The sequence below is a fragment of the Rhinoderma darwinii genome, chromosome 11 (genome assembly GCF_050947455.1).
Source record: "Rhinoderma darwinii isolate aRhiDar2 chromosome 11, aRhiDar2.hap1, whole genome shotgun sequence".
Classification (NCBI taxonomy): Eukaryota; Metazoa; Chordata; class Amphibia; order Anura; family Rhinodermatidae; genus Rhinoderma; species Rhinoderma darwinii.
Window position 1 is genome coordinate 13,001,225 of NC_134697.1, and position 144,179 is coordinate 13,145,403.

At 44.2% G+C, this 144,179-nt stretch overlaps 2 protein-coding genes across 5 annotated transcripts in view; one reads left to right on the forward strand and one right to left on the reverse strand.

Annotated features, from left to right (window-relative positions):
* Positions 1 to 14,769, forward strand: part of LOC142664071 (C-type lectin domain family 2 member A-like) — an 18,969-nt gene extending 4,200 nt beyond the window's left edge. Inside the window, exons 1-8 of one of the 4 annotated variants that reach the window (XM_075842993.1) lie at positions 1,077 to 1,274; positions 2,297 to 2,356; positions 6,433 to 6,492; positions 10,772 to 10,849; positions 11,001 to 11,063; positions 11,485 to 11,657; positions 11,767 to 11,876; positions 14,244 to 14,769. In XM_075842993.1, coding sequence (XP_075699108.1) covers positions 1,211 to 1,274; positions 2,297 to 2,356; positions 6,433 to 6,492; positions 10,772 to 10,849; positions 11,001 to 11,063; positions 11,485 to 11,657; positions 11,767 to 11,876; positions 14,244 to 14,391 — 756 coding nt within the window. In that variant the 5' untranslated portion in view covers positions 1,077 to 1,210 and the 3' untranslated portion in view covers positions 14,392 to 14,769. Of the gene's footprint in view, positions 1 to 1,076; positions 1,275 to 2,296; positions 2,357 to 5,260; positions 5,458 to 6,432; positions 6,493 to 10,771; positions 10,850 to 11,000; positions 11,064 to 11,484; positions 11,658 to 11,766; positions 11,877 to 14,243 lie in introns of those variants that run through there. The other 3 variants (XM_075842992.1, XM_075842995.1, XM_075842994.1) reach the window with 3 other exon arrangements.
* A 43,655-nt stretch (positions 14,770 to 58,424) lies between these two features.
* On the reverse strand, positions 58,425 to 120,445 carry LOC142663601 (killer cell lectin-like receptor subfamily B member 1C). The gene is made up of 8 exons (XM_075842348.1): positions 120,338 to 120,445; positions 93,392 to 93,502; positions 91,304 to 91,381; positions 90,010 to 90,099; positions 79,328 to 79,417; positions 63,530 to 63,678; positions 59,552 to 59,664; positions 58,425 to 58,605 (listed from the first exon to the last, which is right to left on the reverse strand). Exons 2-8 carry the CDS (start codon positions 93,468 to 93,470, stop codon positions 58,485 to 58,487), a joined length of 720 nt encoding a protein of 239 aa, XP_075698463.1. The 5' UTR covers positions 93,471 to 93,502; positions 120,338 to 120,445; the 3' UTR covers positions 58,425 to 58,484.
* Positions 120,446 to 144,179: the final 23,734 nt, after the last annotated feature.

The following is a 144,179-nucleotide window of genomic DNA, read 5'->3' on the forward strand; positions in this document are numbered from 1 at the left end:
CTGCGCGAAAATAACGCAGCCGCACACTATGTGAACATGACACACAGAGCTGTCAAGTGCCTTTTGCGCACGCAAAACGCCGCGTTTTTTGCGTGCGCAAAACGCACACGCTCGTGTAAATCTGCCCTTAGGGTGGGTTCCCACAGTTCAGATTTTTGCCTGCATTTTATGCCAGAATTAGATCCAGGAGAGTAGAACTATAAGGGTATGTTCACACACACTAATTACGGACGTAATTCGGGCGTTTTTGCCCCGAATTACGTCCGAAAAATGCGCCTCAATACCGTTGACAAACATCTGCCCATTGAAAGCAATGGGCAGACGTTTGTCTGTTCACACGAGGCGTAATATACGCGCCGCTGTCAAATGACGGCGCGTAAATAGACGCCCGCGTCAAAGAAGTGACCTGTCACTTCTTTGGCCGTAATTGGAGCCGTTATTCATTGACTCCAATGAATAGCAGCGCCAATTACGTCCGTAATGGACGCGGCGTTCAAGCGCCTGCACATGCCGGTACGGCTGAAACATGCCCGTAATTTCAGACGTTACGGACGCCCTCGTGTGAACATACCCTAAGGTATGTGCGCACACACAAATTACGTCCGTAATTGACGGACGTATTTCGGCCGCAAGTACCGGACCGAACACAGTGCAGGGAGCCGGGCTCCTAGCATCATAGTTATGTACGATGCTAGGAGTCCCTGCCTCGCTGCAGGTTTCAGTACGGGACAGTTGTCCTGCAGAGAGGCAGGGACTCCTAGCGTCGTACATAAGTATGATGCTAGGAGCCCGGCTCCCTGCACTGTGTTCGGTCCGGTACTTGTGGCCGAAATACGTCCGTCAATTACGGACGTAATTTGTGTGTGCGCACATACCCTTAGACCTTCCTTTATATATTTCTTCTGTTTAGGTTCTGATTCTGGTTTTGGCTTTAAAAATATCTGCAAAATGTGCGCTGAGTGAACCCAGACAGTCTCGTACTTTCACTTCTCTCAATTGAAAAATAACACAGTAGATTCTAAGAAAACGATACTAAGTCGTCTGATTAGCTTCAGTCGTGTCACTATAGGCTGTTTCCCTGTACTGGAGGCGTCTCTCTCTGCACTGTATATAGACTTTGTGTTGACACGAAACATTCACTCGGCTTCTAAATCCACGAGTCAAATATGAACATAACGTAACTATCACATCATAAGATCTGTATAAAACTATGGGGATATATAAAGAAGTCAAAGTTTCCGAACTTGTCATCATACAGGACATTGAGAAAACGGGTGAGAATCTTCGGTTACACTTTTTATTATTCTTAATATCATGATTATTGTTCTTACTGTTACTATTAATAATATCGTGGATCTGAACTAAACCGAAACATATGAAAACAGGACTAATATATTCTAACCAGCGGTCTCTTCCCCGTTCTGTCCTTCTACATTACGATACTTTTACAGAAGTCATTTTCGTTGTGGTTTTTGACACGATTTTAATTATTACGGCAATATTAATGTTTTTACAAAAACCGTGCAGTTTTCCTGCATTGACGAATGTGAACAAAATTTGCACAACAAAAACTGTGAACAAAACGACTCTCCCTCTTCCCTCCCTGTCTCTGTGTTTCCCTTTCTCCTCACTGTCTCTCTGTGTCTCCCTCTTCCCTCCCTGTTTCTCCGTTTCTCCTTCTCACTGTCTCTGTGTCTCCCTTTTTACTCCTTCTCAGTGTCTGCCTGCACTCATACAAAGATCACTGCCTCGCCCTTGTTTACCAGACTAGGGATCAGAAAATTAACCCTTCAGGATTTCAGCTAGACTCTTTTGTTTCAGGGACCAGCAAAAAAAATCAGGCAGACTGAGAAAGATTGAGAGTATGTTTACATGAGTCGTTTATGCATTTGCATTAATCATGGTAAAAACGTAGAGTTTTGACAAAAAATTGCAAATTTTTTTCCATAATTAACAAGAAAAAAGACTCATGTAAACCTATCCTTAGGCCCCTTCACACACGCCAGATTTTGATGCAGGAATCCATACACAGCAGAAGTAACGCCATACAGACGGATAGAGACGGTTTTCAGTCATAGAAATTTCTGCAACAAAATCTGCAGCGTGTGCAAAGGACCAAAGTCACTAGTTTATCTCCTGTTTACTTTCATGACTCATTTATAGGTTTTGGAACCTGCCCTGTGGACTGCAGACAAACAGTAATATTTATTGGTCGCACTATTACTTCTTGTTCTTTATTGCTGTTTTCTTTGTTACAGAACTTTTTCTTCATGCAACTTTAACATTTTTTTTACAGGTTTTTCAAAAAACCTACAGAAGAAGCGATTTCCTCCCCGCCTCCCCGTGTGTAATAAAGGTAATATATACAGGGTGCACATATCCCGCTCTTTTTAGGCTCTTGTTTTAGCTGAATCAAAAAATAACTGAAAGTGAAGGCTGAAAATCATCGCACCCTGCAAACCCACAGCAGCACGATGACTGGTAGTTCTGTCTCCTCCCCATAGGCAGCACTTATATAGTCCAGTTTTTGACCATACTTGGATGTGGATAACACCGACTAATGTAATTGGTCCAGTATAAAAGCATATATAAAAATACTCACTGCTCTGGGTGTCAACAAAATATACAATATAAACCACCTACAAAGAACCACTCAGGAACCTCACTACCGAATATAACAATTATTTATTAGTAATCCACACATATAAAAAATATACAATAAAAAGTACAAATTACCTAAGAAAAATGGATCCCCTCGTTGACCAGGTCCTAAAACCATAAAATTATAAAGTGCAAATAGTGCAATAAGAGACTAGTAAGCCGTGTATATACATGTAAATGGAGGCTAATATATTCCACAATAATAACTAGAGAGTAATGGTTAAAAAATTAGGTCAAACTGCATGAGGTATACAGATGAAAGACAATGGGGAGATCCAACCCCAATACTTGTCTCGCATGTAGCTTCTTACGGGGGCCATGAAGTGGATCCAAATAGAGCAGTTAAACTGAAAAGAAGATAACTACTGCCCTATTGGGGCATATGGATGCGATTGAAGGGGATCTCTCCTTTAGTGGCACATCTGTACCATGTCCCTTTGTTAAATACAATCTATTGCCCCCTGTTATCAGCCATTGCAGGCTGGAGAGAAGCTGACTGTAGTGATCAAGTGAATGACAGAACGTCAAATATACTCCCTGCGGCCATGATCAATACATATTTCCAGTGGTGAGAGCCTACGGGAACATTGACATCCATATGTTTGAATGATATCAGTCGCTCCTCTGAGTTTATATTAACACGTTTTACTGCAAAATGTGGTAAAATGCTGTAGTGTGCACTGACTTGGCAAAAACACAAAGATTTGCCACTGTTTTGTGGCAATCTCATGGAATAAACTGCAGTACTGCTACCTCTAAATTAAAGTGTACCTATTTATAACTTGATATAAATCAATAGTGAAGATAATAATCTTTATAATATATTGTATTGCAGAAAATTGCCTTTTTCTTCACTTATCAGACTCCTTTCTTCCCCTTCCCTCCTGGATTCTCAGCTCCACTGAAAAATTAGGTTACAGCTGCCCATAAAAGTCTATAGGGAGGGGAGGGGAAGCAGAAGCAGGACACTAGCTGTTATAATGCTAGTATACAGAGGAAAATCCTGCTCAACTATCTCTCAGACACATACACAGAAACTGCAGCAGCATGGAATCCATTAAGCAGAAAAGAGCAATGTAGCTGTGAATCCAGCCCTGGGATGAGATATAACACTTAGCAGAAACATATCTGCGTGTGTCTCTCACTCTGCTGTTTCCTTATCCCCCTTCCCTCTCCATAGACTTTTTCTCGGCAGCTTTAACCTCTGAGTAAGGCCTCATTTACACGAGCGTAATATACGCGCGTGCTTTTCACGCGTGTCGTACGCACCTATATTACTCTATGGGGCAGTGCAGACGATGCGTGAATTTTGCGCAGCGCGAGTGCGTTGCGTAAAACTCACGACATGTTCTATAATCGTGCGTTTTTCGCGCATCACGCACCCATTGAAGTCAATGGGTGCGTGAAAATCACGCGCGCCACACGGAAGCACTTCGTTATTCGCGCAACAGCAGTAAAAAAATGAATGTAAACAGAAAAGCACCACATGCTACAAACATACAGAGTGTCATAATGATGGCGGCTGCGCGAAAATAACGCAGCCGCACACTATGTGAACATGACACACAGAGCTGTCAAGTGCCTTTTGCGCACGCAAAACGCCGCGTTTTTTGCGTGCGCAAAACGCACACGCTCGTGTAAATCTGCCCTTAGGGTGGGTTCCCACAGTTCAGATTTTTGCCTGCATTTTATGCCAGAATTAGATCCAGGAGAGTAGAACTATAAGGGTATGTTCACACACACTAATTACGGACGTAATTCGGGCGTTTTTGCCCCGAATTACGTCCGAAAAATGCGCCTCAATACCGTTGACAAACATCTGCCCATTGAAAGCAATGGGCAGACGTTTGTCTGTTCACACGAGGCGTAATATACGCGCCGCTGTCAAATGACGGCGCGTAAATAGACGCCCGCGTCAAAGAAGTGACCTGTCACTTCTTTGGCCGTAATTGGAGCCGTTATTCATTGACTCCAATGAATAGCAGCGCCAATTACGTCCGTAATGGACGCGGCGTTCAAGCGCCTGCACATGCCGGTACGGCTGAAACATGCCCGTAATTTCAGACGTTACGGACGCCCTCGTGTGAACATACCCTAAGGTATGTGCGCACACACAAATTACGTCCGTAATTGACGGACGTATTTCGGCCGCAAGTACCGGACCGAACACAGTGCAGGGAGCCGGGCTCCTAGCATCATAGTTATGTACGATGCTAGGAGTCCCTGCCTCGCTGCAGGTTTCAGTACGGGACAGTTGTCCTGCAGAGAGGCAGGGACTCCTAGCGTCGTACATAAGTATGATGCTAGGAGCCCGGCTCCCTGCACTGTGTTCGGTCCGGTACTTGTGGCCGAAATACGTCCGTCAATTACGGACGTAATTTGTGTGTGCGCACATACCCTTAGACCTTCCTTTATATATTTCTTCTGTTTAGGTTCTGATTCTGGTTTTGGCTTTAAAAATATCTGCAAAATGTGCGCTGAGTGAACCCAGACAGTCTCGTACTTTCACTTCTCTCAATTGAAAAATAACACAGTAGATTCTAAGAAAACGATACTAAGTCGTCTGATTAGCTTCAGTCGTGTCACTATAGGCTGTTTCCCTGTACTGGAGGCGTCTCTCTCTGCACTGTATATAGACTTTGTGTTGACACGAAACATTCACTCGGCTTCTAAATCCACGAGTCAAATATGAACATAACGTAACTATCACATCATAAGATCTGTATAAAACTATGGGGATATATAAAGAAGTCAAAGTTTCCGAACTTGTCATCATACAGGACATTGAGAAAACGGGTGAGAATCTTCGGTTACACTTTTTATTATTCTTAATATCATGATTATTGTTCTTACTGTTACTATTAATAATATCGTGGATCTGAACTAAACCGAAACATATGAAAACAGGACTAATATATTCTAACCAGCGGTCTCTTCCCCGTTCTGTCCTTCTACATTACGATACTTTTACAGAAGTCATTTTCGTTGTGGTTTTTGACACGATTTTAATTATTACGGCAATATTAATGTTTTTACAAAAACCGTGCAGTTTTCCTGCATTGACGAATGTGAACAAAATTTGCACAACAAAAACTGTGAACAAAACGACTCTCCCTCTTCCCTCCCTGTCTCTGTGTTTCCCTTTCTCCTCACTGTCTCTCTGTGTCTCCCTCTTCCCTCCCTGTTTCTCCGTTTCTCCTTCTCACTGTCTCTGTGTCTCCCTTTTTACTCCTTCTCAGTGTCTGCCTGCACTCATACAAAGATCACTGCCTCGCCCTTGTTTACCAGACTAGGGATCAGAAAATTAACCCTTCAGGATTTCAGCTAGACTCTTTTGTTTCAGGGACCAGCAAAAAAAATCAGGCAGACTGAGAAAGATTGAGAGTATGTTTACATGAGTCGTTTATGCATTTGCATTAATCATGGTAAAAACGTAGAGTTTTGACAAAAAATTGCAAATTTTTTTCCATAATTAACAAGAAAAAAGACTCATGTAAACCTATCCTTAGGCCCCTTCACACACGCCAGATTTTGATGCAGGAATCCATACACAGCAGAAGTAACGCCATACAGACGGATAGAGACGGTTTTCAGTCATAGAAATTTCTGCAACAAAATCTGCAGCGTGTGCAAAGGACCAAAGTCACTAGTTTATCTCCTGTTTACTTTCATGACTCATTTATAGGTTTTGGAACCTGCCCTGTGGACTGCAGACAAACAGTCATATTTACAGAACTTTTTCTTCATGCAACTTTAACATTTTTTTTACAGGTTTTTCAAAAAACCTACAGAAGAAGCGATTTCCTCCCCGCCTCCCCGTGTGTAATAAAGGTAATATATACAGGGTGCACATATCCCGCTCTTTTTAGGCTCTTGTTTTAGCTGAATCAAAAAATAACTGAAAGTGAAGGCTGAAAATCATCGCACCCTGCAAACCCACAGCAGCACGATGACTGGTAGTTCTGTCTCCGCCCCATAGGCAGCACTTATATAGTCCAGTTTTTGACCATACTTGGATGTGGATAACACCGACTAATGTAATTGGTCCAGTATAAACGCATATATAAAAATACTCACTGCTCTGGGTGTCAACAAAATATACAATATAAACCACCTACAAAGAACCACTCAGGAACCTCGCTACCAAATATAACAATTATTTATTAGTAATCCACACATATAAAAAATATACAATAAAAAGTACAAATTACCTAAGAAAAATGGATCCCCTCGTTGACCAGGTCCTAAAACCATAAAATTATAAAGTGCAAATAGTGCAATAAGAGACTAGTAAGCCGTGTATATACATGTAAATGGAGGCTAATATATTCCACAATAATAACTAGAGAGTAATGGTTAAAAAATTAGGTCAAACTGCATGAGGTATACAGATGAAAGACAATGGGGAGATCCAACCCCAATACTTGTCTCGCATGTAGCTTCTTACGGGGGCCATGAAGTGGATCCAAATAGAGCAGTTAAACGGAAAAGAAGATAACTACTGCCCTATTGGTGCATATGGATGCGATTGAAGGGGATCTCTCCTTTAGTGGCACATCTGTACCGTGTCCCTTTGTTAAATACAATCTATTGCTCCCTGTTATCAGCCATTGCAGGCTGGAGAGAAGCTGACTGTAGTGATCAAGTGAATGACAGAACGTCAAATATACTCCCTGCGGCCATGATCAATACATATTTCCAGTGGTGAGAGCCTACGGGAACATTGACGTCCATATGTCGCTCCTCTGAGTTTATATTAACACGTTTTACTACAAAATGTGGCAAAATGCGGTAGTGTGCACTGACTTTGCAAAAACACAACGTTTTGCCACTGTTTTGTGGCAATCTCATGGAATAAACTGTGTAGTCCACAAACATCAAACAAACAAATTTAGGTTTTTATCTGGATCTGCAATGATCTACTGCAGTATTCTTTAGCAAAATTGGGCATGCTTAGAGTCGTAGTTTTATAGCTGGAGAGCCACAGTTTTGAGATAGCTTTGATTTTCACAGCGCCACTTTTGTTCATTGGTGGCATCTGGTATTGCAGCTGAATTGCAGCTGCAGTTCCGCACACAGCCCATGGAGTGGCGTGGTTTCTCAATTCGTGTTTAGCCAAAACTCCATGTTAATGTTGTGGAGGGGAACTGCTGAGCAAGAGATCTGTCTTCTGGAAATTCTCTATTGGATATGGTCAGCTTGACTAAAGTTGATGTTTCAATGTTGATGAAAGTAAAATCCTGTTCCCCAGCGAGTCATTTGCACAATTTAGCAAACGAGGAAGAAGAATTCATTATCTTTGTTTCACATTTAGAAATCCCTCTATTTCATCAGAATTACCATTCCACTGTGGTAAGGCTGAGTTTCCTCACAGCATAAATACGGAAACATTTCCGTAATTAAATTCTGTGCGGAAATTTTGCTGGATTTACGGTAGCCAAAGTAAAATAAAAAAATTTGTGGAAAGTGTTCTGCGGTGCGACTTTCAAATACGCAGCGTTTCAATTCATGCTGCGCATTCTGTGTGGAGAAGGGAAAAATTTATTCTGCAATAAAATACGCAAGTAGACCTGTGTTGTAGTTTGTATAGCAAGTCCACAGCAGAATCGTAGTAAAAACCAGAGAAAACGTCAGGTACATATAGCGTTTGCTATAATCAATGCTTCACTCTTACGGTATATGCACACACACTAATTACGGACGTAATTCGGGCGTTTTTGCCCCGAATTACGTCCGAAAAATGCGCCTCAATAGCGTTGACAAACATCTGCCCATTGAAAGCAATGGGCTGACGTTTGTCTGTTCACACGAGGCGTATATTTACGCGCCGCTGTCAAATGACGGCGCGTAAATAGACGCCCGCGTCAAAGAAGTGACCTGTCACTTCTTGGGACGTAATTGGAGCCGTTATTCATTGACTCCAATGAATAGCAGCGCCAATTACGTCCGTAATGGACGTGGCGTTCAAGCGCCTGCACATGCCGTTACGGCTGAAATTACGGGGATGTTTCCTCCTGAAAACATCCCCGTAACTTCAGCCGTTACGGACGCCCTCGAATGAACATACCCTTAATCTGCAGGTAAAACCGCTGCGGTTTTCCAAAGCAATATTCGCAGCAAAAACGCAGATTTCTGTGACTCTTTTACCTGCTTTTTTGGGGGCACTGGCCAATCGTATCCATGCTCTGCTTCAAGCAGGAACATTACCAGAAATCATGTCCATGCTTGGCATCCTCTGACATGTAAGAGAAAAAAATTGCACATAGTGAATTATAATTAAGGCCTCATTCATATTTGCATATTTTGATCAGTATTTTGCACCAGTATTTGTAAGCCAAAACCAGGAGTGGAACATTGATACATAAGGTGCAAATCTTTCCATTATATGTTTTCTATGTTTATGTTCTGCTCCTAATTTTGACTTGCAAATACTGACCAAAAATACACCGGTGTGAAATTGGCGGAACACTCAATGCTGCAGTTCTGAGAATAGCCACTAGATGAGTAATATAACACCGGAATAGAAGACAATACAAGAGCGAATTATCTAGTGACTATAGTAGCACGGTTGCAGTACCAAGACTGGCCACTAGATGCAATAGCACAATAATCTGTCAGTAGGTAATCTGTTAGTCTGAAAATGTTACACAGTGTGAGGGCACCATTAAATAGGTATTAAGTGAAAGGGGGCCTTCATTACTTAGAATGCTGCTGATGACCCCCAACATGTAACGTGAAGTCAAAAAGAAGCTAATGGCAGACCAAATAAAAGTCAACCGGATCAAATGTACTGAACACAACTCTAAATACAGTGGCACACATAGAGTTATAGTGCTATTACTTTAAGAGCCAGTTTACGTAAATGGTGGTGACAACACTCAAAGAAGATACACAATCTTTGTGGTTTCAGTACCCATGAGGTGGCTCAGTTTCTTAACGTTGCGGATTAACCAAACAAATAAGGAATCCTGCTTCCTTTGGTCCCACAAAGGCCACACTAAGACTGTTACTTCACACAGACTCTCCACCTCCACCATGTTATTGGCGACAATCCCTCTCGCTATCTGAAGGTCTGCTCTCAAGGTCACAGTTTAGGCTATCTCACTACGGGACTGTCAGACCACTTCTCCAGTCCGCTCCTCATGTACTTATTTAGGGTTCTCTTACACAGCCCGACATGGCCCGTGTAAACGAGCGCCGATCCACAAGATAGCTCGTTGATCGGAGCTCGTTTGCTCCTTTCACAAGGAGCTATGTATGGGGACAAGCGCTCATTACTATGATCCCTCGTCTCCATACATGACTATCATGTCGGCAGCACGTCTCCCTGTTTACAGGCTGCATAAACTATACAATCAGCCGATGAACGAGCTCGTTCATTAGCTGATCGTTGCACTGCTTACACAGGGCAATGATCGGGAAAGAGCATTCTGTGAATGCTATTTTGCCCCATAATTGGCCCGTGTAAAAGGGCCTTTACTCTGACAGTAGGGCAGCCTACCCAATTTGTCCCTGACTTTCAAGGTCACCCGCTATGCCACCCCTTCCACTGTCTACTCCACTCAGTCTAGTCTAGTTCAGACCCGCATTACCAGCCACGGACAGACTCTATCTGTCCCAGACCACTAATAGTGACCTCCTTACAAGCATGTGCAGTTCTCTGTGCTGCCGGTAGATGAAGCATGCTAAGGTATTGATCAGATGCATAATTACTGCTAGAAACACCCCCCCCCCCCGCCATCCCCATGTGATGAAAACGACATGTCCTCAAGCTCAGCATCTCCTCCTTTATCCTTTGCTGCCCACAATTAGGAGACTTTCTGTAGTCTTCCAGATGCTTCTGCCTCTTTACTTGAATCTGCCGGAGCTCTGACCAGAAGAATTGATTATACTGTAGTCCATGAAAACTTGTATTAGTCCCTAATGTCTCCAAAGCAGAAGGACCAACTTTATCATTGGTGATGTAAGGAGAAAGGGTGAGAAGTTTGAGTTCAAGCTACAAAACAACCCCTGACATTACATACCGTCCGTGAAACATGGAGATAATTCCGTGTATGTGTCACCGTCTTCTCTTCCACAGATAATAATCCTCACATTTTCTTTTTTGTAGAGCGTTACATAATTGTTGCTTTGCTGCTGGTGATAATCGCATTGATAGTGACGGTCATTATTCTCAGTATTACTGCCAGTAAGTACCAATATCCCATAACCTTTAGCAAAGAGATTTGTTACATGATAAAGAAGAATATTGGGGGAGATGAATGAAAACTGTCTTTCCCAATTGTCCGTATACATTTGTCAACCAATATTAATAAAGTTCCAATACGTTTATTTTTTAGGTTCAACATTCAGTAACCTGAATAATGAGGAAAGGAAAGACAATCCCAGCCCCAGCCCACCAAGTAAGAAAATACTCTCTGTATGCAGCCAGGTCTTCCTGGAAGATAAATTCCACAAAACCTCATCTATCACCACTATACCATAGCACTATAATAATAACTTGGGCGGTCATTGTATCTTGATGAAAAACGCAAAATCTACTTGTGTTATGTTATTTCGTACTGTTGTATTTACTATATTGCACTATTTTTTATAATTTTTAAGGGACATATATTAAATATGAAATTTCATTCTGACCCAGTCTACACAGCAAAGCTGAGAAATGAGCTGCGGAAAACAGGAAATGTCATCCTATAGTGTGTGCTCTAGTGACCAGTGCTACAATTGCTGGAATTTTTAAGACGGATATTATATGCCGCAATAAAAGCTTCCACTCCGGACATAAATCAGTGAATTGATGCGAATGATTGTGTTGGTCTATAGATGATGTAACTGCAATCAAGAACCAGAACTCTGCTCCATGTGAGGATGACTGGATCTGGTACCGGGGAAAGTGTTACTACTTCTCTACAGAACATGATACATGGAGAAATAGCCAGAGTTACTGTAATTCACATAATGCATCGTTGGCGCTTATAGATAACAAAAAGGAACATGTGAGTAACTGAAAGTTTTGTATAGAAGTAACATGGAGTCATGACATCTCTAACCAGCTCATGGCCACACAGGATTATATATAATAAGATCGGTTTTTATTATTGGCAGGATTTCTTGTTCCAGTTTAAGGGTTCAGACAATCGCTGGATTGGTCTTGGACGTACAGCTGATAATACGGCCTGGACATGGGCTAATGGAACATCCTACAATGAAAACTTGTAAGTCATCTCATGAGATATATATATATATATATCTACATTATTACATGTCTATCGGAAGTTCTCCACACATTGAGTCTTAAAAGACTTCGTGAATTACACATCTCCATGTCCTATGGAAAAAATAGAGCATGGAAGCATTGAGGAAGTGAAACGTTGCATTGCTGGGTGAATAAATGTCACTTTTTTTTGCTTTGAGTGCTGCTTCCGTGCTCTATTTTTTCCATACTTTACATGGGGAGACGTCACTCCTCAATATTTGAAGCTTAGCACCAGCCTATTTTGGTTTTGACACAGTGCTGCTCCCATTTTATGCTCTATCTCCATATCCTATGATATACTGCACTGTAAGGCCTTATTCACACGAACGTGTTTTACATCCGTGCTACGCGCGTGATTTTCACGCGCGTAGCACGGACCTATGTTAATGAATGGGGCCGTTCAGACTGACAGTGAATTTCACGCAGCGTATGTGTGCGCTGCGTAAAACTCACGACATGTCCTATATTTGGCCGTGTTTCACGCAGCACGCACCCATTGAAGTCACCTTTACTTTTCTGTTTGTAAACATAAAACCAGAGTGTCATAATGATACCGGCTGCGTGAAAATCACGCAGCCACGCACCATATGCTGATGACCTTTTGCGCGCACAACACGGATATGTCCGTGTGAATAAGGCCTTAAGGCGTGCAAAGACTCAGCAAATACATATACATTATGTTATAGGCTTTTGCCTCCAAATATAAAAGAATCCAAAGGCAAATGCAGATTTTTTTAAAGGAGGAATTCTAAAAAAGTTGGGCTTCATGACGATGATTGCAAAATACCTAAATTAGTCTAACTTTGCACATCTTTCATATGTATATTATAACACGTTTTTCATAGGATGAATTAGGTGTAGTGATAGTATTTTTGGTAATATCCCTAATGATCTGGTGGTTAATACATAAACTCTCTAATGCTCTTGGGTGGTGCAGGGGTTAATGGTAATGCTCACTATGCACAAGGCTGGTTATAGGTTAATTCCTAATATGCCTTTTGCTTCCTATGACATAGCCACCAAGTTAAATGATACAATTCTGGTGCCTTGCAGCAGCCACTAGGGGGAGCTCACTCACTGCATTTGTATGTATAAATCTGTATACAGTGAGCTCCCAACTGTGGTGGCTGAAAACAAAAAGAATTTTATAATTTAACCGGCGTATGTCTGATTTTGTGTTGAGTGCGCCCCAGGGATTTCCCCAATTATTGTCTCTATAGCTTTCCCCAAAAATATGCTTAGGCAATTTTACTGTATTTACTTTAATGACCGGCCTATTTTGGCCCTTCGTGACCAAGAAATTTTTGCACTGTCGGATTCAAAGAGCCATAACTTTTAAAGAACCAACCCTCAAAGGTTCTCTTGCCTACCTACACCGCCGCTATCACTTCCCATCATGTCTCAGGGTATGTTGGTTCTTTGGCAGTTTTGAGTGTTTTTTTTTTCATTTATATTCCCAGCACTCTGATGCATATTTTTGCATTAGTGATTTTATGAACACTTTCATTTTTATATAAATAGGTCTTTTTGTGTATTACACATTTCTATGCACTCTACTGTTTTTGTATAATTATTCTCTTAGCTCTTATTTTGGGAATGTTCCTCCAAACCTGTTCATTTTGTGCAGTATTCATTATTGATATATTATAACTGATATCATCTCTTCATTCTGCCTATTTAATTTAGGCCCTATGCACATGGCCGTGCCCATAATCACGGCCCGCGATTGTGGGCACGACCGGCGGCTGACGGCCACCCGCATTTTCGGGCCGTGCTCCCATACAAAGTATGGAAGCACGGCCTGTAAAACACTAAAAAACGGACGTGCTCCATAATTCCCGGCACAGTTCTGCGGCACGGACACCCATCCGTAGCTATACGGAAAGATGTCCACGGCCAATAGGACTGAATGGGACCGTAATTTTGGCCCGTAATTACGGGTGATTTTATGGTCGTGTGTGTGGGGCCTTACAGTGGGGGCTTTATAGTGATGACCACCCCACTGGGTATTTTCCCATCTTACCCTAACTGTATATCTCTCTGTATATGGTAGTTTTTTTTATAGTTTTTGTATTACTATGTATTGTATTGAACAGATGTGTATTACAGATTTACTACTTTGCTATTTTTGGGCTTTTCGCTCCCTGTTGTTTGCGTATAGGTTGTTTGTCTGTAACTGTAACGAGCCATGCACCTGTGTGTCCATCACAAATTGTTACACAGTGAGCAGTAGATTATAACCCCGGCAGTAACTTTGCATCTGTTTAAAATATGATAAAATCGTTCTGATGTGCTGATTATCTAAACAATATGACTTCTATTCCAGATTCACAATCACAAGATCATCACACGACAATATCGAATATGCTTATCTGAATCATAATGGTGTAAATAGCAGGGAAGGAACTTTTGAATTAAAATGGATATGTAACAGAGGAAAGGAGATGGTTAACCGGGTCGGAAATCAAAGCTAGGCTTGGGCCCTCAGACGGTAACTCTAACTCTAACCTTAATTTTAATTTTCTACAAGTTCTCGAGATGTACGCACGACTAAGGGATTTGACCACGGAAGCCTCCACGCACACACTAGATGAGGTCATAAGTCCATCGTCTCTGTATAGCGCACTTGGGGACTGCTTTGTTCGCCCGCGTCCACGATCTATGTTCAAAGTTTGGGAAAGATGGACTCAAGATCTGGCTATAGGGAAGATCATACTGGACGGTTGGGAGACGGTACGGAAGGTTATCGTGAACGAGAGCTGGAGGGAAATCTATTTTAAGTTAATGCATTCGGCTGTATATGGCTTCAATATTTTACCTTCACAGTCCTTCCCCGCTCGTATCACTGGTTGCCCCAAATGTAGCACCCCCCTGATGAATATGTGGCACGGAGTATGGGATTGTGCTCATTCTAAACAATATTAGGGTATAGTCCAAAACTATATTTCGGATCATTGGATCAAACTTCCAATAACGCCTCAGGCACTGCTGTTCCATCAGGCGCGGCCGCCAGAGGAAGATGGTGCTCGGGGGACGAGACCTCCGCCCCTCTTGATACACACAATTTTACTGGTGGCCTTGAGATGTCTTCTGTGTAAATGGCTGGAAACCGACACACCGGGTCTTGAAATGTTGGTGCTACGTTTGAAACAGTTATTAACTCTCGAGCGGGTGGTGGTGGAAAGATGGAAAGAAGCAGGAGCTAAGAAGTTATTTGCTAAATGGCAGATATTTATTGAAACGCAATGCACAGCTGCCGAGGTGGCAGAAATTGTTACGCCCTTTAGGCACACAGCTTGGTATAATACGCAGCTTCTGGCTGGCACTTTAGGAGGTTTGGAACTTTAGCGCTGAGAGGGGATGATAGGGGGGGAGGTCTTGGAATCTCGTGGACACCGGTCTATTACAATTATGATCCAGACGTAGCTAATTTTTGCTGACCTAAGTCGTGCTCGGGGGTGGGGGAGGTCTAGTTCTTTCATTTGTTATGTAGATCGAACCATATTCCATGTTTACATGTCTTTGTATTGTTTACGGTTGCGTGTCGTTCACATAAGACGCAACCTTTGTGTAATATGTTTACAAGAAAATGTGAAAACTGTCAATAAAAAATTATGTTTTCAAAAGAAAAAAAAAAAGGATATGTAACAGGTCGTACTCTTCGAAAATATAAGCTGTGCTGTGATTGGATAAAATATTATATATATATATATATATATATATATATATATATATATATATATATATAAAACCATGTAATTATTACAAAATATAAAAATGAACTAATACAGGAAGGGGTCTTTTGAAGTCTCTATTTAAGTTACCATTCGCAACATCAGCACCAGCTCTCCACCCTCGGCCGCATATCGCCGATTCAAGGGCCCTTCTGCTGAACGTTGCACCAAATTATCGTCCCGCAGAGACCTCCATACCATATAGGTACCACCTTTTTGAGACTCCCCAAAATTGCGATGGGTCCCCAATTCTCACTGAAATGTACTACCTTCAAAGGTGTTCCCACCAACTGCCGTGGCAGATCAACCTGAAAAGAAAAACAAGCCAGAAAGGGAAAACAACAGCACAAATGAACACAGAAAACACAACGGGAAGGAAAATAGACAACAATGCTAAGAAAAGAAAAATTAAGGGTGGGTGGGACACTGGTCAACTGCTGGGATACCGAGTGATGGAACCTTCCTGCTGCCTCTGTACAACCCTGCCCTTGGCTCCTGCCTAACCTCCAATCTGGAAAGCCCTTACCAATACCCCTCCCTTTCTCCCCTACCACACACCCCCTTGAACTTCCCACCCCTCGCACTAGCCCGCTGGTTACTTTATCTTATTCACTCCTTCACACTAGAATAACCCTTCACTCCCCAGGGCCAGAACATCCATCCAATGACGTGGGGCCTTCCCCTAAATTGCACCCCGGTCCAGGCCCTTGCTTTAATCTCCCTCATATGTACATGGTGAGACTGCTAGGAGTATTTGTGAAACACAACAGACATCACATCATATGTTCAAAAGCACAAAAAGGAGACGAAAAGGCCATACACACTCGATACAAGGGCAGGTTCAATCAACACTTCCCAACAGGACATCATATGTTCAGCCACTTATAAACTTTGTCTGTGCTGTAGAGTGACTATTGTGGGGACAGTGGCGTAACTACAGCTGTAACAGCCATAGTGGTTGCGCCGCTAGCAGCCACCATGGCTGCTACAGCGGTAGCGACGGCACATTCAATAGTACCTGTGTCCTTAGCTGCACTCGGCTATTTCCGGCGCTGCTATAGAGAATGAATAGAGCCGCAGTGCGTATGAGCGAGACCCACATGCTCGTAAATGGTGGGGGTCCCAGCTGTCACACACCCACCGATCAGCAAGTTACCCCCTACCCTAAGGATAGGGGGTAACTTGTTGTAACCAGAATACTCCTTTATTAACTAGGCTACAGGCCGTTCGGCCTGCAGCCTATCATGCGCAGGGACTGGATCCCTGCTCAGGTCTGTGTGATGTCAGTGAATCACGCCGAATTACGCAACGTGAGGCTGTGTAGAAGCTCAGTTCGTCGTGGGAACAGGGCCTAGGTGAGTATAAAGTTGTTTTTGTTTGAGGGCACTATCTACAGGTGGGCTGCTGTATGGCGCTATCTACAGGGGGGGCTGTATGGCGCTATCTACAAGGAGGCTGTGTGACACTATCTACAGGGGAGCTGTATGGCACTATCTACAGGGGGAGCTGTGTGACACTACAGGGGGGCTGTATGGCACTATCTACAAGGGGGTTGTATGGCACTATCTACAGTGGGGCTGTATGGCACTACCAGGGGGTGGTGAGGCCGCTATCTACAGAGGTGGCTGTATCTACAGGGGGAGGTGGGGGGCGCTATCTACGAGGGGGCTGTATGGCACTGTCTATAAAGGGGGCACTAATTACAAGCGGGGTGTTACACTGTCTACAGGGGGGGCTGTAAGGCACAATCTACAGGAGGGCTGTGTGGCAGAATCTATGGGGGGCACTATTTACAAGGGGGACTGTGTGTGGCACCTAGGGGTTATTTTTGACTCAGATCTTTCCTTTACTCCTCACATACAATCACTTTCACGCTCCTGTCATTTTCACCTCAAAAACATCTCCAGAATCCGCTCTTTTCTTACGGAGGAAACTGCCAAAACTCTCATTGTTGCTCTGATTCACTCTCGTCTTGACTACTGTAACTCATTACTAGTCGGTCTTCCCCTCACTAAACTCTCCCCTCTCCAATCTATCCTCAATGCAGCAGCCAGGCTCATCTTTATGACCAACCGCTACACCAACACCTCTAATCTGTGCCAGTCACTGCACTGGTTGCCAATCCCCTTCCGAATAAAATTCAAACTTATTACTCTCACCCACAAAGCTCTCCACAGTGCTGCACCTCCTTACATCTCCTCCCTCATCTCTGTCTACCACCCTACTCGGGCTCTACGTTCTGCCAACGACCTTAGATTAAAATCCTCCATAATCCGAACCTCCCACTACCGTCTCCAGGATTTCTCTCGTGCTGCACCCGTCCTCTGGAATGTGCTACCCCAGACAATCAGATTAATTCCCAATATCCACAGTTTTAAACGTGCCCTGAAAACACATCTATTTAGACAGGCCTATAACATTCCCTAATCTGGCTCCTTTCCATGGCCCTCCATTTAGATTAGTCATCAGAATAAGATTCCCTCACACTCCTTCTCTTCATGTCCATTATACACGGATACTGGCTGGTGACCGGCTCATGCAGCTTTATGTTACCACCGCATGTGTATAAAAATGGCCGGACCATTGTACAGAACAAACACTATTACACTTTGTGTCTCCCTTATGTCCTCATAGATTGTAAGCTCTTGCGAGCAGGGTCCTCACTCCCCAGGTTTGAATTGTAAATTAACTTTGTCACTATGTAATGTCTGATATTGTTTGTTTCATGTTCCCTCTAAATTGTAAAGTGCTGCGTAATATGTTGGCGCTATATAAATAAAGATTATTATTATTATTATTATTAAAAGTTTGCTATGGGGCCCAGTCTTTCCTAGTTACGCCACTGTGTGGGGTGAATCATGTATAGTAATTCACAAATTATATTTTTTATGATTTGGTAATTTTCACAATATCTATGAAGACTATAAGCTCTTTTTTTTCTTAACAAGGAAGAGGGCAATACGGCTGCTTTGGTTATCTGTATGTCCCCATTATTTATAGTATTTTATGATCTTTGAACCTTTTGTATGGTATTTTGGTCTTTCGCTATTCCTCTGTTGGTGTTATATTTAACTAGGCGAGGTATTGATCGTGTACAGGGGCTGGTTGGCAAATTTTAGCCTGGGGGGAAAGCACACAGCACTGGACCATGAGTAGCGGCCCATCCTTAAAGGGAATGTGTTGCCAGCAAAACATGTTTTGTTTTTTTTAGTTAAACAATTAGTGTATAGGTGATTAAACATTGTTCTAATTTATTTATTTTTTTTTCACGAGTCAGGAAATATTATAAATTGGATTCAATTTATAATATTTCCCAGCACTGGTCACTAGATGGAGCAATTCCCAAAATTGCAGCATTGCATGTGGTAAAGCAACCACATTGCTTTATGCTGCAAAATTGGGAAAAAATCCCTCGCTCTAGTGAGCTCTCAGAATCCCCCCCTCCTTTATCCTGGCTAGTGCCGGCAGAAACGAGGGGATTGAACGGTCTAACCTCCTACACTGTGTGTCGCCATTTTTTGAGCTAACACAGTGTAGAAGGTTTACATACACTAGTAAAACACACTGAAACACGAACATACATAGAAATCACTTACCTGCTCCTGCCGCCGCCGCTCCCTCCGGTCCGTCCGCTCCGTCTGCTGCCGCTGCTCCATGTGCACAAGTCCGGAAGCCGCGACCGGGAGTAGTAATCTTACTGTCTGGCCGCGACTTCCGGTCCACAGGAAAATGGCGCCGGACGGCGCGCATTTCAAATCGGACTGTGTGGGAGCGGCGCATGCGCCGTTCCCACACACACGGCGTACACCATAGTGGATGGAACGGGCCCCGTTCGCATTCCCTATGGGACTGGAGCTGCCGTATTCCATGTCTGTATGTGTCGTTAATCAACACATACAGAAATGGGAAAAAAAAATGGCAGCCCCCATAGGGAAGAAAAAGTGTAAAAATAGAAAAAAGTAACACACAAACACACAAATAAATAAAAACGTTTTTAATAAAACCCTAACATAAAACTGATATAAAAAAAAAATTTGGGTGACACTGTTCCTTTAACCTGCTTACCTCCGCCTGCCATACAAAGGCGGCACAAGTAATTTGTCTCTATTTCCAGTTGCCCTTAAAAGACAACGGCTCGAGGTGATGTTGTGTTGGAAAACGCACACATATGTGCTGTGCAATCCCAGATACATAATTGAGCTGTCAGCAACACAGGGACCAGGGACTAAAAACTATTGGTTCCTTATCCTGTCATTGATGTGATAACAAATCCCCTCTTACTATAGATTATATGCCAGCTAGACCCTCCTCCCCATTACTATATATTATATGCAGTCTAGTGAGCCCCCTACACCCTAATGGTGGGCAGACTAGAGATCCCCCTCCCGTCTTACTATACTGTATATTACATGCACGCTAGGGATCTTCCCATTACTATATATTATATGCAGTCTAAAGACCCCCAACCTCCCCATTACTTTATTATATATTGGGCACGCTAGAAAACCCCCATGTTCGTGCCCCCCACCCCTGATGTTTTAATCTCCCCACACTTTAAAAAAAATAAAAAATAAAAAATAAAAAATCAACACCATGTGCACAGGGCCAATTCTAGCTTTTCTGATGCCAGAGGCGAAAATTGAAATGGCACCCCCCCCCATCCGCAAAAAAAATCATAAGAAATTCAAGTAGCTAACCTCTATAGAATCATTCACACTTGTAAATTGAAACAAAAAAATTAAATCTATGTAAAAAAAAGACATTTTCATATTGCTAACTTATATTTTTTTGGTAGGTTCCGCTGGACCATTTGCACCAAGTCGTAGATTCGTTGGACTACTTAAATTACCTACGTTTTTTTAAAAATAAAATGGTGAAAGAGGGTTGCATGAGGGAGTTTTTATTTCAATAAAAATGTTTTCTTATGTTTTCTTAATACTTTATTAGCGCCTTTGTAATGGCCACTGCCTGATTGACAATGTCCATTACTAAGGCTGGGGCTTAGTGTTAGCCAGTAAAAAGGCTAACACTAGTCCCCCATTATTACCCTGATACCTACCAGGGGTACCTGGAAAAGCCGGGTACGATCCAGTACCTGGCCATCTGAAGCAATGGTTGACGCTGGGGCGGCTGCAGGCTCCTATTACCAGGCTGGGAAGGGTCAAAAACCGTGGCCCTTCCCATCTTGATAATACTAGCCTGCTGCGGCTGTTTTATTGTATCTGGCTGGTTATGAAAAATGGGGGGACCCAACGTAGTTTTTTCAATTATTTTTTTTTATAAATTACGTGGGGTCCCTCACATTTTTCATAACCAGCCAGATACAATAAAGCAGCCAAAGCCTAACGTTACCATGGTGGGAAGGCCCACAGTTTTTGTCCCTTCCCAGCCTGATAACACCAGCCTGTGGCCACCCCAGTGCACGACCATCACTTCAGATGGTCCGGTACTGGATTGTTCCCGGCTCTTTCCGATACCCCAGGTGGCAGTGGGTACCGGGGTTATAATGCGGGTTAGTACGAGCCTTTATACTGGCTAAAGCTAAGTCCTGACTTAGTAATGGACACCGTCAAGCAGACAACTGCAATTACTAAGGTGGTAGTAAAGTATTAAAAAAACACAAGCATAAGGCCCCATGCACACTACCGTAAAAAACCTCAGTTTTTGCGGACCGCAATTGCGGGTCTGCAAAAACGGAGCCATTCACTTTCATTGAACACTGACACCTTTCCGTAGCACTACGGATGGGTGTCAGTGCCGTGGAAATGTTCCGGGAATTATGGAACATGTCCGTTCTTTCGCATTTTGCGGGCCGTGCTCCCATACTTTGTATGGGAGCACGGCCCGAAAATGCGGCTGTCAGTCAGCGGCCGGCCGTGCCCGCAATCGCGGGCCGTGATTGCGGGCACGGTCGTGTGCATGGGGCCTGAGCGTTGTTTTTTTATTGAAATAAAAACTTCCCCACGCAACCCTCTTTGACCATTTTATTTTAAAAAATAAAGCGTAAATCATTTAAGTAGTCTAACGAATCTTGGACGTCCAAATGGTCCAGCGGAAACTGCAAAACAAAAATTAGCAATGTGATAAATAAAAAAAACTTCTACTCCCCTACAGCAGTCTTCTGTCTTTTTTTCTTCTCCCCTGTGCCACAATAGAAACTAGAGGTTACTGAACTCTAATTTCTATTTTGGTGCACAGGAACTAGAGATCCGGCAGAAATATTAATAGATACTAATAATTCTGGCGCATCTGAGAGGTCAGATAAAAGCTAATGCAGTGACTCCTAATAAAAACACCTTTCCTTTAACCCCTTAACGCCGGGTGACGTACTATTACGCCACAGACGGTGGACTGTTAACGGGAACTGACGTACTATTACTTCTTCAGGTTAACAGAATACTGTGTCTGTAGAAACCGTTTTAAATCAGTGATAGCGTAACGCTATCACTGCTTCAAGGACAGGACCGGAGCTAGCCTCCGTTCCGGCCGATTAACCCCTTAGATGCAGCACTCAAACCCGAGCGCTGCATCTACGGTGTTTACAAGCAGATCGGAACTCTGCAATGAAATTAACCCCATATATGCCGCGATCAAAAGCGATCATGACGATGCCAATCCTTGCTATGGCAACCAGAGGCCTAATAATGGCGTCCTGGTCTGCCACGTACGATAGCCTATTAGGCCCCGCCTATAGACGGGACCTAATAGACTTGCTGTCAGTGAATGACTGACAGCTCTAATGCATTGCACTACGTGGGTAGTGCAATGCATTAGAGTAAAGATCAGAGGGGCAGGCCCTCATGTCCCCTAGTGGGACAAAAAAAAAAGTTGAATAGAAGCGTAAAAACAAAAGTTTCAAGTTAATAAAAACAAACAGGCTTATTATAGGAAAAAAATGAAAACGTTAAAAAAAGTACACATATTTTGTATCACCGCGTCCGTAAAGACCCCATCTATAAAACTGTAATGTTATTTTTCCCGCACGGTCAACACCGCAAAAAAAAAAAAAACAATAGGAAAAAAAAGCCGTAATCGCTATTTTTTTTATCACCACCCCTCACAAAATATGGAATAAAAGTGCCATGTACCCCAAAATAGTACCAATAAAAACTACAACCCTTCCCGCAATAAACAAGCCCTTACACAGCTTTTTTGACTGAAAAATAAAAAAATTCTGGCTCTCAGAATATAGCGACACAAAATGTGCAGAGTGTCCAAAAGCGGATAAGATCGGGCACCATTTATGTGTGCGGCACTAGCCACATATCTCTAAAATATTATCTATTTACAGCATTATTATATCCTCTTATTATACCCTGATGTTCTCTGCACAGCTTACGTTTGCCCCCACATTATAAACTGAAATACCAGCAAAGCCCAATCAGAACTACTACCAATCTAAATCTGCGCTCCAAAAGCCAAATGGCGCTCCCTCTCTTCTGGACCCTACAGCGTGCCCAAACAGCAGTTTACATCTACATATATGGCATCGGCATACCCGGGAGAACCAGCTTAGCAGTTTACGAGGTATTAGTCTTCGGTGGCACAAACTGGGCACAACATATTGTGCACTAAAATGGCATATCGGCGGAAAATTGCAATTTTCACTTTGCACCATCCGCTGTGCATTAATTATTAATGGAAAAACACCTGTGGGGGAAAAATGCTCACTACACCCTTTAAAATGCCTCAAGGGGTGTAGATTCCAAAATGGGGGTCACTACATGGGGGTTTGTTTTGCTATTTGACCTCAGAGCCCTGCAATTGTGGTCCAATGCTGTGAAAATCACCAAAATAGACCTCAAATGCGCATGGTGCTCTTCACTTCTGAGCTCTGTCATATGTCCAGGCAAATGTTAAATGCCTTGAGAGGTGTAGTTTCCAAAATGGGGTCACTTCTTGGGGGCTTCCACTGTACTCTTTAGGGTTTTGCAAATGCGACATGGCGTCCAAAAACCAATCCAGCAAAGTCTGCATGTCAAATAGCTCTCCGGCCTTTCTGAGCCCTGCCGTTTGTCCAAACAGCAGTTTATGTCCACATGTGGGATATTTCCGTACTCTGAAGAAATCGCTTTACAAATGTTATGGTGCTTTTTATCCTTTTATCCCTGAGGAAATAAAAATATTTTACTTTTTAGTGCAAAAAATGTTGATTTTCATTTTTACGGTCTAATTCCAATAAATTCTGCAAAGGACCAGTGGGGTCTAAATTCTTACTATACCCCTAGATAGATTCCTTAAGGGGTGTAGTTTCCCAAAAGGGGTTTCCTACCATTCTGGTCCCGCAGGCACTTTGCAAACCTGACATGTCACCCGAAAACCATTCCAGCTAAATTTGAGCTGCAAATGGTCATCCTTCACTTTTGACCCCTGCCGTGTGTCCAAACAGCAGTTTATGACCACTTATGGGGTATTGCCGTAATCAGGAGAAATTGGTTTTCAAATGTTGGGGTGCTTTTTCTCCTTTATGTCATGTAAAAATTGAAAATGTCGACATTTTATTAGAACGAATGTTCATTTTCACGGCCTAATTCCACCAAAGTTCAGCAAAAAAACTGTGGGGTCAAAATCCTCACTATACCCCTTGATAAATTCCTTGAGGGGTGTAGTTTGCCAAAAGGTGTTTTCACTGTTTTGGTATCACAAGACCTCTTCAAACTGGACATGGTGCCTAAAATATATTCGAATTAAAAGAAGGCCCCAAAATCCTCTAGGTGCTCCTTTGCTTCGGAGGCCGGTGTTTCAGTGAATTGGCACACTAGGGCCACATGTGGGATATTTCTAAAAACTGCAGAATGCGGGCAATAAACATTGAGTTGCATTTCTCTAGTAAAACCTTCTGTATTACAGAAAAAAAAGGATTAAAAATGAATTTCTGCAAAAAAAAATGAAATTTGTAAATTTCATCCCTACTTTGCTGTTATTCTTGTGAAACGCCTAAAGGGTTAATAACCTTTCTAAATGCTGTTTTAAATACTTTGAGGGGTTCCGTTTTTAAAATGGGGCGATTTATGGGTATTTGCATTGTATGGACGCCTAAAAACCACTTAACAAATGAACTCATCCCTGTAAAAATAGCCTTTTGACATTTTCTTGAAAATGTGAGAAATTTCTGTTAAAGTTCTAAGCCTTGTAACGTCGTAGAAAAATAAAAGGATGTTCAAAAAATGATGCCAATCTAAAGTAGACATATGGGGGATGTTAATTAGCATTTATTTTGTGTGCTATTACTATCTGTCTTACAAGCAGATACATTTAAATTTAGAATAATTCAAATTTTTGCAGTTTTTCACCAAATTTTGGTGTTTTTCACAATAAAATACTGAATGTATCGACAAAATTTTACCACTAACTTTAAGTATAATGTGTCACGAGAAAAAAATCTCAGAATCACTTGGATAGGTATAAGCTTTCCAAAGTTATTACCACTTAAAGTGACACATGTCAGATTTGAAAAATTGGCTGCATCCTGAACGTGCCAACTAGTTCATGTCCTTAAGGGGTTAAAGTGTAATTAAGCTTTTAAAAACTTCGGGGATGTCATAGTGACATGTCAGAACTTTTGGTCGGTGGGGTCTGAGCACTGAGACCCCACTGATCACCAAAAAGAAGAGGCAGAAGTGCTTGTGTGAGCGCTGTGCCGCTCCATTTCTGATCGGCATTTCTCGGAGCAGTGTATGGGCTCAATAGAAAGTCTATGAGCCCATACACCAAGTGCTCAGCTTTCCGAGGAAAGCCGATCAAATACGAAGCTGTACATCTCTGACATGAGCACTTCTGCTGCTTCATCTTAGCAATCAGTGGGGTTCCCAGTGATTGGATATCCACCGATCAAAACTTCTGACATGTCACTATAGCATCTAAGACGTTTTTTAAAAGTTTCGTTACAGTTGAAGCAGTCAAACCCCCTTGTGGTTTAAAACTACTGAGGGTGCTATGGGTGAAATTATACTACAAGGGGGGTCTGAGTGTCTGACTGCTGAGGGCTCTATGGGGAAGGATGATACTGCGCTCAGCCTCCTGCCCCACTAATTTAAATGTGATCGGCCAAAGTTGGGGGGATATTATCTGGCAAAGGGGGTTCAGAGCATCCTGCTGACAGCAGAGGACTCTGTGGGGAAGAATAATATCCCCGCCCCCCATAGAGCCCTCAGTTCTTTCTATGCTGCAAGGGTGGGGGTGTATGAGCGTCTAACGGACTACTGAGGGCTGTATAGGGGGGAAATTACCCCCATGGAGCCCTCTGCAGTCAGTCAGTCATGCTCAGACCCCCCTTCACCTTGTAGTATAGTATCTACCTGATTATTTTCCCCCACAGAGCCCTCTGCTGTCAGCAGGGTGCTCAGAACGCCCCTTGCAGCATAAACCCCCTACCGTCGGCCAATCACTTTTAAATTAGTGGGGCAGGAGGCTGATCGTAGTAAGCGGTGCTCTGCCTGCGGATCAGCCTCACCTTTCAAATAACAGGCCTCTCTGCTCCTCTTGCTGATCTGCTCCTCTCTGGCGGTGCGTACAGCGTGCAGCGTCAGGAGTAGTGTTCTAGCAGACGTGCACCTATCCGGCTGCACGCCTGCTAAATAAATTATACTGCCTTGCCTTAACTCGCGACACCCCACCCTCTCCCCCACGACAGCCCTCCCGTCCAGACCATCCCTGTCTCCTCGCTGGGATCAAGACACAAGCGCATAAAATGAAGACAGTGCACAAAATGCCACCCCCCTTTTTAGCTAGGTGGCACTGCCTGAGGCAGCAGGCTCATCTCGCCTCATGGCAGGTGCGTCCCTGCATGCGCACATCACGCTTACTTAAGCTGATGGTAGTCCGCTTTATTTCTCCATTCCACCCAATTCTCATCGCGTTGGTCAGCAATTTACCCTTCACAACGAGGGGGTGGGACCCAATCGGCTTGACTGAAAAAACGGTCTTAAAGGTCACCTATTCAGTAATTGTTAGCAGTATAGCACTGCCACAGATGCATGTGGCCTCATCAAGTAGTTCCCTAGAAGCCTGTTATGTCCGCATTAAGCACTATTTATACCTCTATTTTCACCCAAAAATTACAGACAACCGTTTTTAAAGGTAGTTTAAAAAAATTAAGAATTAATCATTGCAAGTAAACATTTTCTAGAACTTAAACACCAATGTGAACAGGTTAGCCATGTTATATCTGGATTAAAAAGTAATCAAAGTTAAATTCATAATAAATCATAATAATAGGGTCATCAACTGTCTTTTTAAAAAAATGTAACTTGAGATAGTACTTTCCACAGGGCCCGTAACATACTACTAGACAAAGCTCTCATAAATTGATGGCGTAGTGCCAATTAAATCATGCCAAATATCATGCCAATACAGCCGTACTTGATGTTGTGCCAACACAATGAGGGTGTAATGACGGGGGTAGGGAAACAGACAAGTGAGCCCTAATCTACCCGCCACTCAGTCCCTGCCTACTTGCAACGACCCGCCCTAGGCGACGGGGTACAACTGGGCGACGGTCCCTACGCTCAATAAGTGCACGACAGACAAACAGACAAGGGTACACAGAAGCAAGGGAAAAGGGGCAGTTGCCCACGGCAACACCGTGAGCAACAAGAGTGGTAAACGAGTCGAGTCAAACCAGGAGTGTACGAGGTACCAAACGCAGAGCAGGAGAGTAGTGAACAAGCCAAGTCAAAACAGGAGTGTACGAGGTACCAAACGCAGAGCAGGAGAGTAGTCAGTAAGCCAGGGTCAATATGAAGCAGGGTCAAATAGTTCAAGAAGCTGCAGCAGGGCCAGGAAACCAAACGAGAAGAATCACAAGCAAGGAGGAACATGAAAGGCAGGTATAAATAGACAGAGGGCGGGAGCTAGCTCCGTCTGGCCAAGCTGTGATAGGCTCTCCCACTCCTAAGCCTGCCATCCTGAGTGGTGGAAGATGGAGTCAGTCTCACAGACCTAGAAGCAGGTGCAGACTGATTACCTATGGGCGTTGATAAAGAAGAGTCCCTGTCAGATCCTTTACACATCTCTCTTGTCCTTGTATGTGACACACAATATGTTGCTGCTAGATTGTGCCCTGCTCTCATCCCTTCTGAGTGTTTGCCCAAGAAGAGTCTTAGGGAGGCCTCTCAGATTTCTTCTAGCAGTACCGCATGCCGCAGGACTTCTGGAAGCGAGGCAGTTGAAGAGTGGGACGCTGGTATAAAAATTATCAAGGTAGGGGTGGTAACCCTGGTCCAGCAGTGGGTGCACCAAATCCCACACAATTTTTGCATTAACTCCCACTAAGTGGGGGCATTCTGGGGGCTGAATACTGGTGTCCTTCCCTTCATATATCCTAAATTTGTAGGTATAGCCTGATGCACTGTCGCACAGCTTATACATCTTCACGCCATACCTTGCCCTCCTACCCGGCAGGTACTGGCGGAATTGAACCCTCCCTTTAAAATCTACTAAGGACTCATCAATAGAAATACACTTCTCGGGGGTGTATGCTTGGGAAAACCGGGCACTGAAACGGTCTAATAGGGGTCTCCATTTATACAAACTGACAGAACTGTCCGAGCTGTGGGCACGGCTCATTATCAGTATGATGTAAGAAGCAAAGTATTGCCTAATTTTTTTCTTTTTTTTTCGGTTCCAGTTCAGGTCTGAAGTTGCTTTGAGGGGCCCATATATTAGAAACCCCTATGAAACACCCCATTTTAGAAACTAGACCCCTCAAAGTATTCACAACAGCATTTAGAAAGTTTATGAACCCTTTAGGAGTTTCACGGGAATTTAGAGCAAAGTAGAGGTGAAATTTACATATTTATTTTTGTCAGAAAATACTTTTTATACCATTTTTTTCTATAACACAAAAGGTTTTACCAGAGAAACGCAACGTAATACTTATTACCCAGATTCTGCAGTTTTGAGAAATATCCCACATGTGGCCCTAGTGCGGTAATGGACTGAAGCCCCGGCCTCCGAAGCAAAGGTGCACCTAGTGGATTTTGAGGCCTCCTTTTTATTAGGCACCATGTCCGGATTGAAGAGGTCTTGTGGTGCCAAAACAGTGGAAACCCCCAAAAGTGACCCCATTTTGGAAACTAGACCCCTTGAGGAATCCATTGTAGTTTTCTTGGGGTGCATGCGACTTTTTGATCAGTTTTTATTCTATTTTTAAGTGGCGCGGTGACTAAAAAACAGCAATTCTACTATTGTTTTTTTATTCTATTTTTTTACAGCGTTCACGTGCGCTATAAATGACATTCACTTTATTCTGCGGGGCGATACGATTACGGCGATACCAGATGTTTATCATTTTTTTATGTCTTATGGCGTTTGCACAATAAAATACGTTTTGTAAAAAATCATTTACTTTTTTAGTGATACCTTATTCTAAGAGCCAGAACTTTTTTATTTTTCCATCAATAAAGTCGTGCAAGGACTTATTTTTTGCGTAACGAACTGCAGTTTCCATCAGCACCATTTTTAGGTACATGAGACTTTTTGATCTCTTTTTATTCCATTTTTTGGGAGGTGAAGTGACCAAACAATTGTGATTCTGGTACGGTTTATTATTATTTTATTTTACGGCGTTCACCGCGTGGGATAAATAACGAAATCATTTTGTAGTTCAGGCCGTTACGGACGCGGCGATACCAATTATGTATAGTTTATTTGTTTGTTTATATATTTTTATTAATAATAAAGGACTGATAAGGGAAAAGGGGGGATTTTTATTTTTATTACTTTTAAATCTTTTTTCTTATTTTTACACATCTTTTTTTTTACTTTATTACTTTGTCCCACTAGGGGACATGAGGGCAGGAGGCCCTGATCGCTAATCTAATACACTGCACTACATTATGTATAGTTTTCTTAATTTTTTCATTATTTTCCAATGATAAAGGACTTGATCAGGAAAGTAGGCGATTTTTGTTTTTATTACTTGTGACGTTTATTTTTTTATTTTTCTAAAACCCTTTTATTAAACTTTTTTTTACACTTATAATACACTCATGTGAGGCAATGTATTATATCTGTCAGGTTCACACTGACAAACCTAATATGCTGCTGTACATGGCAGACCAGGAGACCATTGTTAGGCTTCCTGGCTGCCATAGCAACCACCGGCACCCCACCATCAGGGCCAAAGGGGTACAGAGTGAGCACCTTCACTCTTTAACCCCTTCGCGCTCAGCGACGTACTATTCCGATCGGTCCCCGCTGTAGGAGCTGCGGCAGCTGCTGTACGAGACAACAGCTGTCACAGCTCCTGTATGTGTTGGGAGGACGACCGAAATGGCCGTTACTCCCGCAACGTACTATTCCGTCGCTGAGCGCGAACGTATTGGTTAGCGCGATGGAATAGTACGTCGCTGAGCGCGAAGGGGTTAAAGAGTGAAGGTGCTCACTCTGTACCCCTTTGGCCCTGATCGCGGGGTGCCGGTGGTTGCTATGGCAGCCAGGAAGCCTAACAATGGTCTCCTGGTCTGCCATGTACAGCAGCATATTAGGTTTGTCAGTGTGAACCTGACAGATATAATACATTGCCTCACATGAGTGTATTATAAGTGCAAAAAAAAGTTTAATAAAAGGGTTTTAGAAAAATAAAAAAATAAACGTCACAAGTAATAAAAACAAAAATCGCCTACTTTCCTGATCAAGTCCTTTATCATTGGAAAATAATGAAAAAATTAAGAAAACTACATGAAACCTCTTCAAAAGACCACATCATTGAGATAAAATAGCAGAAAACCAAACTGATTCTGGACCGGTTGTGGGGTACTACAGGGAAAATCGACAGATTCTTCATTGTATGAATCCCCCAAAGTCTGACTCTGATCTTCTCTTTTTCTGTCATTTTAAATCCGTTTTTTCCCTCCATTCCACTCGCTGGTGATTTCACTGAAAGGAGGCTGTTCATATGATAATGAAATGTACTCCTCCCCTTACCTAGTATGAACGAGAAACCCTAAAATAGTCTTCTTGTGCATTTACCAATCAGTGCATATCAAACACAACTACAAAATATCCATAATTTTGGCCAAAAGCTCCTTCCTGGTGGGCTCCTCTGGATGTGTGGCTTTGAATTTGACATATATATGAGAGCTATTTCTCCTGATCATAAATACTTCTGTGGGTCACTCCAAATATCAATTATGATGGGTTTGCCTTAATGAATAATATTTCTTTTAACTCCTAGGCGCACGAGGACGCAACTGTACGTCCATGTGGCCAGTGTCTTAAGGCACAGGGACGTACAGTTAGGGCATGACCACACGTGGCGGATTTCCTCCGCAACTGTCCGCATCAATGCCGCACAGAATCTGCGTTGCAGATTCTGCTGCGGATCTGCACAAAATGTGCAGTAAATTGATGCGGACTAGCTGCTGCGGACTGCGGGAAAAGTACTTCCCTTCTCCCTATCAGTGCAGGATAGAGAGAAGGGACGGCACTTTCCCTAGTGAAAGTAAAAGAATTTCATACTTACCGGCCGTTGTCTTGGTGACGCGTCCCTCTTTCGGCATCCAGCCCGACCTCCCTGGATGACGAGCCAGTCCATGTGACCGCTGCAGCCTGTGCTTGGCCTGTGATTGGCTGCAGCCGTCACTTACACTGAAACGTCATCCTGGGAGGCCGGACTGGAGACAGACGCAGGGAGTTCTCGGTAAGTATGAACTTATATGTTTTTTTACAGATACATGTATATTGAGATCGGTAGTCACTGTCCCGGGTGCAGAAACAGTTACTGCCGATCGCTTAACTCTTTCAGCACCCTGGACAGTGACTATTTACAGACGTCTCCTAGCAACGCTCCCGTCATTACGGGAGCCCCATTGACTTCCTCAGTCTGGCTGTAGACCTAGAAATACATAGGTCCAGCCAGAATGAAGAAATGTCATGGTAGTAAAACCAATACGCTCCGCAGCACACATAATATCTGCGGACTTCATTGCGGAATTTTGACTCTCCATTGAAGTCAATGGAGAAATTCCGCCATGAGTCCGCCACTGCTCCGCAACAGACAGAGCATGCTGCGGACACCAAATTCCGCTCCGCAGCCTATGCTCCGCAGCGGAATTTTACGCCTCGTCTAAACGAACACTGCTAAATTAAAGTGTAAGTCAATGGACAAACGGCACCGCTGCGGATTAACGCTGCGGAGTGTCCGCAGCGGAATTTAAGTGAAATTCCGCCACGTGTGAACCCGCCCTTACTGCGTGGTTCCCGATGCACACTGTCGGCTACAGTGTGCACCGGGAGGCCAGCTGTCCCTGACAGCTGACACTCCACTGTATGCTGATCAGCGGCTTATTTCCGCTGATTTCGGCAATTAACCCCTTGATTGCGGTGATCGATTGCAATTACCGCATTCAGGGGTTTCTAGCTCATCGGCAGACCTCACAATGAAATCGTGAGGTTTGCAGATGGCTAGCATGGAGATCGGAGGCCAAGTAATGGCCTCCTTGTCTGCCATGTACGGAAGCCTATCAGGATCAGCCTCCTGATAGACTTCCTGTCATAGTGACGGGACGTCACTGCCGTTTGCAATGCACACTGTCGATGACGGTGTCTGTGAGAGTGTGCATCGGGAACCGGGACCCATTACATGCGCGGCTCGATTGCGATCTCCGCATGTAGGGGGTTTGTAGCACATCAGCAGCCCCCATGCAATTGTGGGGGCTGCTGATGCTTGTGATGGCACCCGGGGGCTAGACAACGGCCCCCGGGTCTCCCATGTATGCAAGCCTATGAGGATCAGCCTCTGCTGGTCCTCGTAGCCTAACTGTCAGTGACTGTGACGTCACACTGACAGTTGGAATACGTTACACCACCTAGGTAGTATAATGTATTCTAGCAGCCATCAGTGCTGCAGGTCAAAAAAGAAAGTGTAAAAAGTAAAGGAAAAATAAAAAAAAAAGTTTTTCCTATAATAAGTCTCTTATTATAGGAAAAAAATGAAACCGTTAAAAAAAGTACACATATTTGTTATCACCGCGTTCGTAACGACCCAATCTATAAAACTATAATGTTATTTTTACCGCACGGGGAACGCCGCAAAAAAAACAAACTTAAAACAATGGCAGAATCACTATTTTTTGGTCACCACCCCTCCCAAAATATAGAATAAAAAGTGATCAAAAAGTCGCATGTACCCGAAAATAGTACCAATAAAAACTACAACCCGTCCCGCAAAAAACAAGCCCTTACACCGCTTTTTTGAAAAAAAATAAAAAAGTCACAGCTCTCAGAATATGGTGACACAGAAAATAAATTATCTTATAAAGAAGTGATTTTATTGTGCAAACGCTGCAAAACATTAAACTATATACATATGGTATCGCCGTAACCGTACCAAACCACAGAATAAAGTAAAATTGTCATTTATAGCGCATTATGAACGCCATAAGAAATAAAGAATTTAAAACGCCAAAATCACTGTTTTTGGCCACCAAAGCTCTAAATAAAATGTAATAAAAAGTGATCAAAAATTTGCATGTACCAAAAAATGGTACCAATAAAAACTACAGCTCATCCTACCAACAATAAACCCTCACACCTCTCAATTCATGGAAAAATAAAAAAGTTATGGCGTTTGGAAGGCGGGGAGTGAAAAACTAAAATGGAAAAGCAAAAAAGGATCAGTCCTGCAAAGGTTAATTAATTTCTATTAAAAAAAAAATAATTATTACCACATGTGGGGTATTGTCGTACTCGGGAGAGATTGTGTTACAAATTTAGGGCGACTTTTTCTCCTTTATCCCTTGTGAAAATGAAAAAATTAAGCATTTTAGTGGACAAAAATGTTTATATTCATTTTCACAGCCTAATTCTACTAAATTCTGCAAAAGACCTGTGTGGTATAAATGCTTACTATACCCCTAGAAAAATTCCTTGAGGGGTCTAGTTTCCAAAATGGGGTCACTTTTGGGTTGTTTCAACTATTTTGTTCCCTCCAGGGGGTTGCAATCGCGACATGGCACTAAAAACCAATCCAGCAAAATCTGCGCTCCAAAATCCAAATGGCGCTCCTTCCCTTCTGGGCGCTGGCGTGGGTCCAAACAGCAGTTTATTCCCACATGTGGGTTATTTCCGTATTCGGGAGAAGATGCTTTACAAATGTTGGGGTGAATTTTCTTCTTTATTCCTTGCAAATATTAAAAATGCCTATGTTATTTCAGAAAAAAAGTAGATTTTCATTTTCACAGACTAACTCCAATAAATATAGCAAAATACCGGTGGGGTCAAAGTGCAAACTATACCCCTAAATAAATTCCTTGAGGGGTCTAGTTTCCAAAATGGGGTCACTTTTGGGGAATTTCCACTGTTTTGGCACCACAAGACCTCTTCAAACACACTAGGACCACATGTGGGATATTTCTAAAAACTGCAGGACCTGGGCAATAAATATTGAGTTGTATTTCTCTGGTAAAACCTTCTGTGTTACACAGTTTTTTTTTATTACGAATGAATTTCAGCAAAAAAAAAGAGAAATTTGTAAATTTCCCCTCTAATTTGCTTTATTTCCTGTGAAACGTCTAAAGGGTTAAAATACTTTCTGAATGCTGTTTTTAATACTTTAAGGGGTGCAGTTTTTAAAATGGGGTGATTTAGGGGGATTCTAATATATAAGACCCTCAAAGTCACTTCAGAACTGAACTGGCCCCTGTAAAATTAGCCTTTTGAGATTTTCTTGAAAATGTGAGAAATTGCTGTTTATGTTCTGTCTTGTAACGTCCTAGAAAAATAAAAGGATGTTCAAAAAACGATGCAAATATAAAGTACACATATGGGAAATGGTAACTAGTGACTATTTTGTGTGGTATTACTATCTGTTTTACTATCTGTTTTACAAGCAGATACATTTAAATTTAGAAAAATGCAGATTTTTGCAAATTTTCTCTAAATTTTGGTGTTTTTCACGAATAAATATTGAATTTATCGACCAGATTTTTCCACTATCATAAAGTACAATATGTCACAAGAATACAATCTCAGAATCGCTTGGATAGGTAAAAGCATTCCGGAGTTATTACCACATAAAGTGACACATGTCAGATTTGAAAAAATCGGCTGGGCCACAAGGCCAAAACAGGCTGTGTCCTAAAGGGGTTAAACTTAAGACATTGTCACATGTTTTCCCAGGTCATTATGGCAGACACACAATAGATATCTCCTTTGCATAACATTGATTCCGTCGGAACTGGACCCTGACTGATACAAATGGAAACCAGAGGTTTGATTTCAATGGTGAAGGGTCCAGTGCCAATGGTTTACGTTTGTCTATGTTGTGCAAGGGTACTGTTTAGTCCACTACACTATTGATTCCGTCAAAACGAGGGAACTCTTGCACAACTGAGACAAGCGGAAACCATTAGCACCGGAAACATCACCATTGAAATCAATGGTGATGGAAACGGAAACCTAAGGTTTCCCATTGTGTCAGTCAGGGCTCCATTCCGACGGAAAGCTCAGACGTTCCGTCGGAACGGAGCCTTGGCACAGATGTGAACCCTTAAAGGGGTTTTCCAATACTTTTTTTTTTCCAATCACGGCAACGCTTCTCAATTTATCTATTAATACCCCCTGAACATAGTTATCTACATTTTTATTTTTTAACAAATTAATGACCGCCCACCGTCTTTTGACGGCATGCGGTGCATGTGCTTAGTCTACAGCGACGTCTTTTGGCTCGCAGGAGCGCTCATCATCTAAGGAGGAGCTGTTACTAACAGCTCCTGATCTTAGAGAAGCCTGCTGAATACAGCTGGGATTGGAAAACTTTCGGACCCCAGCTTTTTAGTTCTTTGATAGCCGCGGTCCGTGACCGCGGCAAGATCAAAGCGAACTCCCCCTTTGATCTCGTCATCGGAAACCCAGTGACATGATCAAAGAGCAGGGAATGTCTCTACAGTCAGCCCTGGGGACCTACAAAGGACCCCAGGGCTGTCTGTTCAGTAAGCCTGCTGTTCGGGCACACTATGCTGAGGAGGACCCAGGGTCATTGGCACTTTCGACTCTGCCAGTGTTGAGATTCGGTCTATCCTACAACGCTACTGGGGAATTTTGCAAGCTGACCCAGATATTGGGGGCTTGGTAGGAGAGTCACCTTTGATTACGTATAGACGTGGCTGTAACGTCAAGGATCGGCTAGTGCACAGCCATTTGAGTACCCAGGAGCCATCTGGTACCTGGTTAAATAGTGGCCTGAAAGGAAGCTACAGATGTGGGTCCTGTAAGGCGTGTGCGTCGATACTCTGTGGCAGTAAATTTAACAGCACCATTACAGGGAAGGTCTTTGAGAACAGATATATTAATTGCAAAACCAAGGGGATAGTTTATCTGATCACCTGCGGTTGTAAATTGCAATATGTAGGGAAAACAAAAAGGGAATTCAGAAGGAGGATCAGGGAACATATAGGTGATGTTAGGCGAAAAGAGGATACCCCAGTGTCTCGTCATGTCTGGGAGTGTCACAAAGGCGACACTTCAAGCCTCAAATTTCAAGGGGTGGAATACACTAGACAGACATTGAGAGGCGGTGACCTGGACAGGAGGATCCTGCAAAAGGAAGCACAATGGATCTACCGTCTACAGACCATTAGCCCCCTAGGTCTTAATGAACAGATCTCTTATGCCTGTTTTCTATAGGAGAATTCCCTATAATAATTAATTTTGTCTAATTTTTTCTGATATCTCTGAATGGCTACGTGTCAGTAGTGGACTTGTTTCTGCTACTTATTCAGTGTCTTATAATCTAGAGGGACGTGTATCATATGACTTTATACTTTATTCTTGGGATAAATGTAATGTCAATATTCGTACAGTGTACCTAATGTGGTTTGCCCGAGGGGGATTTTACCCATAACGACGTTTTCCGCATGTTAGATTAATATGCGTGTATAGCAAGGACCTGGGTTACATCTTTCTCCCTGGGTCATTTGTACGCTGTAATGCCGATCGTACCATCATTCTGAAGTTCGTTTTATAACGAGCTCCGTAAACTCCATCTAACTAGTGAGCTATTATCTTCCTTTAATCTGATTTATAATAGAGGCGATGGGGTGTTGGTATCTTTTATTTTGAGATACACTTGCACCACGGTATTAGATCTCTGTAATAGTAAACATCCGCTTTGAGGTCTCCAAGGTAACTAGGGACGCTGTAGTGTCCAAGCTAAATCTGATTGGCAGGTAGAAAGGAGGCTCGGCGCTAATCCTGCAACGTCATGATTGACGTGTCTACTGCGGGTTGGCGCCGGACCGAAACTACGGCATCAGAGTGGGAGGGCTCTTGCCTGTCAAAAGACCGGAACTTCGCCGGCGCGGGTGCGGCCAGTGCATTTGAGTCGTACACGCGCCGGGAGGTTGAACCAGCACACAATTGAGCCAACCGGCAGTAACGGCAAAAAAATAAATGTATTCAAAGATACGATAATCCCTGATGATGTGTCACTTTTACCTGTGACACTGAAACGCGTTGGATTGTCTTAGTCAGCGAGGGGTGTCAGTATAATATATCATAAGGGGAGAGGTTTGCTTGGCGGTGGAACAATATCACCACACCATTATACCTTTCTCCATTACTGACCGCTTGTCTTAGCCTGTTGTACTGTATTTAGGGCTAGTAGAGCTCATTTTAACAAATTATCTATTAAACATATATTTTAATCGTTCTAATCCAGGCAGTCAATTTTGAAATTTAACGGAACGTAAGAATTATATCATTGTGCTCAGTTTAATCTATTTCTTAGATGTCTTCAGTAGGTTTTGGCGACAGAGCTTGGAAGGAATCTTGTCCACAGAAGCATCCGCCATACTGGAGCATGTCTGCTGTGTAACAAGTGTCTGTGTACAGCCTCAACTGTGGTTTTTAAAAGAGAAACTACTTCCAATTAAAAGCACTGTAGCTGCAGGGATTGTGTTAAAGGGAAGGTGTCCCGAATTTTTTTTTATATGTTATTGCTTTTAGTATGTCATTAAATCAAAGTTTATTTATTTGTGTTTTTGTGTTGTACTTTTTTCTTTTCTCTTTCTTTTACTTCACTATGGGGGCTGCCATTTTCTTTTTCATCTCTGTATGTGTCGATTAACGACACATACAGAGATGGAATACGGCACACACATCCCCATAGAGAATGCGAATGGGAGCCGTTCCATTCACTATAGCGTAAGCCGTCTGTGTGGGAACGGCGCATGCGCCGCTCCCACACAGTCCAAAAGGAAGGTCTTCGGCAGAGCGACATCTGGCGCCATTTTCATGTGGACCGGAAGACGCAGCCGGACAGTAAGATGACTACTTCCAGTCACGGCTTCCGTCCATATGTTCAGATGCAAGGACTAGGAGCGGAGGAAGCGGCGGCAGGAGCAGGTAAGTTATGTTTGTGTATGTGATGTGTGTGTATGTTCGTGTTATACCTTCTGATTACCACTGTATCTAATCCTCCTACACTGTGCATTCGCTCAAAAAATGGCGGCACTAGCCAAGATAAAGGAGGGGGGATTGTTTGAGGGCACTAGAGCGAGTGTGTCTTCTCCAATTTTGCAGCATAAAGCAATGAGGTTGCTTTACCACATGCCAATGCTGCAATTTTTGGAATTGCTCCCTCTAGTGACCAGCATATGGAAATGTTATAAATTAGAATCTAATTTATAATATTTCCTGACTTGTGAAAAAATTAAAAAAATTAGAACTATGTGTAATCATTTATATACTAACCGTTTAACTAAAAAAAAAAAAAATTTTTCTAGCGACACATTCGGAGGTTTTACACTGGGCAATTATCAGGCAGACAAGCGTTCTCGTTGCCGATAATGGCCTTGTGTAAAAAGGGCAGCTATCAGATGAACGAGCAAAAGCTCAATCATCTGCTGATCGTATCGTTTTAAAAAAGTTTAATATTATCGTTGTCGGCTGCACATCTCCCTGTATAAACAGGGAGACACGCTGCCGACATGATAATAATGTATTGGGATGAGCGATCGGAGTAACGACGGCTCTTCCCCATCCATAGCCCCGTGTGACAGGAGCAAACGAGCGTCTATCAACGTTGTCTCGTTGATCGACGCTCATGCACCAGCCGATAATCGGCCGGAATAAAAGGACCTTTATGTTCTTGCCTGTTATCTATGAACTTTATAAGTGCCAAGGTTGTCACCCTTGTGGTCTTGCTGGTCAACGATGTCTGCAAGATGAGCTGATGTGATTTAAGGCCCAAAAATCAATGCTGAGATAAAAGAATCTGTCTTCCTTCTATCAGGCAACGCCCCCAGTCAATTTGTCATACTAATGGAAATTGTTGAAATCCATCCAGTCAAGGAACCAGGATGTTGCTCAAGTCTCCACCTCTAGGGGTCCTAGGGCCTTCAATGTGGATGAAGTATTGAAAAAAAGCTATGATGGTAGAAGTGGAAACATCCTGAGTATGGTCTATATTTCCCATGAATCACTTAAATTTAAGCAGTGGGGTCCTACTCCAAACATTTCTATGGCTATTGCAAAGATTGTCCAGGCGTACTATTGTACTCCCTGACGTCAGGTCAAATCTTAAAGTGTGCGCCTTGAAGTCCCTTCTCTGATGAGCAGGGCCATTGCACAGAGGATTACGCGTCTGGCTACGAATAACAAGATTGTGGGATTGGCTCCTACCTGGCACGATAACGTTGCCTTATCCAATAGCTAAGTGTGCCTGATCGCAGAGATTGCACAGCTGTGGGCCTGTCATATGTTAGCATTGAAAACTGTCTGGGAATCCCTGGTTCCATTTACTTCTGGAAATCTCCAACAAAAGTAGATCCTTCAGATCCAAGTAGCTATAGATGCCAGAATTACACATTAGGATATAATAATTTTGGCCCCTGACTATCTGAGTGATACTAGATCCCCACAGGTAAGTATATGTTCACACGGCCTGTTTTTCGGGCCGTAAACGCCCGAGAAACGGCCGAAAAATCGTAAGCAGAACGCCTCCAAACATTTGCCCATTGATTTCAATGGGAAAACGGCGTTCTGTTCCGATGGAGCGTTTTTCTCTGCGTTTTTTTACGCGTAAAAAAACGGCCACGAAAAAAGTGCAGGACACTTCTTGGGACGTTTTTGGAGCAGTTTTCCATAGACTCTATTGAAAAAAGCTCCAAAAACGGCCATAAAAAACGGGCACAAAAAACGGCTGAAAATCAGGAGCTGTTTCTCTTGAAAACAGCTCCGTATTTTGAGACGTTTTTGACTCTGCGTGTGAACATACCCTTAGGTTGTCAGACAAGACTATGGCCCTAAATACCACTGGTAGACGTTCTCTCTGTCTTAAACTGTGAGTATTAGTTAATGCTTCCAAGTACAACCTTTGTCGGTTAAGGTCATCTTACCCGGCCCGACCTGGGCCGTGTAAACGAATGCCAATCAACGAGACAGCTCGTTGATTGGCACTTGTTTGCTCCGTTTAGAAGGAGATAGTATGGAGATGAGTGCTTGTTACTTTGATTTCTCATCCCCATAATTTACTATCGTGTCGGCAGCATGTCTCCCTGTTTACACAGGAAGATGTGCTGCCGACAACGATAATGTCACGGCCGTGGTCGCAGACCGCCGCCGTTCTTTACCTGGAAACGCCCCTGACCACACTCCATTGGCTTCCTGCTGGCGTCTCCCTCCTAGGAGACGCCAGCACTCGCGGCTCGCTGATCCTGCTCTCACTGTTTAGGTGTGCGTGCTCGGCCCCTGCCTTAAAGGGCCAGCGCACTTACATGTTTAAAGTTCCCTAATCAACCGTTGTCCATCCTAAACTATAAGAAGGGCTACACCCTTCCACTCCCAGCCCGAGCGTTGTTGTATTTTTCCCATGTCTGTATTGTAAATGGTCCCTTAGTGTTTTCTTGCTCCCAGTGTTACCCTATCCTGCCTCCTGTATCCTGTGCTGTGCCTTGCTCCCGAGCCTGTATAGTACCTGAGCCGTGCCTTGCTCCACGTGCTGGAATACTCCGTCTGCTTTCGCCTGTCTTCCCGGATACCATCCGCCACGTCTGGCGCAACCCACCACCTCCAGTTCCCATCTGTGCCAGAGCCCTTGCCGCTATCTGGACTATCCCCAGGTAGCCTTGTGCTACACTCCTACCTTAGACTTTATACATAGACTGTGAGATGACCAGCTGCCTCTCCGCTACGGCGGAGCGGCCTAGTGGGTCCACATACCCCTAGATCGTGGCAGATAATAGATTCAGTTTTTAAAACGATACGATCAGCAGATGAATGAGCATTTGCGTTTTTTTGATTGCTCGTTTTCCTGGTAATTGGCCAGTGTAAAGGGGCCTTTAGAGTATGAGTCAAGTAGACTCTTTGGCTCCGAGCTGATTTAAATCATGGAGAGCTTCTTTGACAAGAAGGGTGTAACTTCTATGGCCACGGCCCGTCGTTCTGACTTACCCCTCGACGGCCTTGGCCATGGACATATGAGTTCCCTGCAGCATCCTCGCCCTCTGAGGCGTCGGCACTCACTTCCGGGTATCAAGACTGACGGTTTTAAAGGGCCAGTTCGCGCATAATTGCAGGAAGTCTGCAATCAAGCCCAGAATCCTACTGGACTATAAAAAGGGCTCTGCCCTCTTGTTCTTTGCCTGAGCGTTGTTCGTTACCTAAAGTTTGTCTTGCAAATGGTCTCCTAGTGTCTTCCAGTTCCCAAGTGTTCCCTGTTCCTGTATCCTGTTTCCCGTGCTATCCTGATCAAATAATACCGTGCTGAGTTGTTGTCGTGTTGTGCTACATTCCACGCCTGTTCTGCTACGCCACGCCTGACATCTACCTGCCACCTGGTCCCATCCTAGCCTGCCTTGCTACTGTCCGAGTTGCCACAGGTACTCTTTCTGGACTATAGACTCTGTACTATACCTGTTTGGTCAGCTACCCCACACCCCACAGTGTGACAAAGGGGTAATTATTACCGCAATCATTTGAAGTAGACATAGACCTTTCAAACTGGGAAAAAACTTCCTCTGACGCCACAGAAGTCAATACCAAATACACGAGAAAAAGGAGTCGGAACTATTTAAGTAAGAAGCACAAAATATCGAAAATTACAAATTTTATTGAACAATACAAAAATACATAGTTAAAAACAGACTACAAACCCAATAACTGCATATCTCCAAAGTAGGAGACAATGTGGAGCCACAAAGCTACTTTAATTAATACAGTTTGTATATGTCACATTCATCGGGAAGGTTTCCCAAAAAGAAGTTACCAAAAAATATGCTCTAAAACAAGTCCCTAGAACAATGTAATAAGGCTAACAGCACACTTGTGTCAAAAATATTTTCTGCAAATTCCCAGTATACTACGTCTCTGTGAACAGTAATAGGGGAAACAGGGGTAGTGATATATTTATAGTAGTAAGTAATTTTGATACACTCAGTACCAATATAGTAACTAATTCAAAAAGGAACCAGTAATAGAGATAACCTATTTAGGACATTGTCTAAGTATACAGGTAACCTGGTAACAGCATGACAAAAATTAGTAGTTTTTAGTGGAAAAGAGCAGCAAGTACTAACCCATGTGGCTCCTCAGTTGTGACAGCTCCCAAGTATGGAGAAAAACCCCAACGCACGTTTCGCGTAGATTGCTTTTTCACTGCAAGAGGGGCGCCAGCGGGTGTGTGTATCCCCGCGCCGTTGCAATTACCAGCGGGTCAGGTGCCACTTGCTAACTGCACCCAGGGCCGGCCTTAGGCAGTCGCCTTTCCGCCCCCGGCACTTCTTCACTTAGTGGCCGTCGCTACCGCTGTAGCAGCCATAGCTGCTGCTAGCGGCGACATCGGGCATGAGGTTGGTGGCGCCGCTAGCAGCCGCTGCTACAGTGGCAGCGACAGCACTATAGCAGAGCAGGAAAGTATCTCCCTGCTCTGCTATCTACTAGCGCCACTGTAGCTCCCCGAATGAGCGGAATCCCCGTGTGGCCGGGGATTCTGCTCCTGGAACGCTCCTTGATGTCTCTGTCCATATATGGACAGTGACATCAGGGGAAACTCCTGAAGCGGAATCCCCGTGACCGGGGATTCCACTCCAGGAGAAACCAATGACGTCATGGACCCAGACGACAGGAGCTTCTCCTGGAGTGGAATCCCCGATCACAGGGATTCCGCTTTAGGAGTTTCCCCTGATGTCACTGTCCATACTCTGTACTAGGCTACAGGATCCCGTCGTGGAGCAGCTCAGTTCGTCATGGGAACGGGGCCTAGGTGAGTACAATTTTTGTTTTTCTTTGGGGGGCACTGTCTACAAGGGGCAGGTGGAAGACTGTATGGCACTATCTACAAGTGGTAGGTGGGGGGGGCTGTATGGCACGATCTACAAAAAGGAGGTAGGGGATTATGGCACTGTCTACAGGGAGGCTATATGGCAAAATCTACAGGGGGCACTATACTGTGTGGGGGCCACTAAGCGGACATTATACTGTGTGGGGGTGCTACAGGTGGCATAATACTGTGGGCACAATTAGAGGACAAAATACTGTGTCCTTGAAGGGGTTGTAATATATTATTAAATATTATTATTATACTGTATGGGGCACTAAAGGGGCATTATAATTTTTTTATGGGGCATTTTTTTAATGATTGGGTGGGGCGCCAAAAGAGCATTTCGCACAGGGCGCCATCTATCCTAGGGCCGGCCCTGGGTCTTACCTCTTCCTGGCCTGTTCATGCAGCGTCCCTTCCTCCTGGTCCTTGTTGTTGCTGGGTTCATTTAACCCCTTAAGGACGCAGCCTAGTTTGGGCCTTAAGGCTCAGAGCCCATTTTTCAAATCTGACATATTTCACTTTATGTGGTAATAACGTCGGAATGCTTAAACCTATCCAAGCGATTCTGAGATTGTTTTCTCGTGACACTTTGGGCTTCATGTTCGTGGTAAAATTTGGTCGATATATTCAGTCTTTATTTGTGAAAAATTGCAAAATTTAGAGAAAATTTACAAAAAATAGCATTTTTCAGAATTTAAATGCATCTGCTTGAAAAACAGACGGTTATACCACCCAAAATAGTTACTAGTTCACATTTCCCATATGTCTACTTTAGATTGGCATCGTTTTTTGAACATTATTTTATTTTTCTTGGACGTTACAAGGTTTAGAACATAAACAGCAATTTCTCATATTCTTAAGAAAATTTCAAAAGCCTTTTTTTGAAGGTGCCAGTTCAGTTCTGAAGTGGATTTGAGGGGCCTATGTATTAGAAACCCCCATAAAACACCCCATTTTAAAAACTAGACCCCTCAAAGTATTCAAAACAGCATATAGAAAGTTTTTTAACCCTTCAGGCATTTCACAGGAATTAAAGCAAAGTGGAAATGAAATTTGCAAATTTCATTTTTTCTGCTGAATTTCAATTTTATTCAATTTTTTTTTAGTAACAGAGAAGGTTTTACCAGAGAAACACTACTAAATATGTATTGTCCAGATTCTGCAGTTTTTAGAAATGTCCCACATGTGGCCCTACTGCGCTCGTGGACTAAAACACAAGCCCTAGAAGCAAAGAAGCACCTAGTGCATTTTGAGGCCTCTTTTTTATTAGAATATATTTTAGGCAGCATGCCAGGTTTGAAGAGGCGTTGAGGTATCAAAACAATGGAAACCCACCAGAAGTGACCCCATTTTGGAAATTACACCCCTCAAGGAATTCATTTATGGTTTTTGTTATCATTTTGACCGCACAGTTTTTTCACAGCACCTATTTGAATTGGGCTGTGAAATGAAAAAAATGATATTTTTTCCAATAAAATGTCATTTTTGATCAAATTTTCTTATTTTCACAGGGAACAACATACCCCATTTTGTTGCCCAATTTGTCCTTAGTGCGGCAATACCCCATTTGTGGTGATAAACTGCCGTTTGGGCCCATGGGAGGGCTCAGAAGGAAAGGAGCGCTATGTGTTTGTTGGAGTCCAGATTTTGCTGGATTGGTTTTCGGGTGCCATGTCGCATTTGCAGAGCCCCAGAGGTATCAAAGCAATGGAAACCCACCCGAAGTGACCCCATTTTGGAAACTACACCCCTCAAGGAATTCATTTATGATTTTTGTTATCATTTTGACCGCACAGGTTTTTCACAGCACCTATTTGAATTGGGCTGTGAAATGAAAAAAATTTATATTTTTTCCAATAAGATGTCATTTTTGATCAAAATTTCTTATTTTCACAGGGAACAACATACCCCATTTTGTTGCCCAATTTGTCCTTAGTGCGGCAATACCCCATTTGTGGTGATAAACTGCCGTTTGGGCCCATGGGAGGTTTCAGACGGAAAGGAGCGCTATGTGTTTGTTGGAGTCCAGATTTTGCTGGATTGGTTTTCGGGTGCCATGTTGCATTTGCAGAGCCCCAGAGGTATCAAAGCAATGTAAACCCACCAGAAGTGACCCCATTTTGGAAACTACACCCCTCAAGGAATTCATTTATGGTTTTTGTTATCATTTTGACCGCACAGTTTTTTCACAGCACCTATTTGAATTGGGCTGTGAAATGAAAAAAAATGATATTTTTTCCAATAAGATGTCATTTTTGATCAAAATTTCTTATTTTCACAAGGAACAACATACCCCATTTTGTTGCCCAATTTGTCCTTAGTGCGGCAATACCCCATTTGTGGTGATAAACTGCCCTTTGGGCCCATGGGAGGGCTCAGAAGGAAAGGACCACCATTTGGCCTACTGGAGCTTTTCTGGTGCTAAGTCATGTGTGCAGAAGCCCCTGAGGTACCAGTACAGTTGAAACCCCCGAGAAGTGACCCCATTTTAAAAACTACACCCCTTAAGACATTCATCTAGAGGTGTAGTGAGCATTTTGACCCCACAGGTACTGTGTAAAAGATAATGCGCAGCAGATGGTGCAGTGTGAGATTTGCAATTTTATATATGTATATGCCATTTCAGTGTCCAATATAGTGTGCCCAGCATGCGCCACCGGAGATATACACCCCTTAAATTGTAATGTGGGTTCTCCTGGGTACGACAATACCCTACATGTGGCTGTTATCAGCTGCCTGGGCATACGGCAGGGCTCAGAAGGGAAAGATGAGGGGGGTAAGCTGTGCGGAGTGCATCAGGGTAAATTAAAAATCAAGGGATGTATGATACATTTTAAAACAATCTTTTATACAGAGCCCTGGTTTTTCGGGACACGTGTCACATTGGTATATTGTGTTCTTCCTTATCCCCCTCTTATAGCAGACTCTGCACCTCTTTTGACTCTTTCCCTTTCCACCGGTTTGGGGACCTTCTCCTGGAAAGTGTTGCCCTGGTACGATGCGTGTGGCCTCGCTTCCAGAAGTACTGGGTGCCCCCCCTTCCTGGTCCCTAAAGATTAGATCTTGAAATTCCAGGAAAGTTCCCCTCTGGCCTGCACATCGACGTAGCACATACGCATTGTACAAAGCCATCTGTATGATGTGCCCGGCCAGCTTCTTATACCACACCGCATGGCGCTGTAGGGCTTCAGGACTTGATTTGACAAGTCCATCCCTCCCATGTACCTATTGTAGTCCAGGATGCAGTCTGGTTTGGGGGTGGCCTTTCCTTCATATATCCTAAACCTGTAGGTATACCCTGATGCACTCTCGCACAGCTTATACATCTTCACGCCATACCTTGCCCTCTTACCTGGCAGGTACTGGCGGAATTGAACCCTCCCTTTAAAATGTACCAGGGACTCATCAATAGAAAAACACTTCTCGGGGGTGTATGCTTGGGAAAACCGGGCACTGGAACGGTCTAATAGGGGTCTCCGTTTATACAAACGGTCAAAACTGGGGTCATCTCGGGGTGGGCACGGCTCATTATCAGTATAATGTAAGAAGCGAAGTATTGCCTCATTTATTTATTTTTTTAGGTTCCAGTTCATTTCTGAAGTTGCTTTGAGGGGCCCATATATTAGAAACCCCTATCAAACACCCCATTTTAGAAACTAGACCCCTCAAAGTATTCACAACAGCATTTAGAAAGTTTATGAACCCTTTAGGTGTTTCACAGAAATTTAGAGCAAAGTAGAGGTGAAATTTACTCTTTTTATACCATTTTTTTTATAACACAAAAGGATTTATCAGAGAAACGCAACTCAATACTTATTGCCCAGATTCTGCAGTTTAGAGAAATATCCCACATGTGGCCCTCGGGCGGTAATGGACTGAAGCACCGGCCTCCGAAGCAAAGGAGCACCTAGCGGATTTTGAGCCCTCTTTTTTATTAGGCACCATGTCCGGTTTGAAGAGGTCTTGTGGTGCCAAAACATTGGAAACCCCCCAAAAGTGACCCCAATTTGGAAACTAGACCCCTTGAGGAATCCATTGTAGTTTTCTTGGGGTGCATGCGGCTTTTTGATCAGTTTTTATTCCATTTTTAGGTGGCGTGGTGACTAATAAACAGCAATTCTACTATTGTTTTTGTATACTTTTTTTTTTACAGCGTTCACCGTGCGCTATAAATGACATATTCACTTTATTCTGCGGGGCGATACGATCACGGCGATACCAGATGTTTATAGTTTTTTTTTATGTCTTATGGCGTTTGCACAATAAAATACGTTTTGTAAACAATCATTCACTTTTTGTGTTACCTTATTCTAAGAGCCAGAACGTTTTTATTTTTCAATCAATAAAGCCGTGCGAGGACTTTTTTTTTTGCGTAACGAACTGTATTTTCCATCAGTACCATTTTTAGGTACATGCGACTTTTTGATCTCTTTTTATTCCATTTTTTGGGAGGTGAAGTGACCAAACAATTGTGATTGTGGTACGGTTTATTAATATTTTTTTTTACGGCGTTCACCGTGCGGGATAAATAACAAAATAATTTTGTAGTTCAGGCCGTTACGGACGCGGCGATACCAATTATGTATAGTTTATTTGTTTGTTTATATATTTTTATTAATAATAAAGGACTGATAAGGGAAAAAGTGGGACTTTTACTTTTATTACTTTTAAAACTTTTATTTTCTTATTTTTACACATCTTTTTTTTACTTTTTTTTTACTTTATTACTTTGTCCCACTAGGGGACATGAGGGCAGGAGGCCCTGATCGCTATTCTAATACACTGCACTACATGCGTAGTGCAGTGTATTAGAACTGTCAGCTACTCACTGACAGCAAGCATAGTGGGTCCTGACGTTGTCAGGACCCACTAGGCTTCCGTCTATGGCATAGACGGACGCCATTGTTTGGTGTCCGGTTGCCATAGTCACCATCGCCGGCCGCTATCGCGTAGCAGGCCGGCGATGGCAGCTTAACCCCTAAAAAGCCGCGATCTCTATAGAACGCGGCTTTTAAGGGGTTAATCAGCGGGGACACAGCGATCGGTCCCCGCTGTAGGAGCTGTGACAGCTGCTGAACAAGACAGCAGCGTCACAGCTCCTGTATGTGTCGGGAGGACGGCCGAAACGGCCGTTACTCCCGAGACGTACTATTACGGCATGGAGCGCGAACGATACAGCTGCCATGACGTAATAGTACGTCAAGGAGCGGGAAGGGGTTAAGTAAGTTGTATGCTTTTAGGCCCTGTTCACACTGAGGTTTTTTTTACACTTACCTGCATGCCGTTTGCCGCGTTTTTCGTAGTATTTTTTGCCCGTGGCCATTAAGTCATAGTGCGCAAAGGGGTTAATGCACAGCGGATTGTGAAAATGGCAATTTTCCACTGATATGCCATTTTAGTGCATAATATGTTGTGCCCAGATGGTGCCACTGAAGACAAATACCTCATAAAACGTTAAGTGGGTTCTCCCGGGTATGGCGATGCCATATATGTGGGTGGAAACTGCTGTTTGGGCACATGGCAGGGCTCAGAAGGGAGGGAGCGCCATTTGGTTTTTGGAAGGCGGATTTTGCTGAATTGGTTTCTCTGCACCACGTCACATTTGCAAAGCCCCTAAGGTACCAATACAGTGAAAACTACCCAAAAGTGACTCAATTTAGGAAACTACACCCCATGAGGAATTTATCTAGGTGTAAAAACTTATTTTTATTGAACATTTTTCCAAACAATTCCGTTTGTGGGGAAAACAGAAGGAAAAAGGGGAGGGGGAACAATGAAATACAATCAACAGTCCAAAGGATCAGTTAGATGGCTAGTTAGCACAAATTACACATCATCAAGAAATTGACGTAACTGACCGAGCAGGATACATACACCGCATTCCAAATTATTATGCAAATGTTATTTTTCACTGATTTTCCTAAATAGTCGATGCAAATGACAGTCAGGATAATCTTCAAACCATCAACCGTTGGAGTATAATGCAAATTTTATTGAACAAATCTCCTAATGATAACAGATTTTTTTTTTAGAAGTAGAAAACTCAAAATGCTTCACATTATTATGCACAACAGAGATCAAAACATTTTAAAGGTTGTAAAGAGAACTAAAATGGTAATTTGTTGAATTTGCAGCATCAGGAGGTCATATCAAATAAACGTAACAGGCCAAGTTACCTGTTAACATAGGACCCCTTCTTTGATATCACCTTCACAATTCTTGCATCCATTGAATTTGTGAGTATTTGGACAGTTTCTGCTTGAATATCTTTGCAGGATGTCAGAATAGCCTCCCAGAGCTTCTGTTTTGATGTGAACTGCCTCCCACCCTCATAGATATTTTGTTTGAGGATGCTCCAAAGGTTCTCAATAGGGTTGAGGTCAGGGAAACATGGGGGCCACACCATGAGTTTCTCTCCTTTTATGCCCATAGCAGCCAATGACACAGAGGTGTTCTTTGCAGCATGAGATGGTGCATTGTCATGCATGAAGATAATTTTGCTACGGAGGGCACGGTTCTTCTTTTTGTACCATGGAAGAAAGTGGTCAGTCATAAACTCTAGGTATTTTGCAGAGGTCATTTTCACACCGTCAGGGACCCTAAAGGGGCCTACCAGCTCTGTCCCCATGATTCCAGCCCAAAACATGACTCCGCCACCTCCTTGCTGACGTCACAGCCTTGTTGGGACATGGTGGCCATTCACCAACCATCCACTACTCCATCCATCTGGACCATCCAGGGTTGCACGGCACTCATCAGTAAACAACACGGTTTGAAAATTAGTCTTCATGTATTTCTGAGCCCACTGCAACCGTTTCTGCCTGTGAGCATTTTTTAGGGGTGGCCGAATAATGGCTTTATGCACACTTGCAAACCTCTGCAGGATCCTGCACCTTGAGGTTCGCGGGACTCCAGAGGCACCAACGGCTTCAAATACCTGTTTGCTGCTTTGCAATGGCATTTTAGCAGCTGCTCTCCTCCTAATCCTATTAATTTGTCTGGCAGAAACCTTCCTCATTATGCCTTTATCTGAACGAACCCGTCTGTGCTCTGAATCGGTCACAAATCTTTTCACAGTACGATGATCACGCTTCAGTTTTCTTGAAATATCCAATGTTTTCATACCTTGTCCAAGGTATTGCACTATTTCACACTTTTCGGCAGCAGGGAGATCCTTTTTCTTTCCCATATTGCTTGAAACCTGTGGCCTGTTTAATAATGTGGAATGTCCTTCTTAAGGCTTATTCAGATGAACGGGGAATACGTCCGTGCAACGCGCGTGATTTTCACGCACGTCACACGGATCTATATTAGTCTATGGGGCCGTGCAGACATGTGCGTGATTTTTACGCAGCGTTGGTCCGTTGCGAAAAAGTCACGACATGTCCGTTCTTTGGGCGTTTTACTGCATCATTGAGCTGGTGTATAATGTATTGTGGTGTGTAAGGAATGCCAACGTTTCGAACAAGTGGCAATTTCGGTTATGTCCATTTTTTTGTTGTTGTTCCTATGTCCAGTTGATGATGTCAAAACCCGCTGGAGGAGCTGCCGGGATCAATTCCGGTGGGAATATGGCGCCAGAGGGCGAAGTGGGGACGGAGCCACAAAGAAGAGAAAATACATATACACACAGCAGCTGATGTTCCTCAAGGACATTATGGAGATGCGCCCGTAAGTACTGACTGTACCTTGAAGAAATTTCTGTGTTCACATGTCATTCAACCAAAACAGGTTGTTTGGCCTTTGTGACAATGTAAGGAATAACGGAAAATGTATCTGACAGATGCAGTGACAATCTCCTCGACACCGAGGAGGAGGCTGGGCATGAAGAGTCGTAGGCGGCCCAAGAACACCATCCCGTGCTGCCCTTAACCCCAGAGGCGACTGCACCACAACCAGCCACACAGCCATTCAGCCAACCCCAGCTACCACGGGACGGAGCAAATCCAAGGACCCCACCAGCCAGGCGCAGGCGCAGCCACGTTGGTTCAGCAGGTGCCCACGTGGATTCCAGGGTACTGGAGTACCTGCGCCGCTGTGCCGAGGAGGACGCCTGTGACGCCTTTTGCCGCAGCCTTGCGCCGCTACTCAGGCAAGTACCCGAGCACCGGATGGCGCGCGTCCAAGGCTCCATCCTCGGGCTAATCGACTCTGCCACACCTCCTAACAATCCACGCCAGTGCTTCCAGGAAATTGAGCATTGGCGTGGATTGCCTGAGCCTTCGGTGCCCTACACTGCACCTGGCCCTTCCCAGCCTGCCACCCCCTTGCCACGCCAACAGTACCAGCGCTCAATGATGACCAGAATGTCACCAGGTCATGTGCCGGTGCGGGACCGGCCTTTACCACCGTACAGCAGACCCCTGGAACCCTTTGCCCACTGCCCACCTGCAGGGTACTACACTCAGCATCAGCACCACTATGCTGTTGAGGAACATCCACTGTGGAGGCAACGTCTCAGCCTCTCGTTTGCAAAAGACATCTGCAAAACTGGCATATTGAGAAGGTAGACCGGAAAGTGACTGAGGCAGAGGGGGCACAACAGGACGGACATTGTGACAGGCAATGGCTATGGCATCTGGAACCCCATTGAAGAACCTCTCCAGAATTCCAGTCAAGGGTCCTGGCGTGTAGACGGAGCCATGGCAGACCCAGCAGGATAGGATTGATAGCCTTAGGTAGTACCAGGAAGGTGATCTGTTCTGAATGAAGAGCTCCGACCCGTACGACCCGTAGTGTCAACGGCTCTGTGATGAGCATGATCGGATCAGGCAATGGTAGACCATTCACAGAGGCAACTGCCAGGGGTTTCTCCAGATGGACTGTGGGTAGACGAAAACGATCCACTAGATCCTGCTGGATGAAATTAGCAGCCGCTCCAGAGTCAAGATAGGTGGAGGAAGGATGTGATGTCTCTCCGGTGACGATGGCTACAGGAATCGATAATCTGGAAGAGGTTTTAACGTTTGGAGACGTTCCACCTAGAGTTGCCTCTTCAATCAACCCTAGATACTGGAGTTTCCCGGTTTCTGTGGGCATTGGCGCACAAAATGACCCTTGAGGCCACAATACATACATAGTCCAGAGGAGCGTCTGCGCTGCTTCTCCTGTTCAGATAACCGGACTCTGTCTACCTGCATGGGTTCTTCAGGTAGCACACTAGGAGAGGACAATAGTGGTCTCTGGACCGAGGGTGCTGGTCTGTGGACCCGGCTTTCTTGAGAGCTCTCCCGGATTCTCATATCAACCCGGGTGGCTAACAGGATGAGGGCATCCAAGGTAGAAAGAAGGTCGCGGGCCGCCAGTTCGTCCTTAATGTGAGAGGACAGACCCTGCCAGAAGGTCGCCACCAGTGCCTCATTGTTCCATGCCAGCTCGGCTGCTAGGGTATGGAAGGAGGTAGCATACTCCCCTACTGTGGAGCCTTCTTGCTTGAGGGTCCACAGAGTGGCTGCGGCAGAGGATATTCGACCCGGCTCCTCAAACACGGCACGAAAGGACTGCAGGAACAAGGCTAGGTCCGCGGATACAGGTTCTTGTTGCTCCAAGATTGGGTTCGCCCATGCCAGGGCCTTGCCAGCGAGGAGGGAGATAATAAATGCCACTTTGGCCTCCTCGGAGGGGAAGAGATGAGGCCGTAGCCTAAAATGAACCGTGCATTGATTGAGAAATCCTCTACATGCTCTGGGTTCACCGTCGTAGCCAGGAGGAAGAGGCAGAGGAACTGTGGATCCGGAATAAACAGGGGGAGCAACGGGCAGTGGCATAGCAACCGCTTCAGGAGAAAGAACTGGAGTTGGAACAGCGAGTAGATCCAGGCGGACCAGGATAGAATTCACCGCATCAAGGAGTTGATCCTGACGTGTGCGTAGGTCATGCATCTCTGTCTGAATCTTCTGGACTGCGGTCTTGGGCTGGCCAGCGGGTTCCATGGCCTGAGCGTACTGTCACGGGCACAGGGTATGTGGACCCACTAGGCCGCTCCGCCGTAGCGGGGAGGCAGCTGACCAGGTCACAGTCTATGCGAAAGTCAATGGCAGACAGTAATGCTTGGGTACCTGAAATAGTCCAGACGGTGGCTGTGGCTTCAGCACGGATGGAGGCTTGTGCGGCAGGTGGCGCCAGACGTGACGGGCAGTATCCAATGTAGCAGAAGACACTGGACGTGGCAGAAGACCTTGGATGTGGCAAACAACACTGGACGTGGCAAACGACAGCAGGTGCAGTAGACACGACTCCAACGCTGGTAGGCACAGTAACTAGAACAATACGGAATACAGGAATGGGTAACAGGGCACGGGTAACAACTGGAACGGGGAGACACTAAGGGACCATTTGCGAGACAGACTGGGATAGCCTAACAACGCTCAGGCAAGGATCAGAAGGCCTGGGGCCTACTTATAGACCATGAAATCATGGCAGTTGATGATGATCCTTTTGTGCGCGCGGTGGCCCTTTAAGGCCATGCGCGAGCGAGCGCGCTCACCCTACGGGACACAGCCGGACGGAGCGGAAGTGAGTGCTGGCGTCTCCTAGGAAGGAGACAGGGGCCAGCGCTCACGGATCCATGGCTGCGGGCGTCGGGAGGTGAGTAAACCCGACGGCCCGCGGCCATGGACGCTGCACACAGTAAACGACCCAAAGTCTTTTGCGCGTTGCAAAAAGGATGAGAACATGTGCTCACATCAATCAGGTGTTTGAGAAGGGTGCCTTTTCGTAGGCTGCCCTCTCCATTACTCCACCCTCCGTTTTTTTAAAACGCAGAAACGCAACCAAAACGCATGACACACACAACTACAACGCACGCAAAACGCAGCGTTTTTTACGCGCGCAAAAAGGCCACGCTCGTGTGAATCCAGCCTTAAGTAGTTTTCCTTTGATTGGGCACACCTGGCAAACTAATTATCACAGGTGTCTGAGATTGATTACAATGATCCAAAGAGCCCTAAGGGTATGTGCACACGGTGAGAGGCTTTTAGGGTATGTTCACACGCTAGCTGTCCTTTACGGCTGAAATGTCAGCCTGTCTTCAGAAGAAAACAGCTGCGTCGTTTCAGCCGTAAATGCTCCTCCTCGTAATATACGAGGCGTCTGTGACGCTCGTATATCTTGAGCTGCTCTTCAGTGAGTTCAATGAAGAACGGCTCAAATTACGTTGCAAAGAAGTGCCCTGCACTTCTTTGCCGAGGCAGTCAATTTATCAATTTACGCGTCGTCGTTTGAAAACTGTCAAACGACGACGCGTAAATTACAGGTCGTCTGCACAATACGTCGGCAAACTCATTCAAATGAATGGGCAGAAGTTTGCCGACGTATTGTAGCCCTATTTTCAGACGTAAAACGAGGCATAATACGCCTCGTTTACGTCTGAAAATAGGTCGTGTGAACCCAGCCTAAGGGTATGTTCACACGACGGCGTCCGTAACGGCTGAAATTACGGGGATGTTTCAGCCTGAAAACATCCCCGTAATTTCAGCCGTAACGGCATGTGCAGGCGCTTGAACGCCGCGTCAATTACGGACGTAATTGGCGCTGCTATTCATTGGAGTCAATGAATAACGGCTCCAATTACGGCCAAAGAAGTGACAGGTCACTTCTTTGACGAGGGCGTCTATTTACGCGCCGTTATTTGACAGCGGCGCGTAAATTACGCCTCGTGTGAACAGACAAACGTCTGCCCATTGCTTTCAATGGGCAGATGTTTGTCAGCGCCCGAATTACGTCCGTAAATAGGCTGTGTGAACATACCCTAAGACACAATACCATCCATGAGTTTCATTGAAAAAGTAATAATTAAATGTTTATGACACTTAAAAAGGCTCTGTCACCAGATTTTGCAACCCCTATCTCCTATTGCAGGTGATCGGCGCTGCAATGTAGATAAGAGTAACGTGTTTTTTTTTTTAAAAACGAGCATTTTTGGCCAAGTTATGACCATTTTTATATTTATGCAAATGAGGCTTGCAAAAGTACAAGTGGGCGTGTTTAAAGTAAAAGTACAACTGGGCGTGTATTATGTGCGTACATCGGGGCGTTTTTACTTCTTTTACTTGCTGGGCGTTGTGAATGGGAGTGTATGATGCTGACGAATAAGCATCATCCACTTCTCTTTGTTACCACCCAGCTTCTGGCAGTGCAGACACACAGCGTGTTCTCGAGAGATCACGCTGTGACGTCACTCACTTGCTGCCCCAGGTCCTGCATCGTGTCGGACGAGCGAGGACACATCGGCACCAGAGGCTACAGTTGATTCTGCAGCAGCATCAGCGTTTGCAGGTAAGTAGCTACATCGACTTACGGAGTTCACCGTGCGGGTTAAATAATGATATATTGTAATAGTTCAGACTTTTACGGATGCGGCGCACAAATATGGCGGACCTGGGGGCCTTCATTTTACTTCAATTTAGTTATCAATTTTATAACTTTTACTGATGCAACATGACTGTATCTTTGTACTTATTTATGTTTTATGTTAAATCACTTGCCTAATGAGACCAGTTGTGTGGTCTCCATATATAGCACATGCTTTTACACTGTTTGTATGCTTGAGAAAGGCTCCATGTAAAGAGCCGAAACGTCAAAGCACAGGGGCTAATAAAAAGCCCTTTTTTCCTATCACAAATTGGAGTGCTGTCTCTTATTGGACGAATATTGAGGATCTGGGAGCAGTGATCGGGCTCCTGGGACGTGCACCCACCTATATTCCTGACTGGTGCTGCTGGATGGTGGACATTCTAGATAGATAGATAGATAGATACTTTATTTATCCCCAAGGGGAAATTGGTTTACAGATGTAACTCCCATTTTCAGTACATACACTATTATACAACATACAACGACAACATATAATAAAATATATATTAAAAAACATCATGACACACTATAAAGACATATTATAAAGTGCAATAGCTTTTGGCATAAAACATCTTTTAAATCGTTCTTTCCTACAACGAAATTGTAGCAATCGATCACTAAAACAGCTTTGTTTATCGATTAAAATGCTATGTAACGGATGCAACTCCTCTACTTTAATTGCTCTAATCTTCCTTAATAACCTTTTATCGAATACCTCGTCACCTTCGCAGAACCCGCGAGACTAGCGACCACACCAGAAGAAGACAGCACTGCATCGGTGAGTATGTCATCGCACCGTCTTCACAGATCCCGTGAAGACGAGAGACCTTACCTGAAGAGGACAGCGCAGCATCGGTGAGTATGTACAGCATTCATGTCGGGCTGCGTGGCATCATATACAGGGGGGCTGTGTGGCATCATATACAGGGGGGCTGTGTGGCATCATGTACAGGGGAGCTGTGTGGCATCATATACAGGGGGGCTGTGTGGCATCATGTACAGGGGGGCTGTGTGGCTTCACATACAGGGACGTGCATGGCATTATATACAGGCACGTGCTTGGCATCATATACAGGGAGGCTGTAAATTGTGTTTAGGTGAACATGTGACCTTCTTTTGGGTGTTTTCAGGGGGTTGGGACAAAAAAAAGCCTGACCAATGAAATTCATTAGTTTTTTTAACGGCCATGAAAAACTGATGCAAAACGGCCATTAGAAACGGACAGACGGACTGGATGAAAATTTGGAGACACTGATGCAAAACAGCCATGAAAAACTGACAGTTGATCAGTTTTTAATGGACTTTTTGTTTTTACTGTTGTGTGAATATAGCCTTACCTGGCACTTCAATGTGGCTGCTAGTAACCCCAGTCACGTAGCTAATAAAGGGACTCTTCTGTCACTTTAGGAGTCCCTGCATTAGCATTTTATGGTGCACGGGACCTCCCAGATGAGTCAGAATTATTAACGACTAATATTTCTGCCGGATCTCTAGTTCCCGGGCGCCACAATAGGAAGTACAGTTCATTGACCTCTAGTTTCTATTGCAGCGTAGGGGAGAAGACAGAAGACTGCAGTAGGTGAGTAGAAGTATTTTTATTTTTCATACTGGTTATGTTTTGTTTTGCAGGTTCCGCTGGACCATTTGGACAACGTCGAAGATTCGTTGGATTACTTCGATGATCTACATTTTGTTTTTAAATAAAATGGTCAGAGGGTTATGTGTTGGAGTTTTTATTTCAATTAAAAAATAGTTTTTTATGTCTTTTTTTTATACTTTATTAGCGTCTTTGTAATGTCTGACAGCATCCATTACTAAGGCTGGGGCTTAGTGTTAACCAGTAAAAAGGCTAGCACCAACCTCCCATTATTACCCCAGTACCCACCTCTATCAGGGGTACCAGGAAGAGCCAGGTACGATCCAGGACCCGACCATCTGAAGATGCCCGGCCTTCACTTCAGATGTTCAGGTATTGGATGGTACCCGGCTATTCCCGGTACCCCTGGCGGCGTTGGATACCGGGTTAATAATGGGAAGTTGGTGCTAGCCTTTTTACTGGTTAACAGTAAGCCCCAGCCGTAGTAATGGATGCTGTCAGATAGCGGCCATTACACTGGCGGTAATAATGTATTAAAAAAACAGATGGACATAAGAAATTGTTTTTTAATTGAAATAAAAACTCCCTCACACAACCCACTTTCACCATTTTATTTTAAAAAAACATAGATCGTGAAAGTAGTCCAATAAATTTACGGCGTAGTCCAAACGGTCCATTGGAACCAACCGGGAAAAAAAAAAGTGTATGAAAAATAAAAACGTATACACTTTCCTTCTCCCCTGCAACGCACTAGAAACTGGAGGTCAAAGAAAAATAATTCCCCATCATGTAAGTCTGCTACCTGTCAACTGAAAAGTCATTCGCCAGGGGGAAAAATGTTTCCACATGGCAGAGTACCAGGTCCCAGGCCGAGGTGAAGCTTTGTTTTAAGACTCCACCATTGGGAAACATTTTTTCCTCTGGTGGAAGATTTTTCCATTGACATGTAGCAGTTCTATAGGGGTGGTGTTAGGGAGGGCAAACTCAGCAATTTCACAGTGCCCCCAAAATGGGCCGCTACTCTTAGGCAAGTGCTGTGTGCTTGCCTCCACGCTAAAATTTGCCAGCCAGCCCTGGGCCGTTGGCTCCCTGCCCCACCATTTTCTCTCGTAGGCCTGCGGTCTACAACAGTCCAAGAACACGCTATTGACGTAACTGCACCATGCCATCCGCGCTGGGCCGATGAATTCAGCAGAAAGTCAGAATGTTCGGCTGGGGTTACTTGGATATATTTGGGGGGGCCTTTCTATAGTTCGCCTCAGGCAGCATCGGGGCTAGGTTCACCCCTGAGTAGATATATGCATTACAACTGCATATGGAGAATACAATGGAGAGTGGCAGCAATGTGGAACATTGAAAATCATGAGCAGAGCATCGCCACTGTGCTTAGAGGAAATATGGTAATGTAAATCTGGTACTGAATGTAAGTGATTTCTGGACATTGAATACTGTTGATTTGTTTTTTCATTGATACTTTCTTACACATATATGAACCATAGTGTATACTAAGTAATTAGGTCTTATGTAATTATTTTTCTTTCTCATTGACCAAAGATCTACTGACAAATTTTTCTATTTTTATTCAGTTTCATCGATGGTATACATATTGTTACAAGGTCAGATCTTCACAGCTTTCTTCAGACATATCCATCTGTTTGTAGAATTGCAGCTGGTCTGATAATAACCAGATCTAGACATTGATACGCAGCGTCCTGATGATCGTGTCTTTATCTGGAACCTGAATAACAAGAGAATAAAACAAGAGGAAATTACCAGAAATCAGTGATTATACGAGAAGTTTAGTAAGCCCAACGTAATGTAGGCGCAGCCGTAATGAAGGGAGCGCATGACTGGGTGTTTGGGGTTTTAGGCTACCACGTTTGAGGCTATTTGTATAGGGATTAGAGGGTTAAGTGAAAGAGGCATGGGGCAAATGTATCTATATGTGGTGGGTGGAGTGTAATGTATATAAGTCCATGCGGGGAAGAGGCAGCCCCCTTTCCCGCTGGACAACAGGAGAAAATAATTGTCCCGCCCGCCCTCCCAGCATTTTTCTCCTGTTCATGGGAATCTGACAGTTGGGTTTTGTCACAGTAGCGATTGCGGTAGTAGGAGGGGTCTTTGGAGGCACGTAATGGCAAGAAGGAGAATCAACAATGGAAATTGTTGAAAGAGAACTCGGGGCGTTTAACCCTGGATAGTATTGGAGGGGATGGGGAGTGGTTACCCAGCTGATATTGCATATATTCCTGATGGGCAGGGTCCCCAGGAAGGGAGAGCGAGGTCTTGGGCATGGTTGGTGCCCTCGGGTCAGGTGCAGCACGGCTGTAGGGCAATAAGTCCAGACCTAACAAGGAAAGGATGGAGTTTTTTATTTAATGCCTGAAGTGCCTTCAAGGATCCTTTATCTGGAGAATGTTGGAAGAATAGAGCAGGATGTTTATTATGGAGTGTTTATGATGTTTTATGGTTATGCTATTTTATCGCATAAAAAGGTGTGTGTTTAATAAATAGCTGCTGTGGCCTTTACACCAAAATTCATGTGTGGTCTCTTATTGGGATTTGGGGTGGAAGGTCATAGATAGCGAAAGTCATCAAACATACCTTAAGTCAAGACACAGGTATCAGATGTATTCACAGTCACAGTAATAACCAGTGTGTCCTAGTGTCAGGAAGTCACTTACAAGCTGCTGTTATAATGTTCTCCATCCGGCAATCTCCATCCATCTCCATCACGCTGGAGTCCTATCCAATATGTCTCATCTACCCGTTGTCTGATAGTTCTCAGTATAAACTCCTGTAAGAAATCATTCATCATATTAGATATAGAAATAGATATGATGATACAACAGACTAAAGCTAGTTTTCTAATATACTCATACCGGTGCTGTGAAAAAGTTTTTGCCCCTCACCCGATTTTTTTTTCTATTTTTGCTAATTTGTCACATTTAAAGAGGCTCTGTCACCAGATTATCAAATCCCTATCTCCTATTGCATGTGATCGGCGCTGCAATGTAGAGAACAGTAACGTTTTATTTTATTTTTTTTAAAACAATCATTTTTGGCTAAGTTATGAGCAATTTTATATTTATGCAAATTAGCCTTTCTAATGGGCGTGTTTTCTCTTATTTCCAACTGGGCGTGTTTTGTGTTTTTAGCAACTGGGCGTGTTTACTTCTTTGACTGCACAATCACACTGTGGATCATGCTGGGCTGGAACAATGAGAAGTGTAGGACACTGATTAGCTGATTGGTCACTGATTGGTCAGCCTCATACACTCCTCTGTACAACACCCAGTTGGTAAAAAGTAAAAACACGCCCAGTTGTCCATTGAGAAACTCATTAGCATAAATCTAAACTAGCTCATAACTTGCTCAAAAATGATCGTTTTTCAAAATAAAAAACACTGCTGTTATCTACATTACAGGGCCAATCAGATTATGTAGGAGATAGTGCACTTATAATCTGGTGACAGAGCCTCTTTAAAAGTTTCAGATCATCCAACTAATTTTTATATACGATAAAGACAACATGATTAAAGCCAAAGTACAGATTTTAAATGATCCTTTCATTTATTGAGGATAAAGATTTAGGCAAAACCTATATCACACCCATGTGAGAGAGTAATTGCCCCCTAAATGTAATAACTGGTCGTGTCCCTCTTGGCAGTAACAACTGCAATCAAACTTTTGGGATAACTTGCTGTGTAGGAATTTTGGCCCACTATTCTTGTTATATTTCGGCTACATTTGAGTTTTTTTCGAGCATGAACATTAAGATAGGACTTTGACTCGGCCACTCCAACACCTTTGTTCTGTTTCTTTTGAGCCATTCAGAGGTGGGCTTGCTTGTGTGATCATAGTTCTTCTGCATAACTCAACTACGCTTGAGTATTCGGTCATGAACTGACTTTCTCCTTCAGGATTTTCTGATAGAGAGCAAAATGTATGGTTCCATTAATTATATTGTCCAGGTCCTGCAGAAGCAAAGCAGCCCCAGTCCATCACACTACTACCACCATGTTTGACTGTTGGTATGATCAGGCAACAAAATATTATCCCAAAAATCCTGGGGTCTTCTACATGTCTCTTTGACGAGACTTTGTGTTCCTTTTTGTCAGCAGTGATTTGCGCCTTTCAACATATCTATCTATGCCATATTTGATCAGTACATACAATTGGGCAGGAGAAAAAATACGCCAAATCTGTACAGGTCAAAGATCAGCGGTGATGTCATACATTGGTACTTGAAAACTCAAGATATATAAAACCACAGTTTAAAAGGTACAAATTAAACACAATTTAACCATATGAAATATTCTAAAAAGATTATAAAAGTTATTTGCTACGGAAAAAACAATAAAATGAGAATAAAAGTTAAAAATCCTTTTTTAACATCCTTTTTTAAGGATTTTTGAAACAAAGTGTTTCTCGTCACTTTACAAACACACATAACTGCAATTTGGACTCCATCAAAATTACTCTGATTGAACAAATTCCACCAGAGACACCCAATAGGTTTATTAAACTGAAACAACGAGAAAACTATTAGATATTTAAATTGTGTTGTCTACATCCAGGGGCATTGAATGACATAACAGAATCCTCCCTTGACTGAGAATATATACTATCAACATTTGGCAATTATAAACAATATATTGCCTTTATCTCTTTATGTATAATTATACCATCCTTTTGTTGTTTTTTCCACACTGATATCCACTATATCTACTATCTCTATTTAGTTTTTCTATACTGGTACACATAACTTGCTTACTCTAAGTATACTACTGTTTTGGTGTTTTTTGTTTTGGTGTTTTTCTAACACTGACATGTGAGCATTCATAAATTATATGGAATATCACGCTGCATCCCCTTCTTCCAAAAAATATTTTTGCTGTTTATTAAATACAAACGTAATTCTCCAAAAAAACAACCAAGTTACAATTATATATACCTTCCGCTTTATTTACACCCCAGCAACAACCTTCATTACTCCATCAGATATCTTAATGCTTCAAGACAGGTATTCAAATTGTTGTAATCCCTTTAATTACCCCTTCACTTACCTTATCGTGTAGTCCTGCAATCCCGCAATCCCCCACTTTCAGCTCCTTTGTCCCTTCCCCTTCAGCCACCGTAGTTGTCTGTTACCTTGACAACAGTGACACTCCTTCTAGATCAGCACCGCAATAGCTTTTAAACAGTCGTGTTCTGCATATATCGCTCGGCTCCTCGTTGATCACAGTGACACTTTGTGAGTAGGACTCACTGTATTTATCCTATATACATTCCTTTTCAGGAATTAACGTATTCATTTGTTTTTGTTTATTATTTTTTAACTTTTATTCTCATTTTATTGTTTTTTCCGTAGCAAATAACTTTTATAATATTTCATATGGTTAAATTGTGTTTAATTTGTATCTTTTAAACTGCAGTTTTATATATCTTGTGTTTTCAAGTACCAATGTATGATGTCACCGCTGATCTTTGACCTGTACAGATTTGGCGTTTTTTTCCTCCTGCCCAATTGTATGTATTGTATATGCTGTAGTAATTTGTGCTTTTTACATGGCCTGATGAAGACATCGGTTCAATGTCGTAACGCGTAGCCCGTTAAATTATTTATATTACATCGACCTCTCCAATTCCATTACAGCAGTGCCGTTTGTAGGTCCCAGTTTTTGGTCTTTTCTACATTTTCCTTGGCGGTAACAGTTTCTGTTTTCCCGGATCATACTTTGGCAGCAGCTTATCTCCTAAAACCCCTGCACACATCAAAGTTGTGCCTGACCAAGCACAACCTGTAAAGGTGAGCATATGCCTCATCCTCCTTGCTATTCTGGATATCATTTTTATCTGCACTATGGTGGCGCCGTGCATTTTCTCTTTTTTCTACAACACATATTTGCTCAGTATCTTTCTTATTGTGGAATTGTGTACATTAATCGTAACTGGGACAGTTCTTTATATATTCATCTGGGTTCATTTGTGACAGGTCTGGCATTACAGGGGTTGTCCATCTCCTGACAACTGATGACCTAACCACCAGATAGGTCATCGGTATATTATCAGACACCCGGACCCTGCACCGATAAGCCGCTCCGGTGGCCTGCGGGCACCGGATGTTATGGCACATTGCTATGTCAGAGCCTGGAAGCAGTTGGCTCCGTACATAGCATAGCGGTCGTGCTGCAGCTCTGCTCCTATTCACTTGAATACTGCAGTACTGCAGCTTGGCCGCTATCCTGTGGCCGGAGTTAAGTGATTCCGTCATGTACGTCTGGTGCATGGGCCACCGGACCAGCTGATCTTTGCGGGGCCCGGGTGTCGGACCCCCACAGATCATGTACTGATGACCTATCCGGTGGAAAACCCCTTTAATCCTGCCTGGGTGTGACTAGTGAAAATTAACCCAATTCTCAGTTGAGCTAATGGGGCAATTACTTGTTCACATAGAGCAAGGTTGGGCTGAACAGCATTTTTCCTTCAATAAATGAAAACATCATAAAAATAGCGTTTTGTGTTTACTTAGGTTATCTTAGTCTAATATTAAAGTAGTTTGATATGAAACATTTGAGTATGACATAAAAGAAAAATAGAAGAAATTGGGAAAGGGGCAAATACTTTCACAGCACTGTACATGGAAAAAGACACCATACCTGTTGTTCCTGGTCCTTTATAACCAGTAGATCGGCTCTCATCATCTTACAGTGATCCTGACTCTGGTTCCATGTTCTTTCTGCTACATCTGAATAGTAATAACAGCGATCTCCATGTAGCAGCCAATCGGGAGGACACAGAGAACAACCTGCAAGTTTTATAGGCTGTTTTAGTTATAATAGAAATAACAAGTGTCAACAAATTATGCGCAGTGTTGCTGTTTTCTTCGAAGGTGTTGCGTATTCACCAAGAAGCAGATCTAAAGCTTGACTAAGAAATCACTATAAAAATGAACTTTGATCGCTCACCTGTATTGATATGAAATATAGGTTTACACAGGAATAAACAGTGACCTCTAGTGGCGCTCCTCCCTGATTCAACAATAAAATAAAATGATAGAAAAAAAACTGATTGCTCTTAGAACTATTCTATTGAATATAAATTTGTGGTAGTGTAGCAGGAACGTCTATTGATATCAGTGGTCGCCCACAATGGGCCCTGTGTAATGCTTCATTCATTTGTAACTGCAGGGAAAAATAAGCATTTTACTTGTGGTTCTCCCAGTAATAATAACACCCGGTCAGATAGTCGATAGGGAATCTGCAATATAAAAGTGAGTTGTCCAAGCCAAATAATCCCAAAGTGTTTTTTCTAACAATATAATTGATGGCACATTGCTAGGACTGCTGAACCCCTCTAATTATTAGAACAAAGGGACTTCAGCCCATTAGACATTTTTTCCCCATATCGCTTCTCACAACCAGGTGCTTTACAGAGTGAGACAACAAAACCTGATTCAAGTGAACGCGGCACCTGCAGAGCGCTGGGTTAGAGGTGACGTCTTGTAGGGATATATATATATCTATATATGTATTCATTATTTCTTGAAATAGTCCTGTCACCACTACACAGCTGTATAGACAGCTTCTACCTTCGCTTTCTGTCTCTTTCCTCGTTCCCTTGTAGTTTGTGAGCACTCGTGGGCAGGCTCCACACTCTTCTTGTGCTTGTCTGCCACTCAGTAAGCTCATATTATTGCACTTGCTTGTTTTACTGTTTATGTAAAGTATTTACATCCTTCTGCATTTAATATGGATCTGCATTTAGTCTGGGGATCCTTGTCGTGGATTGCGAGCTTGCGTCCTTTTGGCCAAAATGATCACTAATACCCCAGGTATTTTTCATTATTATGTATATTCGCTTCTCTTGGACACAGCCGGGTCTTTGATGCTGGGAGAGCATGGTGTGTTGTTGTTTGGCCTAGCAAGCAGGGTAGCCCGCTCTATGAATTATCAAGGCGTCACAAATAGGCTTCTACCTGGCTAGACACGCTGCGCCTCATGACGTACACACTATCCCTCCATGTTTCACACACTTGCATCCCATTATTCATTTATTTTTTAGGCACTTTACTCATTACTGCCCCCTATATTTCACTTACATTATTACACTTGCACATACACTATTCATTTATTATTTCTTACTACACATCCCATGCACCACATACCACTCCCCTCAAGACTAGTGGGAGTGGCTATTATTATTTAAAGCACCTGCTCACTCGCCTTCATCAGCGTTTCTGACCTGGCTGTGTCCATTTGTAAGTATGGCCTTTTTCGGTGTTTTTGCATTTAATATGTGCAGCATAAAAAAATGAATAAATAACAGAGTCAAAAAAAAAAGAAAAGGGAAATGTCACTACCATTATACCTCCCAACTTTCAAATACTGAAGAGAGGGACAACTCATGCAACAATTTTTTTTAAAGTTAAGCCACGCCGATCCCCTCCAAATCCCTGTCCAAACACACCCGATTCCGGTCGTGCCCCTACAAAGTATCATACCACCAGAGTTCACTCACATGGTATCGGTAGTGCCCCGCTCACACTATGATGCCAACATGCAGTATTCTGCTTTTATAGTACCCACCACAAAAAAATCATGCCCCTATGGTGCCCCCCACAGTATAATGTCCCAAAGTGCCCCCACACATCATGACCCCAGCGCTCCATGTAGTAAAATGCCTCCATGTTGCCCTCACACACAGTGTAATGCCCTCATAGTGCCTCCCACATGGTATTATGCCCTGGTAGTGCCCCTATCACACTATCATGCCAACATGCAGTATCCTGCCTCCATAGTGCCCCCACGCAATATTATATCAAACAAAAACAAATGTGTCAAAGCGCAATAAACCCTATTCCCAACTACCAATAGAATGATTGAATTGAAGATAAGATATAACCTTTAATAGTCAAGTTAAAAAGTCAAAATGGGAACATACAACATATAAGGGGTTAGCAATGTATTGTTCAGTTGCTTCTGTATGAGTCCAATCATTGTCACTATAATATCTCTTGGATTTTTCCTAATGTTCATATGCTGTGCCAAAAAGCCCTAGTATATTTCTTTCAGTTGGGAACTAATCCCTTTCTTTATACATAAACCGTTTAGTAATAAATATTTGTATACTTACTATCTTGGAGACCGCTTTACGATCGGCTATCACCAGGTTCTGACGTTATGCGCATGCGCACAGCACGCATTCTTTTCCCCACACATGTATTGTCTATCTACAAACACATCTTTACTTATTTTCCTGGAGATGGCCACGAGAATGGCTATCGCCAGGTTTTGATACAACGCCCATGCGCACAGCAGACGTACTGATTGGAACGTTTACTGATCTCCTCTATTGGTCACTTACTATGTCAATCTCACTGGATGGAGGCTCGTTCTCCACTATGAGATCTGATAGGCTGACACATCAGGGGACCCGTTTTCGGGCTGCACGTCCGAGATCATAAAGGAAGTGAAAACTGATCCGCGATCATTAGCCCCAATTTATCCCCTGAGGACCCTGCTTCTGCAGCGTAACATGACGGGGGGGGGGGGGGGGGGGGGTATCGTAATTTTAATGATCTCTGTCTGGCTAGCAACTACACTCTAATTTCAGTGCGACACCGTGGATGATACAGCAGTCTGCTCTGCAGCTGCTGATCTTGACAGTCACATTGTGTCCACGAGACATACATCTATGTCATAATCACGTATACCTCATTCAAATGGTGTGCTAGCCGACCTTGTGCAACTTTTAACCCCTTATATGTTGTATGTTCCCATTTTGACTTTTTAACTTGACTATTAAAGGTTATATCTTATCTTCAATTCAATCATTCTATTGGTAGTTGGGAATAGGGTTTATTGTGCTTTGGCACATTTGTTTTTGTTTGATATAATCATTACCTGCCAACTACTAGGGTCTCTTTAGTAATTGCCCACGCAATATTATTCCCCTATAGTGGCCCAAAACAGAATTTCAAACCCCTATAGTTCCCCACCACAGAGTATAATGCCCCCAAAGTGCCTCCCCACACAGTATTATACCCCCAGTGGCTCCACACAGTATAATGCCCCCATAGTGCCCCCGTACAGCATAATGCCCCATAGAGTTTCCCCACAGTATAATGCCCCCAAAGTGCCCTCACACAGTATAATGCACCCCATGGTATAATGTTCCATAGTGCCCCCCACACTGTATAATGCCCGATAGAGCCCCACACACAGTATTATATGTTATATGACAACAGGTCCACACCTATGGGTCCAACAGATCCCAAAAAGTGCCCTTTTGGCGTATGCCAAGGCTGGTCCGTTTTTTTTTTTATTGCTGTATAGAAAAGTGTAGCCTGCTGCACTTTCCTATACAGTAAGCCAACTCATTTAACCCATCGGTGATGCCCCATAGCGTTCTTACAGCGGCCACTAACGGGCATTATTCCGATGCAATAGCCTTTTTACGGCGCTGCATCGGAATAAATAAACAGAGCAGGGAGCCGTTAAATCTCCCTGCTCTCAGCTGCCAGAGGTAGCTGAGGGCTGGGGGCATCCCTGCTCTAACGGGTGAGATCAATATCCATATCGATCTCACCCATTTAACCCCTCAGATGCTGCGCTCAATAGCGAGCGCCGCATCTGAGTGGTTTTGGAGAGCTCCCTCTCATCCCACTGACGCCCGGCGATATGGCAATCGGGGGCCTAATAAAGGCTCCCAGGTCTGCCTGTAGTGTATGCCTGCTAGGTCATGCCAGAGGCATGGCCTAGCAGATGCCTGTCCGTTTTACACGGACAGGCATAATACACTGCAATACAGAAGTATTGCAGTGTATTATAAATGCGATCGGAGGATCGCATAGTGAAGTCCCCTAGTGGGACTAGTAAAAAAAAGTTTAATAGAAAGTAATAAAAAATGAAAAAAACACTTTTTTCCCTTACAGACTGCTTTATTATTAAAAAACAAAATCAAGTTAAAAAGTTACACATATTTGGTATTGCCGCATCCGTAACGACACCAATTATAAAGTTATTACATCATTAAACCCGCACGGTGAACGTCGTAAAAAATAAAATAAAAACAATGCAAAAATTGCTGTTTTCTTTGAATCCTCCCTTAAAAAAAATTTGATAAAAAGTGATCAAAATGTTGCATCTACTCCAAAATGGTACCAATAAAAACTACAAGTCGTCCCGCAAAAAAAAAGCCCTCATACAGCTGTATCGGTGAAACAATAAAAAAGGTATTGCTCTTCAAATACGGAGACACAAAACCAAATAATTTTGAAAAAAAAGTGGTTTTAATGTGTAATGTAGTAGTAAAACACACAAAAGCTATATAAACGTCTTGGTATTGTTGCAATCGTAACAACCCGCTGAATAAAGTAATTGTGTTATTTATACCACACGGTAAACGGAGTAGATTTGGGACGCAAATAATTGTGGCTGAAATTGCTGTTTTTTTTCTATTCCCCCCAAAAAACGTTAATAAAAGTTAATCAATAAATTCTATGTACCCCAAAATGGTGCTATTAAAAATTACAACTTGTCCCGCAAAAAACAAGATCTTAAGCAGCTCTGTCGACACAAAAATAAAAAAGTTATCGCTCTTTGAATGAGACGATGGAAAAACGTAAAAAATAGCCTGGTCATTAAAGGGAATGTGACGCTAGAAATTTTTTTTTTTTTTAGTTAAACAATTAGTGTGTAGGTGATTAAACATTGTTCTAATGTTTTTTATTTTTTTCACGAGTCAGGAAATATTATAAATTAGATTCTAATTTATAATATTTCCCAGCGCTGGTCACTAGATGGAGCAATTCCCAAAATTGCAGCATTGCATGTGATAAAGCAACCACATTGGTTTATGCTGCAAAATTTGAGAAAACTCACCCGCTCTAGTGAGCTCACAGAATCCCCCCCTCCTTTATCCTGGCTAGTGCCGGGAGAAACGAGGGGATTGAACGGTCAAACCTCATACACTGTGTGTCGCCATTTTTTGAGCTAACACAGTGTAGGAGGTTAACATACACTAGTAAAACACACTGAAACACGAACATACATAGAAATAACTTACCTGCTCCAGTCGCCGCCGCTCCCTCCGGACCGTCCGCTCCGTCTGCTACCTCCGCTCCAAGTGCACAAGTCCGGAAGCCGCGACCGGAAGTAGTAATCTTACTGTCCGGCCGCGACTTCCGGTCCACAGGAAAATGGCGCCGGACGTCGCACAGTTCAACTTGGACTGTGTGGGAGCGGCGCATGCGCCGTTCCCACAAAGACGGCGTACAGCATAGTGGATGGAACGGGCCCCGTTCGCATTCACTATGGGACTGTACATGCCGTATTCCATGTCTGTATGTGTCGTTAATCGACACATACAGAAATGGAAAAAAAAATGGCAGCCCCCATAGGGAAGAAAAAGTGAAAAAATAAAAAAAATTAAAACACAAACACACAAATAAATATAACATTTTTTAATAAAACACTAAAATCAAACTGATGTAAAAAAAATTTTTTTCGGTCCGGTCCTTTAAGGTCTAAAATAGGCCGGACAATATTATTTTTTTATATGTACGGCTGATAAGGAAAGGCTGTTTGTTAATGTTTTGTTTTTGTATTTTACCTTATATACATATTAATATGTGGAAAAATGCAATACACTTGGTACTATTGTATTACTTAATATATGAAATGCTCAAGATTTTATACTTTTGTATTTGAACCAGGATAACGCCCTCTATACTTTTTTTTTTTTAAATGCTGGCCTATGGATGACTTATGCAACTGTGTGGCATATAGTTGTATACATTGGCGTTTAAAATCCAGCACCAGAAGATTTTCCCATCATATGCAATGAACGCAAAGAAAACACAGAGTGAAAAAAGCCTTACACAGATTAAGGCCCTATGCACACGACTGTTATTTTATGTCCGTGTGCTACATGTACTGTACTGCTCTCTACCTGTACCCCATGTACTATACTGCTCTCTACCTGTACTACATGTCCTGTACTGCTCTCTACCTGTACTACATGTACTGTACTGCTCTCTACCTGTACTACATGTCCTGTACTGCTCTCTACCTGTACTACATGTCCTGTACTGCTCTCTACCTGTACTACATGTCCTGTACTGCTCTCTACCTGTACTACATGTACTATACTGCTCTCTACCTGTACTACATGTCCTGTACTGCTCTCTACCTGTACTACATGTACTTTACTGCTCTCTACCTGTACTACATGTCCTGTACTGCTCTCTACCTGTACTACATGTACTGTACTTCTCTCTACATGTACTACATGTACTATACAGCTCTCTACCTGTACTACATGTCCTGTACTGCTCTCTACCTGTACTACATGTATTGTACTGCTCTCTACCTGTACTACATGTCCTGTACTGCTCTCTACCTGTACTACATGTCCTGTACTGCTCTCTACCTGTACTACATGTACTATACTGCTCTCTACCTGTACTACATGTCCTGTACTGCTCTCTACCTGTACTACATGTACTATACAGCTCTCTCCCTGTACTACATGTACTATACAGCTCTCTACCTGTACTACATGTACTGTACTGATCTCTACCTGTACTACATGTACTGTACTGCTCTCTGCCTGTACTACATGTACTGTACTGCTCTCTACCTGTACTACATGTCCTATACTGCTCTCTACCTGTACTAGATGTACTATACAGCCCTCTACCTGTACTAGATGTCCTATACTGTTCTCTACCTGTACTACATGTCCTGTACTGCTCTCTACCTGTACTACATGTCCTATACTGCTCTCTACCTGTACTACATGTCCTGTACTGCTCTCTACCTGTACTACATGTACTTTACTGCTCTCTACCTGTACTACATGTCCTGTACTGCTCTCTCCCTGTACTACATGTGCTGTACTGCTCTCTACCTGTACTACATGTATTGTACTGCTCTCTGCCTGTACTACATGTACTGTACTGCTCTCTACCTGTACTACATGTACTGTACTGCTCTCTACCTGTACTACATGTCCTGTACTTCTCTCTACCTGTACTACATTTCCTGTACTTCTCTCTACCTGTACTACATGTACTGTACTTCTCTCTACCTGTACTACATGTACTATACAGCTCTCTACCTGTACTACATGTCCTGTACTGCTCTCTACCTGTACTACATGTATTGTACTGCTCCCTACCTGTACTACATGTACTGTACTGCTCTCTACCTATACTATATGTCCTGCACTGCTCTCTACCTCTGCTACATGTACTGTATTACTTTTTACCTGTACTACATGTCCTGTACTGCTCTCTACCTGTACTACATGTCCTGTACTGCTCTCTACCTGTACTACATGTGCTGTACTGCTCTCTACCTGTACTACATGTACTATACAGCTCTCTACCTGTACTACATGTACTATACAGCTCTCTCCCTGTACTACATGTACTATACATCTCTCTACCTGTACTACATGTACTGTACTGATCTCTACCTGTACTACATGTACTGTACTGCTCTCTGCCTGTACTACATGTACTGTACTGCTCTCTACCTGTACTACATGTACTATACTGCTCTCTACCTGTACTACATGTCCTGTACTTCTCTCTACCTGTACTACATGTACTATACAGCTCTCTACCTGTACTACATGTACTGTACTGCTCTCTACCTGTAAAACATGTCCTGTACTGATCTCTACATGTACTGTACTACTCTCTACCTGTACTACATGTCCTGTACTGCTCTCTACCTCTACTATATATATTGTACTACTCTCTACCTGTACTACATGTCCTGTACTGCTCTCTACCTGTACTACATGTCCTGTACTGCTCTCTACCTGTACTACATGTACTGTACTGCTCTCTACCTGTACTACATGTACTATACAGCTCTCTACCTGTACTACATGTCCTGTACTGCTCTCTACCTGTACTACATGTACTGTACTGCTCTCTACCTGTACTACATGTCCTGTACTGCTCTCTACCTGTACTACATGTCCTGTACTGCTCTCTACCTGTACTACATGTCCTGTACTGCTCTCTACCTGTACTACATGTACTATACTGCTCTCTACCTGTACTACATGTCCTGTACTGCTCTCTACCTGTACTACATGTACTTTACTGCTCTCTACCTGTACTACATGTCCTGTACTGCTCTCTACCTGTACTACATGTACTGTACTTCTCTCTACCTGTACTACATGTACTATACAGCTCTCTACCTGTACTACATGTCCTGTACTGCTCTCTACCTGTACTACATGTATTGTACTGCTCTCTACCTGTACTACATGTCCTGTACTGCTCTCTACCTGTACTACATGTCCTATACTGCTCTCTACCTGTACTACATGTACTATACTGCTCTCTACCTGTACTACATGTCCTGTACTGCTCTCTACCTGTACTACATGTACTATACAGCTCTCTCCCTGTACTACATGTACTATACAGCTCTCTACCTGTACTACATGTACTGTACTGATCTCTACCTGTACTACATGTACTGTACTGCTCTCTGCCTGTACTACATGTACTGTACTGCTCTCTACCTGTACTACATGTCCTATACTGCTCTCTACCTGTACTAGATGTACTATACAGCCCTCTACCTGTACTAGATGTCCTGTACTGTTCTCTACCTGTACTACATGTCCTGTACTGCTCTCTACCTGTACTACATGTCCTATACTGCTCTCTACCTGTACTACATGTCCTGTACTGCTCTCTACCTGTACTACATGTACTTTACTGCTCTCTACCTGTACTACATGTCCTGTACTGCTCTCTCCCTGTACTACATGTGCTGTACTGCTCTCTACCTGTACTACATGTATTGTACTGCTCTCTGCCTGTACTACATGTACTGTACTGCTCTCTACCTGTACTACATGTACTGTACTGCTCTCTACCTGTACTACATGTCCTGTACTTCTCTCTACCTGTACTACATTTCCTGTACTTCTCTCTACCTGTACTACATGTACTGTACTTCTCTCTACCTGTACTACATGTACTATACAGCTCTCTACCTGTACTACATGTCCTGTACTGCTCTCTACCTGTACTACATGTATTGTACTGCTCCCTACCTGTACTACATGTACTGTACTGCTCTCTACCTATACTATATGTCCTGCACTGCTCTCTACCTCTGCTACATGTACTGTATTACTTTTTACCTGTACTACATGTCCTGTACTGCTCTCTACCTGTACTACATGTCCTGTACTGCTCTCTACCTGTACTACATGTGCTGTACTGCTCTCTACCTGTACTACATGTACTATACAGCTCTCTACCTGTACTACATGTACTATACAGCTCTCTCCCTGTACTACATGTACTATACATCTCTCTACCTGTACTACATGTACTGTACTGATCTCTACCTGTACTACATGTACTGTACTGCTCTCTGCCTGTACTACATGTACTGTACTGCTCTCTACCTGTACTACATGTACTATACTGCTCTCTACCTGTACTACATGTCCTGTACTTCTCTCTACCTGTACTACATGTACTATACAGCTCTCTACCTGTACTACATGTACTGTACTGCTCTCTACCTGTAAAACATGTCCTGTACTGATCTCTACATGTACTGTACTACTCTCTACCTGTACTACATGTCCTGTACTGCTCTCTACCTCTACTATATATATTGTACTACTCTCTACCTGTACTACATGTCCTGTACTGCTCTCTACCTGTACTACATGTCCTGTACTGCTCTCTACCTGTACTACATGTACTGTACTGCTCTCTACCTGTACTACATGTACTGTACTGCTCTCTACCTGTACTACATGTACTGTACTGCTCTCTACCTGTACTACATGTACTGTACTGCTCTCTACCTGTACTACATGTCCTGTACTTCTCTCTACCTGTACTACATGTACTGTACTTCTCTCTACCTGTACTACATGTACTATACAGCTCTCTACCTGTACTACATGTTCTGTACTGCTCTCTACCTGTACTACATGTATTGTACTGCTCCCTACCTGTACTACATGTACTGTACTGCTCTCTACCTATACTATATGTCCTGCACTGCTCTCTACCTCTGCTACATGTACTGTATTACTTTCTACCTGTACTACATGTCCTGTACTGCTCTCTACCTGTACTACATGTCCTGTACTGCTCTCTACCTGTACTACATGTGCTGAACTGCTCTCTACCTGTACTACATGTACTATACAGCTCTCTACCTGTACTACATGTACTGTACTGCTCTCTACCTGTACTACATGTACTGTACTGCTCTCTACCTCTACTACATGTCCTGTACTGCTCTCTACCTGTACTACATGTCCTGTACTGCTCTTTACCTGTACTACATGTCCTGTACTGCTCTCTACCTGTACTACATGTACTATACAGCCCTCTACCTGTACTAGATGTCCTGTACTGTTCTCTACCTGTACTACATGTACTATACTGCTCTCTACCTGTACTACATGTCCTGTACTGCTCTCTACCTGTACTACATGTACTATACAGCTCTCTCCCTGTACTACATGTACTATACAGCTCTCTACCTGTACTACATGTACTGTACTGATCTCTACCAGTACTACATGTCCTGTACTGCTCTCTACCTGTACTACATGTACTATACAGCCCTCTACCTGTACTAGATGTCCTGTACTGTTCTCTACCTGTACTACATGTACTATACTGCTCTCTACCTGTACTACATGTCCTGTACTTCTCTCTACCTGTACTACATGTACTATACAGCTCTCTACCTGTACTACATGTACTGTACTGCTCTCTACCTGTACTACATGTCCTGTACTGCTCTCTACCTCTACTACATATATTGTACTGCTCTCTACCTGTACTACATGTCCTGTACTGCTCTCTACCTGTACTACATGTCCTGTACTGCTCTCTACCTGTACTACATGTACTGTACTGCTCTCTAACTGTACTACATGTTCTGTACTACTCTACCTCTACTACATATATTGTACTGCTCTCTACCTGTACTACATGTCCTGTACTGCGCTCTACCTGTACTACATGTCCTGTACTGCTCTCTACCTGTAATACATGTGCTGTACTGCTCTCTGCCTGTACTACATGTGCTGTACTGCTCTCTACCTGTACTATATATACTGTACTGCTCTCTACCTGTACTACATGTGCTGTACTGCTCTCTACTTGTACTACATGTACTGTACTGCTCTCTGCCTGTACTACGTGTCCTGTACTGCTCTCTATCTGTACTACATGTCCTGTACTTATCTCTGCCTGTACTGTACTGCTCTCTACCTGTACTACATGTCCTGTACTGTGTCTACCAGTACTACATGTACTGTACTGCTTTCTACCTGTACTGCTCTCTACCTATACTACATGTCCTGTACTGCTCTCTACCTGTCCTGTACTGCTCTCTACCTGTACTACATGTACTATACTGCTCTCTACCTGTACTACATGTACTTTACTGCTCTCTACCTGTACTACATGTATTGTACTGCTCTCTACCTGTACTACATGTCCTGTACTGCTCTCTACCTGTACTACATGTCCTGTACTGCTCTCTACCTGTACTACATGTACTATACTGCTCTCTACCTGTACTACATGTCCTGTACTACTCTCTCCCTGTACTACATGTACTATACAGCTCTCTCCCTGTACTACATGTACTATACAGCTCTCTACCTGTACTACATGTACTGTACTGATCTCTACCTGTACTACATGTACTGTACTGCTCTCTGCCTGTACTACATGTACTGTACTGCTCTCTACCTGTACTACATGTCCTATACTGCTCTCTACCTGTACTACATGTACTATACAGCCCTCTACCTGTACTAGATGTCCTGTACTGTTCTCTACCTGTACTACATGTCCTGTACTGCTCTCTACCTGTACTACATGTACTATACTGCTCTCTACCTGTACTACATGTCCTGTACTGCTCTCTACCTGTACTACATGTACTTTACTGCTCTCTACCTGTACTACATGTCCTGTACTGCTCTCTCCCTGTACTACATGTGCTGTACTGCTCTCTACCTGTACTACATGTATTGTACTGCTCTCTGCCTGTACTACATGTACTGTACTGCTCTCTACCTGTACTACATGTACTGTACTGCTCTCTACCTGTACTACATGTCCTGTACTTCTCTCTACCTGTACTACATTTCCTGTACTTCTCTCTACCTGTACTACATGTACTGTACTTCTCTCTACCTGTACTACATGTACTATACAGCTCTCTACCTGTACTACATGTCCTGTACTGCTCTCTACCTGTACTACATGTATTGTACTGCTCCCTACCTGTACTACATGTACTGTACTGCTCTCTACCTATACTATATGTCCTGCACTGCTCTCTACCTCTGCTACATGTACTGTATTACTTTTTACCTGTACTACATGTCCTGTACTGCTCTCTACCTGTACTACATGTCCTGTACTGCTCTCTACCTGTACTACATGTGCTGTACTGCTCTCTACCTGTACTACATGTACTATACAGCTCTCTACCTGTACTACATGTACTATACAGCTCTCTCCCTGTACTACATGTACTATACATCTCTCTACCTGTACTGCATGTACTGTACTGATCTCTACCTGTACTACATGTACTGTACTGCTCTCTGCCTGTACTACATGTACTGTACTGCTCTCTACCTGTACTACATGTACTATACTGCTCTCTACCTGTACTACATGTCCTGTACTTCTCTCTACCTGTACTACATGTACTATACAGCTCTCTACCTGTACTACATGTACTGTACTGCTCTCTACCTGTAAAACATGTCCTGTACTGATCTCTACATGTACTGTACTACTCTCTACCTGTACTACATGTCCTGTACTGCTCTCTACCTCTACTACATATATTGTACTACTCTCTACCTGTACTACATGTCCTGTACTGCTCTCTACCTGTACTACATGTCCTGTACTGCTCTCTACCTGTACTACATGTACTGTACTGCTCTCTACCTGTACTACATGTACTGTACTGCTCTCTACCTGTACTACATGTCCTGTACTTCTCTCTACCTGTACTACATGTCCTGTACTTCTCTCTACCTGTACTACATGTACTGTACTTCTCTCTACCTGTACTACATGTACTATACAGCTCTCTACCTGTACTACATGTTCTGTACTGCTCTCTACCTGTACTACATGTATTGTACTGCTCCCTACCTGTACTACATGTACTGTACTGCTCTCTACCTATACTATATGTCCTGCACTGCTCTCTACCTCTGTTACATGTACTGTATTACTTTCTACCTGTACTACATGTCCTGAACTGCTCTCTACCTGTACTACATGTCCTGTACTGCTCTCTATCTGTACTACATGTGCTGTACTGCTCTCTACCTGTACTACATGTACTATACAGCTCTCTACCTGTACTACATGTACTGTACTGCTCTCTACCTGTACTACATGTACTGTACTGCTCTCTACCTGTACTACATGTACTGTACTGCTCTCTACCTCTACTACATGTCCTGTACTGCCCTCTACCTGTACTACATGTACTGTACTGCTCTCTACCTGTACTACATGTCCTGTACGGCTCTCTACCTGTACTACATGTCCTGTACTGCTCTCTACCTGTACTACATGTACTATACAGCCCTCTACCTGTACTAGATGTCCTGTACTGTTCTCTACCTGTACTATACTGCTCTCTACCTGTACTACATGTCCTGCTCTCTACCTGTACTACATGTACTATACAGCTCTCTCCCTGTACTACATGTACTATACAGCTCTCTACCTGTACTACATGTACTGTACTGATCTCTACCAGTACTACATGTACTGTACTGCTCTCTGCCTGTACTACATGTACTGTACTGCTCTCTACCTGTACTACATGTACTATACTGCTCTCTACCTGTACTACATGTCCTGTACTTCTCTCTACCTGTACTACATGTACTATACAGCTCTCTACCTGTACTACATGTACTGTACTGCTCTCTACCTGTACTACATGTACTATACAGCTCTCTACCTGTACTACATGTACTATACAGCTCTCTACCTGTACTACATGTCCTGTACTGCTCTCTACCTCTACTACATATATTGTACTGCTCTCTACCTGTACTACATGTCCTGTACTGCTCTCTACCTGTACTACATGTACTGTACAGCTCTCTAACTGTACTACATGTTCTGTACTACTCTACCTCTACTACATATATTGTACTGCTCTCTACCTGTACTACATGTCCTGTACTGCTCTCTACCTGTACTACATGTCCTGTACTGCTCTCTACCTGTAATACATGTGCTGTACTGCTCTCTGCCTGTACTACATGTGCTGTACTGCTCTCTACCTGTACTATATACACTGTACTGCTCTCTACCTGTACTACATGTGCTGTACTGCTCTCTACTTGTACTACATGTACTGTACTGCTCTCTGCCTGTACTACGTGTCCTGTACTGCTCTCTATCTGTACTACATGTCCTGTACTGATCTCTGCCTGTACTGTACTGCTCTCTACCTGTACTACATGTCCTGTACTGTGTCTACCAGTACTACATGTACTGTACTGCTTTCTACCTGTACTGCTCTCTACCTATACTACATGTCCTGTACTGCTCTCTACCTGTACTACAAGTGCTGTACTGCTATCTACCTGTACTATGTGTACTGTACTGCTCCCTACATTTACTCCATTACTCTCTAGAAAGCAGTACAGTACAGGTAGGGAGCAGTATAGTACATCTAGTACAGGTAGATTAGTGCAGTACATGTAGTACAGGCAGAGAGCAGTAAAAAAATACCCTGTAGATTTAGCTCTAGTCCTTTGTCCCAACTCATTTCCTCCAGGCTGGATTCATCAGGGGATCCAGGGGGAAAAACGGATGTTCCAGAGAGGAGCTTGGCGTTTTGCTCCCACTCTTAACGGGCTGGGATTTGCAGGAATTATCGATGTCCCCGTTTCTTCTCTGGCCGTGACACCAGACCGTTCCAATATTCAGATGACCTGCAAAAACGGGTAAGACTGTTCCTTGTTCTATTATAATGTCTAAACTTGCACATTGTGATGATCGAGTTTCCCAGGTGGGCAATTGTTTTCTCCCCCTGTCTATGGATACAAACGCATATGATGTTTAAATACTGACATTATAGCTATTGCCTGACTTTTAACATGGGCTAAATATATATTTTTCCCCTCTATATTCCCTTGCACTTTTGTGTGAACATTGCTTTGTGACTACACTCTGTTTGGTCTGGTTTATGCTTAATGAATTAAAAGTTAAGTTTTATCCTACATATTACTCACCCTCTTGGTACTTCATACTGTACAACAGCACAAGTCTATTTTACCTTATCACTAAAGTAAAATACCAGCTTATGAGCTAATGTGAATATTTATGAGCAAACTATTTACTTGCTTAGAGATAACTATTTGCTTACCTGAAAAACTGTCCTTATTAAGACAAAGCTCCTTCTTTATATAGTTTATATCTTTGTTTTCGAGGTTTTTCAGTACAAGGTGGTGATAAACTGAAAGAAACAAAGTTAAAGGCTTTGTACACATTTGAAATTGTTTTTGTTTTTTTTAAATAAAAATGTCTATCAGTGTAATTGGTGCAACTTTCTAAATAATTTTTATTAAAAATTATTTTAACTTTGTGAGATACAGCTGCTTTGTATTCTATATACAGAGCAGCTGTATCTTGCGCTGAGACCTGTATCTGCCAGGTCAGCGGTACTGACAGGTTAAGAGACAGCAGGTCCTGTGTTTCTCCGACACGCAAGATACACCTGTTATCGATCACATCATATTAAGTCCAGAGTCAGCGCAGCCGTCTACCAGGACATTTCCGAGCACTTCATGCTTCCCTCTGCTGACAAGCTTTATGGAGATGCTGATTTAATTTTCCAGCAGGACTTGGCACCTGCCCACACTGCCAAAAGTACCAATACCTGGTGTAATAACCACAGAATCACTGAGCCTGATTGACCAGCAAACTCACCTGACCTAAACCCCATAGAGAATCTATAGGGTATTGTGAAGAGGAAGATGAGAGACACCAGACCCAACAATGCAGACGAGCTGAAGGCCACTATCAAAGCAACCTGGGCTTCCATAACACCTCAGCAGTGCCACAGGCTGATCACCTCCATGCCACGCCGCATTGTGGCAGTAATTCATGCAAAATGACCCCCGACCAAGTATTGAGTGCATATACTGTACATACTTTTTCGGTATTAAAAATAATTTTTGAAATTGGGCTTATATAATATTCTAATTTTGTGAGAGAGTAAATTTCGTGTTTTCATTAACTGTTACCATAATCATCAACATTAGTAGAAAAAAATTGCTGGACATAGATCACTCTGTGTGTAATGAATCTATAGAATGTGAGGTTCACTTTTTTAATTGAATTACTGAAATAAATTTACTTTTTGATATTGTAATTCATTGAGAAGGACTAGTGTATATATAGTTTTGGGCATCAGTTTGACACACATTTTGGTTTTCACAAAGTTTGCTGCTTTAGTTTTCATAGTGGCAATTTGCATTAACTCTCGATTGTTATGAAGAGTGGTCAGATGAATTGCAATTAATTGCAAAGTCATTCCTTGCCATGAAAATTTACTTAATCACAAAAATACAATTTCCACTGCATTTTAACCCTGCCACAAAATGACCCGCTGACAGTGATCTTCTTGTTAGCTCAGGAGAATATGTTAATGCGGTCAAGGCAGCTGATATCACTCTGTCATGACTATTGAATTATAAGATGAGACTGGCTACTTTGAAAGTGTGATGGTGCTTGAAATCATTGTCATCTTCTGTTAACCATGGTTACCTCCAAGGAAACACGTGCACTCATCATTGATTTGCAACAAAAGGGCTTTATAGGCAAGGACATTGCTGCTTGTAAGATTGACCCTATATCAACCATTCATCAGGTCATCAAGAACTTCAAGGATAGAGGTTCAATTGCTGTGAAGAAGACTTCATAAAACCCAAGAAAGTCCAGTAAGTGCAAGAATCGTCTCTTAAAGAGGATTCAGCAATGGGATCGGTTTAACACCAGTGCAGAGCTTGCTCAGGAATTGCAACAGGCAGGTGTCAGTACATCTGCATTCACAGTGAGGCAAAGGCTTTTGGTGGCTTGCCTAGTGTCAAAAAGGGCAGCAAAGAAGCCACTTTTCCCCAAGAAAAACATCAAGGACAGACTTAGGCCGTATTCCCACTACAGGGTTTCCCGGCCGTGTGATGGCCGTTCAAAAAACGTCCGTCAAACAGCTGCAGTAGGAACAATAGACCCCAAATGGGGCTATTCACACAACCGATTTTTTTGACGTGCCCTATTTTCGGCCATTCTCCCGGCCGCCCGGCTCCCATAGAAGTCTATGGGGCTGGGTAATACACGGCCATTGCTTAAATATGTTCCGAGTAGCTCTCTCTCCTCCTCTTCCTCCTCCTCACAGTGCGAAGTGCATGTAAGGAGGAGGGTATTTGTTTGCTCCCTGTAGGAGGGAATCCCCGACCACAGTTTGGGCAACGCTGTGGAGTTGGGGGATTGGGGATTCCGCCCCAGGAGAAGTCCCTGACTTCACTGTCCATATATGGACATTGAAGTCAGGGACTTCTCCTGGAACGCTCCCCTACAGTGGCCCTATCTACAGAAAGGTAGGGGGTGCCATCTATGGAGGTTGGGGTTGCTATGTAAAAGAGTGCTGTATAGAACTACCTACAGGGGGCTGTGTGGCATTACCTACAGGGGGCCGTGTGGCATTACCTACAGGGGGCCGTGTGGCATTACCTACAGGGGGCCGTGTGGTATTACCTACAGGGGGCCATGTGGCATTACCTACAGGGGGCCGTGTGGCATTACCTACAGGGGGCCGTGTGGCATTACCTACAGGGGGCCGTGTGGCATTACCTACAGGGGGCCGTGTGGCATTACCTACAGGGGGCCGTGTGGCACTACCTACAGGGGCCGTGTGGCATTACCTACAGGGTGCTGTGTGGCATTACCTACAGGGGGCTGTGTGGCACTATTAACAGGGGGGCTGTGTGGCACTACCTACAAGGGGGGCTGTGTGGAACTACCTATAGGGGGCTGTGGCAGTATATACAGAGGGCAGTGTGGGGCATTATCTACAGAGGGAAGTGTGTGGCAAAAAATGTACAAATTAAATTCATCAGTTCTTAAAACGGACAGGGAAAATAACGGACAGGGGAAAAAAACGGATGCAAATCGGGTCAAAATTGGCCGTTAAAAATGGAAACACGGCCCGGAAAGGAAGCAAAACGGCAGAGAAAAATTTAGCAAAACGGACGTTTTTATCGGCCGACACGCGGACCCTGTCATGTGAATAGAGACTAACCTTCTGCAGGAAGTACAGGGATTGGACTGCAGAGGACTGGGATAAAGTTTTTTTCTGTGATAAAGACGACTTGAGACTGGGACATCTGAAAGAATGATTGTCTCTAGGAGAAAAAGTGAGCACTTCCATGAGTCCTGTGTCATTTCAACAGTAAAGCATCCTGAGACCATTCATCTGTGGGGTTGCTTTTCTTCTAAGGGAGTGGGCACACTTACAATTTTGCCTAAGAACAATTCCATGAATAAAGAATGGTATCTAAACATCCTCCAAGAGCAACTTCTCCCAACGATCCAGGAGCAATTCTGTGATGAGCAATACTTTTTCCAGCATGATGGAGCAACATGTCACAAGCAAAAGTGATAACTAAGCGGCTCGGTTCACAAAACGTTGAAATATTAGGTCCACGGCCTGTAAACTCCCCAGATCTCAATCCCATTGAGAACCTGTGGTCAATCCTCAAAAACCGGGTGGAAAAATAAAACACAGAAATTGTGATAAACGCCAAGTACTGATTAGGCAAGAAGGGTTTGCCATCAGTCAGGATTTGGCCCAGAAGATAATATCCAGCATTCCAGGGCGAATTGCATAAGTCTTGAAAGAGAAGTGTCAACAATGTCAATATTGAATCTTTGCATAATTTTGATGTATTTGTCAATAAAAGTTTAAAAACTTATGAAATTGTTATAATTGTACTTCATAGAAACATCTGACTAAAAGATCTAAAAATACTGAAGCAGCAGACTAAGTTTAAGGCAGTTGTGGAAAAATGCTGCAAAAAAAAAAGAGTGCTTTCAAAAAATGGAAATGTTAATAGTTTTTTTTCTATCAATTGACAAAATACAAAGTGAATGACCATAAGATAAATCTAAATCAAATCAATATTTGGTGTGACCACACTTTACCTTCAAAACAGCATCAATTCTTCTAGATACACTTCATGAGTCATGAGTTTTGTAAAATTATGGTTAGGCGTATGATCAACCAATTATACCTAACAGGTGATAATTATCTTAATTTTCATATGTAGGTTGAAACACAGTCATTAACTAACGGAAACAGCTGTGTAGGAGGCTTAAAACTGGGTGTGGGACAGCCAAACTCTACTACAAAGCTGAGGTTGTGTAAGGCAGTTTCATATCACAGGTCTACCATGCTGAGCACAGCAGCAAGACACAATAGTTCTACTGCATCAGCAAGGTCTCTCCCAAGCAAATATTTTAAAGCAGACTGGGGTTTCAAGATGTGATGTTCAAGCTCTTTTGAAGAAGCACAAAGTTACGGGTAACATTGAGGACCGTAGAAGCAGTGGTAGCATCAAGGAAACAGTGCAGCAGATCAAAGACGCAACATGCTTATTTCCCTTAGAAATCGGTAGATATCCAAGTGGGACCCAGATTCACCCATCTACTGTTTGGAGAAGTCTGGCCAGAAGTGGTCTTCATGGAAGATACTCGGTCAAAAAGCCATACCTTTGACGTTGAAACAAGTGACTCAACTATGCACAAAAGTACATGAAAAGAAAGGGTGCAGAAAAATGGCAACAAGTGCTCTGGGCTGATCTGTCAAAATTGTAAATATTTAGCTGTTACAGACGGCAGTTTGTTTGCTGTACGGCTAAAGAATGGTACAATGATGAGTGTTTGCAGGCAGCAGTGACGCATGGTGGAGGTTCCTTACAAGTTTTGGGCTGCATTTCAGCAGATGGAGTTGGGAATTTAGTCAGGACTAATGGTGTCCTCAATGCTGAGAAATACAGGCAGATACTTATCCATCATGCAATACCATCAGGGAGGCATCTGATTGGCTCCAAATATTTTCTGCAGAAGGACAATGACCCCAAACATAGAACCAATGTCATTAAGTACTATCTTCAGCGTAAAGAAGAACAAGGAGCCCTGGAAGTGATGATGTGGCCCCCACAGAGCCCTGATCTCAACATCATCGAGTCTGTCTGGGATTACATGAAGAGAAAGAAGGATTTGAGGAAGCGATATCCACAGAAGATCTGTTCTTAGTTCTCCAAGATGTTTGGAACAACCTCCCTGCCAAGTTTCTTCAAAAACTGTGTGCAAGTGTACCTAGAAGAGTGATGACATTTTGAAGGCAAAGGTGGACACTTCAAATATTGTTTTGATTTAGATTTCCCTTCTGTTCGTTCACTTTGAAAATTGTTAATTGATTAAAAAGAAACAACTATTACCACTTCTGTTTTTAAAAGCATTTTTTTAACTCTGCAGACTTTTTCCACAAATGCCTAAAACATTTGCACAGTACTGTGTGTGTGTGTGTTTATATATATATATATATATATATATATATATATATATATATATATATATATATATATATAATGTACAGCATAAGTAGTACAGGAAAAGAGCAGTATAGTACATGTAGTAAATGGAGAGAGCAGTAAAGTACATGTAATACTGGTACAGAATAGTACAGTACTTGTAGTACAGGTAGAGAACAGTACAGTACATGTAGTACAGGTAGAGAACAGTACAGTACATGTAGTACAGGTAGAGAGAAGTATAGTACATGTAGTACAGGTAGAGAGCAGTGCAGTACATGTAGTACAGGTAGAGAACAGTATAGTACAGGTAGTACAGGTAGAGAGCAGTACACTACATGTAGTACATGTAGAGAGCAGTGCAGTACATGACATGTAGTACCAGTAGAGAGCAGTGCAGGAGATGTAGTACAGGTAGAGAGCAGTACAGGACATGAAATACAGTTAGAGATCAGTACGGTACATGTAGTATAGGTAGAGAGCAGTGCAGTACATGTAGTATAGGTAGAGAGCAGTACAGTACATGTAGTACAGGTAGAGAGCAGTACAGTACATGTACAGGTAGAAAGCAGTACAGTACAGGTAGAGAGCAGTACAGTACATGTAGTACAGGTAGAGAGCAGTATAGTACGTGTAGTACAAGTACAGAGCAGTATAGTACTTGTACAGGTAGAGAACAGTACAGTACATGTAGTACAGGTAGAGATCAGTACAATACATGTAGTACAGGTAGAGAGCAGTATAGTACATGTAGTACAGGTAGAGAGCAGTGCAGTACATGTAGTACAGGTAGAGAGCAGAATAGTACATGTAGTACAGGTAGAGAGCAGTATAGTACATGTAGTACAGGTAGAGAGCAGTGCAGTACATGTAGTACAGGTAGAGAGCAGAATAGTACATGTAGTACAGGTAGAGAACAGTACAGGACATGTAGTACAGGTAGAGAGCAGAATAGTACAGGTAGTACAGGTAGAGAGCAGAATAGTACAGGTAGTACAGGTAGAGAGCAGTACAGTACATGTAGTACAGGTAGAGAGCAGTATAGTACATGTAGTACAAGTACAGGGAGGTATAGTACATGTAGTACAGGTAGAGAGCAGTACAGGACATGTAGTACAGGACATGTAGCACAGGTAGAGAGCAGTACAGGACATGTAGCACAGATATTGAGCAATAATGTACATGTATTAAAGATATTGAGCAGTACAGGACACTTAGCACTCTACTATATTGTAGAGAAGCATTAGTAAACAGTAAGGGTATGTTCACACGACAGCCTCCCGTACGGCTGATATTACAGAGCTGTTTTCAGGAGAAAACAGCTCCTGAATTTCAGACGTAATTGCTCGTAGTCGCGTTTTTCACTGCGGCAATTACGGACATAATTGGAGCTGTTTTTCAATGGAGCCAATGAAAAACGGCTCCAATTACGTCTCAAGAAGTGACATGCACTTCTTTGACGTGGGCGTCTTTTTACGCGCCGTCTTTTGACAGCGGCGCGTAAAAAAACAGCCAGTGTGCACAGAACATTGTAACCCCATTGATTTCAATGGGCAGATGTTTGCCAGCGGTTTGGAGTAGGGCATTGCTGGCAAATCAATGATGGCCAGTGTAAGTTCGGGGCTACATGTAAATTTAAGCACGTGTGTTCGGAATGCAACGGATCCTCGCACGGGGCTGCCAGATGTATGCGGAAAGGGAAGAGGTCGGGTAATCAGTCCACCTCAACTAGTCAAGGGGGTGTCGCCGGTGAGGGTGGAAAGGATGGCCCCGTATCTAAATGAATACCCAGATAGGATTGCGACCAAGTTAATTTATGAGGGGTTTTGTTTTGGTTTTGTTATTCCCCCTCCTCCTCATGAGGTTCCGGTTACACGGCGCAATCTTAAGTCGGCTTATCTGCACTCTGAGGTCGTTTCGGCAAAACTTTTTAAAGAAGTTTCGTTAGGTCGGATGGCGGGCCCTTTCATTGATCCGCCGATAGAGAATTTAGTTGTATCCCCCTTGGGAATAGTGCCGAAGCGCGAGCCCCACAAATTTCATTTGATTCAGCATTTGTCTTTTCCCAGGGGGTCGTCGGTGAATGACTGGATTGATCATGATTTATGCTCGGTAGTTTACAGTCCTTTGACAAGGCAGTGGGGTTAGTTCGGGAGGCGGGGCCTGGCGCGTTGTTAGCGAAAACTGATATTGAGGCAGCCTTCCGACTGCTGCCAGTTCATCCCGAGAGTCAACGGCTGTTGGGATGTTTCTGGAATGGTGGGTTTTATGTAGATCGGTGTCTTCCTATGGGGTGCTCCCTTTCTTGCGCATATTTCGAGGCGTTTAGTAGCTTCGTGGAATGGGTAATGAAGGGCGTAGCCGGGGTTGATTCTTTGATATATTAACTCGACGATTTTTTGTGTGTCGGCCCCAGTGGATCGCCCATTTGTGGTAATTTATTGTATTCCTTGCAAAAAGTTGCGAGGGAATTTGGGATTCCACTAGCGCCTGAAAAGACTGAGGGCTCTGTCGCTAATATCTGTTTTTTAGGGATTGAGATTGATTCGGTTGCTATGGAGTATAGGCTTCCCGATGATAAATTAATGTTGCGTCAGTAGGTGTGGCGGGCCTATCGTTTAAAGAAAATCACTTTGCGCGATCTTCAGTCTACAGTGCTGGGGAAGTTAAACTTTGCATGTCGGATTATGCCAATGAGTGGAGTTTTTAGTAGGCAATTGGCAGCCGCGACAGCGGGGGTTCGTGCACAACATCATTTTGTGAGGATCGGGGAGGAGCATAGGGCCGATCTTCTGGTATGGGACGAATTTCTCGGTCAATATAATGGTAGATCTCTATGGATGTCTCCAGTACAGGATACGAGTGAGCTGGACCATTTTACTGACGCGGCTGGGTCAAGCGGTTTTGGCGCGTATGGAGGAGGTCAATGGTGTGCGGGGAGTTGGCCGTCTAGCTGGGTCAGTGGTCTTACGCGCAATCTGGCCCTGCTCGAGCTGTTCCCTATCGTGGCTGCGGTGACCATTTGGGGGGATAGGCTCAGGGATAAAAAGGTTAGTTTCCACTGTGATAACATGGGGGTGGTGTTAGCGATTAATAACAAATCGGCATCTTCTCCACCTGTGGTTCAGTTGTTGCGACACTTAGTACTGGTTTGCTTGTCCTTAAACATGTGGGTGGTTGCAGTGCATGTGCCGGGGGTTCACAATTGTATCGCTGATGCTCTTTATCGCTCGCAGTGGGATCGATTCTGTCAATTGGCACTGGGAGCGGATCTGCTCGGTTTGGCTTGTCCGGAACATCTCTGGGATCTGGTTTCGGTTCCGCGGAACGGTTGATTCAAAGGTCGTTGGCGAGTGCGACGTGGAGTGCTTATTCTGCTTGTTGGAGGCAGTGGGAGGAGTGGGTAAGAGGTTTAGGTAACGTCAGCACGGATCAAGACAGGTTGGTGGCATTATTGTATTGGTTGGGGGACGCTTGGGAGGCGGGGTTTTCCCTGGCTAAGGTTAATCGTTTCGTTCTGCTTTGGCTTTTGGTTTTAAATTGCGGGGTTTACGGGATGTGTCCAAGGATTTTTTGGTAGGGCAAGCTTTGAAGGGTTTGCGTCGTGGCAGGGCTGAAACAGATCAGAGGCGACCCGTGTCTTTTACTCTTCTTTGTTCTTTGGGCACATCGGTGGTGTCTGTTTGTAATTCGCCTTTTGAAGTTGAGCTGTTTCGTTTAGCTTTTTCTCTAGCGTTCTTTGGAGCACTTCAAATTCTTGAGTTGGTTTCTCCTAGTACCGCGCGGGCAGGGGGATTGAGACAGGAAGATGTGGTTCTGTATGGGGACAGACTCGAATTGTTTCTGCGGCGGTCCAAGACTGATCAATTGGGACGGGGGAAGCGCATAGTGTTGTTTGCCCTCCCGGGGTCGGCAATGTGTCCGGTCGCTTGTATGCTTGCTTTCAAGCCACGGGTAGGGGGGCCTGAATTGCCATTGCTCCATCATGAAAATGGATTGTTTTTGTCTAGATATCAATTTTGCGTGGTATTTAAAAAATGCTTAGCTGAGGTCGGAGTCGGTTATGGTTCTTACTCTTCTCACTCGTTTCGGATCGGCGCGGCGACCGAGGCTGGGCGTTGGGGGCTGGATGACGAGGGCGTTCGTCGCATTGGCCGTTGGGAGTCCAACAGGTTTCGCACTTACAGAACGTGCGCCCTCATTTGTTATAAGATTGTATTGTTATTTGCTTGTTTGGAGGTGGGTTGTGCTTTTGTGGTCGTGGTGGATCGGCTTACATGTATGTGTGCTTGTCCTTTTTCTTTTCAGATCATCGCCCTTGCTTAGTATGGCTGTTAAAACACTCTTATGTGCATTGGGGGGCCATGCCGGCGGCCGTCAGCTACGCATTCCGCGGCAGGATGCGGTTTTACATTGGCTGGGATTCAGAGGTATGTTATGGAGCCGGGTATTGACCGAGTTTCAGACATACTCTCAGTTATATAGGGTTCCGGAGGTCCTGGTATTACATGTGGGGGGGGGGAATGATTTGGGGCTGCGCCCCTTTCGGGAGTTGGTGCGGGATATTAAACACGATATGTTGTGTTTATGGGCATCTTATCCATGACTAGTCATAGTTCGGTCTGACATAGTCCCGAGGAGGCATTGGCGGCTGGCAAGGTCGGTGGAGAGGGTTAACAAAGCCCGCATTAAAGTGAACCGGGCGGTGTCACGTTTCGTGGCCAAGAACGGGGGCATTTGTGTACGTCACAGGGATTTGGAGTCAGGAGAAGGAAATCATTGGAGGAGTGATGGAGTGCATTTGACCGAGGTTGGGATTGATTTGTGGAGCCTGGCACTAGCAGAAGGAATTGAAAGGGTGGTGGTGGTTTGGAGAAACTCACAGGCTTAAGGTGGTCAAGGCCAGTTTCGCTGTGGCGGGGGGAGTCCTTGAGGTTGGTCAGTATGAAATGGTGGGGGGTTCGCATCGGGGGTATGCATCCCCCAAAAAGGTATATTATTTGAAGACTTCATAGGGTGTTATCCCTTTAAAGTGGTCTTCTGGTGGTTGGAGCTATCTGCAGAGGTGAGCGGTGCCTCTGAGCTGGTTTACGGCTGGAGGTAAATAGTTGGTGGTGGTTGCAGATGGCTAACTCAAGGTAAAACCGGGAAAATGGCTTCAAGGACTTCCCCTGCTCTGATTAGTGTTAATGTTGATTGTTATTACTGATTCTGACCCATTTTGAGTCATGTGAATTATAGGAGGAATTCTCTGATTAAATTCATAAGTATTTATCCGAATGTTTCGGATTAAATTGCATTTCTAACCAATGTAAATTAATAAACGGCTGCTGTGGCCATTTCGCATCCAACCTCGGTTGTCACATGTCTTTCTTTGGTGGATGGGTGAGAAAAAGGGGAATAAAAGGTTCAACAGCACATGACTCTACTTAGGCAAGTCAAGGTCATGACTTACCCAAATATCCAAGAGCACAACAAAGGAGAACAATGATGAGGATAAGAACTCTGCTTAGACTGCACTTAGTTAAGTATGTTTTTGGAACATCTGAAAAAAATAAAAAAAATAAGGTGAATAGAAGGTTAGAATACTGAACATGAAAGGGCATCAAGGGTGCTAAGCCACAGCATTCAGCTCACTAAGGAAGAGGTAGGACATTTTTTTCTTAAGGCTACAGATGTGTCCACCCTTACCTTTTCTTGAATTTGGTCAATACATTATAGTGATACGCTAGCAAAACCCTTAACCGGCTGTAATACACATCAGAACCACTAGGTGGCCACATATATACACAAATAGCATAGACATCTCGTGACAGAGTATCGCACAATAATTCATTTTTTCAAAGCTGGTCATCTCTCGCCTCACATCTCTGAATATGTTGAAGAAGAAAGGTAAGGAAGGACACACCTCATGTTCACACAACACATTCTTCCAGTGAACAAATCCAACGTGTATTCTGCCGATATTCCGCAGCAGAAATTCGAGGCTTCCCCATTAGATTTCTGCCTTGGTTTGTCAGTTTACAGTAGCAGAACATCCACATGCAGATTATCTCCATCTAATGGGGATACTCTGCTTGTGGCTCCCGACGCTGTTTTTGCGACGGTATACGAAGCGGTAACTACATCAAATAGTAAAACGTCCCTTCTGTTTTTTCAGCAAGGTGGTGTGCTTTACTGCCCTCTGAAAATTCTGCCTTATTCCAGGGTGGATTCTAGTTCACTGCTTAATAGAGGGGGTACTGAGCAGGGGGGGGGGGGGTAACCTCCTTCTTTTACATCCATATATGCCTAATAGAGCATATAAAAGGGATCTTTAAAACATAGACAACCCCTTTAAATGCATTAGACCTGGGAAAGTCTTGCCTATCATTTATAAATGTGTTTAAAATTACTGGTGGTTAAAATACCCAAGGGTTTAGTGCCATGTCCCTGGTGGCCCAGTGGCTACACCAGCAATCCAGTTATCTAGTGAATAGCGCCTTGTCCCAATGTCCAATAATTACTTACATGCATGATAATGTTGTACTGTTACCAAACTTTCGTGAGACTAAAATAAGCTGATAATATAAACCCTTCTCTTCCTCAGACCTCTTCTCTCAGAAATCAGTGGTGGACAGAGAGGACAGAGCATCTTTATTCAGAACACCATTCAGTGATCTGATGGACCATGTACTTCCAGTCGTACCTGGGACCAACTTACGAAATATGGCGTTTTACCAGAATCGATATTGAATATATGAACTTACCTGTTCCTGGATCTTCTTCTGGTAAATGACATTGCGATGCACCTGTCCTTATGTCAGCATAAAGAATAGTGGGTTCATCTGTGTAAAAAACAATAGACAATGGTCATCAGACCATTACTAATAGGTCTCACGGACACAACAATTATAGGCCACATAGTTCCATGTGGGGTACTGTAGGAGGAAACTGTGATTCCTATACTCTTATCAGATAGGCATTATGTGAAAAAAACTCAATGTAACCGCAAAAAATATATATATTTTTTATACTATGATATGGTCCCATAGCATTATGATTCAGGATCCATGCAATAATAATCCCGATCATGTGCATGAGCCCATACGATTGAGCCTCAATAATGCATCAGTGATAAAAGGGTTGGATCGGATAATATTTTAACATTTTAAAATTTTATTTTTCCAATCAGATAGTACAAAACACACATAGATATATTATAACATTTCCTAACCCACCCCTTATCTATCATCCCTCCGAGGTAGAGAAAAAGAGAGAAGAAAAATAACAAAAACTTTTGTCTAACATAGTCTCTGAGATTAGGTTTTACACTCTCTATCTAAGAATCCCGTAGGTCTATATATTTCTGGGACGGACCTCCATTCCGATACACAATTCCATTGTTAAGGATCTGCCAGGCACAGCTTCTGTGTATACACCCATAGGTAATCAGTCTGCACCTGCTTCTATGTCTGTGAGACTGACTCCATCTTCCACCACTCAGGATGGCAGGCTTAGGAGTGGGAGAGCCTATCACAGCCTGGCCAGACGGAGCTAGCTCCCGCCCTCTGTCTATTTATACCTGCCTTTCCTGTTCGTCCTTGCTTGTGATTCTTCTGTTTGGTTTCCTAGCCCTGCTGCAGCTTCTGTACTATTTGACCCTGCTTCATATGACCCTGGCTTACTGACTACTCTCCTGCTCTGCGTTTGGTACCTCGTACACTCCTGGTTTGACTCGGCTTGTTCACTACTCTCCTGCTCTGCGTTTTGTACCTCGTACAATCCTGGTTTGACTCGACTCGTTCACCACTCTTGTTGTTCACGGTGTTGCCGTGGGCAACTGTCCCATTTCCCTTTGCTTCTGTGTACCCTTGTCTGTTTGTCTGTCGTGCACTTACTGAGCGTAGAGACCGTCGCCCAGTTGTACCCCGTCGCCTAGGGCGGGTCGTTGCAAGTAGGCAGGGACTGAGTGGCGGGTAGATTAGGGCTCACTTGTCTGTTTCCCTACCCCCATCACTACATCCATCCAAATGAATCTTTTTGTTAACAGTTTTCCTCCAGTTTTGTACCCCAGGGGCCAGGCGTGAGTTCCAATTCAGCAGTATTCTTTTTCTTGCTAGATACAATACTCTTGCTGTCGAGCTCTTATATATTTTTTTATTATATATTTAGCTCCTTAATTACTTCAAAGATACATACAACTAAATTATTTTGAATTCTTACTGTGTAATTACTACTTAATGTATGCAACACCTCTTCCCAATATCTATAAAATTTGGGACAGTTCCACAGTTCCATAATAGGAAAAAGGATGATAAACGTAACGATTATGTCTAACGATTGGCTGTGATTAATTGAAATCTGCTCCTATCGGTCATGCTGCAAAAATATTCTCAGTTGTTAGTGGTAAAAACTACAATTTCCAGCAAAATTAATGAATTACCATGAAAATTTGAGTTTTATTTGTAAAAAATATTGGAACCAGTGTGGTATCGGGGGAAAATCTTTTCATCTATGCAGAGTCAGTCAATCTTTATGTAGTAATGATGAAATACAGTAGCAATGTACATTGCATTATCCGTTAGCTTGCGGTATTACAGGTAACTGCAGGATTTTTATTGCATAGGTTCTGTGGTAAGCTCAGTACATCAGTTTTAACCCATTGAACCTATACAACCTACATGCTTAATGTCAGGGAAAGAAAATCACCTGTTACTATCTCTGCAACATAGGAACATGCGGAATGAGACCCGCGTCTTAGTTTCCTAGACTCCTGAGAATGTGACATGTGGGGCGGGGGATATTGACGTTACCTGTTGTAGTCATGGACATTCATTATATTTGTTGCATCTTACCTTCTTCAGCAGATTGTGTCTTGGGTTTATGTCCGTGACTTTTCTTGAGGTTCAGTTTGGAATAAGTCATCGGCTCCATATTTTATAGACAGTAAGTGAAATTATGATTTCCTAAAAAGCAGAACAGATAATATTCATTAGAACAGAGATGGAAACAAATATATGAAGCTAGCTAGATGCTAGAAATATTTCCAAGGGTTGATAAACTTGTCAATTCCGATACTATCTTGTGCTGGTCATTAAATCTTTCCAATATGACTTTCAAGAAAACGTACAATAAAGCAGCTCTCCAGGCGACTTGTATCAAATTGCTAACGTTTTACATTTTTTCGCTGAATGAGCGGTGTGGGGACTTATTTTTGCGGGACAGCTGTGATGTTTATTGGTACTATTTTGGGGTACATATGACTTTTTGATCACTTTTTATTACATTTTTTGTGGAGCTGAGGTGACCAAACAGCAGCAATGCTGGCATTTGTTGCTTTTTTTTACAGTGTACATTGGGCAGGTTAAATAAAGTTATATTGTAATAGTTCAGACTTTCACGGATGCGTCGATACCAGTTATGTTAATTTTTATAAAAAATGGCAAAAAACAGTTTTTAAAAAAAAACTTTTAATATATATATTTTCCTGGTCGTCCTACACAGCAGCACGGAAACCAATGGGTTAATACCCAATTGCTGGTAGGACAGGTGACCAGAAACAATAAAATAATAAAGTAGACTATATATAGGGACCTAAGCCCCACTCCCTGTCTCTTTTTTTTCCTACCGTTGATGACAGGTGATATGGTGGTTCTGTTTCCTAAAGGTGGTTGTTCCCCCTTTTCCAGGTCCCTTTCCTTGGAGGGGGAAGCTTTGCAGAACTTCTTGCCAGTAGTGGCATCCAGGGTTTATTTTCTATATTTTCTTTACTTCGGCCGTTGTTTTTAGTGTTCATAGCATAAGCTGTAGGACCTACTTGCTGTGACGCGATTGGCCAGTCAGATTAGAAGGGGCAGAGCTGGGTGACATCAGCAGCCCTCCTCTAGCTGGAGCTAGTCTGGTTCATAGGCGCCGCCATCTTTTTGGTGGCGGCGTTCCTGATTGGATGTTCCTCTACTCCTGACGCCAGCCAGGGGGCGGAGCTAGAGACTGTGCTCCGCAATCAATTTATATGCAGGGATTAGTAGAGCTTCAATTTTAGGTTTTTCTCCTATAGAAATGACAGTCTTTAGGCGTCTCTCCCCTGTTTCTTGGGTAGGGCGTTTTTTCTTCCTGAAAAAGTTCCTACTAAAGAGGGGGAGTTACCAAACCAGTGGGTTCTTCCCACAGGGAGGGGGTCTTTTGTTTCCTGAAGTATTTAAAGCCCCAGTCTGATCAGTTAGTTGCCTGTGAAGAATCTCCTCATAGGCTGCTGAGTTGTCTGCTGGCCCTTTCAAAGTAAGTTGCAAAGGAGAAGTTTTCTCTATTCAGTTACACTTGAGATCATTATTACATTTATGTTTTTTTTTTATTATCAGATGTCCAGTGAAGGTTCTGAGGACTCAAGAAGATATGAGCAAAGAAATGGAAAAGTGTCTTCTAAGAGAAGGAACTTGGTTTGTAATACCTGTGATACTCCCTTACCTGACGGTTGTCAAGAGAAATTTATGCAGAGATTGTCTACTGAGGCAAGGCGGTGAGACTACCATATCGAGACATGAAAACTTTCATTGGAGAATGTGTAACCGAATCCATAAAAGAACTGGGATCTGCTCAATGTCAGACGTTATCTAATCGTAGGCTTAGCCCTAAAACAAAGACCCTCAGTGAGGATGCGTCTATGTTGTCCTATGGAGACCTACAAGTACTGGATGTCGTATATACGTCAGCCTCAGAGGAAGATCAGATAGAGGCTATGTTCCTCCTAGAAAAGATAAACAGGCTGATTCGGGCAGACGAGCCGGAGATACCTTCAGAGGATCAAGAAGTACAGAGAAAACCTAAATCTTTTGCTATAGATGACTCAGCTAAACAATTTATGAAGAGAGAGTGGAGCAATCCGGATAGAGCTCCAGTAATAAATAAAAGATTCAAGTTAATGTTCCCTATTGAGGAGGAGCAGAGAAAAGAGTGGGAAAGCTCTCCTAAAGTTAATATAGCCATGGCAAAATTGTCCACCGGTACCCTAGTGCCGGCGGAAGACGGAGAAAGCCTTAGAGAGCCCCTTTATCGTAAATCCGACTCAGCCTTTAGGAAGTCATATGATTCTGCAGTGGCACAGTCTAAGGTAGCAATTGCTAGTTCAGCGGTAAATAATTGTCTTAAGAGTTGGCTAGCTCAGTTGCAGGATGACATTCAGGAAGGAGTCCAGAGGGATGAGCTCTTGAGGGTTTTTAGGTATATGTCTTTAGCTACAGAATTTCTTAGTGATGCCTCCAGTCAGTCGTTAAGGTTAGCAGCCAGAAATATGGTTTTATCTGTGGCAGGCTGAAGGGCCATATGGCTCAAGCCCTGGGTTGCGGACTGGAAGTCCAAAAACGCATTATGTGCGATGGAATATAAGCCTGGGAGGCTATTTGGAGAGGAGTTAAACAAACTCACGGAAAAATTCTCAGATAGGAAGGATAAGTCTCTCCCATTTTTTCAGAGACCTAGAAGAAGATTTGCCCGTAGAGGGTCCTCGTCAGCGATGGGTTCTAGGAACCTCAAAGAACATTTTTGTTTTGAGGAAAGAGGCTCGACTTCCCAAAGGGGAACTTCTCGTAGATCTCGGGGAAAAGGAAGATCTAATCAATCCTTCTCCTCCTCCTACAACTTCTGATGCCAGCCTTTTGCCGGTGGGGGAGAAGCCTTGTAGCCTTCGCTTCAGTCTGGCGGGATCAAAGCTTAGGTCCCTGGATAGTGCACGTTATCTCAGAGGGTTATACAATAGATTTTCAATTTCCTCCACAGCCAAAGTTTCAAGTCACAGCTTTCCCCTCAGACCCCCACACAAGAGTAGCTCTCAGAACATCGATCATAGAGTTTATCCACAAAGGAGTACTGGAAGAAATTCCACTAGCTTCAAGAGGCAAGGGGGTTTATTCCCCCCTATTTCGGGTTCCAAAACCAGACAGGAAATTTCGTGTCATTTTAGATCTGAGATACCTAAATACCTTTGTAAGGAAACAAAGGTTTTGTATGGAAACCATAAGATCTGCAACAGCCTTATTAGAAGGAGACTTCATGGCGACGCTGGATTTAATGGAAGCGTATCTTCATATACACATAAGAAGATCTTGCAGGAAATTTTTAAGGGTGGCCTTCCCGGAAAAGGGTGTCATGAGACACTTCCAGTTTACATGCCTACCGTTCGGCCTATCTTCAGCCCCGTGGATCTTTACAAAGGTGGTAGCCGCCATAATGGTGAAGCTAAGAACAAAAGGTATAACGACAGTTCCATATTTAGATGACTGGCTCTTGATAGCCAAGTTAGCAAGTCTGATGAAGAGTCACCTTCAGGAGGTGATAACATTTTTGATGAACCTAGGTTGGCTCGTAAACAGGACAAAATCCAATTTAATTCCTGCACAAAGGTGCTGGTTTCTAGGATTCATCCTCGATTCCAAAACTATGACAGTTGCCCTCTCGGAGGAGAGACGTCACAATTTAACTACCAATATAGCAGAATTGACGCTGATCAAGGTGGTTTCATTTCGCAAGGTGATGAAGACTCTAGGACTTATGGCTTCAGCAATAGAAGCGATCCCATGGGCCAGAGGGCACATGAGGGATCGCCAGCAGAATCTGCTATCTCAATGGAACAGATCCATAAAGTCTCCAGAGGAGTGCATGATGATTCCTTCTACTACCATAGAGGCTTTAGGATGGTGGCTGAGCTCAGTGAACGGCAAGTCAATAAAGTCACCGAGGCGGACGATTTTGACAACCGATGCTTCAGGGACTGGATGGGGACCCCCCCCCCCAACAACGGAGCCTATCTTCAAATCTAAAAGAGCTTTTAGCTGTCTCAAACGCGTTTAGGCATTTCCAGCCCTTATTAGTAAGGCAAGGCGGTGAAAATTTTGTGACTGTCTGTTATCTGAACAGACAGTGTGGCACCAGATCCGTCCTTTTACAGTAATAGACCGCCCGGATCATGAGATGGGCAGAGGCCCATGTACAGGATCTAGGGACAATCCACATCAGAGGAGTAAACAATGTATGGGCAGACAGACTCAGTCATCATCAAGCCAATTCCAGGGGAGTGGGAATTGAACCCAGAAGTTTTCAACCAGATAAGCTGGAGAATGGGGAATCCAGTGATAGATCTGATGGCGACTCATGCCAACAAGAGATGCCTAGATTTCTGCTCCCTATTTTGTCACGACAGACCGCAGGCACTAGATGCCTTCTCAATCAAATGGACCTTCATGTTGGCTTATGTCTTCCCCCCCGATTCCAATAATTATGAGAGTGTTAACGAAGATCCGAGAAGACCAGTCCTCAATGATAGCAATCATACCCTGCTGGACAAAGCTGGCATGCTTTCCCAGGCTTATCCAGATGTCCAGGGGCAATTTCTCGGAACTACCTCACCGCCCAGACCTGTTGTTACAGGACAATCTATACTGTCCGAATGTCAAAATTCTCAGATTGACCGCCTGGAATTTGACAGGCCCATATTAAATGAGCTAGGTCTCCAAGCCTCTGTTATAAAGACCTTGATGCAGTACAGAGGACGTGCAACTAACCAGATCTACAAGAGAGTAGTGGAAACTTTCAAAAGATGGACATTTAATAAGGGGAAGACTGAACAGGGACCTTCAGTGTCGGATATCCTTTCCTTTCTCCAGGCTGGATTTGACCAGGGGTTAAAACCAGACTCTCTGGCAGTCCAAATATCAGCTTTGTGAGCCTGGTCAGGAAAGTCTTGGGCTAAAGAATCGCTGGTGAAGAGATTCATGACCGCAACAAGGAGGCTCCAACCAAGGGTCTTAGAGCCATATCCTACTTGTAACCTTTCATTGGTCTTAAGAGCACTTACAGGCCCTCCCTTTGAGCCTTTACAAGAGTTGGATCTAAAGATGCTTACATACAAGGTATTATTTTTTACTGCAATTACATCCGCAAAAAGAACAAGCGACATCCAGGCCCTGGCATGTAGAGAACAGTATATATTTTTTTTTCCCAGGAAGAGTAGTTCTGAGAACTCTACCAACCTTTCACCCGAAGGTACCGTCAATGGTGAATATTAATCAGGAAATATGTTTACCATCATTTTTGACGGAAGAGTCAGAGGCTTCGGCACATAATCTTTACGCACTGAATGTAGGAAGAGCGCTACAACATTATCTTGAAAGGACTAGATCCTTTAGGAAGGTGGAGAATCTGTTTGTCATGTTTCTTCTAAGGAAGAAAGGGGTATTTTATTCCTTGTGAAAATAAGACATTATGAGCCAAAACGACATCTTATTGGAAAAAAAAAATTTCTTTTTTAGTTCACAACCCAATTCAAATAAATTCTGTGAAAAAACTGTGGGGTCTAAATGGTCACAACTCCCATAAATGAATTCCTTGAGGGGTGTGGTTTCCAAAATGGGTTCACTTCTGGTCGGTTTCCATTGCTTTGAAACCTCTGGGGCTCTGTAAATGCAACATGGCACCTGAAAACCAATCCAGCAAAATCTGGACTCCAAAGAACACATAGCGCTCCTTTCCTTCTGAGCCCTCCCATGGGCCCAAACGGCAGTTTATCCCCACAAATGGGGTATCACCGCACTCAGAACAAATTGGGCAACAAAATGGGGCATTTTGTTCCCAGTGAAAATAAGAAATTTTTATCAAAAATTACATCTTATTGGCAAAAAATTCATTTTTTAAATTTTACAGCCCAATTCAAATACGCGCTGTGAAAAAACTGTGGGGTAAAAATGGTAACAACAACCATAAAAATGGGGTCACTTTTGGTGGATTCCTACTTTTTTGGCACCTCAACACCTCTTCAAACCTGGCATGCTGCCTAAAATATATTCTAATAAAAGAGGCCCCAAAATGCACTAGGTGCTTCTTTGCTTCTGGGGCTTGTGTTTTAGTCCACGACAACACTAGACATTTCTAAAAACTGCAGAATCTGGACAATACATATTTAGTAGTATTTCTCTGGTAAAACCTTCTGTGTTACAGAATTTTTTTTTAATAAAATTGAAATTCTGCAAGAAAAATGAAATTTGCAGATTTCACCTCCACTTTGCTTTAATTCCTGTGAAATGCCTAAAGGGTTAAAAAACTTTCTAAATGCTGTTTTGAATACTTTGAGGGGTCTAGTTTTTAAAATGGAGTGTTTTATGGGGGGTTTCTAATTCATAGGCCCGTCAAAGCCACTTCAGAGCTGAAGAGGTACCTTAAAAAAAAGGCTTTTGAAATTTTCTTAAAAATATGAGAAATTGCAGTTTATGCTCTAAGCCTTGTAACGTCCAAGAAAAATAAAATAATGTTCAAAAAACGATGCAAATCTAAAGTAGACATATGGGAAATGTGAACTAATAACTATTTTGGGTGGTATAACCGTCTGTTTTACAAGCAGATGCATTTAAATTCAGAAAAATTCAATTTTTTCAAAATGTTCTCAAAATGTAGCAATTTGTCACCAATAAACACTGAATATATCGAGCTAATTTTACCACTAACATAAAGCCCAATGTCTCACGAGAAAACAATCTCAGAATCGCTTGGATAGGTTTCAGCATTCCGACGTTATTACCACATAAATTGAAATATGTCAGTTTGAAAAATGGGCTCTGAGCCTAAGGCCTCATTTACACGAGCGTGTGCGTTTTGCGCGCGTTTGTATTGCGTATGCACTGCGTATACGCAGCCTTGTTGCGTTTTAAAACGCGCGCACGACTAGCGTTTGCATCGCGCGTAAAAAACGCACAGGGGATTAGTGGTACGCCAGCCTACAAATAGGCCAGCTGGCCCAACCCATGCTTGCTGGTAGAAGCATGTTTAGAACCTTATTTCCGCCTCTGCAGAAACCACCGTGTGTGTTCTTCCCTTCACGTTGGAATTGCCTTGCCACCCAACTATTATGGCTTCGCCAGCGCTGGCGCGTGTGCTTCTTGTCTGGATGATCTCACGTCGGTTTGGCGAGCGCCGACACATGCTGCAGGACCAAACGCCTGTAAGAAGTCGCATTTGGGTTCATCCACTTGTGGCCCAATGTACTATAAAAGGCCATTTTCATACCCTGTATGAGGACTTAGGCCGGCATCCAGACAAATTTCGTGCCTTCTGCCGCATGTCTGTGGCCACATTTGACCTTCTGCTTGCGCAAACTCGCTCTGGTCTCACCTACCAGAATACCAACATGAGACGCTGCATTTCGGCCGAGGAACGGCTGCTTGTGACCTTGAGGTATGTGTGAAACTGCTAGAACTTAGTCCATGCCGCTGTCTGCTTCACCAGCCCCCCACTAACATGTGTTCTGCCTTTGTTTTTCTTTCTCGTTGTTTTCTAGATTTCTGGCCACAGGCAATAGTTATCATTCGTTGCATTTTGATTTTCTTTTGGGAGTGACCACCATTTCGTTCATTGTCATATCCACCTGTGTCGTGTTGTGGCAGAGGTTAAAGAGCACGGTCATGCCGCAGCCCACGACAGAACAGTGGCTAAGTATTTCGGAGGGATTTCTTAGAGCGACAGAATTTCCGAATTGCATTGGTGCCTTAGACGGCAAACACATTCGTGTGAGAAAGCCCCCACGCAGTGGCTCCCAATACTTTAACTACAAGCAGTATTTTTCTATGGTATTGTTAGCCTTGGCGGACACAAATTATTGTTTCAGTATTGTAGACATTGGCTCGTATGGCAGCTCCGCAGATGCACGCATATTCCGTTCATCAAGAATGGGAAAACGACTCGTGAATAGGCGATTGGCGGTGCCGGAACCTTCCATCCTCCCGGGCTCCAGCGGGCCCCCAATCCCGTATGTTATCGTGGCGGATGAGGGGTTTGCACTCACAAGGCAAGTCATGCGTCCCTTTGCAAGAAGGGGCTTGGATGACCGTCGGCGCATGTTCAATCTCCGCCTGGGCCGAGCTCGGCGATGTGTGGAATGTGCCTTTGGCATTATGTCAAACAGGTGGCGTGTCTTTCTCTCAACAATGCAATTGTCCATGCCGAATGTCACACGTGTTATACAAGCGGGTGTAGTTCTGCATAACTTCTGCCGCATTAATGATGCTAACTTTGATGCAGAATATATCCTAACACATGCAGGCACCACTGACAATGTCCCGGTGAATCCTCTAGGCCGATCTGTCTCTTCCGGCCTTCGAGTGCGTGATACTTTTGCCGCATATTTTGAGTGCCCATCTGGACCAGCACCGTGGGGGGCTGATGACCTTTGAAGGGGTGAATGTTCTTTCGAGGCTTCACTACCCACGTGAGATGTGGCCATTTTTTTGGGGGGTTTATTTTGGGGGTTGGGGTTGGGGTAGGGACTCGCAAAACATGAGGACCCTTGACGCGGGTTGCGAGCTTATATCTCTCGGGGTTTGAGCAGGACTTTACACAGTTGCCGACTTACTTTCCCCATATATCCTGTTGTGCGGACTCCAGTTAGGGAAGTCCAATTGCAAGTGTACTTATTTTGCTTCGGGGCCCATGGCAGGACCTAAACTTTGCAATCCCTTGTCAAACCCCGAGAGATTAACTAAAACCTCATATCACATGGGCATGCATTGGTCCAAAAGGCCAGAAGTGTGTGAGAGTGTAGGCAAAGGAAATGTGTGGCAAACCTTGTGTTGTGTGGTATAAATGAATAATAAAACGAAATCAAACCATTAACTATGAATATTTTTATTTTCGGATTAGGACCAAACCCAAATTTTGGGCACAAAAACTTAGACACCAACATGGTGTAACGAAATACAAAATAAAAACATGATCCCACAACAAACGTGGCCAGGCCTGCACCACACACAACAGTGCCGTCCAAATATATTGGCACCAACACACTCAGAGGTGTTGGTATAGTTGTCCTGGGGAGGCATATGCCTGCATTTCAGCACCACTATGCTGGACCTGGAGCTGGGTAGGTTGTTCCTCGCCAGCATAGTGGTGCTGATGTGGTGGGTGGAATGTGGGCCCTGCGAAGTGGGGAGCCATAGGGCGCATGTATGGATGCGGCCGGCCCATCTGGGGAACAGGGTGGAATTGGCCAGCCACCTGGGGCGTGGATGGCGGCATGTATGCATTTCGCCATTGCTCTATCGCCGTGAAACACATATGGGGATTGTGGGGCGGTCTGCAAGCGTCGATCAAAGTGACGATCGACGCCTGCAGACGGCCCATACGGTCCATGGGCACCAGGCGTAGGAGGGGGACAATGCTGTGTCTGAAGGCATCATTCCCGTCCTCTTCTGCCGCTCGCCTCAGATAGTCGAGTACCCGAGTATCGACCTGGGCTGCTGTGGAGGGCTGTGGTGCACGAACACGCCGACTGCGGGCTCGCATGGGGCGCTCCTGGGCTGGAGAGGCGACCGGCCGTGCAGACTGCCCTGGTGCGGGCTCCTGGGGTGTCGGCTCGGGGCTGGGCGGCAGGACATTGGGAGCAGGAGGTTCTCCCATAGCCTCCCCCACGTCAGTCTCCTCTGCTGTGTCCTCCAAATTGTCGGTGGTTCTACAAGGAGAAAAAAACGTATGAATCCAATATCTAACATTGGCGACAACAACACGTTGGCAAACAGGACATTGGCACACACACATTAGACTCATGCAACGGCATTAACTCTTACGTGCGCATATCCATGATGTCCTTCAAGAACATGAGCTGCTTGGTGTATATGTAGAACCGTTTGCGAGATGACCCATCTCCGCTGCGTCCCTTATCACCCATCTCTCGCCTAAATTGATCACGGCAGCTCCGCCACCGTGTCTTGATATCTTGGACTGTAGGATATAACAAAAACATAACACGCCATCAGAACTATAACCTCTCACTTCTAAATGAAGGGCCCTGCTGTGGCAATGACGTGGGACACGGGGAAGCACCTGCTCCACCTAAGTTTTTCGTACTAATGAGCGGAATACACATACAGGGCCCCAGGTTTACAATAGGCATGACAGGCATTTACAGAAAATGCGTGGTACTCACCCAACCGAGTGCGGTCCCGGGTTCTGGCAGTCTCCCACTCTTGCTCAAACATGTTTTTTGCCACCAACTCCCATGCGTCCTCTTTTACCGTCCTATTGTGGTACTCCTCACATCTGGTGTCCCATATAGCACGATGGTCCTGGACAAACAGGATGAGGCGCTCCACATCCATCCCGCGCGGCATGGCTGTAGAATAGATGATACGCTCCAAGAATTCTTGACTGAAGTCTCCAGGCACTGGCTAGACTTGCCCCCTCGCACTGGAAAGGCAGGCACTTCCTGGTTTGGGTTTGCTTTGTCTAGCTTTATAGATTGTTTGGCATGGACATAACAGCTCTTGCGTGATTTTCGCGCATGCAACGCATGAGCGTCCGTATGTCATGCGTTGTTTTCACGCACCCATTGACTTCAATGGGTGCGTGTTGCGTGAAAAACGCATGATTATAGAACATGTCGTGAGTTTTATGCAACGCACTCAGGCTGCGCAAAATTCACGCATCGTCTAAACTGCCCCATAGACTAATATAGGTGCGTACGACACGCGTGAAAAACACGCGCGTCGCACGCGCGTATAATACGCTCGTGTAAATGAGGCTTTAAGGCCCAAACTAGGCTGCGTCCTTAAGGGGTTAATGAGATTTTGTTTCAGGACCATTACTACTATCCTAAATATAGCAGGTCTGAAGTGTTGTGACCCCTTCATGTATCTGTAATGGCCACTGCATGAGAGACACAAAAGGATATGACTGAGCTTAAAGGAAGGGTGTCGCGAAAAAATTTTTTTTTAGATCAATTTGCTTTTAGTGTTTTATTAAAAAAATGTTTATTTATTTGTGTGTTTGTGTTTTCATTTTTTTTTTTTTCAAACTTTTTCTTCTCTATGGGGGCTGCCATTTTTTGTTTCATCGACACATACAGACATGGAATACGGCACATACAGCCCCATAGAGAATGCGAACGGGAGCCGTTCCATTCACTATGCTGTACGCCGTCTGTGTGGGAACGGCGCATTCGCCGCTCCCACACAGTCCAAATGGAAGGTCTTCGGCCGAGTGACATCCGGCGCCATTTTCTTGTGGACCGGAAGCCGCAGTAAGATGACTACTTCCGGTTGCGGCTTCCGGGCATGTGTTCAGAAGCAAGTGGAGGGAGCAGACGGAGCGGAGGCAGGAGCAGGTAAGTCATGTTTATGTATGTTTTGTGTTATAACCACTGTATGTAAGCCTACTACACTGTGTATTTGCTCAAAAAATGGCGGCACACAGTGTAGGAGGCTTGAACATTCAATCCCCTCCTTTCTCCTGGCACTAGCCAGGATAAGGGAGGGGGGATTCTGTGAGCTCACTAGAGCGTGTGTGTTTACACCAAATTTAGAGCATAAAGCAATGAGGTTGCTTTACCACATGCCAATGCTGCAATTTTGGGAATTGCTCCCTCTAGTGACCAGCACAGGGAAATGTTATAAATTAGAATCTAATTTATAATATTTCCTGACTTGTGAAAAAATTCTAACAATGTCTAAGGCCTCATGCACACGACCGTAAAAACTCCCGTTATTACGGGTCGTAATTACGACCCGTAATAACGGGCTCATAGACTTCTTTTGGCGACGGGTGCCTTCCCGTTTTCTCACGGGAAGGTGCCCGTGCCGTTGAAAAAGATAGAACATGTCCTATTTTAGGCCGTAATAACGGCACGGACAGTCCATAGAAGTCTATGGAGCTCTCGTAATGACGGGTGGCTACATGTGTGCACCCGTCATTACGGCAGCGTTGCTAAGCGACGTCAGTAAATAGTCACTGTCCAGGGAGCTGAAAGAGTTAACTGATCGGCAGTAACTCTTTCAGCACCCTGGACAGTGACTACCGATCAGAATAAACCTGTAAAAAATAAAAATAAAAGACGTTCATACTTATCGAGAACTTCCTGCTTCCTCCAGTCCGGTCTCCCGCCCGTTGCCTTGGTGACGCGTCCCTCTCGACATCCGGCCCGACGTCCTGGATGACGTTTCAGGCCATGTGACCGCTGCAGCCAATCACAGGTCAATCACAGGCTGCAGCGGTCACATGGACTGCCGCGTCATCCAGGGATGTCGGGCTGGATGTGAAGAGAGGGACGCGTCACCAAGACAACGGCCGGGTAAGTATGAATTTCTTTAACTTTTATTACAGAAAGGGCTGTCCCTTCTCTCTATCCTGCACTGATAGAGAGAAGGGGCTGCCGATTAGTGCAGTGCTATTTTGCCGCCAAAAACGTGCCCGTAAATAAGGGTGGAATACGGGTGACACCGGACCCATATTTACGGGCACGGGTTTGTAAATACTGGTGCAAAACGGGTCGAATACGTGTGACACCGGACCCGTATTTACGCCAGTATTTACGGGTGGGAAAAAATACGGTCGAGTGCATGAGGCCTAATCATGTATACACTAACTGTTTAACTAAAAAAAATAATAATAATTTTCTAGCGTCACATTCCCTTTAATACCCAAAAAATGTTCGTAACTCTCATTAAGGTTTTAAAACTTGTCTTTATAACAGCCAGACATCTTTTCTCCATACGATTCAGACCCGCTCCACTTAGAGAAATAGTGGTGGTGCTGGAAAAAGACGTTTCACTAATCTGTAATAATGTTGTTTCTTTTTTTTATCTTAGCCCAGTTTCACATGACCATCCTAAGTAGAGTCGTGTGTTAATGAACCTTCCCTTACCCATCCTATGCCTCCACCCCCACCTTTAGGAAAGACACGTGACACCGAGGTTGGATGTGAAATGGCCACAGCAGCCGTTTATTAATTTCACAGTTTTATAAAAACAATTTAAATCCGAAACATTCGGATAACTAGTTAGGAATCCACCAGAGAATTCCTCCTAATAATTCACATGACCCAACATGGGTCAGAATCGTAAATAACAATTTTAACGTTAACATTAACCCGAGCAGAGGAAGTCCTTGAAGCCCTTTCAGATATTCCTTTTTTAAGAACACACCGAGTTAGCCATCTGCAAACCAGTAATTACCTCCAGCCGTAAACCAGCTCGGAAGCACCGTTCACCTCTGCAGATGGCTCCAACCACTAGAAGTCCACTTCAAAGGGATAACACCCGATGAAGCCCTCAAGTGATATACCGACCACTAGAAGTCCACTTCAAAGGGATAACACCCGATGAAGCCTTCAAGTGATATACCTTCCACCAGAAGACCACTTCAAAGGGATAACACCCGATGAAGTCTTTAATCATGTACCTTTTTTGGGGGACGCATACCCCCGATGCGACCCCCCTACCATTTTGTACTGACTGGCCTCAAGGACTCCCCCCGCCAGCTGCCATGACAACAGAACCTACTCCGGAAAAAGGAAAAAACATGTTAAATAAGCACACAAATCAAACACAACACTCATAGACAGACGTACATAAAGACCCACAGGGGTAACAAACCAAGGGCGGGAGGGTGGGAGCTTGTCTCTCCCTGTGTTACTTCTCCCGCTGCTTCCGGCTCAATGCCGAAAAACAGCGGGAAGCCCAGCAACGGCCCCCTGACTCCTCCTTATCCCTCCTCCACCTTTTCCTCACTCTCCCTCCAACTCTCCCTTACCTATTAACCCTTTCCCTACCAGGGAGGTCATGGAGGCTTCCCCTTAAGCCCTGCAGGCTGCGTCCAGCCTCTTCTTGACCTGCCTAAGTAGAGTCGTGTGTTAATGAACCTTCCCTTACCCCATCCTATCCCCCACCCCCACCTTTAGGAAAGACACGTGACACCGAGGTTGGATGTGAAATGGCCACAGCAGCCGTTTATTAATTTCACAGTTTTATAAAAACAATTTAAATCCGAAACATTCGGATAACTAGTTAGGAATCCACCAGAGAATTCCTCCTAATAATTCACATGACCCAACATGGGTCAGAATCGTAAATAACAATTTTAACGTTAACATTAACCCGAGCAGAGGAAGTCCTTGAAGCCCTTTCAGATATTCCTTTTTTAAGAACACACCGAGTTAGCCATCTGCAAACCAGTAATTACCTCCAGCCGTAAACCAGCTCGGAAGCACCGTTCACCTCTGCAGATGGCTCCAACCACTAGAAGTCCACTTCAAAGGGATAACACCCGATGAAGCCCGCAAGTGATATACCGACCACTAGAAGTCCACTTCAAAGGGATAACACCCGATGAAGCCTTCAAGTGATATACCTTCCACCAGAAGACCACTTCAAAGGGATAACACCCGATGAAGTCTTCAACCATGTACCTTTTTTGGGGGACGCATACCCCCGATGCGACCCCCCCACCATTTTGTACTGACTGGCCTCAAGGACTCCCCCCGCCACAGCGAAACAGGCCTTGACCACCTTAAGCCTGTGAGTTCCGCCACACCACCACCGCCCTTTCTATTCCTTCTGCTATCGCCAAGCTCCAAAGATCAATACCAACCTCGGTCAGATGAACCCCATCACTCCTCCAGAAGTTCCCCACTCCTGACTCCAAATCCCTGTGCCGCACGCAAATGCCCCCGTTTTTTGCTACAAAACGGGACACCGCCCGATTAACTTTAATGCGAGCCTTATTGACTCTCTCCACTGACCTAGCCAACCACCAATGTTTCCTCGGGACTATGTCCGACCACACTATCACCAACTTGGGATAAGAAACCCACAAACACAACATATCGTGTTTGATGTCCCGCACCAACTCACGAAAGGGGCGGACTCCTAAGTCATTCCCACCCACGTGCAACACTAAGACCTCCGGAACCCTATCAAGCCGGGCATATGTCTGGAATTCCGCCAACACCCTGCTCCATGACATACCTCTAAATCCCAGCCAATGCACAACCGCATCCTGTCGCGGAATGCGCAACTGGCGACCGTCCGGGCGGACGTCCGCCCTCAAAGCCCCCCAGTGCACGTAAGAATGACCCAGCAACCACACCAAACACGGAGGCGAATCTGAAACAGAAAAACAATTAGACACCACCATATAAAACATTTCTTTAAGCGTTAACAACAAACCTCATAACAAATGGGGGCGGACATAGGACTTAAATCTGTTGGACTCCCAACGACCAATGCGCCGAACCCCTTCATCATCCAACCCCCAGCGCCCCGCTTCAGTTGCTGCGCCAATCCTGAAGGAATGAGATGAATATGAGCCCGCCGCGACACCAACCGCCGTCAGACATTTTTTTTTTATTTTTTTATACAGCTCCAAACTGAAACCTGGACAAAAACGACCCGTCCACATGACGTAACAAAGGCAAATCTGGAGGCCCCGCTCGCGGCTTAAAAACCCTGCATGCATTCTACTGGGCACATAACCGACCCCGGGAGGGCGAACAAAACTATCAGCTTACCCTTCCCTAATTGGTCAGTTTTTGAGAAAAACCCCGCCTCCCAGGCGTCCCCTAACCAGTACAAAAGTGCCACCAACCTGTCTCTATCCGTATTGACGTCACCCAACTCTCTTACCCACTCCTCCCACTGCCTCCAACAAGCAGAATAAGCACTCCACGTCGTGCGCGCCAAAGACCTTTTTACCAGTTGTTCTACGGGACCGAGACCAGATCCCAAAGATGTTCCGGACAAGCCAAACCGAGACGTTCCGCTCCCGGTGCCAATTGCCGAAACCGGTCCCACCGCGAGCGAGAAAGAGCATCAGCGATACAATTCCGTACTCCCGGCACATGCACCGCCACCACCCACGCGTTCAACGACAAACACACCAACACTAAATGTCGCAACAATTGAACTACCGGAGGAGAGGACGCCGTGATGTTATTAATGGCCAGCACCACCCCCATGTTGTCGCAGTAAAAACGAACCTTCTTATCCCTGAGCCTGTCCCCCCAAATGGTCGCCGCCACCACGATGGGGAACAGCTCGAGCAGGGCCAGATTCCGCGTGAGTCCACTGGACACCCAACTAGCCGGCCATTGACCTGCGCACCACGGACCTCCCCCGTAAGCCCCAAAACCGCCCGCCCCAGCCGCATCCGTAAAAATATTCAAATCACTCGTATCCTGCGCTGGGGCCATCCCCAGCGAGCGACCATTGTACTGGCCCAAGAAGTCATCCCAAACCTGAAGATCAGCTCGGTGCTCCTCCTTGAGCTGCACAAAATGATGCGGCGCACGCACTCCCGCCGTTGCCGCCGCCAACCGTCTGCCAAACACCCTCCCCATTGGCATAATCCGGCAGGCGAAATTCAACTTCCCCAGCAGCGACTGAAGCTCCCGCAGCGTCAATTTCTTCAGTCTACAAGCCCGCCGTACCTCCAGCCTCAAAGCACCCAGCTTATCCGCAGGGAGACGACACTCCATTGCCACCGAATCTATTTCAATTCCCAAAAAACAAATCGTCGCTACCGGGCCCTCCGTTTTTTCTGGCGCCAAAGGGATCCCAAAATCCCTTGCCACCTTCTGTAGTGCATAAAGCAAATTACCGCAAACCGGCGAACCCCCCGGCCCAACGCACAAGAAATCATCTAAGTAATGGATCAACGAGTCGACCCCGGATACTCCCCTCGTTACCCACTCCACGAAGCTACTAAACGCCTCGAAGTATGCACAAGAAAGGGAACACCCCATCGGAAGGCACCGATCCACGTAAAAAACCCCATTCCAAAAACAGCCCAACAGCCGTTGGCTTTCTGGATGAACTGGCAACAACCTGAACGCCGCCTCGATGTCGGTTTTTGCTAGCAGCGCGCCCGGACCCGCAGCCCGCACTAAACCCACCGCCTTATCGAATGAGGTATAAACTACGGAGCACAACTCGTGATCTATCCCGTCATTTACCGACGAACCCTTGGGATACGATAAGTGTTGAATTAAACGAAATTTTCCGGGCTCGCGCTTAGGAACAATACCCAACGGGGACACAACTAAATCTTTTACTGGCGAATCAACAAAAGGCCCCGACATGCGACCCAACGAAACTTCTTTTAACAATTTGTCCGACACGACCTTGGCATGCAAGTAAGCCGATTTTAAATTCCTCCGCGTAACCGGCACCTCATAAGGAGGCGGAGGAATAACGAAACCAACACAAAACCCCTCGTAAAGCAATTTAGCCGCCGCCCTATCCGGATACTCATTTAGATAAGGGGCCATCTTTTCCACCCTCACCGGTGACACCCCCTTGACCAGCCGCGGAGGACTGGGTCCCTGACCTCTTTTTACGCATACATCTTGCCGCCCCGTGTGATGCACCATTACACTCGGAACACACGTGCTTGAACTTGCACGTGGCCCCGAACTTACACTGGCCTTCATTAAATTGCCAGCAAAACCCCGCCTTTCCCCCGCCGCCTTGTCCAACCTGACTAGACTGGCCTCCTTGGCCGGCGCTCCCGGGAAAGGACTGCCTAACCGGAGCCGTAACCCGTAACCAGAGAGCAATATCCTTCTGGTCCCACCGAATCGCCGGCCGAACCGCTTTCCGCTGACGGAATTGCTCATCGTATCGCAGCCATGCCTGACCCCCATACGCCCTATGAGCCTCCCCAATGGCATCAAAATAACAAAACAACGCCGAACAATTTTCCGGCGCCTTTTCCCCTATCACACTGGCTAATATGGCGAACGCCTGCGACCAATTAACGAACGTCTGCGGGATAAGCCTATACCGCCGCCGTTCCTCCTCGTCCTTTTTACTCTCGTCCCGCTTGCTCTTATCTAAATTAAATTTAGCGAGCGGCAAGAGAGAAAAAAATCTCAACATATTCGTCCTTCCAGATCCGCTCACGCACCTCCTGCTTTAAATGCGCCCCCAACGGACCTTCGAAACAAACATACACCTCCCCACGAGCACGATCATCAATACGCACCCGATCGCCATCTTTTTGCGCCTCGGTCTGTACCGACACCGCGACCGCCTCTCTAACCGCCGTCACGGGCCGTGCTTGTAACAATCCCACGTCCCTGGGACCCTCCCAAACTACCGCCGGGGACACTTCCGTGACTACCGGCGCCACCGCCCTATCTAGGCGCCCGACCAGCTCTGTCAAGCAACCCACTAAATCTGCCAGACCCGCGCCATCACGCCCGCCCGCGCCACTACCAGCCACCGATGCGACGCTAGCAACCCCCCCGCCGACACCCGACATAAAAATCGCTGGATATGACAATGATGGAGTTATACACTCACCGGGCTGCACAGGCGCTGTGTTCCCGTCAGCCGGACCATCCTGACCTCGACGATACGCGTCCAGTTCACCTTCCTCCAGCTCCTCTCTCGCAGACGACTGGCCATCCCACCGACATCTTCGGAACGGAGATGACGAAGCGCTGACCGATGGGCCGGCAACCTGCCGCCCGACCGCTGGAACCCAGACTTCCGACCGGACCTGCTGCCTCGACGTCGCTGTAGATCTAGGCGTCCGTCTCGATGATCCTGAAGAAGCCTGCCCCCTGGCCGGAACATCACCAGGCGGGGCGGCCGTACCTTGTCCTCCGAATCTTCCATCCGATGGGGGAGGGGTGACAGGGAGCCCGGCCTGCGACTCCCTGCATACCGCCGGACCCCGTCGCGGCTTGGGATTCCTGCCAGGACGCAGGGCCTGGGAAGAGGCGGTCCTCCCAGCTGCCTGGCCTGCAGCGTCCGTGATCGGGCTCCCTCTGCGACGCCGTGTCCGCGGGACTGCCTCAGGACTGAGGCGCTCTGGAGGTCGGGACCGCCGGGAGGGACGGGTCGACCCGGCCTGAGTCGCCGTCACCCCCGGCAACGCTCTCTGCCTGCTCCGATCAGGAGCGGTTGTTGCCGACTCCCCCCCCGCCGCCATAGTAATGCTAGGAAGGGGGCCGGGGGAGGGGAGCCTGTCCTCTGCAACAGACCCCGAACGCCGGGCCTGACGTGGCGAAACGGCGTCCGGGATCCTAGTTAATGCAGCCACGGTCTCCTCCAGCCATCCGGGACCGTGGTGCACAGCAGCGGCGAGCAGCCGCTCTAATAATAATGCCTCCGACATAGGGAGTAGCGCGGGCAACGGGGAGCTTGTCTCTCCCTGTGTTACTTCTCCCGCTGCTTCCGGCTCAATGCCGAAAAACAGCGGGAAGCCCAGCAACGGCCCCCTGACTCCTCCTTATCCCTCCTCCACCTCCTCCTCACTCTCCCTCCAACTCTCCCTTACCTATTAACCCTTTCCCTACCAGGGAGGTCATGGGGGCTTCCCCTTAAGCCCTGCAGGCTGCGTCCAGCCTCTTCTTGAGTGCAAATCCAGATATGACCGCAACTCAAATGACCCGAACTAGATCTCTATGATATTGTTTGTTTGAGTCATTAGACCCATGGACGGGCCGGAATTTGCAAGCGTATTATGCTCGTGTGAAACTGGCATTAGGACACATTCCCCCATGTAGGTTTTCACATACTTCTATAGAATATTTAGTGCAGTTTTTTGTTTTTTTTTGCTGGAAAATGCAATTTTTGGTCATTTTTTACCAAAACCACCACAATAAGCCTCTGTACCTATTAAATCATTTACAGATCTTGTATTTCCCTTTTGCTCTACTGGCTGAATTGGCACAAATCCCAAAGACCCACTACAAAATCTTGTGGAAAGCCTTCTCAGAAGAGTGGAGCCTGTTATAGCCCCCATATTAAGGGCTTATTCAGACGAACGTGATATATGTTTTCCACGCGCGTCACACGGACCTATGTTAGTCTATGGGGCCGTGCAGACAGTCCGTGATTTTTACGCAGCGTGAGTCCGCTGCGTAAAACTCTCGACATGTCCTATATTTGTGCGTTTTTCGCGCATCACGCACCCATTGAAGTCAATGGGTGCGTGAAAATCACTCGCACCACACGGAAGCACTTCCGTGGGACGCGCGTGATTCGCGCAACAGCAGTCAAAAGTATGAATGAAAACAGAAAAGCACCACGTGCTTTTCTGTTTACAAACATAAAAAAAGAGTCATAATGATGGCGGCTGCGCGAAAATCACACAGCCGCGCACCATATGATCATGACACACGGAGCTGTTAAGTGCCTTTTGCGCGCGCAAAACGCCGCGTTTTTTGCGTGCGCAAAACGCACACGTTCGTGTGAATCCGGCCTAACGCTCATGGTTTTGGAATAAGATGTCCAACAAGCTCATATAGGTGAGATGGTCAGCTGTCCAAACTTTTGGCCATAAAGTGTGTATATATATATATAGATAGAAAGACAGATATACATAGTGGTATTAACCATTTCACGACCAATGACGAAAATGAACGTCCTGGTCGGCTGCTAGTTCCCGCACCATGACGTTCATTTTCGTCAGTATTTGAAACTGTCACTCTGTGTAAACACAGAGTGACAGGCGCGCGCTGACAGCTGTCCTAGACAGCTGAGACATCAGTCTCGCCGGACAGCGGACCATCGTCGCTGCTTTCGGCAATTAACCCCTTAAGTGCGGCGACGGATTGCCGTCGCCGCATTTAAGTGGTTTTGAAGCACATCGGCAGCCCCCACGAAGTGATCGTGGGGGCTACCGATGCTTGTCGTGGCAATCGGAGGTCAGACAATGACCTCCGGGTTGTCATGTACGGAAGCCTCGGAGGAACAGCTTCCGGCCGTTCCTCCTCGGCTTCCTGTCAGTGACAGTCACGTCACAATGACTGTTAGAGTACATTACACTACGTGTGTAGTGTAATGTACTCTAGCAGCGATCAAAGCTGCAAGTCTGAGTGTCCCCTAGTGGGACAAGTAAAAAAAGTAAAAAAAAGTAATAAAAATGTTTTAAAAAAAGTGTAAAAATAAAAGTTATTAGTTCTATAAACACAAAATGCTTTTTTTTCCTATAATAAGACTTTTATTATAGAAAAAAAATGAACACTTTAAAAAAATACACATATTTGGTATCACCGCGTTCGTAACGACCTCAACTATAAAACTGTAATGTTATTTTTCCCGCACGATGAACACCCCAAAGAAATTCAATAAAAAACTACGACAGAATCGCAATTTCTTTGGTCACCACCGCTTCCTAAATAAAGAATAAAAAGTGATCAAAAAGTCGCATGTACCCAAAAATAGTACTAATAAAAACTTCAATCCGTCCAGCAAAAAACAAGCCCTTACACAGCTTTTTTTACTAAAAAATAAAAAAATTATGGCTCTCAGAATACGGTGACACAGAAATTTTTTTTTTTTATAAATAAGTGATTTTATTGTGCAAACGCTAAAAAAAGGACCAAACCTATATACATATGGTATCGCCGTAATCGTACCAACTCGCAGAATAAAGTAAAAATGTCATTTATAGTGTACGGTGAGCGCCGCAAAAAGAAAACCTAAAAAACTGTGTCAGAATTCCTGTTTTTTGATCAGTATTGCAAAAAAATTGAATAAAAAGTGCTAAAAAAAAATTGCATGTACCCCAAAATGGTACCAATGAAAACGACAGATTGTCCCGCAACAATTAAGCCCTCACAGGGCTCCGGTGGTGAAAAAATAAAAAAGTTCTGGCTCTCAGAATATGGCGATGCAAAATGTGCAGAATGTTACAAAAGCGGATAAGATCGGGCGCCATTTATCAGTGTGACACCGGCCACATATCTATGAATTATTATTTATTTACCCCATTATTATACCCTCTTATTATGCCCTGATGTTCTCCGCACAGATTACATATACCCTGATGTACTCCGCACAGATTACATATACCCTGATGTACTCCGCACAGATTACATATACCCTGATGTTCTCCGCACAGATTACATATACCCTGATGTTCTCCGCACAGATTACATATACCCTGATGTACTCCGCACAGATTACATATACCCTGATGTTCTCCGCACAGATTACATATACCCTGATGTTCTCCGCACAGATTACACATACCCCCACATCATAACTGAAATACTAGTGAAACCCCAAACAAAACTACTACCAATCAAAATCTGTGCTCCAAAAGCAAAATGGCGCTCCCTCCCTTCTGAGCCCTGCAGCGCGCCCAAGCATCAGTTTGCGCCCACACATATGGCAGTGCCATACCCGAGAGAACCCGCTTAACGTTTTATGAGGTATTTGTCTTCTGTGGCACAAACTGGGCACAACATATTATGCACTAAAATGGCATATCAGTGGAAAATTGCAATTTTCACTTTGAACCATCCGCTGTGCACTAACCCCTTTGCGCACTATGACTTAATTGACCGTCATGGTGCGGCAGTTGATGTATGGAGCCGGCTCACGTGCTGTGCCAGCTCCATACGCTGCGGGTGTCAGCTGTGTATTACAGCCGACACCCGGGACTAACGGACAGGTACAGCGATCGCTCTGTTACAGAAGCCTGTAAGAATAACAATATACTGCAATACATTAGTATTGCAGTGTATTGTACCAGTGATCCAATGATCGCTGGATCAAGTCCCCTAAGGGGATTGATTAATAAAATGTGTAGAAGAATTAAAGTTATTAGTAGTGAGAATTTTTGTTTTTTAAAGTTAAAAAAAAACAAAACACCTTTTCCCATTTTTCTTCTAAAGTAATGTAAAAAAAATAAACAAAATTGGTATCGCTACGTCCGTAAAAGTCAGAACTATTACAATATACCATTATTTAATTTGCACAGTGAACACCTTAAAAAAATTTAATAATTGAAACCGCTGGTTTGTTTTTTTTGTCACCTTAGCTCTAAAAAAAAAATGTAATACAACTTTTTAATCACTTTTTATGTACTAAAAAATGGTACCAATAAAAACTGCAGCTCCTCCCGCAAGAAATAAGCCTTCACACCACTCTATTGATGGAAAAATAAAAAAGTTATGGCTCTTGGAAAGCGGGGAGTGAAAATCTAAAATAAGAAAGCAAAAAATGGATCAGTCCTGAAAGGGTTAATTCATTTCTAATGAAAAAAAACGTAAGACCACATGTGGGGTATTTCCGTACTCAGGAGAAATTGTTTTATAAAAAAAATGGTTGTTTTTTTTCCTCCTTTATCCCTTGTGAAAATGCAACATTTTAGTGGAAAAAATGTTGCTATTAATTTTCGCGTCCTAATTCTAATAAACTCTGAAAAAGACCGGTGGGGTCTAAATGCTCACTATACCCCTAGAAGTATTCCTTGAAGGTTTTTCCAAAATTGGGTCACTTTTGGGGGGTTTCCCCTGTTTTGGTCCCTCCAGTGCATTGCAAATGCGACATGGCACCAAAAACCATTCCAGCAAAATCAGAAATCCAAATGGCGCTCCTTCCCTTCTGAGCCCTGCTGTGGGTCCAAACAGCAGTTTATTACCACATATGGGGTATTGTCATAATCGGGAGACATTGCTTTACAAATGTTGGGATGCATTTTCTTCGTTATTCCTTGTAAATATTAAAAATTTCTATGTTGTTTCAGAAAAAAAGTACATTTTAATTTTTACAGACTAATTCCAATATATTTAGCGAAAACCTGTGTGGTCAAAATGCTAACTATACCCCTAGATAAATACCTTAAGGGGTCTAGTTTTCGAAATGGGGTCGTTTATGGGGAGTTTCTATCGTTCTGGCAGCTGAAAGCCTCTCCAAATGTACAGTGGGGCCTAAAACATTTTCAAGCAAAATATGAGTCCTGAAAGCCTCCGGGTGCTCCCTTCCTTTGGGGCCCTGCCGTGTGTCCAAACGCATTAGGGCCACAATGTGGGTATTTATGAAAACAGGAGAAAGAGGGTGATAGATTTTGGGGTGTGTTTCTTCATTTTCATGTTCGCTTTACAAAGAAATCGGTCTTCAAACTAATACTTTTATGAAAAAAGTGAAATTATTATTTTTTTCACCTGTTATGCACTAAATTTAGCAAAAAACTGTGGGGTCAAAATACTTGTTATACACCTAAATAATTACGTTATGGGGTCTAGTTTTCTAAATGGGGTCATTTATGGGGAGTTTCTATCGTTCTGGCAGCTGAAAGCCTCTCCAAATGTACAGTGAGGCCTAAAACATTTTCAAGCAAAATATGAGTCCTGAAAGCCTCTGGGTGCTTCCTTCCTTTTGGGCCCTGCCGTGTGTCCAGGCAGCGCATTAGGGCCACAATATGGGTATTTTTGAAAACAGGAGAAACAGGGTGATAGATTTTGTGGTGTGTTTCTTAATTCTCATGGTCGCTTTAGGCTGGGTTCACACGAGCACATTAACGTCCGTAATGGACGGACGTATTTCCGCCGGAAGTCCCGGACCGAACTCAGTGCAGGGAGCCGGGCTCCTAGCATCATAGTTATGTACGATGCTAGGAGTCCCTGCCTCTCTGCAGGACAACTGTCCCGTACTGTAATCATGTTTTCAGTACGGGACAGTAGTTCCACGGAGAGGCAGGGACTCCTAGCGTCGTACATAACTACGATGCCAGGAGCCCGGCTCCCTGCACGGAGTTCAGTCCGGGACTTCCGGCCGAAATACGTCCGTCCATTACGGACGTTAATGTGCTCGTGTGAACTCAGCCTTACAAAGAAATCGGTCTTCAAACTGATACTTTTATGAAAAAAAGTTAAATTTTTTTTTTTCACCTACTATGTATTCAATTTAGCAAAAAACTGTGGGGTCAAAATACTTACTATACCCCTAGATAAATACCTTAAGGGGTCTAGTTTTCTAAATTGGGTCATTTGTGGGGGTTTCCATCACTCTGAGGTGCAGGAAAACAAAATGTACTTCAAAATTTATCAAATTATTATTCAATTTGTAAGTCCTCTAAATTGCTGAAATTTATTTTATTTTTTCAAAAGTGCTGCCAAAATAGAGTAAAGAGATGGATATATATATTTAATTAAAAAAAATTGTACAGTATGTATGTACATATGTGACATTTTGCAGTTAAAAATAGGGAAAAATGTTAATTTTTACAAAATTTCTTCCATTTTTCTATTTTTTTATTAATTTCCGCAAATTGTATCAGTCTACTTTCACCACTAAAATAAAGTACAACATGTGACGAAAAAACTGTGTCAGAATTACTTGGATATTCAAAACTTTCACAGAGTTTTTCTCTGATAAAGTCAGACAAACCAGATTTGACAAATCTGGCTTGGTCATTAAAGAGGCTCTGTCACCAGATTTTGCAACCCCGATCTGCTATTGCAGCAGATCGGCGCTGCAATGTAGATTACAGTAACGTTTTTATTTTTAAAAAAACGAGCATTTTTGGCCAAGTTATGATCATTTTTGTATTTATGCAAATGAGGCTTGCAAAAGTCCAAGTGGGCGTGTTTGAAGTAAAAGTCCAACTGGGCGTGTATTATGTGTGTTACATCGGTGCGTGTTTACTTCTTTTACTAGCTGGGCGTTGTGTATAGAAGTATCATCCACTTCTCTTCAGAACGCCCAGCTTCTTTCAGTGCAGACACACAGCGTGTTCTCGAGAGATCACGCTGTGACGTCACTCACTTCCTACCCCAGGTCCTGCATCGTGTCGGACGAGCGAGGACACATCGGCACCAGAGGCTACAGTTGATTCTGCAGCAGCATCGGCGTTTGCAGGTAAGTCGATGTAGCTACTTACCTGCAAACGCTGATGCTGCTGCAGAATCAACTGTAGCCTCTGGTGCCGATGTGGCCGAAACGATGCAGGACCTGGGGCAGGAAGTGAGTGACGTCACAGCGTGATCTCTCGAGAACACGCTGTGTGTCTGCACTGCCAGAAGCTGGGCGTTCTGAAGAGAAGTGGATGATACTTCTATACACAACGCCCAGCTAGTAAAAGTAGTAAACACGCCCCGATGTACGCACATAATACACGCCCAGTTGGACTTTTACTTTAAACACGCCCAGTTGTACTTTTGCAAGCCTCATTTGCATAAATACAAAAATGGTCATAACTTGGCCAAAAATGCTCGTTTTTAAAAAATAAAAACGTTACTGTTATCTACATTGCAGCGCCGATCTGCTGCAATACGAGATAGGGGCTGCAAAATCTGGTGACAGAGCCTCTTTAAGGTACAAACAGGCCCGGTCATTAAGGGGTTAAAAGAAAATACATGTCATTGATTTTATGTAATTTTGTTAATGATAAGGTATATACCTAGACAAGAATTAAAAATATTTCAATTGATCCATTATGCACATAGATTAAAGGCTATGTAAATGTTTGAACACTATATCATGGCATTTTAATAAAATTATTTTTCAACAAAATAAATGTAACATTTTTGAGATACAGCTTCTATTTATCCTGGATACATAAGAGCTGTATTTTTCGCTCAAACCCGACTCAATCAGTTCAGCAGGACTGACGGCTTCGTTGACAGTGGGTCCTGCCTGTCTCTGACACACAGGATCAAGCAATTATCAATCACATCTAAGTTCATGAATTTAGATGTGATCGATATCAGGTGGATCCTGTGTGTGAGAGACAGGCAGGACCCACTGTCAACGAAGCCGTCAGTCCTGCTGAACTGATTGTGAACGCCAGAATTGCTATTTTTTGGTTACCTCATCTCCCACAAAAAATGGAATAAAGTGTGATCAAAACGTCGCATGTACCCCAAAATGGTATCATTAAAAACTACAGCTTATCACGCAAAAAATAAGCCCTCATACCACTTAATCGACGGAAAAATAAAAAAGTTATGGCTCTCGGAATTTGGCGAAACACAAAATAAATTTAATTTTTTACATTTCGTTTTTTACTTGTAAAAGCAGTAAAATATAGAAAAAAACTACATATATTTGGTATCGCCGTAATCGCATTGACCCGCAGAATAAAGTTAACATGTTGTTTTAATTGCACAGTGAATTCCGTAAAATCAAAGCGGGAAAAAAACCAGCGATTCCTCCATTGTTTTTTTGCATTTTCTACCCCACAAATAATTTTTTTACCGTTTCCTAGTACATTAAATGGCGAATATAGAAAGGGAGAGAGAAACTCCAGCTCACCGGTGTGCGTCTCCTAGGCAGCGTCAATCGGATCCCCGCGACGGCCCGCGGTGTGAAACAGCAATTGTAGAAAAGACTTGATCCAGCGCTGATAATGAATTAAAAGGGAAAACGAAGTCCCATGTTTATTAGAAAAAAGAATAAAATAGAAAGGAGACGCAGTCCCAAGGTATGAGTAGTCAGGGCTTGAACCTGAGCCTACGCGTTTCGAACGCAGTCTGCGTTCTTAGTCATGGCAAAAAAAAAAAAAAAAAACTGCGTTCGAAACGGCTCAGGTTCAAGCCCTGACTACTCATACCTTGGGACTGCGTCTCCTTTCTATTTTATTCTTTTTTCTAATAAACATGGGACTTCGTTTTCCCTTTTAATTCATTATCAGCGCTGGATCAAGTCTTTTCTACAATTGCTACATTAAATGGCGCTAAGAAAGACTACAACTTGTCCCACAAAAATCAAGCCCTCAAAGGACTATATCGACGGAAAAATAAAAAACTTTATGGCTTTTGGAAGGTGGGGAGGAAAAAACGAAAATTAAAATCTGAAAATTGTTTATGACGGGAAGGGGTTAAGCATTTAACTTTTTCGATTTTCTCTGCAGTGTGAAGTGATCGTGGGGGCTACCGATGCTTGTCGTGGCAATCGGAGGTCAGACAATGACCTCCGGGTTGTCATGTACGGAAGCCTCGGAGGAACAGCTTCCGGCCGTTCCTCCTCGGCTTCCTGTCAGTGACAGTCACGTCACAATGACTGTTAGAGTACATTACACTACGTGTGTAGTGTAATGTACTCTAGCAGCGATCAAAGCTGCAAGTCTGAGTGTCCCCTAGTGGGACAAGTAAAAAAAGTAAAAAAAAGTAATAAAAATGTTTTAAAAAAAGTGTAAAAATAAAAGTTATTAGTTCTATAAACACAAAATGCTTTTTTTTCCTATAATAAGACTTTTATTATAGAAAAAAAATGAACACTTTAAAAAAATACACATATTTGGTATCACCGCGTTCGTAACGACCTCAACTATAAAACTGTAATGTTATTTTTCCCGCACGATGAACACCCCAAAGAAATTCAATAAAAAACTACGACAGAATCGCAATTTCTTTGGTCACCACCGCTTCCTAAATAAAGAATAAAAAGTGATCAAAAAGTCGCATGTACCCAAAAATAGTACTAATAAAAACTTCAATCCGTCCAGCAAAAAACAAGCCCTTACACAGCTTTTTTTACTAAAAAATAAAAAAATTATGGCTCTCAGAATACGGTGACACAGAATTTTTTTTTTTTTATAAATAAGTGATTTTATTGTGCAAACGCTAAAAAAAGGACCAAACCTATATACATCTGGTATCGCCGTAATCGTACCAACTCGCAGAATAAAGTAAAAATGTCATTTATAGTGTACGGTGAGCGCCGCAAAAAGAAAACCTAAAAAACTGTGTCAGAATTCCTGTTTTTTGATCAGTATTGCAAAAAAATTGAATAAAAAGTGCTAAAAAAAAATTGCATGTACCCCAAAATGGTACCAATGAAAACGACAGATTGTCCCGCAACAATTAAGCCCTCACAGGGCTCCGGTGGTGAAAAAATAAAAAAGTTCTGGCTCTCAGAATATGGCGATGCAAAATGTGCAGAATGTTACAAAAGCGGATAAGATCGGGCGCCATTTATCAGTGTGACACCGGCCACATATCTATGAATTATTATTTATTTACCCCATTATTATACCCTCTTATTATGCCCTGATGTTCTCCGCACAGATTACATATACCCTGATGTACTCCGCACAGATTACATATACCCTGATGTACTCCGCACAGATTACATATACCCTGATGTTCTCCGCACAGATTACATATACCCTGATGTTCTCCGCACAGATTACATATACCCTGATGTACTCCGCACAGATTACATATACCCTGATGTTCTCCGCACAGATTACATATACCCTGATGTTCTCCGCACAGATTACACATACCCCCACATCATAACTGAAATACTAGTGAAACCCCAAACAAAACTACTACCAATCAAAATCTGTGCTCCAAAAGCAAAATGGCGCTCCCTCCCTTCTGAGCCCTGCAGCGCGCCCAAGCATCAGTTTGCGCCCACACATATGGCAGTGCCATACCCGAGAGAACCCGCTTAACGTTTTATGAGGTATTTGTCTTCTGTGGCACAAACTGGGCACAACATATTATGCACTAAAATGGCATATCAGTGGAAAATTGCAATTTTCACTTTGAACCATCCGCTGTGCACTAACCCCTTTGCGCACTATGACTTAATTGACCGTCATGGTGCGGCAGTTGATGTATGGAGCCGGCTCACGTGCTGTGCCAGCTCCATACGCTGCGGGTGTCAGCTGTGTATTACAGCCGACACCCGGGACTAACGGACAGGTACAGCGATCGCTCTGTTACAGAAGCCTGTAAGAATAACAATATACTGCAATACATTAGTATTGCAGTGTATTGTACCAGTGATCCAATGATCGCTGGATCAAGTCCCCTAAGGGGATTGATTAATAAAATGTGTAGAAGAATTAAAGTTATTAGTAGTGAGAATTTTTGTTTTTTAAAGTTAAAAAAAAACAAAACACCTTTTCCCATTTTTCTTCTAAAGTAATGTAAAAAAAATAAACAAAATTGGTATCGCTACGTCCGTAAAAGTCAGAACTATTACAATATACCATTATTTAATTTGCACAGTGAACACCTTAAAAAAATTTAATAATTGAAACCGCTGGTTTGTTTTTTTTGTCACCTTAGCTCTAAAAAAAAAATGTAATACAACTTTTTAATCACTTTTTATGTACTAAAAAATGGTACCAATAAAAACTGCAGCTCCTCCCGCAAGAAATAAGCCTTCACACCACTCTATTGATGGAAAAATAAAAAAGTTATGGCTCTTGGAAAGCGGGGAGTGAAAATCTAAAATAAGAAAGCAAAAAATGGATCAGTCCTGAAAGGGTTAATTCATTTCTAATGAAAAAAAACGTAAGACCACATGTGGGGTATTTCCGTACTCAGGAGAAATTGTTTTATAAAAAAAATGGTTGTTTTTTTTCCTCCTTTATCCCTTGTGAAAATGCAACATTTTAGTGGAAAAAATGTTGCTATTAATTTTCGCGTCCTAATTCTAATAAACTCTGAAAAAGACCGGTGGGGTCTAAATGCTCACTATACCCCTAGAAGTATTCCTTGAAGGTTTTTCCAAAATTGGGTCACTTTTGGGGGGTTTCCCCTGTTTTGGTCCCTCCAGTGCATTGCAAATGCGACATGGCACCAAAAACCATTCCAGCAAAATCAGAAATCCAAATGGCGCTCCTTCCCTTCTGAGCCCTGCTGTGGGTCCAAACAGCAGTTTATTACCACATATGGGGTATTGTCATAATCGGGAGACATTGCTTTACAAATGTTGGGATGCATTTTCTTCGTTATTCCTTGTAAATATTAAAAATTTCTATGTTGTTTCAGAAAAAAAGTACATTTTAATTTTTACAGACTAATTCCAATATATTTAGCGAAAACCTGTGTGGTCAAAATGCTAACTATACCCCTAGATAAATACCTTAAGGGGTCTAGTTTTCGAAATGGGGTCGTTTATGGGGAGTTTCTATCGTTCTGGCAGCTGAAAGCCTCTCCAAATGTACAGTGGGGCCTAAAACATTTTCAAGCAAAATATGAGTCCTGAAAGCCTCCGGGTGCTCCCTTCCTTTGGGGCCCTGCCGTGTGTCCAAACGCATTAGGGCCACAATGTGGGTATTTATGAAAACAGGAGAAAGAGGGTGATAGATTTTGGGGTGTGTTTCTTCATTTTCATGTTCGCTTTACAAAGAAATCGGTCTTCAAACTAATACTTTTATGAAAAAAGTGAAATTATTATTTTTTTCACCTGTTATGCACTAAATTTAGCAAAAAACTGTGGGGTCAAAATACTTGTTATACACCTAAATAATTACGTTATGGGGTCTAGTTTTCTAAATGGGGTCATTTATGGGGAGTTTCTATCGTTCTGGCAGCTGAAAGCCTCTCCAAATGTACAGTGAGGCCTAAAACATTTTCAAGCAAAATATGAGTCCTGAAAGCCTCTGGGTGCTTCCTTCCTTTTGGGCCCTGCCGTGTGTCCAGGCAGCGCATTAGGGCCACAATATGGGTATTTTTGAAAACAGGAGAAACAGGGTGATAGATTTTGTGGTGTGTTTCTTAATTCTCATGGTCGCTTTAGGCTGGGTTCACACGAGCACATTAACGTCCGTAATGGACGGACGTATTTCCGCCGGAAGTCCCGGACCGAACTCAGTGCAGGGAGCCGGGCTCCTAGCATCATAGTTATGTACGATGCTAGGAGTCCCTGCCTCTCTGCAGGACAACTGTCCCGTACTGTAATCATGTTTTCAGTACGGGACAGTAGTTCCACGGAGAGGCAGGGACTCCTAGCGTCGTACATAACTACGATGCCAGGAGCCCGGCTCCCTGCACGGAGTTCAGTCCGGGACTTCCGGCCGAAATACGTCCGTCCATTACGGACGTTAATGTGCTCGTGTGAACTCAGCCTTACAAAGAAATCGGTCTTCAAACTGATACTTTTATGAAAAAAAGTTAAATTTTTTTTTTTTCACCTACTATGTATTCAATTTAGCAAAAAACTGTGGGGTCAAAATACTTACTATACCCCTAGATAAATACCTTAAGGGGTCTAGTTTTCTAAATTGGGTCATTTGTGGGGGTTTCCATCACTCTGAGGTGCAGGAAAACAAAATGTACTTCAAAATTTATCAAATTATTATTCAATTTGTAAGTCCTCTAAATTGCTGAAATTTATTTTATTTTTTCAAAAGTGCTGCCAAAATAGAGTAAAGAGATGGATATATATATTTAATTAAAAAAAATTGTACAGTATGTATGTACATATGTGACATTTTGCAGTTAAAAATAGGGAAAAATGTTAATTTTTACAAAATTTCTTCCATTTTTCTATTTTTTTATTAATTTCCGCAAATTGTATCAGTCTACTTTCACCACTAAAATAAAGTACAACATGTGACGAAAAAACTGTGTCAGAATTACTTGGATATTCAAAACTTTCACAGAGTTTTTCTCTGATAAAGTCAGACAAACCAGATTTGACAAATCTGGCTTGGTCATTAAAGAGGCTCTGTCACCAGATTTTGCAACCCCGATCTGCTATTGCAGCAGATCGGCGCTGCAATGTAGATTACAGTAACGTTTTTATTTTTAAAAAAACGAGCATTTTTGGCCAAGTTATGATCATTTTTGTATTTATGCAAATGAGGCTTGCAAAAGTCCAAGTGGGCGTGTTTGAAGTAAAAGTCCAACTGGGCGTGTATTATGTGTGTTACATCGGTGCGTGTTTACTTCTTTTACTAGCTGGGCGTTGTGTATAGAAGTATCATCCACTTCTCTTCAGAACGCCCAGCTTCTTTCAGTGCAGACACACAGCGTGTTCTCGAGAGATCACGCTGTGACGTCACTCACTTCCTACCCCAGGTCCTGCATCGTGTCGGACGAGCGAGGACACATCGGCACCAGAGGCTACAGTTGATTCTGCAGCAGCATCGGCGTTTGCAGGTAAGTCGATGTAGCTACTTACCTGCAAACGCTGATGCTGCTGCAGAATCAACTGTAGCCTCTGGTGCCGATGTGGCCGAAACGATGCAGGACCTGGGGCAGGAAGTGAGTGACGTCACAGCGTGATCTCTCGAGAACACGCTGTGTGTCTGCACTGCCAGAAGCTGGGCGTTCTGAAGAGAAGTGGATGATACTTCTATACACAACGCCCAGCTAGTAAAAGTAGTAAACACGCCCCGATGTACGCACATAATACACGCCCAGTTGGACTTTTACTTTAAACACGCCCAGTTGTACTTTTGCAAGCCTCATTTGCATAAATACAAAAATGGTCATAACTTGGCCAAAAATGCTCGTTTTTAAAAAATAAAAACGTTACTGTTATCTACATTGCAGCGCCGATCTGCTGCAATACGAGATAGGGGCTGCAAAATCTGGTGACAGAGCCTCTTTAAGGTACAAACAGGCCCGGTCATTAAGGGGTTAAAAGAAAATACATGTCATTGATTTTATGTAATTTTGTTAATGATAAGGTATATACCTAGACAAGAATTAAAAATATTTCAATTGATCCATTATGCACATAGATTAAAGGCTATGTAAATGTTTGAACACTATATCATGGCATTTTAATAAAATTATTTTTCAACAAAATAAATGTAACATTTTTGAGATACAGCTTCTATTTATCCTGGATACATAAGAGCTGTATTTTTCGCTCAAACCCGACTCAATCAGTTCAGCAGGACTGACGGCTTCGTTGACAGTGGGTCCTGCCTGTCTCTGACACACAGGATCAAGCAATTATCAATCACATCTAAGTTCATGAATTTAGATGTGATCGATATCAGGTGGATCCTGTGTGTGAGAGACAGGCAGGATCCACTGTCAACGAAGCCGTCAGTCCTGCTGAACTGATTGTGAACGCCAGAATTGCTATTTTTTGGTTACCTCATCTCCCACAAAAAATGGAATAAAGTGTGATCAAAACGTCGCATGTACCCCAAAATGGTATCATTAAAAACTACAGCTTATCACGCAAAAAATAAGCCCTCATACCACTTAATCGACGGAAAAATAAAAAAGTTATGGCTCTCGGAATTTGGCGAAACACAAAATAAATTTAATTTTTTACATTTCGTTTTTTACTTGTAAAAGCAGTAAAATATAGAAAAAAACTACATATATTTGGTATCGCCGTAATCGCATTGACCCGCAGAATAAAGTTAACATGTTGTTTTAATTGCACAGTGAATTCCGTAAAATCAAAGCGGGAAAAAAACCAGCGATTCCTCCATTGTTTTTTTGCATTTTCTACCCCACAAATAATTTTTTTACCGTTTCCTAGTACATTAAATGGCGAATATAGAAAGGGAGAGAGAAACTCCAGCTCACCGGTGTGCGTCTCCTAGGCAGCGTCAATCGGATCCCCGCGACGGCCCGCGGTGTGAAACAGCAATTGTAGAAAAGACTTGATCCAGCGCTGATAATGAATTAAAAGGGAAAACGAAGTCCCATGTTTATTAGAAAAAAGAATAAAATAGAAAGGAGACGCAGTCCCAAGGTATGAGTAGTCAGGGCTTGAACCTGAGCCTACGCGTTTCGAACGCAGTCTGCGTTCTTAGGGCATGACCACACATGGCGGAATTCCTCCGCAACTGTCCGCATCGATGCCGCACAGAATCTGCGTTGCAGATTCTGCAGCGGATCTGCACAAAATGTGCAGTACATTGATGCGGACTAGCTGCTGCAGACTGCGGGAAAAGTGCTTCCCTTCTCCCTATCAGTGCAGGATAGAGAGAAGGGACAGCACTTTCCCTAGTGAAAGTAAACGATTTTCATACTTACCGGCCGTTGTCTTGGTGACGCGTCCCTCTTTCGGCATCCAGCCCGACCTCCCTGGATGACGCGCCAGTCCATGTGACCGCTGCAGCCTGTGCTTGGCCTGTGATTGGCTGCAGCCGTCACTTACACTGAAACGTCATCCTGGGAGGCCGGACTGGAGACAGACGAAGGGAGTTCTCGGTAAGTATGAACTTATATGTTTTTTTACAGATACATGTATATTGGGATCGGTAGTCACTGTCCCGGGTGCAGAAACAGTTACTGCCGATCGCTTAACTCTTTCAGCACCCTGGACAGTGACTATTTACAGACGTCTCCTAGCAACGCTCCCGTCATTACGGGAGCCCCATTGACTTCCTCAGTCTGGCTGTAGACCTAGAAATACCTAGGTCCAGCCAGAATGAAGAAATGTCAAGTTAAAAAAGCAAGACGCATCCGCAGCACACATGACATGTGCATGACAGCTGCGGACTTCATTGCGGAACTTAGAATCTCCATTGAAGTCAATGGAGAAATTCCGCCATGAGTCCGCCACTGCTCCGCAACAGACAGAGCATGCTGCGGACACCAAATTCCGCTCCGCAGCCTATGCTCCGCAGCGGAATTGTACGCATCGTGTAAACGAACACTGCTAAATTAAAGTGAAAGTCAATGGAGAAACGGCTCCGCTGCGGATTAACGCTGCGGAGTGTCCGCAGCGGAATTTAAGTGGAATTCCGCCATGTGTGAACCCGCCCTTAGTCATGGCAAAAAAAAAAAAAAAAACTGCGTTCGAAACGGCTCAGGTTCAAGCCCTGACTACTCATACCTTGGGACTGCGTCTCCTTTCTATTTTATTCTTTTTTCTAATAAACATGGGACTTCGTTTTCCCTTTTAATTCATTATCAGCGCTGGATCAAGTCTTTTCTACAATTGCTACATTAAATGGCGCTAAGAAAGACTACAACTTGTCCCACAAAAATCAAGCCCTCAAAGGACTATATCGACGGAAAAATAAAAAACTTTATGGCTTTTGGAAGGTGGGGAGGAAAAAACGAAAATTAAAATCTGAAAATTGTTTATGACGGGAAGGGGTTAAGCATTTAACTTTTTCGATTTTCTCTGCAGTGTTTACTGTGTTTGTGCCAAAGTAAAAAGATGAAATCATTTTTTAAAATACAGTTTACAACAAATACACAGAGTACCTGGATGTGATCTTGGCTGATGAAATGTTTCCTAAAGCAGGGTATCCATATCAACGATTACAATACAATTATTATAAGAACTGTCCCAGAGTGCCTGCAAAGTTATGAAAAAAAATAAAATTAGTCCATGGACCTGAAAAGATCAAGATTGCGTAGACCTTAAACAGCTGAGAAGCTGTCGAAGGACTGATGTACCAGCCTTGTGCGCAAATTGTTATGTTATGGTTTTTTAACACTACTTCCTCTGTGGTTCTAAGATTTAGAGAAGGGGGTCTAACTGTGTGTTACTCATTCACGAATTCTAAGAACAGACATTAGTGACTGCTTATAATAGAAAATAGTTGCAGTAGAATTATTTAAAGAGTAACATTTTGAACAAGGACAAAGGAGCTTAAGGGCCTGTTCACACTGAGTATTTTGACAAGCTTTTTGGAGCGGAAACCGCTCCGCAAAACTCGTCAAAAAACGGCCGAAAATGCCTCACATTTACTTCAATGGGAGGCGGGGGCGGTTTTCTCCCGCGAACGGTAAAACCGCTTTGCGGGAGAAAGAAGGGACATGCCCTATTTTCGCGCATTTACGCCTTTGACCTCCCATTGACATCAATGGGAGGCAGAGGTAGCGTATTTCGCGGAGTTTTTTGCCCGTAGCACTCAATGGCCGCGGGAGAAAAACGCAGCGAAAATCGCAAACGGAATTTTCCTCCTGCAAAAAACTCTGTGTGAACACAGCCTAAAGTGTAATGATAGCCAACAGGAGACGTGGACCCACTAGGTCACTACCAAGATTTGGCAAGAAACTAATCAAGGGAGCAGAGTCTAAGCGTGAATCATGTCCGTGTGCTGTGGCCATTCACACATGCGTGATTTTTCACACCGTGAGAGTCCACTGCGTAAAACTCACTGCATGTCCTATATTGGTGCGTTATCACGAACCTACGCGCCCATTGAAGTCAATGGTTGCGTGAAAACCACGCAAGGCACATATGCATAATGCAACACACACGGAGCAGATTCACACATATTTTTCACGTGAGTGAATCTGATACGCTCATTTGAATGAGACCTAAGGGATTGTGCGGTCCTCAACCTTACCACAGGGAATCCGTTAGTAACCCTGAAGTAGTATCCGTTAGCAACGTCAATGCAGAAGGCAGGAATCATGGTCAGGCAGAGCAATGGTCGAAGCAGGCAGAGTTCAGTCATTAGCGAAGGTCAGGGAGAAACAAAGACGGGCAGCAGAACAAGGTCAGAAAAACAAGCCGGTTCAAAATTGTAAGAAGCAGGAATAAACACACTGTAGCAGACGAGGGAACCCAAATGGAGCTTATTGCTCAGGCTCAGAGTTAATCGGGAAGGCCTATATAAAGCCTGGGGCACTTGGGCATTGGCTGGTGTCAGGCATTTGGTGCACCCAGGCCCTTGGAGAGGCCAGGAGTCGGCGCGTGCGCACAACATACACACATAGTGCGGCATGATGCAGAAAGGAGAACGGTGGCCAGGAGGACAATGCAGTGAGAGAAGTGAGTCGGCGTAACATGTCACTTACTATAGCTTTATAGGGGTTGGAGTTTTGTTTTTCTGATACACAGCTCCAAATCCCCTGCAAAGATATAGATTTAAAATCTAGTATTCTGTTTGCCTGCAGCAGCCACGTAAGGGGAGATTAGGAACTTTCTGTATATTGTTATACAATGAACTCAATAATAAAACAGAGTATGCAGTAAACTCCTAGGCTTTCCCCAGTAATGATTACAGGCAGGACGCAGATGCAGTTCAAACCGGGACATGCCGCAGACCTCTAGGGAAAGCGTGACTTTACTGGAATCGGGGACGGCCCCACTGGATCTGGCATACCTCCTAACCATCTTTGGTTCAGTGGGACAGTCCCGTATTTCGGGCGGTGTCCTGCTGTCCCGGGCAGCCAGTGGTATGTCCCTGTGTCAACTGTATCTGTGTCCTGAGCAAAAAAAACATCAGTTCCCTGCTTCAGTATTCAACTATGGAGTCCACAGCCAGAGCAACGCAAGCTCTCTGGCCAGAGACTCCTGTCTTGGGAAAGCCCTTGATGTCACTGTCCATAAATGGACAGTGACATCAGTGGCTCTTCCAGGAGTGGAACCCCTGTCCGGAGTGTTACCGATGCTCTGGCCGGAGATTCCGGCATCTTAAAGCCTCTAACATCACTGTCCATATATAGACAATGACGTCAGGAGCACCTCCTGGAGCGGAATCCCCGGCCTGAGCATTGCCAACGCTCTGCCCGGGGAATCGGCGCATGGAGAAGCCCATGACATCACTGTCCATATATGGATAGCCAAGAACAACAGACAGAGAGGCAGTACTTTCAAAATAAATAGCAGCTTTATTCCCCCGTGCTGCACGGGCGAATAAAGCTGCTATTTATTTTGGAAGTGCTGCATCTCTGTCTGTCGTTCTTGACTACTCTAAGGGTCTGCGGATTAGGTACTGTTGACGCGTCCACCCACTTTTGGTCCAGTGCTGTGGAATCTTTTCATTTTGTAAATATATGGATAGTAACATCAGGGGCTTCCTCCAGGAGCGGAATCCATGGCCAGAGCGTATATGGACAGTGACGTCAGGGACTCCTCCTGGAATCTCCGCACACAGCGTGGACAATGCTCTGGCTGGGGATTCCGCTCCTAGAGGGAGTTCCAATGGCGCTATCTACGGGTGGTGGCACTATCTTCCTATCTTCAATGGGGTTGTGGCACTATCTGCATGGGCACTGTGGCACTATATAGGCAATACCCACAGGGGACACTGTGGTGCTATCTACATGGGCACTGTGTGTGGCACTGTCTATATGGGCACTGTGGCACTATGTGGGCACTGGCACTTTTTATGTGGGCACTAGGGATGCACGATGCATCGAAACTTCAATACTGTTTAAATACCGTCATTTCATGTATTTCGATATTAAGCAGTACGGCCGCATAGCAAAGTCTATTAACGCATTAATGTTGTTAGAGCAGGGCTACGGCAGTGTAATACAGCCATTGCCCCGCACCGGAGTCCTGACAAGTGCGCGCGGTCAGCATAATGTGATACGACCAGCGCTGCACTAATGATTGCCGGCACTGAAGACAGAACATGGTGGGCACACTACAAAACACCCCAATGTTCTGTCTTCAGTGCCTGTGCCGCCGATCATTAGTGCAGAGCCGGCCACATCACCTTATGCTGACCGCACGCGCACTTATTGTTAGGAGCGGGGAAATGGCTGTATTACACAGACGCAGCCCCGCTCTAACGGCGGAAATCAGAGAAACCTCTGACCTATGCTGCTATTCCGCAGAATGCTGCGATCAAAGCTGACCGCAGCATTCAAGGGGTAAATGAGAAGGGGGCATACCCTTTGGATTGCATCACAGGGAATTCCTGTGACGCCATCGAGGGACATACCATATATGGGCAGACAGCCCAGGGTCCATTGAAGGACCCCAGGGCTGTCTGACCAGATTTCCTGTTATTAGAGCACACTTAGGTATGTCCTAACAACTCCTTGTGTACTATCTGTATATGGATATATGCCAGTGCATTAAAATGTAAAAATAAAAAAGTAAAAAAATAAATAATGTTAAATAAAAAAAAACACACACTTTTTACAATAAAAATTAAAATAAATCTCAACACATAAAATATTCACATATTCGGTTTTGTCACAACCGTAATAACACATTTATGGCGTCATTTATATATACGGCTTTCTTTTACTTATTAATGTGAGGCATGAGGTGTGATGAATATTGAACCTCCATGTGCCTCACATTAATAGTAATTAACCCCATCATGAACCTCACACATTAACCCAATGTTGTCCATTATGACTGAGGAACATGATGGGGTTAATTACTATTAATGTGAGGCACATGGAGCTTCAAAAATTATCACAGCGCGCACCTCACCTCAGAAAATGGTAGAACTTTTTTTTTATTTTAGTTGGCAAAGTATTGTTTTGGTATCGAGTATCGCAATACTATACAAAGTATCGGTATCGAAGTCCAAATTCTGGTATCGTGACAACCCTAGTGGGCACTACGGTACTTTATATGTTGGCACTGTGGCACTGTCTACAGGGGTATTCTGACACTATGGGGCATGACACTGTATGGTGATAGCTATGGGGGCATTATACGGTATGGGGGCAGCTGTGGGGTCATTATATTGTCTGGGGGCATCTGTGGGCATTGTACTGTATGGGCGCAGATATGGGGGCATTGCGCAGTTTAGGGGCAGCTAAGGAGCATTATATTGTATGGGTGAATTTGTGTGGGCATTATACTGTGGGGTCCATGTGTGTGGCATTATACTATATGGGAGAATCTGTGTTGGCTTTATACCATATGAGTGCATCTATGGGGGCATTATACTGTGCGGTGGCAGCTATTTGGCATTATACTGTGTGGGGATTCTATGGGGCATTATACTGTGCAGGGGCAGCTATTTGGCATTATACTGTGTGGGAGGCACTATGGGGGCATTATATGGTGGGGAGGCACTATGGGAGCATAATACTGTGTAGGCTGAACCGGGTGTGTATGGGCGGGGTTAGAGGCATGGCTTAAAAGTAAAAAAATTGTGCAGCACATTGGTTGTCCCTCTTTGCGATACTTGAAAACTGGGAGGTATATGATCTGGGACGGTTGGTATGCATGTGTGAGACTAACATATGGAATTCCTTTAATTAACACATTTTCATTTAAGATGCTTTTTATACAATATCTATGTAATGTTGAATTTGGAAGTCATGTTGAATTTGGAAGTCATGTTGAAGTCGGAGGCAAGTTGTGGAGTCAATCACACAGGTCACTGACTGAATGTGAATATAGTGATAGGAACTAAAAATTAACTTTTATTCAATATATATTAAAATAAATTGTGCTTAGTGACATCCACCACAAACAAAGTTACTTGGTGTGCACGTCAGACCAGCTCCCTATACCACTATCTGTCCCTGTGTAGACAGACGTAAGACCAAACAATTGAGTAAAGAGAGGTTGTTGATGAAAACGAAGAGTGCCTTTACCTAAGTAACACTATAATGTTCAGTGTATACAGGCTATCTAGACTCAATGATTGGATATAGCCTCTTTACTAGACGGTAACTGTCTGCACCCCTTAATGTGAACACCAATTGGTAGTGTTCACATTAACATTAGTATCTAAAATTAGACCATTATTGTAAAGGATTTGCCAGACACAGCTTCTGTGTCGACGCCCGTGGGCAACCAGTCTGCACCTGCTCCTATGTCTGTGAGACTGACTCCATCTTCCACCACTCAGGATGGCAGGCTTAGGAGTGGGAGAGCCTATCACAGCCTGGCCAGACGGAGCTAGCTCTCGCCCACTGTCTATTTATACCTGCCTTTCCTGTTCCTCCTTTGCCTGTGATTCTTCTATGCTTGTTTCCTGGCTTGCTGCTGCTGCTTGTACTACTCATCCTCTGCTTGTTATTGACCTTGGCTTTCTGACCACTCTCCTGCTCAGCGTTTTGTACCTCGTTCTCTCCTGATTTGACTCAGCTCGTTCACTACTCTTGTTGCTCACGGTGTCTCCGTGGGCAGCTGCCCCGTTTCCCTAGCTTCTGTGTACCCTTGTCTCTTTGTCTGTCTTGCACTTACTGAGCGTAGGGACCGTCGCCCAGTTGTACCCCGTCGCTTAGGTCTGAGCAGGGACTGAGTGGCGGGTAGATTAGGGCTCACCTGACTGTCTCCCTACCCTGTCATTACATAATCACAGGCCCATATACCTAATCTACCCTGGTCCCTAACACAACTATGGACCCCCTTGAGACCCTGGCTCAGCAGATGCAGGGCTTCTCCCTACAGGTCCAGGCCCTGGCGCAGAGGGACAACCTGCATTATGCTTCCCTGGTAGTGCCCCCCACCTCACCTCTTGAACCCCACCTCAAGTTGCCTGACCGGTTCTCAGGGGACCGGAAGACTTTTTTTCTCCTTTCGGGAGAGTTGTAGGCTCTATTTTCGCTTAAAGCCCCACTCCTCAGGTTCTGAGAGCCAGCGGGTGGGTATAATTATGTCCCGGCTCCAGGACGGGCCCCAAGAATGGGCCTTCTCCTGGGCTCCTGACGCCCCTGAACTTTCCTTCGTTGATGTTTTCTTTTCTGCTCTCGGGCTCATTTATGACGAGACTGACAAGACTGCCTTTGCCGAGAGTCAGCTGGTGACCTTACGTCAGGGTAAGAGACCTGTAGAGGAGTATTGTTCTGACTTTAGGAAGTGGTGTGTAGCTTCTCGGTGGAATGACCCTGCCTTGAGGTGCCAGTTTAGATTGGGTCTGTCGAACGCCCTGAAAGATCTGCTAGTTAGCTATCCCTCTGCTGACTCCCTAGATCAGGTTATGGCTTTAGCGGTACGACTTGACCGACGTCTTAGGGAACGACGACTTGAACGTTTTTGTGCCTTCTCCTCTGACTCCCCCATGATGCCTCCCGAGGTTCCGTTGCTTAGTTCTTCAACGGAAGACTCGGATGTACCTATGCAACTCGGGGCCTCCGTGTCCCCCCAACAACGTAGAGAGTTCCACAGGAAGAATGGTCTCTGCTTCTACTGTGGGGATGACAAGCATCAAGTGAACAACTGTCCTAGGCGTAAGAATAAGCAGCCGGAAAACTTCCGCGCCTAAGTGATCATCGGGGAGGTCACTTGGGCGCACAGGTATTTTCCGTAAAGATGAAACCTAATAAAATCTTGCTTCCCTTTCAGGTCTCTTTTGGTGGTAGGTCTGCTACCGGCAGTGCCTTCGTGGATTCAGGGTCTTCTGCTAATATTATGTCTGTGGAATTTGCTATGTCTCTAGCTATGCCATTGATTGATTTGCCTAAACCTGTCCGGGTAGTGGGTATCGACTCCACACCTCTTGCTAATGGTTATTTTACACAGCATACCCCTGTTTTTGAACTCCTTCTTGGCTCCATGCATTTGGAGCAGTGCTCTGTACTGGTGATGCAGGGATTATCGTCCGATTTGGTTTTAGGCCTTCCCTGGTTGCAGTTGCATAATCCCACGTTTAACTGGAATACTGGGGATCTTACCAAATGGGGTAATGAATGCATGACGTCATGTTTTTCTATTAATTCTATTTCTCTCCCTGAGGAGGTGAACAGAGGAGGTGAACACTCTACCTGAGTTTGTTCAGGACTTCGCTGATGTTTTCTCTAAGGAGGCCTCCGAAGTGTTACTTCCTCATAGAGAATATGATTGCGCAATCGATTTGGTACCAGGCGCTAAGCTCCCTAAGGGTAGGATATTCAATCTCTCTTGTTCCGAACGTGAAGCCAAACAGAGAGTATATCCAGGAATGCCTGGCCAAGGGTTACATTCGCCCCTCTACTTCTCCGGTAGGTGCTGGCTTCTTCTTCGTAGGAAAGAAGGATGGTGGTCTTAGGCCGTGCATCGACTACCGGAACTTGAATAAGGTCACTGTAAGGAACCAGTACCCCCTTCCTTTGATTCCTGATCTCTTCAATCAGGTTCAGGGGGCCCAATGGTTCTCTAAGTTTGATCTACGGGGGGCTTATAACCTTATCCGCATCAAAGAGGGGGATGAGTGGAAGACTGCGTTTAACATGCCCGAAGGTCATTTAGAATACCTCGTGTAAAGGATCTGCCAGGCACAGCTTCGGAGTTAACGCCCATAGATAATCAGTCTGCACCTGCTTCTATGTCTGTGAGACTGACTCCATCTTCCACCACTCAGGGTGGCAGGCTTAGGAGTGGGAGAACCTATCACAGCCTGGCCCGACTGAGCTAGCTCCCGCCCTCTGGCTTGTGATTATGTAATGACGGGGGTGGGGAGACAGACAAGTGAGCCCTAATCTACCCGCCACTCAGTCCCTGCCTACTTGCAACGACCCGCCCTAGGCTACGGGGTACAACTGGGCGACAGTCCCTACGCTCAATAAGTGCACGACAGACAAACAGACAAGGGTACACAGAGCTAGGGGGAGAAAGGGGCAGTTGCCCACGGCAACACCGTGAGCAACAAGAGAAGTGAACAAGCCAAGTCAAACCAGGAGAGTATGAGGTGCCAAACGCAGAGCAGAAGAGTAGTAAACGAGCCGAGTCAAACCAGGAGTGTACGAGGTACCAAACGCAGAGCAGGAGAGTAGTCAGCAAGCCGGGGTCAATATGAAGCAAGGACAATAGTACAAGAAGCTGCAGAAGGGCCAGGAAACCAAACGAGAAGAATCACAAGCAAAGGAGGAACAGGAAAGGCAGGTATAAATAGACAGAGGGCGGGAGCTAGCTCCGTCTCGCCAGGCTGTGATAGGTTCTCCCACTCCTAAGCCTGCCACCCTGAGTGGTGGAAGATGGAGTCAGTCTCACAGACATAGAGGCATGTGCAAACTGATTATCTATGGGCGTTAACCCCGAAGCTGTGCCTGGCAGATCATTTACACCTCGTCATGCCCTTTGGGGTTTGTAATGCTCCCGCGGTCTTCCAGAATTTCATATATGGGATTTTAAGAGACTACCTCGGGGTATTTCTTGTAGTGTACCTTGATGACATACTTGTGTTTTCCAAGGACTGGTCCTCCCACATTGAGCATGTCAGGAAGGTGCTCCAGGTCCTTCGGGAAAACAAACTGTTTGCTAAGACCGAAAAATGTGTGTTTGGGGTGCAAGAGATACAATTTTTGGGTCAAATCCTCACTCCTCATGAATTCCGCATGGACCCCGCCAAGGTCCAGGCTGTGGTGGAATGGGTCCAACCTGCCTCCCTGAAGGCGTTACAGTGCTTCTTGGGGTTCGCTAATTATTACAGGAGATTTATTGCTAACTTCTCGGTCATCGCTAAGCCTCTTACGGATCTCACTCGCAAAGGTGCTGATCTCCTCCACTGGCCTCCTGAGGCTGTCCAGGCTTTTGAGGTCCTTAAGAAGTGCTTTATCTCGGCCCCAGTGCTGGTTCAGCCCAACCAAATGGAGCCATTCATCGTGGAGGTTGACGCCTCCGAGGTGGGAGTGGGTGCTGTCTTGTCCCAGGGTACCAGGTCCCTCACCCATCTCCGTCCCTGTGCCTACTTCTCCAGGAAGTTTTCGCCCACTGAGAGTAACTATGATATTGGCAACCACAAACTCTTAGCCATTAAATGGGCATTTGAAGAGTGGCGCCACTTCCTGGAGGGGGCTAGGCACCAGGTAACGGTCCTTACCGACCACAAGGATCTGGTTTTCTTAGAATCTGCCCGGAGGCTAAACCCGAGACAAGCTCGATGGGCGTTATTTTTTACCAGATTCAACATTTTGGTCACCTATAGGGCTGGGTCTAAAAATATTAAGGCTGACGCACTGTCGCGTAGCTTCATGGCCAACCCTCCTTCGGAGGAAGATCCTGCTTGTATTTTGCCTCCAGGTATAATAATTTCCTCTATTGATTCTGATTTAGTCTCCGAAATTGCGGCCGATCAAGGTTCAGCTCCCGGGAACCTTCCTGAGAACAAGCTGTTTGTTCCCCTGCAACTCCGGCTAAGGGTACTTAGGGAAAATCATGACTCTGCACTATCTGGCCATCCAGGCATCCTGGGTACCAAGCACCTCATTGCCAGAAACTACTGGTGGCCTGGGTTGCTTAAAGACGTTAAGGCCTACGTCGCCGCTTGTGAGGTTTGTGCTAGGTCCAAGACTCCCAGGTCCCGACCAGCGGGCTTACTATGTTCTTTGCCCATTCCCCAGAGACCTTGGACCCATATCTCCATGGATTTTATCACTGATTTGCCTCCATCTCAAGGCAAGTCGGTGGTGTGGGTTGTAGTAGACCGCTTCAGTAAGATGTGCCACTTTGTGCCCCTCAAGAAACTACCCAATGCTAAGACGTTAGCTACCTTGTTTGTCAAACGCATCCTGCGTCTCCATGGGGTTCCTGTCAATATTGTTTCTGACAGAGGGGTTCAATTTGTTTCATTGTTTTGGAGAGCCTCCTGTAAAAAGTTGGAGATTGATCTGTCCTTCTCCTCGGCTTTCCATCCTGAAACTATTGGCCAAACGGAGAGGACTAATCAGTCTCTAGAACAATATTTAAGGTGTTTTATCTCTGACTGTCAACATGATTGGGTCTCATTCATTCCCCTCGCCGAATTTTCCCTTAATAACCGGGTCAGTAACTCGTCAGGGGTCTCCCCCTTTTTCTGTAATTTTGGGTTTAATCCACGGTTCTTCTCCGTTTCACGTGGTAGTTCCAACAATCCCGAGGTAGATGTCGTTCATCAGGAACTGTGCACAGTTTGGGCCCAGGTTCAGAAGAATCTAGAGGCGTCCCAGAGCATACAAAAGGCTCAGGCAGATAGAAGACGTTCTGCTAACCCCTTGTTTGTGGTCGGGGATCTGGTGTGGCTATCTTCTAAAAATTTGCGCCTTAAAGTCCCGTCCATGAAGTTTGCTCCCCGGTTTATAGGGCCGTACAAGGTCATTGAAGTCCTCAACCCTGTCTCCTTCCGACTGGAGTTGCCCCCATCTTTTCGAGTGCACAACGTCTTTCATGCCTCCCTCCTTAAACGCTGCTCCCCATCCTTGGCTCCCTCGAGGAAACCTCCGGTCCCTGTTCTCATTCCTGAGGGGGTAGAATTCGAGGTGGCCAAGATTGTGGACAGCAGGATGGTCCAAGGCTCCCTCCAGTACCTGGTCGATTGGAGAGGATACGGGCCTGAGGAGAGGACTTGGGTACCCGCTCGGGATGTTCACGCTGGGGTACTGCTCAGGAGGTTCCACCTCCGTTTCCCCAATAAACCAGGTCCACCTAGAAAGGGTCCGGTGGCCCCTCATAAAAGGGGGGGTACTGTAAAGGATTTGCCAGACACAGCTTCTGTGTCGACGCCTGTGGGCAATCAGTCTGCACCTGCTCCTATGTCTGTGAGACTGACTCCATCTTCCACCACTCAGGATGGCAGGCTTAGGAGTGGGAGAGCCTATCACAGCCTGGCCAGACGGAGCTAGCTCCCGCCCACTGTCTATTTATACCTGCCTTTCCTGTTCCTCCTTTGCCTGTGATTCTTCTATGCTTGTTTCCTTGCTTGCTGCTGCTGCTTGTACTACTCATCCTCTGCTTGTTATTGACCTTGGCTTTCTGACCACTCTCCTGCTCAGCGTTTTGTACCTCATTCTCTCCTGGTTTGACTCGGCTCGTTCACTACTCTTGTTGCTCACGGTGTCTCCGTGGGCAACTGCCCCATTTCCCTAGCTTCTGTGTACCCTTGTCTGTTTGTGTGTCTTGCACTTACTGAGCGTAGGGACCGTCGCCCAGTTGTACCCCGTCGCTTAGGACGGGTCGTTGCAAGTAGGCAGGGACTGAGTGGCGGGTAGATTAGGGCTCACCTGTCTGTCTCCCTACCCTGTCATTACAATTATCTCATCTTATAGATCTATTATCTCTATGCGTTTCTCCCACAAACATTTGGGGGATCCTCAGGAGATCGATGAGGATAATAAGAGCAGTAAAAACTGTTGTTGATGAATAATAAAGTAGATGAAAAGCAGTGAAAACTGCTTTGCCAGATCCCTGATGGTGGACTCCATCCATGTTAGGCCGCATAAGGGATATAGTCCCATCAGAGGATGCCCCATTGTGTTGGGTATAGGTTGTATTACCAATGGTGTCAGCACATATATTGATGTGATATTAAGGACATTTCTTCTCTCACTCCTATCCTATGTGCGAGACACAATGGATGTGCTTAGACGCATTGAGGATATACAGCTGTCATCTGGTACATTCCTTGCCAGCCTCTATGTGGAGGCCTTGTATAATTCGATACCTCATAAGCAAGGCTGTGAGACTGTGCAGCACTTTCTTGGGATAAAAGGTACACACTTGCAGGCCCATAACCAATTGGTCGCGACCCCACTTGAATTCATTCTGCAGATGAACTATTTCCTCTTTAATGGGTGCTACTACCACCAGCTCAGGGGCACTGCGATGAGGAATCTCACAGCCCCTTCTTATGCAAATTTGCTCCTGAGCTTGTGGGAAAAGTGTAACGTCTTTGTGGATGACATTGAGGAATGGACGTCGGTGGCACTCTTGCTGAGATACATTGACGACATCCTTATCCTATGGACTTGCACAAGAGAGTTTTTCAGAATTCGTGGTGGCCCTGAACCATAATCAATTGGGGCTTAGTTTGACTGCAGAAAGTGACCCTAATTGCATTTCCTTCTTGTATCTGTGGCTCTCTATTGATGAAATGGGTAATCTGTCGAGTAGCGTTTATAGAAAAACAACGGCTACTGACAGCCTCCTGGCCTGGGGCAGTCATCAACCTGTTCCTTTAAAAAGAGGAATACCAAAGGGACAGTACCTTCATATACTAAGAAACTGTTCCTTTCTATCGGACATTCATGTTAAAACGGATGACTTGAGTGGGCGTTTCAGGAGGCGAGGTTACTTAAACCAAATCATGCAGTAGCGGCTAATAGAATGGAGTTGCTGTCATCATGGGTCTGTGAAAAGGGCCCTAACAAGATACGCATGATTGGCACCTTTGACCACAGATTCAGTCAGGTGGTAGAGGTTTTCAGTACATTTTGGGGTATTATGAAACTGGACCCTGATCTGCAGGAATTGGTGACACCCAAACCAGCGATAACATATTGCAGAGGTCACAACCTGAAAGATCGATTGGTTTGGATCCATCTTTCCTTTAATGCGGCAGTCACCTGGCCAAACCGCACCAGAATATGTGGTACATTTAGATGCGGTTCGTGCAAGGCTTGCCGGCATATCAATATCAATACTGGTGAGTCTTTCTAGAGTGCGACAACAGGGATGGTGTGTACCATTCAATTCATAAATTGTAAGACAATTAGGGTGGTCTATCTGGTGACATGCCCTTATCCCAAAATCTATATGGACAAAATGATAAGAGAAGTCAGACGCCGAATTCTGGACCACATAGATAACATCAATAGGGAAGAGAACCCCCTCCTAGTCAAAACATGTGTGGCAACACCATGGTGGGGATCCCAACTGTTTGGGAATCCAGGGGATTGAAAAAATTCATCCATCTCCACAAGGTGACAACATTGACAACTGGCTGCTGCGTAAGGCAGCCCAGTGGATCTTCAGATTGAAGAGTGTTAAACCACGGGGTCTGAATGATTCTTATTTGTGCCGTTCATTGAGTAGTTGTTTACCCCCTTTTCGCATGTACAGCCTATATGGGTATAGGCAGTGGTGTAGCTATAGGGCCACAATTGCGACAGGCCCACTAAGCCAGGGGAGCCCACTGCCCCCCTGCACCACGTCTATAAAAAGTTACTATAGTAACTGGGGCTTTTGTAATAAACTACACGGGCCCCTGTTACTATAGTCGCAATATACGTACCCTCCTCGTTTCAGAGCGCAGCGGAGGTCCTGAAGTCTTCCCGCGTCATGACATCACGGCGCTATGCGCTGCGCACAACATTGCGACGCTGGATGGCATAAGGACCTCTGCGGCACCTGGAGCCGAAAAGGAGGGTAAGTATAAAATAACTGTCTGCTGGGTCCCTGTATCTAAGCTTACCATGTGGTAGGCTTGAATACAGGGCGCATCAGACAGGATCACACACAGCCTACCACCTGTGTTACTAATGTGTTGTTTTTTTTTGTATTTGTGCTTTTTTTACAGGTTCGGATGTTGGACTATGTCGGATTCGAGGACTACTTAGATGACAGCTTTTTATATTTTCAATAAAATGGTTAATGAGGGTTGTGTGGGTGTTTTTTATTAGAATTTTACTGGATCAGAGCCGGGTCTGATCCAGTACCCGACCATCTCTAGTGGGGGCTGGTATTATTAGACTAGGAAAGCCCAAAAACAGTGGGCCTTCTCACCCTGGTAATGTTAGTCTGCTGCTTCTATGTTGTATCTGGCTGGTAATGAAAATGGGGGGACCCAGTGACTCAGCTGAAAACTGCAGGTATTCGGCCATGAGAAGAAGTTGGGGGGGGTGCCCAAGAAGGACTTTTGCATCGGGGCTTGTCCACACACAACGGAATTGCGGCAGAAAATTTCTGCTGCAATTCCGTTGCGGTGAAAACGCACCATTTCCTGTGGTTTTTACAGCAGAAAATGGTGCGTATTTTGCTGCGTTTTTCTCCATGTTGGGAGATGGTGACATCTCCTCTGCAAAACGCAGCAATTCAGTACACTTTCCGCAGCAGGAATTGACACGCTGCGGTCCGACAAATTTCGAACCGCAGATCAATTTCTGCTCCGAATATTTACGCAGCGTGTGGATGAGATTTGTTAAATCTCATCCACTATGCTGCTACTGTATTCTGCAGCGTTTTTTCAGTCCGAAATTCCGGACAGAAAAAACACAGCAATTCTGCAGCGTGTGGATGAGCCCTTTTATCAGTGGTTTAGATTAGGGGGTGATTGGATCGCTGATTAGTTTACCTACATTTTGTGGGACGTTACCCCAGTGTCTACACCCTGAGGGAGATGCTGTGATGGACTTTGTCATTTGGTCACACATCGATTACACTCTCTTTAACATATTTATGTCGCACCACTAACTAGCATATGAGTAAAGTAGTCTAGCCTACTGGGCAGTGCATTACAATAGCGCTGCGATGTTCTCTGCCGAAGTATGCAGAGGGTTAAACATCAGCTGTGCACTCGGATGTTTTCACACGCCCCCGGGTCTCCGTGCCAATGTGCCGGCCCTTGGAGCAGTCCTCCAATCATGGGAGGTTGTGACACTGGCTAGAGGTGGGGCAGGGGGTGTGGCTAAGTCCTTAGGTAAGGGGTACACTTACCTGTCCTCTTGGGGAACCATGCAGGAACGCAGCCGGTCTTTGATCTGGAGTCCGGCGGCCGGGCGGAGGAGCATCCTGGTCGCCATGTAAACGGCCGCTTTGCCGACAGCCGCGAGCAGATGCTCCGGCGGACGGAGGAGGAGAAGTCTCGCGATGCGAGCAAGGAAAGAAGGAAGAGGAGGGGCCGTGACGTGGCAGGCGAGAGAGGATCTAGGAGGAGTGTGTGTGCGCGGGAAGACAGAGGAAGGGGCGGGATTGTGTAGAGAAGAAGAGACGGCGGGACAGAGAAGGGTGCCGGCGAGGTAGAAGAGAGAGGAGAGAGATCGCAGAGCAGGTGCCCGGACAAGAGGAGCGAGACCGCAAAGCAGGTGTCCGGACAGGGGAATTGAGTGCTGCAGGGAAGGTCGTTTGGCAGAGAGAAAGCAGGAGCCTGCCAGCA

Bases quoted from the DNA above. Each gene is read 5' to 3' on its own strand.
- LOC142663601 (XM_075842348.1), bottom strand. From the start codon at position 93,470: ATGGAGCCGATGACTTATTCCAAACTGAACCTCAAGAAAAGTCACGGA. The intron at 91,382-93,391 runs GTAAGATGCAAC...TTTTTTACACAG, and splicing joins GACACAATCTGCTGAAGAAG to ATGAACCCACTATTCTTTAT. The intron at 59,665-63,529 runs GTATGGTGTCTT...GATTTCTTACAG, and splicing joins TAAAGGACCAGGAACAACAG to GAGTTTATACTGAGAACTAT.